The sequence below is a fragment of the Argopecten irradians genome, chromosome 7 (assembly GCF_041381155.1).
Source record: "Argopecten irradians isolate NY chromosome 7, Ai_NY, whole genome shotgun sequence".
Classification (NCBI taxonomy): Eukaryota; Metazoa; Mollusca; class Bivalvia; order Pectinida; family Pectinidae; genus Argopecten; species Argopecten irradians.
In genome coordinates, this window is record NC_091140.1 from 19948941 (window position 1) to 20066892 (window position 117952).

Below are 117952 nucleotides of genomic sequence, written 5' to 3' on the forward strand. Positions count from 1 at the left end.
ATGAGTGCGCGGAGCGCACGAGTGAATATATACGTCCGCGCAATAAATGAGTGCTTTCTGATTCGTTAGAAAAACACAAGTGTGTGGTCTTGCTTTTATCACATACCTTCCCTATTTGATGTAGATCGTTAAATCTAAATGTTTCAGTTCGCTTCGTCTTTCAAAAACCGGTCTGAACCAGTTTCGGTACAAGCCACTGCCTTTCTTGTCAGAGAGAGAAGATGAAATGCTACAAAGTGTAGATTTTGAAAACTATCTCTTTTTTTGTTATTTGATTCAGTGAAATTATAACTCAACAAGTAAGATACAGGTTTTGATTTTTATAAATGACAACAATTCCCCGTTAAGATTTACAACAATTGCTTGTAAAATAAGATAAAAAACACAAAAACATAGTAAATTCTCCCAACTCGCGGTATCATGGTCTGATCGTGACGTCACCGACATCGGTCACACACTCAAAATTTCCCACGACGTAACTTCAGTCAGAATCGGAGTCAGGTAGCTGTACGTTTGTACTTACGAGGTGAAGTGTTAGATGTTGTATTTTTTGACTGGGATGATATTTGGAATGAGATATTGAAAGTTCCACCACTTATATTTGCACCAGAAAACATTCCCGTCGCAAGATCTTGTAGGCTTACGTCTTCTCACAACACGTGGTGACATCTGGTAAACTCTTCCTGTGTGGTGTTTCCGCCATGATCATAGGCCTGCGTGATACTATGGAAGTTACACTGGAAGCTACACTGGAGGATACAGCAGACTTTTTCACATTTTGAAGAATTTCGCACATTTCACGCTGTTGGTTAAATGAGGCGACTGCATAGTTATTTACGTTTTTGTGACCAGATAACTGCATAATTGTCGTAGGAGCAACACCTGAATGTAGGATTTTGTACACAGTGTCTTTCTCAAGGATTGGTTTGTTTTCTTACCAGTTAAACCAGCATTACTTGCCATTGTTTTCATCATTACACCGAGTTTGTTTCTTCCGACGGGTTGATTTTTGAACCACTTCTGACCACTTATTTTGATTAACAGCAACGTAAAATGGAGATTCGGGTGTATTCATCGCTTGAGGTCGATGCTTTGCGTATAGTTTGTAGGCCTCGATCGGACATCGCGACTTATTTTCAGGATTTCTAAACTGTTTCGGATTAAACAATCTCATGTGAGTACTGTTTCCCCCTCTTGTTTTTGTTGTTCTTTCGTTAAATTCCAGGTATTCTGATCCATTTTCATCCTGCTTCAATTCTATATCTCCCCATTTTTCCCTTTTAATATTTCAAATTTAAATTCTACCCAGAACTATTCTATGTCCACATTTTCTTTATTAATTTATATTTTAAATAAAGTACAAAAATAAAATTTACAATTTATTAACTAGATAGTAGCAAACTTTTTTTCCAAAAATAAACCAATGCAACACAAGGGAATTCCCCTAAAAAGTAGTTCCGGCTAGTAGGTGAATACAACATTCCGTATTGTACATGTGCAATACAAAACATTGTATTTCATTGTCTGAAATTTGCTTGTATTACTATAACCAGATTCAACAGGTATGTGATAAATGATTATATACATCGAAAGATATGTTGCTAATCTCGAATTGAAAAAGATTCTGGTAGAAAAATACTAATTAGCGAGTAACTATGGAAAACCTTTAACTGTGTTACTATAAATAGACGCTATTAAGTTGAACACACACCTATTTAAGTTAGCTTTCCTCTACGATTTCAGCTTTTGTAGAACATTGGTAAACAATAAACATTGAAATATATTATACAAAACTCCAATGAAAAGATTTTGAAAGCATTAACCTTATTCATTAGCGAGTAAAGTGGGGAAGTTTAATTTGTGATTGAAGGCTATAAATAGACACTACGTATACAATTTACGTGCTCCGTGTACCGTATGCTGCACCCGATCCACATTTGATACAGTCGACTCAATGAATAAAGGTTTTTCCGTATATTCGAATTCAAAATTGAAAATCTTATTTTTATTTCCGAACTTTTTAAAACCTTCAGTAAGAACTATTTATGCATCCTCCATCTTGTCACATAAACATCAAAAAATAGTATTATATGAAATGGCCACCGTATGGTGACATTTAATATTACACAAAATATATAGACAAACAAATAAAAAGTCATACTGACTAAGGCATAGCATTATACATATCAAACAAAGGAGACACTTTGTAAAATAAAGAAAAGCATGAGTGGGGTTTACCAAAACTCTGCCAAACATAAAATTTAAAACAAAAAAGCATAACTAAATAACTTACTTGAGTAAAATAAAAGATCATGGCTGGAAATATAAATTTATATAAGTGTTCAAAACAGAAATTGTGTTCCACAAACGATAAATTTAGGGTGGAAGAGGGTGGGTAATTGCTAAAACTCGACATTGGAGCTCGCACTTTCTCATGATAATAGCGCCTTGATTTTTTTTTCTGCCCATGATCCTTTACTCCTATCATTAAGGGAAGTAATCCTTACAATAAATTTGGGTACTAGATCAAAGAGAGAAAACTCCTATAAAATATATGTGCAAGTATCGGTATGCATAAATTAAGCTAAGTACTTAGCTGCCTTTTATGCATCCTCCATCTTGTCACATAAACAACAAAAAATAGTTTTATGTGAAATGGCCACCGTATGGTGACATTTAATATTACACAAAATATATAGACAAACAAATAAAAAGTCATACTGACTAAGGCATAGCATTATACATATCAAACAAAGAAGACACTTTGTAAAATAAAGAAAAGCATGAGTGGGGTTTACCAAAACTCTGCCAAAAAACCAAGATATTGAAAACATCTAGGTAAGGCTGAAAAACTACAATCTTTTCTTGTACCGATGGGTCATTTTCAAGTCTGGCAATAGTCGCGCCGCCAACACCTAAAAAATCTATTTCACACTGAGAAAGCTTATAAGTGTGCAGGTTCTGTTCATGCAGGTAAGAAAAAAGTCTACGGACAAAACTATGTCCTAAAACAAGAACACGGGGTAAAAACGAACTCATGCCGAATCACAATGAAATTGTCAATACTTAAACTTGTACTGTAGATCACCCGCTCCGAGCTGGGGTACTGGATTGACAACCCACTAAGACTCGAGCTCCTTTCCGCTATTAAGCGATGTTTTTCCCTCCACTTTAGGCTGACAACTTCTTACATAGTTCGTATGGAATGAATGGCACACTGAAAAACCTTCTTCTTATCTCGTAGACACTTTCTATAATTGCTAAAATTCAAAATTGGAGCTAGCACTTTCTCATGATAATGGCGCCTTGAAAATTTTACCCATGAACCTTTACTCCTATCAGTAAAGGGAAGTAATCCTTACAATAAATTTGGGTACTAGATCAAAGGGAGAAAACTCCTATAAAATATATGTGCAAGTATTGGTATGCATAAATCAAGCCTTATATATGTATAATATTTTAGATACACAACATCACTTTTAAAGCTAATTTAACCACAAGTGTTAGTTTTTGATAGTATCTAAAAATGAATTTATAAAGGTTTATTTCTGAAGCTTGCAAAGATGTAGTTACATTAAGAGCCAAATATACGATTACACTAGTATAGTCTATATGTGGAATTTGATGACATTCATATACACAAATTCCTGAATTACATTGCTGCAATCTCATAAAGGCAATAATTGAAATAAAAAAAAAATCCCGGCCTCAGTGTTTTGATTGATGGCTTTACATATTAGACTGTTGTGTATCGCACTCCCTCTAATAAGGCACTAGCCAGAACACCTTTCATCTGCCATTACCCCCTTATTTTCATTAAATCAGTTGTAGGTAAATGAATTCAAAAATTCTAAAATAAGAAACATTTGGCAATGGCCAATATTTCTTGACTAACTGTTGGTGATAACAGTTGAACATATCATTTTAACATAACTATTGAAACATTGTTTAGAATCAATTATATATGATAATCGATTCCTTAAATCCTGGGGTCGTGTAGATAAATATGACAGCATTTTAACATACAATTTGACAGGATTGTTCTGTTGTTACATGTATTGGACTACAAATTGACTACCAAGTCTACCTCACAGAGTGAACTGTGTTTGTACACGAAGTATTTATAGGCTAATCGATGGTTCACAGTATATGTCTAGTTAAGATAACATGTAGCATATTTTGTACTGGGTAGGACATCCGCGATATTCCACTCTGGTCATATCCACCCAGGCTTATGCCTTGGTAAAACTGAAATATATGTGCTTGACAACATGTAAGAAAAGTAGATTTTGATGTACATCAAATGTCTAAATAACGGTATGATAAACTGTATGCCTTTGAAATTAGGATGTATCGCTTCCTCATAGGAAGTATCTGTAAGGCATACGACTGGTTAGGTTTTTACTCCATAGTTTTGCTATGTCATAGTCTAGGGTACGACAGTTCACACTGTGCACTATCGATGTATCGAAATCAATACATTCACCGTGACCATTGCATTGTGAAGATAACGTAGTGAATTTAATATTTGTAACTCGACAGGTCTGTCAGGATGGATTGTGAGCCCAATGTCAAACAGCTTATATCCATGTCTTTATTTCTAGCATGATATGATCAGTATATGAATGGTGTTAGCAGGTCCGGAATGGGCGAATGGGCGAACTCGACTAAAATCATGTATTCAGACTGAAAGACCTTCATCTAGTAAAATTATACTATATATATATATGTATATATATATAAAATAAAAACCATTACGACCGTCTAGTACGTCAAGTTGATCGATACGTACATGTAGATAATATATATAAAAAAATCTAAGTCAAGACGATCGATCCGTATAAATATATGAATATAATAATGATACTATTATTATGAATTAATTCTAATTGAACATATTGTTATACATTTAGTGTGAGTAATCCCCGTCATACTCCACACAAAATGTCGTCCAATTACGAGGTCGTCGTGGCTATCGACTTCGGGACAACCTATTCAGGGTATGACTTCTCCAGGACAGACGAATAAAACAAGGTACATGTACGATAAAGGAAAGACTGGCTGAATGGAACATATCTTATTGTTAAAGAACAAAACAATTAGACGTGATCGATATATCACCTCATTCAGTCATTCTTAATGATACACGTTATAATATGATATACAAGCATCACATGATAATAACAAAATACGACAAAGAGAGAGAGATAATTGGAAACCAACGTAATAGGACGTGACAGAATAATGTATAGTTTTTATTAATTTCTAGAATAACAATATAATATTTACACTCCATCTATTTTCATTTTTCATTATCAAGTTTGAATTGAGCGTGATCTTTTGCGTCGTAGTTTCTTTTGTTGCAACAGGATACAGTAAGCAATTTGGGTTTTTTAACATTACAAATATTGTATTCCCCCGACTGAAAAGTATATCGTGTATACAAATAGGCATCTGTGTCTTGTTATTCGTCTTGGTCTTATTTCTGAATGGATCCAAAGACGTTCGATGACATAATAAATATCAAGAAACTGATTTTGAAATGATAAATTACATTGTCCAGTATAATTTTGTTTGTAGGACCCAATGAAAATATCGACCAACGCATCATGGCCAGCCAGCACAGCAGCGTTGATGTCGATGAAGTGTCCTAACTGTATTCTGTTTGACAAGGACAGAAACTTTGTCAATTTTGGCTACGAGGCCGAGGACAAGTACTCAAACCTTTCCTTGGACAATCTTCATCATGAATATTACTTCTTCAAGCAGTTTTAAATGTCTTTGCACAAGAATACGGTATGTAATTCAGAACTATTCCCTAGTTTAATTGTTAATTGTGTTACTTTGTAAATATTTTCGGGGTTAATAGCTTTTTTCATGGATAAAAAATACATGTCAATTGTTTTCAAGTTGTATTTCTTGTAATTTTCACTGAAACGATATGTCGTTTTAACATTTGATATTTGAACATGGTCATGTATCTTGATGATTAAGCTCCCCAAAACCATATGTCAGCCTATAAGAGAGCCGAAATCTCGGGATCATAAATTCCTGGGATTGAATAAAACTCCTTCAATCACCACTAAAATAGTGTACATCAAATGTGTAAAAATACATGTAAATTGACCTATCATCAGACGTACATAACCATTATTGCCAATGAAGATATCGGCCAACACATCATGGCCAGCCGGCACAGCAGGACTGATGTCAATGAAGTGTCCTACCTGTATTCTGTTGGACAAGGATAGAAACTTTGTAAATTTTGATTACGAGGCCGAGGACAAGTACTCAAACCTTTCCTTGGACAATCTTCATCATGAATACTACTTCTTCAAGCAGTTTAAAATGCTTTTGCACAAGAATATGGTATGCACTTCAGAACTATTCACTTTTTAATTGTTAATTGTGTTGCTTTGTAAATATTTCCGGGGTTAATAGTTTTTTCATGGTTAAAAAAATTACATGTCAATTGTTTTAAAGTATATCACTTGCTTACAGACATTAAATTTCTATTCAGGGATTTAGTAATACTGTGCAGAATTATTGTCAGTTAAATCAATTATTGCTGCGAGTGTGGAAGAAGGTTGGAATTTATTCAGTTCAAATGCGCATGTTTCAAGAAAGGTATATCAGATGATATTTGAAATATATAATTTATGTGCAGGTTATGTAGTTATCGTTTGGGTTGATGCATGCATATCAGTACCATTATATAAGTTAAAATAATGTACATCTAATGTGTAAAAATTAGAAAAAAATAGTATCCCAGTGCTAATACATGTAAATTGACCAAGACGTTCATAACCATGCCTCGTGCTCGCTCGCGCTCGTTTTTGCATTCAATGCTGGAGCTAACTTTAATTAGTAGCATACACAATACAAAATGCACGTGCAGTTTGATCGACAGTTAGTGATCAGGCAATTTTTATGCATGTCTATCGATTTCATTTTAAAACTTGTTTCATACTTCAAATTTTTAACACAAAACTGCTAATCTGCATTAATTATCAGAACAATGCATTTTTGTCAGAATATATTCTGTACCTGTTGTTTAAGTTGATATTATTCAGGAATACATGACGATGATAGATAATGAGGTTTTGAACAACATTATTACCCTTTGATGTTCCATAATTATTGCCTAAATAATATCATGTGAGAATATGCGTTGATGACAGTATCTGGTGACTCGCTAATAAAAATCAATACTCTTTGAAATACCATTATCTGTATTTGCTATTTACTTTGAAGGTGTGTTTACTGATCCCACATCAACACCGCTTACCAAGGACACAGGTAAATATACCTGAAACTTGTATCACTTAGCACAAAATCTGCAAACGAAATGGTGCAATTACGTTTTAGGGCAAATATGATCAAGAACATATAACGCGAAATGGTGAATTTGCGCAATTACTATAATGACTAAATTAATAACAGTTCATCCAAGTAACCCTGACACGAAAAATTCTGAAACAAGATTATGGCTACAATATGTACGTTAATGCACAATTCATATGGTTCCCTTTACTTAGATACGGAATTAACCAACAATATTTAAATTACAAAGTTACAATTTATTATTTACGTCAAAGTCAATTACTAATTTAATGTATAGTAAAATAAAAAAAAAACATCAATTACTATTGAGCTCAGATACACTAAACAAGTTCCAGGCTATATAAAATAGTAACCAGCGGACCTCAAACGTTTTCATATACTAATGCGTTTTGATTCAAGATACAAAAATGGCAAGATACAAGATAATAGCAGGCTAGCAGCAACATGATTCAATCTGAAAATCGATAAATCCCTGTCTAATAGAAACAATACAAAGATTAAAATAAAATCCATTACAGACAACATGTACAATATGTAGGGAAATAAATTATGCGTAATAAATAGAAATCTATTCCCTGCTCACATTACCAAAGTTGATTATATTTAATGTTTTTGGTATTCTTTAATTGGTTTGCATTTTTATCTCTTTTCATGTCATCAACAGCAATTGGATGTGGTAAAAATGATGTCGTCATCACTATAACTGACCAAAACCGTGTTCAAAGTAAGGTTATGTTTTTCTAATCTATTTTCGTTTTCTTACAAAATCTTAAGCCAATTTAAACTTATTGAATTTACCTTTATCCAATTTAATACGAATGACAAGTCTTTGTTTTTCATATTAACGTTTGATTTAATATGTTTGGTTCGATTTAAATTTTCGAGTTTTACCGTAACACTATAATTACCTGTAAAACATATCATATATATATTGCGTCCTTGAAAGTAGATAACATCAATTGATATCTGACATGACACTATTCATTTCAAAGATAGGATACATTGATATGTATAATACAATATCAAATGTCCTCAATGGTGGTGTCAATATATTGATGTAACAACAATGATGTGACACAAACAACTACAGATGTTACAGCCAATATCCAATACTTACACCCTATCAAACGCCATCTGGCATTCCATAGTCAGATTGCATTTTGTCCATTGTGCTATTGGGATTGCGACGTATGATATAAACTTTCAATTGACGGATCGCCAGCTGTCAATCAAACTCCCATATATCACCTGAGACGTTGTATTTTATATTGTGTATGTTACGACGTTTGCTCCGACATTGCATAGATGCACGTGCACTTGCGACCATGTAGCTTGACTAGATATTGCCTGGCGATTTGTCAATACAGTACTTGCTTAATTTCCTTACATTTAATGAAAATAATCAATGAATTATCATCATATTTCGATTTGTTGCAATTGCAAAACTGTCATCTTAAAAACGCAGTAAAAGCGCAGAAACAGCTGTAATAACAAGTTAAGAGAATTAAAAACGCTTTATCATCATTTATATTGGAATGATATCTAAGTTTCTATAGAAATGTGTTCTCCAGAAAGTGTAATTTAAAATCAAACATATTTGCTTGTTTGTTTTCGTGCTTAGAAAAATAACGTTTTGTGCAGTATGTTTTAGAGGAAAAAAGATGTTGAATGCACAATGTTAATTTTTAGTGTAAATATTTTCAAATCTACTTATTTATTTGCTATGCAGTATTTTTTATGAATATTTTTTGTAAACCACAGAATGCGCATTCGCAGAACGTGGGGACGGACTCGTTGAACATGTCTTTGGTGTTGGTCTAGTTTATCACGGTTGTTCTGGAAGTGAAGTGAACGATTTTTATCTGCGTTTTGCAAGCGTATAGAAAGAGGTACGGGTTTTTCAGAGACATCATACCAATGAACATCAGTGATGATAAATCATCATTTCGATAGAAAATCGAATGTATTGATTTTTTACAGTAATACAAAACATTGATAAATACAAAGATAACCTTTATTTAGTTTACATCGATTGCGAAAAAAGACATGTACTTTTATGCAAATCACTTTCGATGGCCCAGAAGTAATCGCGTTAGAGGTCTTAAAGAGGGAGGAAACCGGAGTGCCCGGGGAAAACCCACGGGATAGTTTAGGTAGGTGAAGGTGAATGGCGAGTGGATGCTGGAGTGTCGATCTCCAGCCGGCAAGGTGAATGGCGAGTGGACTAACCACTGCACCAACCAGCAACAGCGATTAATAGGAAGGGTCAGTTATCTAACTTTATCAATTGCATATGAATATAATATATTGATGACATTGTTTACAGTCAAAGCAGCATTTAATAATTATATTTACCACTAGCCTTTATGGCAATTATCTATGTATGTTTCCTAGTTATTATTTTGTATTTCTCAGGAAACATTTTTTCTTAATAATATTACAAAATGGTTTAAAGAGAGTCTTGTTTCGTATGAGTTTTAATAAAAAAAAACACATTATTGAAATAAAAAAAATCTTTTTATTCGCTTGTGATGGTCCAGAAAGTAAAATGTATCGATTTTACTTGATTGATAGCATTGCGTTATCTTTGTTTTAGATACTTAAATAATTGATAACTCTACCCCATTGAAGACCACGACTACACCAAAGAGTACAGCGAGTAAGTGTTTGGTAAACGACTTTGACAATGTGTCGTGTCATCATGGCAATCCAATATACACGCATATGGTGAATAGAAAGTCAGGAAAAATAATTTATGATTTTGATTCAATGAGACAAACTTACTTACCAAGCGCAGCGGTGATAAAAGGAAACATGTATTCCAATGGAACACAATGTAATTAAAACGTCCCTCGTCACCCTTTAATCTATTGTCCCCATCCTCTAATGTCACTGTAAAGATTCGCACTTCTGTTGTCGGTTTAATTCGGTAATGTGTCATGTTTTCTTCAGCGACCCCACCAATTAGTACAGACAAAACTGCGATAAGGCCAGGTAAAATCCTCAATCTAGTTTCATTTTCTTGCATTTTATTTTTCGGTTATTGAACTCATATAAATGTATTTTTGGAGCAAAACTTATAAAAAAAATTAAAAGTTAAATATCTACAAAATAACAAATAAAAATGTATACTCTTATCGAAACCTTAGATATGAACCACTACAAACAGCCGTGTATTTTATTTCACATAAATATGTAAATAAATTGAATGAATTTTTTGTTATTTTATTAATCCGCCATCGGTCTATATACCTAGTAATAGTACCTCTTCCCTTTGTTGTTTTACAAATACAGATCTAGAGTACTCTACGGTTCCACCAACCTCCACAGCAAGTCCACCTTCTTCTACCGGTAACGTTATTACCAATAAAGGTAGGCTGTCAATCATTATAATAACTGTTATTATAGGGTCACGGCACAGACAGTATACGCAGTTTTGAAATGAAATAGTCTTGTTTCGAAAAATATGTGAATGTGTTCACGCTATCACGGGTCTTGCAAATAAATACGCTTCTTAAAAAGTGTCAAAACACATTGAAGTCCAAATGAAATCAATTTTCAACAAATTTAAATATATTACATCTTGTTTTCAACCAAAATAATATTTCAATGACAAATGAAATGCATCGGGTCCGCCATCTTGGATTCAAGTAGTACTTTTAAAAAACGAACCACTTCAAGAGAGCAACCAACTAAATGATTTTACATAGACCACAGTGTTAAACTTTGTTAAAGTTTTGTACTGTATTATTAAAACAAATATATATTAGTTAGGTACTGTGTCCTATAATTAAAGTCTTGGTTCTCATATAACACTAGATAGAAAAAAAAGTTTGGGTCCTTCTGCTCAAACTCCAACCAGGGTAGCTTTATTGAAATCAGGCGCATTTTGCACTAAAAAAATCCGGAAATTCTAATGTTTTTACCTATTCATTATCAAAATTGATATTTTGAACCTAAATCTCAATATGAATTTCCAAATTGATATCATGGTTATCTAGGAATAATTACCTGTCAGAAAACATTTTTACTTTTGAAATTCATTATTAGCCAGCAAATCAGCGGCCGGGTTAAAATTCTATCCTGGGCTCAATAAGGGGCCATTTCAAAGGTCTTTTTTTATTTAGTTGGTTGATCCCTTCTACCTGTTCGACTGGCGCAAAGTATACCGTTACAACTGGTAGGAACCGCAAATGGAACGCACGCCCAGTATATTGATGGTGAATTACTATTGACCTTTTATAGATTGTATATATGAGCAAGTTCCCGGTGCTAGACGAAAAAGGTATCCGACTCTGTAAACTGATTGTACAGAAATTTCAAATAGGATAAGAAAGTTATTTGCTACTTCAAAATATTATTATTATTATATATTTACGCCAACAAAAAATATTTCATCCCAGAAATGTTTGGAGAGCTAACACAACAGGATAACAGACAATATGTATATGATAACTTGAACCAATATAATCTGCTCTCGAATGGCTTTTGAAAATATTGGGTGAAATTATGTATATTTATGTAGGATTGTTCAAAATAACGACAGTATAAGTATACCAAAACATTGCATTTCATCCTTTGTTTCCACATGCATCAATTGTATTGCATGATGGTTTATTGTTTAGTTGTTAATTTCGAAAGTGACGCATTTCGCGATGTGCTCATTGCAATTTATTGGCGGTGATTTCTTTGTAGCCCTTGAAAGCGTCATTTGCTTGTTATAACAAAATAACACATGACTTTTCAGCTTAGGCGTTGCATTTTGTTTACACCAATAGATTTCCTTTCTTCCGTCTGCTATCGGCGACAATTACTTCAGCCCTCCTCTTGCTTTTGGGGATTGAATGGCTTGAGTTCAGCCACGGGACAACGATATGACTATAGCATGTGTCAGACGTGCCCAACCTGCGTCACCCAAAGGTAAATTGGGGATCGAATAGAACCGATGATATAATTTTCACGCACTTAAATTTTTCTGGAAATTCCAATTGAAATGTATTATATTAGATTATATTTTTAAGTGATATTATGATATCTTATACATGTATAATATGTTTTGAAGAAGAGGAAAGCTAAATATAGATTATATCTTCGAAACAAATCCCATTACTGCTTTGTATCTATTCGTGCTTATTTTTACACCAAAGTAACTAGTAAAAGTCACAATGCCTTATATCATATACAGGTCATAGGATCATTAAACATTCTTAAGTCTATAACAGTTTTAAGTTTAGACTTAGCCAATCACAGATGACGTTACAAGAAGTTACGTCATTTTATTGCCTAAGCAATGACTGAATTCTCAGACAGTTTTACAGGTACTGCGTACAGGTATAATAGATGCATAATGAAATATAGTCTGCAAGTTGTAAGTCTTACTATGTAGATAAAGCTGTTATTACATATAGTATGGGTTGACCTAAAATTATATTTCGGGAATGACTCATAAATTGTCGGTTGCTGTTGTTACTGACACAATTGCAAACTAAGTGACATACTTGCAATATTTCTTATTTCATTTTCTTAAATTTGCATTGATTTCCTTTTGTTTTGACAGCCTAAATATTCCGTCCTGCCAAACAAGAAGAGTTTTCATTCGTCGGAAATCCAAAAATCAGAGTTATATTTTGTGTTTTTCTGTAACGTTTGTGATTTATTTAAGGATTGATTGTCAATTTTGTTGCTTGCATTGACTGATGAAGAAAGTTAATCTCGTGCAAATGAAGTGAACTGCGAAGCAGTTCATGTAACATTTGCACGAGATTAACTTTCTTCATCAGTCAATGCAAGCAACAAAATTGATAATCAATCCTTATATTTACGTTAACCAATTTAAATATCCCGCTTTTGAAAAAAGTCAAATTATATGTATTCGGTATAAGATTATTATACAATTTGCAACATTGTACCAGTTATCGTACATGTATGTACAGCTACGGAACAGCCGCCAGTCAGTTCTTTTCGTCACCAAGGCAACATAAAATGTAGTTCCGAAAATAACTTCATTCTTTGCGCGTTGTTACAATTAAAAACGGCGATTTTGAAATATTGTTTTTATGTACAGGAATTAATGGCTTAAATTGTATCATAAAAACATGATCATGTAGCTTCAAATAAAAAAATACTGCGCAGTACTAGCAGTGCAGTCAACGTGTAATCCGGTTGCTCGATTTAGCAGGGGTCCGGTTTTGAAGAAAATGACGATTGTGGTGAAAATGCTGAATAGTTGGTATCTAAACATAATCAAATCTTTTAAAAATCAATTGCGATTGTTATGGAATGTACCTGAATGTTGTATTTCCGTCTGGTAATTGTTTGTAGCTGGCAGTTAAATGTTTATTAACTAAACCTGTTGTGAAATCCAACTCCTGTGTCTATGGTATGCGATGCAGTCCAAGAACCATGCTTCAGGGGCTCAATAAAACGTGTTAAAATGTGGGATTTAGTCGCAGATCACTGGAAGACTTGTGTGTTATTCTTGAAATGTGATAAATTCTCTGTCAACTGGAGTTTTAGGATTAAAATTCTGTATAAAGTAAGTAGAGAAACATTGATTTGAAATGTTGGTGGTTTCCAACGACCCTCGAATGCCGTGGGTTTTGACACTCGCAGAATCGTTTCGTTAGGCTTATGTCACTGAAATCAGCCTGTTTGGTATTTGAGCGTATTTTTATGGAATCTATCGTTTCTAAGCTTACATGTATGTCACCGTTTCACATATAGATCTATATATTGTACACATTATCCTAACTATTTGCGTTTGATTATGCCTACTTCGATGAGTGATGAACATCGCTGCGCTCAGTAGCCTATGTTCAGCATTTTCCGGGGCTTGAGCCTAAGTCATCGTTTCTTCAAAATACGTGTAAAATATCTGTAATATCATATTACTAACAATTTCTAATATCACTTTATCAAACATTTCTGTCTGTGTTTCTAAATGTACAGCGATAGGCCACATCCCAGAAAGTTCATTCAAAACTGAAGCGGCGTAAAACTAGGTTAAAATGTAAACAATGTCAAAATGTATTCTCACGCTGGTCAGAGGTCAGCGCGTGACCAAGCATCTTCATTGGGAAATGAAGTGATCGGAGTTTACTAGTTTCATTGAGGCGGAGCGAAGTGAAAATGTAAATATTTTCGTGTGTCCTTGTCCATTGAACCAAATTATATACAAAGTTGTCATTAAAACAGAAATGAAGACATACATAACTAACTCAGTTCTCATTGTTATGTAATTATAAAATGTTTTGGAATTGGGTTATGTTGATTTCAGTATATTCTTTGCTATTTAAATTGAATTGTCCTACTGTGGCATTCTTAAGCTGAAGTATGAAAGAAATATCAACCTACTTATAAATCCATTCTGTACGCGTTTGTTTCTTTTTCTAAACGTTTTAAGCTTGTTTTTGAAGGAATAAATGTAATGTCACAATTCATTGTAAATCTACAAGGATAAAAAGACTTATTAATGTAACAGAACTACACCTCATAAACCAACGAGAACAACCATTAACGCTTATACACGTTTATTTACATATTTGACTAATGAAAACATCGTGAAATTATCATAGCAATAAACAAATTATTCACCGTGAGCAAAGGAAGCTACAACAGCAGCTACACTTTTACTGATTCGGAAAGGTAATGTTAATATAAAATCCAAACCCCCATCCGCATAAATTGTAGGTCATGTCAAGCATCGTACATGAGATTTTGTGAAAAACGTAATAGCAAAACCGTAAGACAATATTGGTTTATAAACCAAGTTCCTTGAAACAATAAACAATAAAAAAAATTAAATATGATAGGCAAGGCAATTGTAGGGATTGAGTGATACACTTTTTTCTCCCACTATTATCTGAAGATTTTTCACCAGTTTTAGCCGTCAGAGATTTTCTTCTCAACCCCTAGGGTTAGCGCCCGCTAACCTTTTGAACCTGATTACAATTACGTGACATCATGACTTAATGCTGCGTAACCGTGGCGTGCATTGTCGATGACGTCATCAATATTGACGTGTAGTCGACAAAACAATGTTCATGTCGCCGCGAGAATGCTTCTGTTAAGCCGTTATCTCGTCTCTTTTGTTTCTGGGAGGAAAATAACCATTCCCTATCTATGAACGTGTGACAACGAAATCACAATCCCAAGAGGTAATTCATGAAGCCTAGGTATGGACGTTCATGAATTACCTGTACCTGCTACCGGGTTTTGATTTCGTTGTCACACCAACTGGGTAGGGAAATATTCTATTATTCAAAATGCAGGTTTGCATTAGCTACATATTTGACACTCAACATCACGATCTATATACCTAAACGGAAACCAAATTGTCTCTTTACTTGGTACACAACTCTTTATGGCCGAATAAGATGAACCGAGCTACCGTACCGAGAGTGCAGTTAAGTGTTCTGATAGACGTCAAGCTATATACCTTCTTGTAATACCGCATAAATAAATGTATAGCGTAATTGTTGGACCAATCAAAATTATTCTGAAATAAATCCTTTGTGTGACCAGCGTCCGGCCGAACAAATGTTTTGTTCTCTACGTGGATCATATCTGGATAGATTTTCGATAGCTTTGCTGGCATAATTGTTGAATGATAGCCCCATTTGTTTGGATCATATGTGTCGTAAGCTTTGATCCAGATATTCAGGAAACCAGCATCTCTTGCAGAAAGAATAAGACCATTGCTAAGGTTGACATCGAAAGCTTTACTAAGGGTGAATTGATGTTTTCTTAGGGGATCCAGTGTCCGTAACAGTATTTCATCCGTGTCCATGTATATACCACCATACTCTGAAAGTAATAAAGGCAGGTGCAATGTATTTACGTCAACAAAAAAATCATTGCAATTGTCCTATTCTGTATTTGCATATTATCTGCTATTTGTTTTTATAAAAAATAATTGTGAAATCATGAGCGTAATGTCATAATTTTCAGCAAAGGGAGGTAACTCTGTTACATTCAACGACGGATTACGCCTATAGTAAAATTGACGTAATTTTCAAAACTTTTATACCTTAAATGAGACAAGATTAAACGTTCCCTACTGGTATTAAAAGAAAAACATAAATAATAGCAAGCACGACACAAATTATTATCTGGTTTCATCTCTATGAATTCCAGTTGTTTCCAATAACATAGTTTGCGTTTTGTTAAGAATGTTCCATTGCCGACAGAGCATATACAATGCTCATCATTTGAACAATACCTGATGTTAAACCGTGTAAATATGTGTCTAATTAGCACAAAAGTACTTATACAATAATTTATTTTGCTCTTGGTGTATGCGCAATCAGTACTTCATTTCATATAGGACATAGTACCATGGATTATTTTCGGAACACAATTTATTATTTTCAATATTTTTATCCTAAAATAAAATAAGAAGCTCAAACCTTGCAATAGTGGTAATGGAATAAAGTAAGTAACTTTTGTAACTGATTCGTCTATTATTCCTGTTTTTGGTAGCGAAAAAATACCAAAACTCGTCAGCGATGTAGCATCTTAAGTTAATGTCATACCTAAAATGCAATGCATTGTACAGCTGCTAATCTACTCTGTCATAACATCAAAATGAAATAAATACAGAACAGCTACATCTTAAATACGCAATTAGGACTGAAAATATTGATTCGAAAAATAAGCTGTATCGATCTAAATTAGTACAAGAAGATGTAAATGGCGAATATACAACACGATTAACAGGAAAAAGACATCAAAGGTGAAACAATGAATAAAAAACAATATATTAGATAAGATTGTGTATTAACCATGTACCCAATATTAAGTTTAGACATAAACATGCATTTGATAATATCATAATGCAAATATTTTCTTTACAATGTATAACACCGACTATGTTACTATGTTGAAGCTACTGGTCATTTACTTATACTACCCACCTTTCAGTACATTCAGCCGTGTTATATCCGTTTTGTGTTCGATGTGCAATATGGTCTTGTTTGCAATTTCAACCGGCGGGATTTGTTGTAAAAATAATATATTAGGAACAATTTTCAGCAGAAAGTTCCAGTATTCTCCCGTTGGCATAAAATCTCCGTGTATAAATATCACACAAGGTTTCTGTATTTTGAACACACTGTAAACACTAAGGAAATGATAAAATCGCATAGGGCGCATGTTATACCATACATAGTGAACAATATTTGGCACGGGGAAGTTGCTGGAGCAGTTCAGTCGTAAGAACGTTCTTATACATGGATGTTGGAACTGCAGTACTGGAGTACTGTCTGTGACTTGCGTCAATTCCCTGACAAGATATCCTTTGTCTTGGTCACATACAGGGACTAGTTGGACACGGCTAGGTGAATCGAACGTCATATTGATCGCTCTGCAATTGTATTTGCATTGCAATGTCCAGTCAGAAATGTCTCCCATTTTGGGACAATTGTCATTTTCAGGAATAGGCTTCTGAATGACAGTACTCTTAAACATCTCATCTTTCAGTATGCCGCCTAAAAAAAAAAGGTGTATTTAAATTAATGGATTAACATAGAGTCAAACCTGTCTATAAGCTGTCTATAAAGACCATTTTAAGATGCACCACCGCCGATTAAGCATAGACGATACTAATCAAAGGAACATTAATTATATATAATATTTTGTATAATCGTGTATATGTATGTCTAATTACACAAATTTAATATGAAATCATTTATTTTGCTTTTGATGCATGCGCAACCAATACTCCATTCAATATAGGTTATAGTGCCACGGAATTTCTTCATGATGCAATTAATTATTATCAATATTTTTGTCTTGAAGTATAAACATTTCGATGGCAGTAATGGTGTAAAGTAAATAAATTTTGTAACCGAAGAAAAAATCTAATTCGTCTGCTCCTGTTTTAATAGAGCAAAATACAGTGTACCACTTGTCAGCGGTGGAGCATCTTAAATGGACAGACGGAAAAGAGGTAGAGCTAGGTAGAAGTATTGTAGCCTTGATAAACAAGTGGACTTGTGTTGAAATTGGTCATTTAAGGAATGTGGTCTTATTAAGCAGGTGGTCTTTACACAAAGTTGATCGCTAAGAGGGGATTTACTGTAATTGCAATTGACATGTCAAGGAAATTCTAATAGAAAATTAAAATAAGAAAATATCTTATGTGACACAATTGTTGACACAATTGTTGGATAGCAAAGTTTGGCAAGCTATGTAAACATCAATACGTTTTTACAATTCTTAATGTTGACTTGCACGTACTCGTTTTTAATCTTCATTGGGGGTACTATTGAACAAGCAAATCATTCTTAACCTTCGTATTCAATTCCATTAAATATACTTTTGATATTATCTTAATTAATATCGAAATTATTAACTATACTTTATCAATGTTTTGAAAGCCAAAAAAAATGTTATGTTAATTTCGGATTTTTTTTAAAGTACGTCTGACAAATGCTACAAACAACTTACTGTCTTCATCTGCGTGCCCTCGTATATCTTCAGAACTTACTTGATACATAAAACTTTTAGTTATAATGACTGCATTTTCTCCCAGGAAGACACAAACGAAAATACACGTGTATTTCCTCTGTAAGTCCATATGATGATATATGATAATGATGATACGCTGCCCATATAGAAGTTTGTCATCCAAATGTCTGTGAGGTCGTATTTGATTTTGATTTTGATGAGATTGTGTTATCAAGTTTTCAACATGCACACAAACATGCCATCCAAATTAACTGATATCCATACATTAACTAGCTAATATGTAAAATAAAATTGATTTGTTCACACATAAATTTCTTGATAGTGTTCCCTCCACATGTTACACCTAACACTGATCAATTACTAAAATAAAGGCTACTTGTGGTATGTTCAGTTTACATCCTTAGTTCGTAGTTGATCAAAGGATAGCAAAGTTTGGCAAGCTATGTAAACATCAATACGTTTTTACAATTCTTAATGGTATCATTTATCTTACTATTCATTTTGTCATTTTATGATAATTCGCAGGTTTTACCTTGTGTCTTTACAAGGTAGATTTGTACCTCGAGACATTTCGTATAATGCGTTCCTTTTAAAGGTAAAGATCAGCTTTTACTTGGTTCCTTGGGCTATTTTGCCGTTGATGGGAACTTCGTATATTTAATATCCATTGTGTTATGTATACGTGTGTGATATAGATGAATGTGGCGATTTGTAAATAAGCGAAATCCAGTGGTGTCACTTCTTGAATGTAAGGACTGACCAGAAGCAGACAATGTCAATTGTTTAATGTTGGTATATCTAAATCAAGGGGCAAAGCCTAACATAATGAATGTCTAACAGAAAGGTTAAAAGTAAGGTGAAAAGGAGACAATGACATTACATTCAGCGGTAAAGGAAAATACACAACATGTTTACGATCCACTTTGGACGCATCCAGTATTATTCTTATAATTTGATTCTTAAAATTATATTTTTTCTGTTGTACCTGTTCGATTTCAAGAATCAGTGGTTTATTTCAAAACTGATATTGCTTTGATATTGATAATGTTTTTTTCTCTTTCTACACAATTATCTATCGTTATGTTATAGATATGACACCAAACTCTTTTTTGTTAGACAACTTGAGATCGATCCCAAATGGCACATTATTTTCCATGTTCCTATAGTCAAGGTACGTTATCCCGGAACACGTTTTAGATGTCAATGGTCTCCTAGACGAAATAGGAACTATCTCTATAAATATGTCTTATCCCTATTTTGTGTTTCTGTGTATGTGTGTGCTTTCAGTGTTATCAATGAATAATTTACTTACACAAATTGTCGTTAAGGAAAATCATATTCAAACGTCCTGACAAAAATGTGATAGTAAACAAATATAGCATTTTGATGAGGTCGATACATGGTTATATCGACCAATGAAAAAATATTGACCGAGGACGTACATTTTATTATTGTATTTTTCTTTTTTTAACATTTTGAAATGATTGTGAAACCAAATACGCATCGCATTGTAAATTCTTATGACTTTGTGTCAAGTTTAATTTAAAAGCAACATATGAAAACAGTATCAATGGATGCACTTCACCATTTCATTACATGCACCCGATGCATGCGTGTTTGTAAACTGCATACATGTACATGTACTCCATTACACATGTAGCTCCATGTCTTAAGGACACAATCGATTAAATGTATAGTTTGTTCTAAAATAACAGTTTTATACTATTTAGTTGATAGTTTTAGTTAATATATGTGCAGTATGTATAGTGTATATATACATACATAGGACAGTTATTAGGGACCAGGTGGCCACGTGCACATACCCATCTGGGGTCGTTACGTATACGTAGGGCGCTAAGGCACCGCATTCTTTTTTCCATATAAGTAGTTGTTTACGACTAGGGCTGTGAATTAGGGTCCAGTTTGCTGGACAGGTTGCGTAAGGTGTTCGTATTAATAGTAACAGAGAGCTAAATTTAGGTATTGGTCACTTCGGCCAGCCAATTAGAGTTAGGTTGGGAGGGGAATGGAAGTAGGTAGAAATACGTAATCATAGTAAGATTCAGCCAATGAACGTGAGAATGAAGATTGGAGGAGCGAGGTTTTCGCCAATTAGAGGATAGTATGAAAGTGGTATAAAAAAGGGGTGCACGTGACGAAACGACAGAGATTACATGAAATTTCAGGACATACCCCACGTATCTCAGGATCAGTTATTTTAATTCGGATTACTTTACTACACTTAGTGTGTTTGTGACTAAGGGATTTATACTTGCATTTGGGATGTACTGAATACTTCGCAATTATGGATTATCACCTAGCAGTGATCTTAAATGAAACAGTATACCAGTGTGTGTGTGTTCCTAATGGATTTATTGTGAACTTTATTACGTGGATGTTTATGTGAATAAATTATGTGAATTTTAAAGTGATGTTTTCTAGTTTTCCTTGCCGTAGTCACCTTCCATCACGGACTTATGATATACAATTGCGTCTCGTCATAGCATAAGTGCTATCATATTTTGGAGAAACGCTACATGATTTTCATATTATTATTGTGAATTAGTCATTTATTACTGTAGCATCCTTAACTACCTACAACATGTGTGTTGAAAATACTAGCATGCGAAAAACAAACACAAATAATTAATTATTATAGTTAAAGGATGCGCATATGGCCACTGTTGCAAACGAAAGAAGGAAAACAGCGATGACGAAATTATGTGCTGGTGAAATACTAAACTGGTAAAATAGATTGAACTGTTCTACAACAGGTAATTGTTGTATTACAACGATTTATTCTTAACGTACAAATCGTATAAAGTAAACTATAGTACAAAAATATACTTTCTGGTTCTAGGCTATTTTGAAAGATTTTAAAAGGGGATATGTTTGCTGGTCATTAATTAAAAAAATTACATGTCAATTGTTTTAAAGTACATCACTTGCTTACAGACATCAAATTTCTATTCAGGGATTTAGTAATACTGTGCAGAATTATTGTCAGTTAAATCAATTATTGCTGCGAGTGTGGAAGAAGGTTGGAATTTATTCAGTTCAAATGCGCATGTTTCAAGAAAGGTATATCAGATGATATTTGAAATATATAATTTATGTGCAGGTTATGTAGTTATCGTTTGGGTTGATGCATGCATATCAGTACCATTATATAAGTTAAAATAATGTACATCTAATGTGTAAAAATTAGAAAAAAATAGTATCCCAGTGCTAATACATGTAAATTGACCAAGACGTTCATAACCATGCCTCGTGCTCGCACGCGCTCGTTTTTGCATTCAATGCTGGAGCTAACTTTAATTAGTAGCATACACAATACAAAATGCACGTGCAGTTTGATCGACAGTTAATGATCAGGCAATTTTTATGCATGTCTATCGATTTCATTTTAAAACTTGTTTCATACTTCAAATTTTTAACACAAAACTGCTAATCTGCATTAATTATCAGAACAATGCATTTTTGTCAGAATATATTCTGTACCTGTTGTTTAAGTTGATATTATTCCAGAATACATGACGATGATAGATAATGAGGTTTTGATCAACATCATTACCCTTTGATGTTCCATAATTATTGCCTAAATAATATCATGTGAGAATATGCGTTGATGACAGTATCTGGTGACTCGCTAATAAAAATCAATACTCTTTGAAATACCATTATCTGTATTTGCTATTTACTTTGAAGGTGTGTTTACTGATCCCACATCAACACCGCTTACCAAGGACACAGGTAAATATACCTGAAACTTGTATCACTTAGCACAAAATCTGCAAACGTAATGGTGCAATTACGTTTTAGGGCAAATATGATCTAGAACATATAACGCGAAATGTTGAATTTGCGCAATTACTATAATGACTAAATTAATAACAGTTCATCCAAGTAACCCTGACACGAAAAAGTCTAAAACAAGATTATGGCTTCAATATGTACGTTAATGCACAATTCATATGGTTCCCTTTACTTAGATACGGAATTAACCAACAATATTTAAATTACAAAGTTACAATTTATTATTTACGTCAAAGACAATTACTAATTTAATGTATAGTAAAATAAAAAAAAACATCAATTACTATTGAGCTCAGATACACTAAACAAGTTCCAGGCTAAATAAAATAGTAACCAGCGGACCTCAAACGTTTTCATATACTAATGCGTTTTGATTCAAGATACAAAAATGGCAAGATACAAGATAATAGCAGGCTAGCAGCAACATGATTCAATCTGAAAATCGATAAATCCCTGTCTAATAGAAACAATACAAAGATTAAAATAAAATCCATTACAGACAACATGTACAATATGTAGGGAAATAAATTATGCGTAATAAATAGAAATCTATTCCCTACTCACATTACCAAAGTTGATTATATATAATGTTTTTTGGTTTGCTTTAATTAGTATGCATTTTTATTTCTTTTCATGTCGTCAACAGCAATTGGATCTGGTAAAAATGATGTCGTCATCACTATAACTGACCAAAACCGTGTTCAAAGAAAGGTTATGTTTTACTGATCTATTTTCGTTTTCTTACAAAATCTTAAGCCAATTTAAACCTATTGAATTTACCTTTATCCAATTTAATACGAATGACAAGTCTTTGTTTTTCATATTAACGTTTGATTTTATATGTTTGGTTCGATTTAAATTTTCGAGTTTTACCGTAACACTATAATTACCTGTAAAACATATCATATATATATTGCGTCCTTGAAAGTAGATAAAATCAATTGATATCTGACATGACACTATTCAATTCAAAGATAGGATACATTGATATGTATAATACAATATTAAATGTCCTCAATGGTGGTGTCAATATATTGATGTAACAACAATGATGTAACACAAACAACTACAGATGTTACAGCCAATATCCAATACTTACACCCTATCAAACGCCATCTGGCATTCCATAGTCAGATTGCATTTTGTCCATTGTGCTATTGGGATTGCGACGTATGATATAAACTTTCAATTGACGGATCGCCAGCTGTCAATCAAACTCTCATATATCACCTGAGACGTTGTATTTTTTATTGTGTATGTTACGACGTTTGCTCCGACGTTGCATAGATGCACGTGCACTTGCGACCACGTAGCGTGACTAGATACTGCCTGGCGATTTTTCAATACAGTACTTGCTTAATTTCCTTACATTTAATGAAAATAATCAATGAATTATCATCATATTTCGATTTGTTGCAATTACAAAACTGTCATCTTAAAAACGCAGTAAAAGCGAAGAAACAGCTGCAATAACAAGTTAAGAGAATTAAAAACGCTTTATCATCATTTATATTGGAATGATATCTAAGTTTCTATAGAAATGTGTTCTCCAGAAACTGTAATTTAAAATCAAACATATTTGCTTGTTTGTTTTCGTGCTTAGAAAAATAACGTTTTGTGCAGTATGTTTTAGAGGAAAAAAGATGTTGAATGTACAATGCTAATTTTTAGTGTAAATATTTTCAAATCTACTTATTTGCTATTCAGTATTTTTTATGAATTATTTTTGTAAACCACAGACTGCGCATTCGCAGAACGTGGGGACGGACTCGTTGAACATGTCTTTGGTGTTGGTCTAGTTTATCACGATTGTTCTGGAAGTGAACGATTTGTATCTGCGTTGTGCAAGTGTATAGAAAGAGGTACGGGTTTTTCAGAGACATCATACCAGTGAACATCAGTGATGATAAATCATCATTTCGATAGAAAATCGAATGTATTGATTTTTTACAGTAATACAAAACATTGATTAATACAAAGATAAACTTTATTTAGTTTACATCGGTTGCGAAAAAAGACATGTACTTTTATGCAAATCACTTTCGATGGCCCAGAAGTAATCATGTTAGAGATCTTAAAGTGGGAGGAAACCGGAGTGCCCGGAGAAAACCCACGGGATAGTTTAGGTAGCTCTTGATCCTTTCACGTTCATGCTGGAGTGTCGATCTCCAGCCGGCAAGGTGAATGGCGAGTGGACTAATCACTATAACACCCAGCAACAGCAATTAATGGGGAGGGTCAGTTATCTAACTTTATCAATTGCATATGAATATAATATATTGATGACATTGTTTACAGTCAAAGCAGCATTTAATAATTATATTTACCACTAGCCTTTATGGCAATTATCTATGTATGTTTTCTAGTTTTTATTTTGTATTTCTCAGGAAACATTTTTTCTCAATAGTATTACAAAATGGTTTAAAGAGAGTCTTGTTCCGTATGAGTGTTAAAAAAAACACATTATTGAAATAAAAAAAAATATTTTTATTCGCTTGTGATGGTCCAGAAAGTAAAATGTATCGATTTTAATTGATTGATAGCATTGTGTTATCTTTGTTTTAGATACTAAAATAATTGATAACTCTACCCCATTGAAGACCACGACTACACCAAAGAGTACAGCGAGTAAGTGTTTAGTAAACAACTTTGGCAATATGTCATGTCATCATGGCAATCCAATATACACGCATATGGTGAATAGAAAGTCAGGAAAAATAATTTATTATTTTGATTCATTGAGACAAACTTACTTACCAAGCGCAGCGATGATAAAAGGAAACACATATTCCAACGGAACACAATATGATTAAAACGTCCCTCGTCACCCTTTAATCTATTGTCCCCATCTTCTAACGTCACTGTAAAGATTCGCACTTCTGTTGTCGGTTTAATTCGGTAATGTGTCATGTTTTCTTCAGCGACCCCACCAGTTACTACAGACAAAACTGCGATCAGGCCAGGTAAGATCCTCAATCTAGTTTCATTTTCTTGTATTTTAATTTTCGGTTGTTGAACTCATATAAATGTATTTTTTGGAGCAAAATTTATAAAAAAAAATTGAAAGTTAAATATCTACAAAATAACAATTATAAATGTATACTCTTATCGAAACCTTAGATATGAACCACTACAAACAGCCGTGTAATTTATTTCACATAAATATGGAAATTTAATGAATTTTTTGTTATTCTATTAATCCGCCATCGGTCTACATACCTAGTAATAGGACTATTTACAATAAGCTGTATACGTATACGCATAAGTATACGGATACGTATTTAAGGAGGAGCAATCATTATTTGTACTTTTTTTTCTAAATTTAGAATAAGACTTATGATATCGTCACAGGATAGCTACCTGCTTGAACAAAAATGCACTATCATTTCGTGGCACGTGTGTACCTTGGTGAACTTGTATGTACGCTAGTAATTAGTGTGGTTCATTATGGTGGCTGATTTCGGTCATGTCGCTTGACGAGCCCGCTATGCGACAGTGAGCCAAGTGAATGAGCAATTAGAATTACACACTGTCGCATGACGCATTATCGCTCTTCGCATGTCGCACTATCGCATGGCGCTTTGTGGCCAGTTGCGACCCCGCCTTCAACAATGCACCATGCGAAGAGCGATACTACAATAGTGTGTCAAGCTAAGAGTGTCAGTTTTGAAAGTTTGCCAATACGTCATGCGGCAAGGCATCATGTGATAAACATATTGTCATATGGTGTACTGTGGCTCTTCGTACGGCGATTTGTTGCCCGTGGCAACCATGCAATGAAACAGTGCGACGATGTGCTATGCGACATTGTGACAATTGGTCATGTAACAATGCACTAAGTGAAGATCGACAATTTGCCATGCGACAACGCATTATCGCACCAACGTCTCTTTGCTTGCAGCATCAATGGGGACAACCTACGTCATCGGAAGTGATATCGGGCACACAAAAACAATGGAAAAACGCCCGCTTCAAGATGAAAATCGGCTGAAAATATGACATAAAAGCAATGCATCTTCTAAATCTATCGTGCGTCAAAAACAGTGTATTGTTAGAGATTCTATGAAGCTATCAAATATCGTCAAACTAGCTCAGATAATGCAAACACCTTAACACAATATTTTTCGACAGCAGGGATATCGGTCACATTTTATTCAATAAAACGTTAAAAGTTGTAAATAAATAAAATTTGCTGTCACAAAACCGTCCCGTTTACTAATACGTAATATATGACTGTTGAAAGAAAATATTTCATTCATAACATCTGCTAGTGGAGAAACATAGACGGTGCTTAATTAGAAATTATGAAAGTGATATCGGTCACACTTAGAACTTTAGGGGTAACGGTCACATCCATTATTTTCTTTGTAGATCCAGTCTGCTGATGTTAACCACGTTTTGTTTATGAAAATCGATTTAAATTAATTATTTTTTTTTTTTTTTACTTTTATAATTAAAAATATTTCAAGTGCTGCAGCTTTATAAAAAGGTGTTAAAATTAGAAACTTTAAACCTCAGACAGACGGAGAAAAATATACTTAAACAGTTTTCATTATGACAAAAAAGAGCGAAAGTGATAGACCGTACTACTTTAATTTTGGATTATTTTAAAGTACATGTGTACCCCTGACAAAATGTTACTTTCGGTATAATACACAGAGAATAATTATTTGATGCTACAAAACCTTACCGTCTTCATCTGCCTGTCCGTGTATATCTTCAAAACTCATTTGATACACTAAACTTTTAGTTATAATGACTGCATTTTCTCCCAGGAAAACACGGACGAACATGAACCACAATAACAAAATGGAAAATATATACATGAATGTGCATCTCCTCGTTAAGTACATGCTGATAGTGATGTTACACTGTCCGCACACATAGAAGTTTGTCATCCAAATGTCTGAAGGTCATAAAATGTATATGATATTGATTTTGTTGCGAAAGTGTTATAACGTTTTCAACATGAAAAGACATGTCGTACAAATTGATCTGATATCCATACAAAGGCTAGCTATTATGAAACCTGATTTCTTCGCTTACAAATCTCTCGATATTTCCTCCATATGTTACATCAAACACTGATCAAATAACGGCTACCTGTGGTGTACTCAATTTACATCATTAATAAGTAGATGATTAAAGGATAGCAAAGTTTGACAAGCATAGACTTAGATGAACACATCGACATTTAATATTGTTTTTTTTTTTTTTTTTATAATTATTATCATTTATCTTACGATTACGTCTTGCCATTTTATGATAATTCACAGGTTTCACATTGTATCTATACAAGATACCCCGACACATAATATATAATGCGTTCTTTTTACAGGTAAAGTTCAACTTTTACTTGTTTCTTTGGGTTATTTTGCCATTGTTGGATACTTCGTATATGTATTATCCATGATTGTGTTATGTGAACGTGTGTGATTTGGATGAATGTGGTGATTTGTAAATAAGCAAAATCAAGGTGTGTCACTCTTTAAATGTAAGGAATGACCAAAACAGATACTGTCCAATTCCTTATGTTTGTAAATCTAAATCAAGGGACAAAGCCTTAATTTTCCAAGACGAATTGGGAATTACCAAAACAGATACATAAATTCATTATTCAGTTTATATTGGGTTTTTTCATGTGTGTGTTCAAATTTATCAATGAATGCTCAGCTTTTTAAAGTTAATTAATCATTCAGTTGTCCTTACAAAAATACATGTGATAACAAAAAGATTTTAAATCTCCAAATATCCATGCATAACTGATGAATTAAGTGATGAATTTACTTTTGATAGGTATTATAACCATACCTGTATTACGCACGACTAGATGCATTTCGGGGTACGACACTTCCCCGTTTTCGTACAATCTGACTCGTAATTCCGAGAAATGTATACCGTGTCAATATCCTTGTACTAGAAGGTCGTCAGCCATATTGATGATATTGTCTCGACACAACAAGCGACCTGGTCGGATCAAACAGGTAACATAAACAATACAAAACACGCATATTTACTCTAATATCTACACATCTATTAAAGGCACTCATTTAAAGTATCTAATGTGTATTAGACAAATCGGTTTTGTTGTAAATGTTTGATTTATATGTCTTCCTTGTAAACATCGTAAGCTCGGCATGGCCTACTTTCGTTTTAGGTTAAAATAATACTGCGATGAAATTGAGCTGATTTTCATATCAATTATTGTGTAGTTGTCTTTTATTACTGTCGAGAACCTATTGCATTCTTAACTGCCTGTAACATATATGCTGAAAATACTAGTATGCGAAATACATATAATTATCATAGTTGAAGGGTGCGCATATGGTCGATATAGAAACCGAAAGCAGGAAAACAGGGATGACGAAATTCTGTACTAGTGAAATATTAAACTTGTTAAATTAATTGAACTGTTCTATAAGAAGCAATTTTTGTACTACTACTATTTATTCTTACCGCATGACCATGTACATGTTGTATAAAATAAAGTATCATACAATGAAAAGACTTCTTGGTTCTAGGTTGTTTTGAAAGATTTGAAAGGGGTTATTCGCTGGTCATTTTCAATGAGAAACAGTACTGTTAAGTATAAGATGAATTAAAATTACCTGTCTGTTTATACATTGGTAAACGTAATATAATAAGCGCACTAATCGACATTGTGTTTCCCTTGCCTCAGAGCAAGCTACGATGACCGAGTTGTTTTAATATGTGTTCAGACATGTTATCACTAGTCCTTCACCTCAGGTTATCGACCTAGCAATATGGCAGCTACATTTACCAGGTCATTGTCTTAGGTCGATGTGTTCCAGGGTTTTCTAGCTTTCCTACATATCCTAAAGCGGACAAGTCCTTTTAATAACCTTGACAAGTCGATAGCGAGTCTCCTTTGTTATTTGTTAGACTGGTTTGATATTATGTTGATACTAAAGCCATGTAAGCAGTCAAGTGTCCATATAAACGTATATGTTTAGTGATATGACAGGACATAAAATAAAAAAAAAAAAACAAAGTTATATCAGCTCTCCTGATTGATGGTTTTTATCTCTCTAAACGTAGTCCAATGAAGGTACAGGGATGGGTCGGGATCCAATTTAAAAGATTTTGATAGCCTTAACCTAATTCATTAATATGTAACGAGGGGGAACTTTAATTTGTGATTCACGGCTATAAATAGACACAGCGTATACAATGTACGTATACTCTATGTGTCGTGGATTCTCCGTAAGTTCGTGTATTGTACAGTGCATCTAGATCCCATTCAAATTTGATACAAACGACTCAATGTATAATGTTTGTCCGTATATTCGAATTAAAAATTGAAAATTGTTTCCTAAATTTTTATAACTTCAATAAGAAATTGTTGATACATGACATCACTTTTAAAGCTAATTAAACTACAAATATTAGTTTTTTATAGTATCTAAAATGGAATTTATTAAGATCATTTTTCGGAAGCTTGCAAAGCTGTAGTTACATTCAGAGTCAAACATTTTGATCAGGGTCGTGTGACCATACAATGACACTAGTATAGTCTATATTTGAAATTTGATGACAGTCATACACACAATTACTGAAATACATCGCTGCAATTTCATAAAAGGCAATATTTGAAATGGAAAAAAAATTCTTTCTAAAAAGCATTTCTATAAACTGTTAAGATAACTTGAATAATAGAATAATGGATATTACTAAAGTAAACTCTTCATTACGAATAAGTTGCCAGAGACCGGAATTTCACGGTTGATTACGGCGTGCACAAGTATTCTTAAAATTGTAAAGAGGCTTTTCAACATTTAAATTTTTCAAAAATCTATATGGAAAAAAATATTCACACTAACAACGATAGTCCTAGGCCTGTTACAGGTGATATGGGTCCGAGTTCGGGTTTATTTGACGTGTCGTACAATGTACGTAAATATCTATTATTAATTGTGACATTTCCCGTTCGATGTTTAGATTTGAGGAAACCTAGCCAGCGTTTACAGTATTTATGGCTTTACCTATAAGACTGTTGTGTATCGTACTCTCTCTGATAAGGCACTAGACAGAATACCTTCCATCTATCATTACCCCTTATTTCCATTAAACCAATTGCAGGCTAATGAATTCGAATTCACAGCATACATAAGAATAATTTGCGCTGGCCGATTCTAGTTTAATGTTCTCTACGCAGTGATAAGTACGTCATGGATTTCAAAGCAGCATTGGGGGCATAAACTTCTAGATATTAGATATACATAAACTGTTCAAACATTTCATTTATGTATTTTTTCATATCATTTCTAACAGAACAATGAGCACATTGCATAGTATCATTTATATCCGTGATAATCAATTCCTTAAACGTCAGTGTCGAGTAGATATAAATATGACAGCATTTTAACAAAAAAAAATTGACAGGAATACTCTGTTGTTATTTAACGACAAATTATCTACCAAATCTACCTCGCAGGCTGAACTGTGTTTGAACACGAATATTTAAAAGTTATAATCGATGGCTCACAATACATGTTTAGTTAAGATAACATGTAACATATTTTGTGCAGGGTAGGATATCCGCGATATTCCACTCTGGTCATATCCACCCAGGATTATGTCTTGGTAAAACTGAAGGTTCTGTGCTTGGCACCATGTAAAACAGGTAGATTTTGATATATATATCAAAGGACTAAATAACGGTATGATAGATTGTATGGCTTCCAAAATGGAAGTATATGTTAGGCATGCGTTGGTAAGTGTTTTCCTCCTGAAATGTCTACAGTTTTGCTATGTCATAGTCCAGGGGTACGACAGTTCATACTGTTACATTATCTGTGGATAGAAATCAATACATTCACCAAAACCATTTCATTGTGTAGATAACGTGGTCAATTTGTTATTTATAACTCGACAAGTATGTCAGCATTGTAAGACGACAGGTGAACTCGACCAAAATATTGTATTCAGGTTGAAATAGCTTCATTCACTAAAATTGTGTATATATATATATATGAATATAATCATGATATTATTATTAATTAATTCTAATTGAACATCTTTGTTATATATGTAGTGTGAGTGAATCCCCGTCATACCCCCGACAAAATGTCGTCCAATTACGAGGCCGTCGTGGCTATCGACTTCGGTACAACTTATTCAGGGTATGCCTTCTCCAGGACAGACGAATACAAGAAGGTAACATATCATCATATAGCGGCAACAAATATACGACAATGACAAAGATAATTGAAAACCATCATAATTGAATAGGATGTAAAAATATATAGTTGCTGTTACTTTCTAGAATAACAATTTGATATTTAACAGCATCTATTGTAATTTCTCTTAATCTAGTTTTTAAGAGTTATCTTATGCGTCGTTGTTTATCAAGATACAGTTAGTAATTTATGTTTGTCTTATTTATTGATGGCCCAAAGACGCTTGGCGGCATAATACATATCAAGAAACTGATTTTGAAATACTAAATTACAATTCCAGTATAATTTCGTTTGTAGGACCCAATGAAGATATCGGCCAACACATCATGGCCAGCCGGCACACAGCAGGACTGATGTCAATGAAGTGTCCTACCTGTATTCTGTTTGACAAGGACAAAAATTTTGTCAATTTTGGCTACGAGGCTGAGGACAAGTACTCAAACCTTTCCCTGGACAATCTTCATCATGAATACTACTTCTTCAAGCAGTTTAAAATGTCGCTGCACAAGAATACGGTACGTAATTCAGAACTATTACCTGTTTTTCCGGTGTGTGATAATTTGTTTAAAACATATGGAGAAACATGTTACATGTCAAACCTTTTTAGTACATCGCTTGCTTACAGACGCTCTATTTCCATTTTATGGAATTGGTATTACTGTGCAGAATTATTTTCAGTTAAATCAATTATGGCATTATACAGGGTGTCCCAAAAAAACATGTACCGAGTTTGACGCTTTATAAAAATGTTGTGATAGACGGAGGAACTCGATCTATTTGCCATTAAAAAGGAAGTGATCTGCTCTGTACAACGATATATACAAGAGAAAGTCATATTTCGCTAATTTTGCGATTTTATTCAGAAAATCAACAACGTTCAGTTAAAGAATGGGTGCAAGGTATGCGAACTTCTTTTCGATGACATGATGAATTCTGCCCCTGAAATTCCTCACCACCTGACAATTTTATAAATTTGCTTCCTGCAGATGGAATGCATACCAGGATGACATTTTCAAAACATTTCATTTACTAAAGTAGGGAATTTCCGACCTCATTGTAGAGTTCAATAACAGCCTGAATCTTCATGGTGCTGGACAGTTACCAAAATGTGACATCATCGATGATGTCATCGTTTCTATTATGACGTCATCACACATGATGATGATGTAATCTGTACATTTTTATCCAATTAAGTTAGATTTGGATACTCCTGCTTTCCAAATCATTTTGAATTTTGAAAAAAAAAATAGAATCGCAAACGTTATAACATGTCACCCTGTATTCTGGCATCTGGTACATTTAAATTTATAACATTTGTCAACATGTGTTGATTCATTTGATTACTTAACTGAGTATTCTTTGAACAGCTTGCATCAAAATACGAACCATATTGCCTACATTTCGATGTGATTAGATTAACAGATGCTAGACGATTAAAGATTTTTATTTTAAATAACGACAATAATTTGATCGACAGGATCTGAACAGAGATACAGTTATAGAAGATGAGAGTGGTAAATCTATGAAAGCCAAAATGGTGTTTGCCGCCGGCATAGAGTACCTGAAAAAACATGCCGAGGGTTTGTTGAATACCAGAGGTATGGACTTCAACGAGTGGGAGATCAGATGGGTACTTACGGTACCTGCCATTTGGTCGGATGCGGCCAAACAATTTATGCGAGAATCTGCTCAAAGGGTATGGATATTATACGTTTCATATCATATTTTTTTCTAAAACTTGTTTAGCAATAAATGTTTAGCAATAAATCTTAAAACGTCTGTTTGGAGTTTGCCTTTAATGGAAGTCCGACATTGGTTTGTAGAGTAAAATATTCATTAACAAAAATAATTTACATAAAGATAACGCGCGTTTTAATACTATGAGACATTTTGATATGATTTTTATATTCACGTAATATCTGTATGAAGAGGCATGAGGTCAATGCACACACTGCCACAACTACGTTTAAACAAAACGTCTTTTAGCTTTATTAAAATAAAACAGTATTGCATTTTTAGGTCACCTGAGACGAAGTCTCAAGTGACCTATTCTAATCGCCTTTTGTCCGTCGCCGTGCGTCGTCCGTCGTCCGTCGTATGTCCGTAAACAATTTACATTTTCGACTTCTTCTCCAAAACTGCTGAAGCAATATCAATGAAATTTTGCACAAACCTTCTAAGGCATAAGGCCAATCAAAATTGTGAATTATGTGGTCTCCAACCCCCAGGGGGCTGTGGGAGGGGCCAAAAGGGATAAAATTGAGTAAAATTTCAAAAATCTTCTTCTCTACTCACAGATGTGGTAGAATAAAAAATACTCTTCATAGATAGAAAGGTCTTAAGGTCCTTTACAAAAATTGAATTATATGACCCTGGGGTCTCTAATTTCCCCCTGGGGAGGGGGTTAAGTTTACTATAGTTTATATTGGGAAAACACATTTTTGCGCATTATTTGGTCATTTGTAATAGGAAATGAGTCAATTGTTGTCAGAATTATCAGTTTGAGATGGCCATTTAATCCTATTAACAAATTTTCTATGACTGACCCCCAGGGGCCTTCGGGCGGGGTCAAAAGGGGTCAAATAGGCTGAAACTTCAAAAATCTTCTTCTGAAATTCTGGAAATGATAGAATCAAATACTTTTCATAAATAGAAAGGTCTTAAGGTCCTTTACAAAAATTGTGAATTATATGACCCTGGGGTCTCACGTTTCCCCCCAGGGAGGGGGTCAAGTTTACTATAGTTTATATAGGGAAAACACATTTATGAGCATGTTTTGCTCAATTTTCATTGGAAACGAGTCAAACTTAGTTAGAATTATTAGCCTAAGATAGCATTTTAATATCATATCCACATTGGTCCTGGCCGACCCCCTGGGGGCAGAGGGGCGGGGCTAAAAAAGGGTCAAATAGGCTAAAACTTCAAAAATCTTCTTCTGAAATTCTGGAAATGGTAGAATCAAATACTTTTCATAAATAGAAAGGTCTTAAGGTCCTTTACAAAAATTGTGAATTGTATGACCCTGGCGTCTCACGTTCACGTTTCCCCCTTGGGAGGGGGTCAAGTTAACTATAGTTTATATAGGGAAAACACATTTATGAGCATTTTTTGCTCAATTTTCATTGGAAACGAGTCAAATTTGGTTAGAATTATAGGCCTGAGATAGCATTTTAATATCATATCCATATTGGTCCAGGTCGACCCCCTGGGGGCAGAGGTGCGGGGCCAAAAAAGGTCAAATAGGCTAAAACTTCAAAAATATTCTTTTAAAATTCTGGAAATGGTGTAATCAAATACACTTTATAGATGAAAAGGTCTTAAAGTTTGTTTATAGAAATTGTAAATTATATGACCCTGGGGTCTCCTGTTTCCCCTTGGGGAGGGGGTCAAGTTTACTATAGTTTATATAGGAAAAACACATTAATGAGCTTTTTTTGCTCAATTTTCGTAGGAAATGAGTCAAACTTGGTTAGAATTATTAGCCTGAGATAGCATTTTATTATCATATCCACATTGGTCCTGGCCGACCCCCTGGGGGCAGAGGGGCAGGGCTAAAAAAGGGTCAAATAGGCTAAAACTTCAAAAATCTTCTTAACTTCTGGATATAGTAGAATCAAATAATTATAGATGGAAAGGTCTTAAGGTGTTTTATAAAAATTGTGAATTATATGACCTTGGGGTCTCACGTTACCCCCTGGGGAGGGGTCAAGTTTACTTTAGTTTATAAAGGAAAAACATATTTGTGAACATTATTTGCCCAATTTTCGTAGGAAATTAGTCAAACTTGATTAGAATTATTAGCCTAAGATATAGCATTTTAACATCCATATCCGTCCTCGATGACCCCCTGGGGGACCAGAGGGGCAGGATCAAACAGGGTCAAAATGATTAAAATTTCAAAAAAATACCTCTTAGTTCACAGATTTGATGGAAACAAATACTCTTCATAGTCTAAAGAGTCAAATTTATAAATCACTGACCAAGTTCAAGGCCCAGCATATAGTGTATATATGTCTTTAATTTGTTTCATTATTTGTTTCATTATATATTCTAACTCAGGTGACCGTTAAGGCCCATGGGCCTCTTGTTATTTTATCAAATCCAGGCGGAAATTATGAACGACCAGTTGCTGATCGCACTAGAACCAGAGGCCGCATCAATTTGCTGCCGTTACCTACCAGACAGCAAGGGCTCTGATATTTTCATGCCTGGCTCCAAATACATGGTCCTCGACCTTGGCGGTAAGTAGCCGTTGTAATTATATTTACAATACCGAGTGAAATATATTCAGTTTTCACAAAGAGAATCACTACAGGTTAATTCGACCTTTTTCTTACAAACAAAATATGTCTTTGAATTAGTTACGTATATACACCAGACGTCACTATTACCTAGTTAGTAAGGCGTCTGAACTTGCGCTCAAACTTATAAGTCACCAGTTTGGAACCAGTGTCGGGAGAATTCCTGGTATTGAACGATTTCTCTGAAGCATCTTACTTCTAGCTACCTCTTACATCTGATTCATGGAAATGCTTTCAAATCGTAAATGTAGTCAAACCTGACTCAGCGACCACCTCTGTTTAAAGACCACCTGTTTGATAAGACCACTTTTGGCATTCCAGATGTTTATAAACTTCAACACGATTTGAAGGTGTATGAAGCTCACTTGCTATTAAACTACTTTTGTCCCTTCGGCGGTCGTTTTAAACAGGTCTGACTGTATTTTAAATTTCAATATTGATACAAACTTTTTGACCTGAAACTGAATTCAGTTATGGAAAATTGTATGTCTATCTCATAGATATGTAATTGAATAATATTGCATTATATAACGTTGATAAGAAACCGTTAGAAATGTTCTAGTAAAATTAAATAAGATTTTAGCGTTTCCATAGATGGAGCAATAAGGTTTTTATTCCTTATCAAAATGTGCTAAAATATGGCAACCTGTTATCATTAGGTGGTACAGCAGATATCAATGTACATCAGGTGGCGGACGATGGGAGTTTGCAAGAGCTGCACAAAGCATCTGGTGGAGCCTGGGGAGGAACAAAGGTCGATGCCTCATTCATCCGTCTTCTCAGTGCTATTATTGGAGATTACGTAATGGATGTTTTTCGTAGAAAGCATCCCGCTGACTACATAGATCTGCTTCGTGAGTTTGAAGTAAAAAAGAGAAACGTCAAGGAGAAGATGGACACTAGCGTCAATTTCAAGCTTCCAATCGCTCTAACACAATTATTTGAAGAGACGAAGAAGAAAACATTTCGCAAAGCTCTTGAAGAATCGACTTATAGCACCGACGTCACGATCGCAGCAGACAAGATCAGGATCAAGCCAAATCTCATACAGGGGATGTTTCGAGACCCTTTAGTTCATCTCGAGGACCATATTCGTTGCATACTTGCCAAGCCACAAGTCAGGGGGACGTCTACCTTCCTTCTTGTCGGGGGTTTCTCGGAATCGCCGATCGTACAAGAAACAATTAAAAGAAAATTTCCACGGGTGAAGGTCATCATACCAGCTGATTGTGGACTTGCCGTCCTGAAAGGCGCAGTGATTTTCGGTCATGAGCCTAAGACAATCAGTGCTCGTGTTGCTAAATTAACATACGGTATTGCAATAAGCAAACCCTTCATAGACGGTCACCACCCACCCTCAAAAAAGAAAGTCACACAAAACGGTGCCATCTGTACAGATGTTTTCCACAAGTATTTCGAGTGTGGGGAATCCATTGATGTTGAAGACGCGCAAACTTTGTCTTTTTGCGCAGCAAAAGGGTGTTCGACCAATCGCGTTCGCGTTTACAGTTCCACTGCGGCTGACCCGATGTTTGTGACAGACGACGGCTGTAGTTTGTTGGGGGAGGTTATTCTCACCCGGGAGGCAAACGACTTGAATTCATCTCAAAAAATTGATGTCAGTCTTACTTTTGGAGGAACCGAATGTTCGGTTGTGGTTAATAATAATGAGTCAGGTGAAACATTCCGGTCCAAATTTGATTTCCTCAACAGCTAGAACGAAACATTGGATTTACAACTGTCCAGTAAAACTATTGTATAAGCATCCAACAAGAATTAATCTGTAGATATAAGTTGAAGAGACATGTTTCTTTTATCATATTACTGTCATATTTTACTGTATATAATGTGGTAAATTGTATTTCATGGTAAGATAAATGTTTATTTATTTAATTGTAACGTTACAAGAAATTTACAATGTCATTTTCATGATTTGACAACGCCTGTTTGTCCCGTAGGTAGGCGAAATGTCCCCATATTCATTATCTTACATACGTATTCAAACGTTGTTCTTTTTAAATGTGTTTTGTTATAGATACTTAATGCAATGATAATGAAATACCGTTTAGGTTAGGTTTGATACTAGAAACTTAATAATTTTGCTTGTATTTTCTAGTTCATTCGATATTTATGTTTATGAGGAGTGTTTTTTATCAATGAAAGTGCATAGTATAATTTTCAACTGTTTTGTACAACTACCTGTTTAAAATGGAAAAGTCTTTACAAAAATCAAATTATTGTGTTATGTCTTGTCGCAATCCGATGATGATTTGAAATTGTGCTACATAAATGACTCGGATTTTACCTATATTTCTATTATATAGCTGATTTCTTTTTTAATTGACGGGTATATATTAATTTGATTTAAATTGTTAATATCTTGTAGAAAGTTTATTATCTGATACGTGTAGCATTTGGTGAAATGCTGCATCGACATAGCGCTAAGATAAGTTGTGCTGCAACAGGAAACTGAGAATCAATATTTTGCCATTTAAAAAAAAACGATTACGCAGAAAACTTTTGAAACCTTTTTAAAATCATTTTCGGCAGGTTGAAAAGTATGATAATGATGGAAAAATATCTATCATCCATCGCCGATTTAACTTTCGAAGACACGAATTTGATACATGTTTGTACTTTTGGTGTCTATTGCGATAAATTGCGACATTGATATACAGATATTTCAACGGAACAGCTCCTTGGGTTATTCGAAGTACACGACTTGATATACAATATAATAATTGCATTGATGTTAAGAAAGTAAATAGTACCGTTACTGAGGTGTTCTATCATAGCAACTTCCATTGGTTGTGTCAAAGAAAAGTAAGTATATACTGATGCATTACAACTCGCAATGACATTGATATGTGTATTTATATTCATTATTGTGTTGTTTTGTTTCCTTCCATTTTAATGCCATTGGAGCAAGAGTTAGTTTTTTGGGATATACACTGACCATACGATTACTGTAACTTTATGTTGGCATATGCTCTATTTCGCTTCTTCTTTATTTGTGGGACTAGTATCTCCATGATGACCTAGTCAAATAGTTTGTGCGGGACTAGTATCTCCCAGTGGTGACATGGTCACATAGTTTGTGCGAGATTAGTATTTCCAGTGATGACATTGTCCAATAGTTTCGGCGGGACTTGTATCTCCAGTGGTGACATTGTCACATAGTTTGTGCGGGACTAGTATTTCCATTGGTGACATGGTCACATAGTTTGTGCGGGACTAGTATTTCCATTGGTGACATGGTCACATTGTTTGTGCGGGACTAATATCTCCAGTGGTTAAGGAACGTAACTAATTGTAATATTCCCGCTGAAATGACGTTAGCGCGGAATATCATCTTTTGACGTCATTCCAATACCAATAGAAACATTATTCCTGCACAGAAGTTATGGATAATCACGTATTACATGAAATATTCCCATTGCATATAAGATAGTGTTTATGTATAGTGTGGTTTTGTTTATAATTATGTATTAATGGTTTGTTATTATGTTGTTGTCACGTGAAACCGAATCCGCATGTTAGTGAATTTACCGAGACGATATGTTAACTTTTACACTGGTCATGATATAAACACATACTCATACAATAGCGGTAATCGAAGAGATCTGATAATCATGTTATTTTTTTCATTTTAGTATTACTAGTTATTTTATTTCTCCCTTTTTTGTTGTATACATCAAACTTTTGAATAATATATCAAAATGTACTATATATAATAAACGTGCGTTTTTCCGTGATTCTAATATTTGTAGAAATTGAAATACGCATTGAATTGGAAGCATGTTAAGTGGATAGACCATGACAGGCTTATTAAGTAATTACGTCATCCCACCAGAGAAAGTTGCAACGGCAAGACCGTGTATGTAATGCCATTATCATGTTTGTTTGACTAATGTATGTTGTGATTTATATCAATGACTTTTGTATTTTCAATAAACTAATAAAAAGGAAACCTGATCTATTCGTGGGAGTTAATGTTAAACTTAAAATAAATAATTGTTTTTCAACGTAAATCACCCTGTCAAAGTTAAATTGCTGAGTGAATTTACGAACTGAATTTTGGTCCTATGCTTGTTGCAAATTTTGCTGAATATCTTTTTAACTAATATACTAAATGGGAAGATATTCAGTACAATTTGCAGTAAGAATGGGACCAGCATGCGGGTCGCAAACTCACTCTCACAATTGTTACTTTGATAGGGTAATTTAAAATAATGGACAATGTGTTGTTAAGTGTTGTGCAGTAGTTCCTCGTAGCATTTAATCACCAATACGATGATCATTCATATCATTTAAGAACACTACCGTCTTGAAACTAAAAATGGCGTGTTGGAGGAAAGTATGTCGTTCGTACTAAGTATGCAGATAAGGCGTTTTCATCAAAGAAGTCCTCCGAAGTTCTGGTAGATGATGAGTACAGCCGGCCCTTCAACAACTCCAGAAGGAGGAAACGCACCATTTAATGAAACAGTTAGTATCACTTTACTAATTCGAATGGTCGATGTCAATTTTCTTGGTAATCATCATTATTAATTATATCTTAATTCAAATCATGACAATAGACCAGAAAGAAGAAGCCGGTATTCAATACCGACCGGTAAATTAATTAACATCATCAGATGCATTTAACTTTCGGTTTTAAAACAAGTCCATCTCTTTGTTCTTCAATCATAAATGTTGTTAAATGGTATAAAAATATATCAAATGACGAAGGATAAATGTTTGCATCACAAAATAAAATTAAAATTACATGTATGTGAAGCTATTGCATTTCAAAGTTTTAAAAACGTAAGTTAAAAAACAATCTTTTAGCTACCATTTTCAATGCATATCTTTCATTTTAAATATTTACAGAGAACTGGTGTTGAATTTCTTTTTTGCATCCTAGAATAGTTTAGAACTAATTCTTATCAAATGAAAAAATCAGTAAATAATAAAATACTGATACCCTATCAAAGTAAAACATTGTAGGGATATCACTATATATAGCCAATATTTCCTAACCTGAAATTGACCTGAAATTGACCAGAATTTCTGGTTAAAATTTTGACCTGAAATTGACCTGAAAGGAGCAGAACAGTCAATTTCAGGTTAAAAAACTAACCTGAATTTCACCTGAAATTGACTTGAATTTCACATTAAAATTTGCTGAGGTCAAATTCTGGTCAATTTCTGGTCAAATTCATGTGAAATTCTGGTCAATTTCAGGTTAGTTATTTAACCTGAAATTGACCTCAAATTATATTCTGGTCAATTTCATGTGAAATTATGGTCAATTTCAGGTTAGACTTTTAACCTGAAATTGACCTCAATTTTCTCAGGTCATTTTCAGGTGAAATTCTGGTTAAATTCATATGAAATTCTGGTCAATTTCAGGTTTGATTTTTAACCTGAAATTGACTTTTCTGCTCCTTTCAGGTCAATTTGACCAGAAAAAATCTTGACCTGAAATTGACCTGAAATTCAGGTCAATTTCTGGTCAAGATTTTTTCTGGTCATTTTCAGGTCAATTTTACTGTCTATGTCATTTCCAGGTAAATGGTTCACTTGCATCAGGGTATTGTTAGAATTTGTAGCCATTTCTGAGCATATCAGGTGTTGCAATCACGCTGCTGAGGAATGTTTGGTGAGTTTGGTCATTTGTATCTTATGTTGTAGGAAACAGATTTTTACAGGTGAAGAATATTAATCAAAATGTGACCATTGAATTGTTTTTTCCTTGACATTTTCAACTTTACTGACCATAAGGAATGAGTGTGACCACCCAAAAGTAGCAGAGGCGGCTTAACTACTTCTAAACCATGAACTTCGTGGATATAAAGGACCGCATCCAGTTCATAGCAAGGAGCTTATGGCCCTAAACATTCCAAATGATCAGATCACGAGGCTACTAGGTTGCAGCATCCGCACATGTTTATAACCTCCTTCGACACGTACAGTCGGGTAATGCTACCATCAGGAGACAACCTAGCGAAGTCTTATGAGAAATTACAGAATATAAATCAATTGTCTGACAAAGAAGTCACATTTTAACAAGTATTCTTCACCATAGCATATTGTTTAAGTTTTATATACATGTACATGTAGATATACGTACATGTTGTAAATACATTTATCTATTAAAAGAAGAAATGATAATCACAGATTGTTTTGTCACTTCATGATAGCTTTAAACGATTCACATTCAAAGAGGTTCACCTTCTTCAACTCTTTTTTTTCTAGGAACTTCGACTTTAGTGGGTCGATTTTTTTCGTAGAGGATCTGTTACACAGCCTAGAACTCTCCTACCCTCCCTCCCCTCCCCATCCCCATCCCTAGGGAAACAATGACAAAGTCTGTTTTCTGCTTTATGTTATTTATCTTCCAAAAGTCCTTTACTTGATCTTCTTGCCACTGCAATCCCTGAAATGTAAAAGAGAAACATTTACATTTCAACTGCACATGATCTACAAGTTATTTAGCTGAATCTACAGACATAAAGTCAAAACTCAAAATAAAACTGCATGTAATATACTGGAAATGGCATACTGTGTTAACACTTTCATTATAAGTCGGAATCATATTGTACACTGTTCTGGAAATAAAGAACACTTTGTCATCAAATGCGTTGGTTTTTTCCCTCTAAAATAGTCATAGTAAGATAAAAAAATGTTCAAGTTTCTCTTAACATTTTTTGGGTTATATATACAGTAAATCAGATGACTCAGCATTACCAGTGTTTAATTAAATTAGATTATAAAAGTTTCAGGAAAAATCATATATACATGTAGCATCTGACATGTTTACTGTATATAGAATTCTACATAATTCTTTCATAAAATAAGTTATTGCAAAAGCTTAAGGATGTCATATGGAATTGTTATTATGAAATAAAGTCAGTCCCTTATTTTCCACGTATGGTTCTTCATAAAGATATTGTGTGCGTGTTATATTTGATACTTTATTAGAAACCATTTAATGTATCGTTGTAACTGCAATAAGGTAATATTAGTCAGTCATGTCATGATGTGCTTCATGTCCAAATATATATACATGTATTAGCAACCTGCATAGCTAGAGATACCAACAGGCATGCATTTACACTACAATTATAATTATTAAATATCCCCAAAAAACACGGATTTCATCACAAATATCAATACAGCAGTCAGTCAATTTATTATATACAGCATAGGCCTACATGTACAAATGTAGTTGCCTGTTACAATATTTTACTCAACATGTTATTAACATAATAATAAGAAAACCAACAAATCAGAATAAATTAACAATAAATCTGTGTAATTATGACGACTACTAGAATGTTTTATGAAAGGCGTGATGTTTTACATACAAATGATAATTATTCTATATAGACAATGCAATTTGTAACTTGTTTTTTTAAGAACTTGTAAAATTAATCGCATCTTTACTTTAATTTTAATAGGCCTAGCATAAAGTACAAATGTAGTTCTACATGGTACATTACTTGTCATTAGCTGCAACAAATTAGCTAGATACTGTTTTAGCTAAAAGATATCACCTTCTGACTGATCTTTTTTATTTTTATTTTTTTTTCTTGTACAGGTACCCCTATACTTAAAACCACTTTTAAATATAGTACTGAAAATCAATTTGGAGTAGTTTATATATGTATATTGTAAATTTACATACCGTACATGTACAATTGACAAAACGTCAAGCTCCTGTACGTGATTTACATGTACTGGCTAGGCTACTTCAGTCATATTTTTCTGTATTTTGACAAAATTTCAATTTACTGTCATGATTTTATTAATTTTTTCCTAAATTGGCAATTATTGCAGTTATGGGCTTAACGAATCATATTCCTAGGGAAATCTAATAAAATAACCGCAAGGAAAAAATATCCCAAGGTCTGGGTCAGGACCCCAATGAAACTTTTCACAAATATTGTCTGATCAACAAAAAAAACAACCTCGTTTGTTTTATGAGAGAGAAAAAACTCGTCTAAATTTCATATTCATATCGATGGATTACCTGAAACAACTTCTTTCGCCTCTACTCATTTTCTACGGAAGATTGTCAACATCCCGGCCTCTGTAGTCAAAACGCGCACGTGCTGTTGTTTACGTCTGCTCGATATAGATGGCGCTCTAGTTCAAATCTAGATCATCGATATGTTTATCATTTACGGATCGGCGGAGTCAAGCATCTCATCGACCCAGATTGGATGGAGTCTGTGACAACAGATCAAGGCGGTGGCTTTTGATATTGTCACAATATTTTGATTATATCGTCAATATTAGTGAATGTGGTGTAATACATTACGATATATGATGTTTGCCGGTACACTACGACTAGGATGCCTAACTGTCAGCGATATTACAAGCAGCTTAACTATGTTATCGGAACAAAATACGACAATCACAAAGTAAGTTTGAGAAGCCAACATCTGATGAAAAATAAATCCTATGCCGCCCGGAAGCGGGGAGGTTCTGATTAAGACAGTAGTTGTAGTGTGTCTTTTTATGACTCCATATATTTACAAAGTACCTAAAATTAAAGCCAAATAAATCCGTAAGAAAGCCCAGTCCATCTGACCCAATAAATAAAGGTGTATACATTATGTCCAATAGGCCTACTGTTTGTAGGTCTACTCTATGTAGAGTCTAGTAGTTTGTGTATCATCAGGTACTGTATGGAGTGTATGCATATCCATATTCAGTGAATTAGATTGTCACAACCCATACTGTAATGAATCCTTCAAATTACATTTATAATCATGATTGGCATGAAGAAGTATACATGTACATTAATTATACCCTACATGTAGACTACATAGTACATGTAGAAATCTACATATAATAATTGTACATGTAGAACTAATTATATATTTATAAGACTCAAGACTGTCATCATTCAGAAATTCTCTATTGTCCATAACCTTGCTTAAATAGGCTTATGTAAAGAATAAAGGTTAAATAAGAAATCAAATAAAACAGGAAATTAGAAATCAAATAAAACATGAACACTAGCTGTTTGTGTTATCACAACTTCAGTGTGGTAATTGTATAAATTCCACACCATTATGGATAATGTTTATATATGTAAATGGTGAAGTTTACATTGGTATACATTCTGCAGCTTCACAAATTAATAAATATAGTGCATAATTATGTACATGTACCTACCAGGAAAGGATCCCTTCATGTTTTCGACACAGCTTTTTTAATGAAAAAAAAATCACTAGACTAAGAAAAAAGAAATACCAGAGTAGTGATGCTTTAATTTAGATACAATGATAATGTTATAATTAATATAATCCTGATTCAATGATGGCATTTATGTTTTGTAAACATTCTTTAATTTGTTCTTAAATTTATCTATGGTACATATTGTGTCAACTGAATATTAATTCAGATCCAATATTGATGTTTTCTTTGTGAATCTTATCAATATGCAATTTTGAAATACATAGATTAATTATAGTAAATAACTGACAACCAATGGCTAAATATAATTATATGATTATTTAATAATATATTTCTAATATTTTGCTATCATGAAAATATAGAATATTAAAATTAATTGTGGATACTTATAATTACATTTTGTATGTCTAGTCTTTGATGATGACATTTATAGAACTTTTAACTGATTCGATAGTTCTGTAAAAGTTTATTTTAAGAGAACAGTTATCAGCATGGTGTACTAGGGAAAAGTAAATCTTTAAAGAACCTTACTTGCAATATTGATTCAATAATCCCAAGTAAATACGGGTAGTTAACCTATAGGTACATATAGTTACATACACAAAATGTATACATGTACATACATGTATATGTCAGATATACAAACATGTTAAATTGCCACCCTTAGTTTATTTTTCTTTAATTTTCCAGATTTGACAGATTGATGTCTTTGAAATTAAATACCGGAGATATAAAATTGATTTTAATCAAGAAAATATTTCAGGACTGGGCAAGAAGAACTTACCCAAACTTTTTTATTTGGTAAGCAAACAAAATATGGAAAAAAAGTTTGTATGATATTGTACATATGAATGTCACTGTATTGATAAGTGTATTGGGAGCAAAGTTTTTATTCATTGTAAGTTTCATTCCATAATTAACTTTAAAATCAGATTGCTATAACTCATGTGGTATATTATACAATATACATGTATACTTCATAATATCTTCCCTTTGAATAAAGTGAGATATATTGTATAAGAACTGGCTCTTCATCCTCTTCTTATCTAATAATATCCTGCAAAGCCCTGCATTTCTGAAGTGTTAAATATATGACTTATGGTGATGAAATTTGAAGGATACATATGTAGTTCAATTCTGTAACCCAAAGCTGATGTTTAATACACTACATTCAGGTCATTGACCCTATGTTCTAAGAGAAAGGTAAAAAATAAAAGCCAATTTCACAGTGATTTGATTGTCCAGGCTGGACCCTATTCTGAACTATTTGTAGTAATAACTACTAATAAGGGGAGACAATCTTGAGTTACGCTGCATATGATTTGTTCTACAGATGTAATATTTAATTTAGTCACAATTTTTCTTTTTTTTTTCTTTTTCATACACATGGGTCTGTGAAAGACTTGCCATGGACCTAACATATATAAAAAGTATGTACCCATTTTCACAAATATGTACATGATCTAATAGTGACATTCCAACATTATAATTTATATGTCTAGGCATTGATCATAACAAAAAGGCACTAGTATTGTAGCCTCTTTGTTGTAAAACTTTATTAATGACAACTGTTGAATATTTCAGACTGACCACATTAAAATGCATGGCCACAAACAGCACTTTTCTCAAGACGTGACAGTGTTTGAAAATTGAAGATCAGCAAACTAGCCATGCCTCTTCGGCTACGAAGATCAGGTATTTTTTCACATCTGAAATGATTTCATACTTAAATACGAGTTGTCTTTCTGAAATTTATGAAACTTACTTAGTCAATATATTTCTTTTGTGACATTAAGTTCCTGCTTGTAAATTTTAAATAATGTGGTTAACATTTACCTTGTTTGAAACACATACATTTCTAATGTAAGAAATAAGGACTTTTAAGTTGGAGTTGGAGAATGGTTTTATACTAACCATGTAGAATTTTAAATACATGTTGTAATACCTTCAAATAGATCAAATGTCCATAATTAATTTGGTAAAAGACACAAATGGTTTTCGGGATGAATAACATGACTTGGTAATTTGACGAACAAATAACAAAATGTTTTTCTTTTTTACTTGCGGTTAATTAAGACCAATATTCATATTTTATGCGTGCCGGCAAACCACAGAAACATCTAGTAATACATACACTATGTACGTGCATGTACATGCTATCATGATATTTACTTAGTCAACATCATATTCATTGTGGCATTTGTTTTTTATTTCTATTTTTTTAGGTTTTCTTTCTCCCTAAATGGATGGACTGCTGCCTTCTGTTGGTATGAGATTGCAGATATCTGGGGCCAGTCAGTGCCTGTAACCCCTGAATTGGAGTGAGGAGTCCATACTCTGTTTGTCTGAATTATTGGTTATTTCAACAAGCGACGGCTACTCTCAAGTAACAGGCTTGACCATGGCAACAAGGGATTTGATTGGCTACAAGGCAACACCTCTGGTCATATACACAGCTCCATATATATAACTGACAAAACCCACATCATCCTTTGTAAAAATGTACATATATTAACTTAACTTCAGTGTATATACCAATTATTACCGAATTTTGTAATTATAAGTACAATTGCTATGTGTCAGAGCACGAACTTTTGTACATACCGGTATATATATCATGCATAATCTGCATATTTCTTTGTCCAAAGTGATGATCAAACAAGATATTGGTAAAGAGTTATCGCTCTTTGCTACAAATGATAAGCAAAACATGTGCTTAAGTTTTATGTAGCAGGTTTTCTTTTCTTAACTGCAAAATAAATACTGCTTTAAAACACTTACAATGTCTTTTTTCAGACGTTTTTATACTGGAGGAATCATTTTAATAGACAATTTTACAAATTATTTTTAATAGAAAGTAGATCTATGAAAGCCATAACAGTATCCAGTAAATGATCCAAAGAAAATTTGAAAAATTTTGGGTGACCTGAAAGTCACCCAAGGAAATCTTAACCAGTATTTCAGGTCAAGATTTCTTGACCCAAAATTGACCTGAATTTGACCAGAAATTCAGGTCAAGAAATATTGACCTGAAATTCAGGTGAAGATTTCTTAACCTGAATTTTAGGTCAAGATTTCTTGACCAGAAATTGACCTGATAATGACCAGAATTTCAGGTCAAGAAATCTTGACCTGAAATTCAGGTTAAGATTTCTTGACCTGAATTTCGTGTCAAGATTTCTTAACCTGAATTTCAGGTGAAGATTTCTTGACCTGAAATTCACCTGAAATTCACCAGAATTTCGCATGAAATTTGACCTGAATTTCAGGTCAAGAAATCTTCACCTGAAATTGACCAGAATTTCTCTTGAAATTTGACCTGAAATTCAGGTCAAGAAATCTTAACCTGAATTTGACCAGAAATTGACCAGAATTTCAGGTCAAGAAATCTTGACCTGAATTTCACCTGAAATTAACCAGAAATTCTGGTCAATTTCAGGTGAATTTCAGGTCAAGATTTCTTGACCTGAAATTCAGGTTAGGAAATATTGGCTGTGTAACTATCAGATAAATAATTGTTTTGAATTAAAATAGTAAATGAAAAAATATACTAGGTAAAAACAAAAATAAAGAAGAAAAAAGAAATAAGTAAACCATATTGGAGCGATCACATCACCTTTATTTTCTTTGAAATAGAGAAGGCATTTGAAATAAGCATAGATTTCCAAGTACACTATAAATGATATACTTCTTGATCTAAATAAACAAAATATTCAATTTCCTATATATGTATATTTATTACAGGTGATCTATACAAATCATTAAATTATCCTGGGGTTTTTTTCCAAATATTATCAAATTAATAATATTCATTATAATAACTATCGTACTATATCTATAACACACATCGTTTAGGTTTTAGCAACAACATACAAGAACACCATGTTATTCATAAGAAAAATGAAACGATACAATATTGTATACATAATCTCCACAACAATTCATTATACTAGAAACAACCTTGATCAACTGTAGTACAGCACACATACATATATATTGAATAATGTTTATTCATTTAGTATAGCCAAACTATCAGGTGACCAATAAAGTATCTACGGTTAAAATATATTGATTTCATTTATCTAATTAAGCAAACCACTTATGAAGGATCTGATTTTTTTTAATTACAAGATAATAATCAAATAAAAAAATTAGAGATTAACGTTTATGTTAAATAGTCAAAGACAAGATGAAAACACAAACATGAATGAATAAATATTATAGAGAACATCAAACAAATCACAAAAACGAGTTAGCGATCAAATAGCAAAACAATAATTACGTTACTGATGGAGAAATAGAGTAATTCAACATCTTAAGAATCTGGATGTTCAAAAAATCATACCTAACTTGAACTATGTTTTCAGTAAATAAGCTCACTAGCTGATTTAAGGGTTCATTATTAAAAGGTGAGGGCTTAACATCTGAAATTGAAATTTAGTAGCTTATACAGAAAAATAATACACTGCTCCAAATACAAAAAAGCAAATTTTACTTTATAAATTTTCAAGTGTTTATTTTCATACATGGTTATGAAATTTAAAGCAGATATTTTCTCTTCAATTAAACCATCAGCCATAGTTAGTTGTTCAATATTTTTTAAAGTGAGATGAAAGCTCTTACTCAAAGCAAAATACCATTCAATCAATATCAAATATGTACATGTTTGTGTTTGATATATCAAGACTGTTTATTATAACCTACACAACGAAATAAACTTATGTTATCACTTTTATGATCACTATATTCCAGATGATATACGGTTAAATAACATGTTCACAACACCTACAAAAAAGCATAATCTCAACTAGTGTTATATATCATACAAACTTATCTTATATTTTTTCTTTGTGTTTTGCTAACTTTAAATACGAACACAAATTAGTTTGAAAAAAAAAGAATGAATTTTAAATAGCAAGTGTAGAAATCGTTTTACATCTTAAGAAGGTTTGTTCCTATCTATATCATTACAAGGACAGGAAATGGAATTCATTGGAAGAGAGAAAAAAACATGCATAGGATGGATACTGTAATAAAATCATAATAATATTAAATGTGCAATGCCATTCTCAGAATCGTGTGATAAAGCTAAATCATAATATAGCATACGTAATCTCCCAACACTTCCATGATATGATTTGGTGTTAATATTTGTTGACAGAAAAAGAAGAGGAATTTTGCTGTGATATATGAATTATGCAGTAGGCGTTACTTTGATGCTATATACATATGCATATAAATTCACAAAGTCTTTTTACTTTCTTTAAAACTTTAGAAAATACATCAATCAACCTGTATGTTTATACCTAATCAGATATTATTGTTTCACATCCATAATATATATGCTGGTAATTGCCTTTTGTCTACTAACGTATAAAATGCATTACATTTAATGTAATAATTAATGTAAAACAGTTATAAAGATATAAAACATAAATAGTTTTAATAAAATGGGATGATTATTGCAGTGTATGCATACGTTGAAGAACACAACACTTAAAATTAGAAAATTAAAATCAACATGACAAACATTGCACTTGTTATTAAAATAGTAATTATTGTTTTAAACATATTTTAACACAACCTTCATGCGTATGCGTATCAATAACTATTGAGAATTAAGCACTACATAGTTATTGAACTAGCGGACAGCAAATATTGGACATTACAAAAACATGAAATCAGTTTATATCGACTTCATTTTTAAAGCTAAAAAAACTCAGACTTTACCGTATATCTCGTGTTGTCTGATACAACCGACCGTGGTAAAAACATACATAAGGATACATTATGTACATGTCAGTTGTGTTCATACTTAATAACCGTTTCTTTAGCCTCCGTTTTGTCGTACAACAACCAAGTTTGCTGTTTAAATGTTTCCATATCCTTTCATGATACGTGGAAAATACGATCCATTACCATTCATTGTACTATTGATAGTAGAGAGAATTATTTTGAGATAAACGTTTCTGCACTGAAACATTCTGCTAAGAACCTTATAGCTGTTGATCTTAGAACCTATTACCTAAAAAATGGTAGTAAACCTTTATATATATTTATTTGTTTGGTTTGGTTTTCATGCCCTGTGCTACCCCTTTTGCCAACATGGGTCCCCCTTTGTGTAGGTAGAGGATTGGCCACACGACGTAGTCGACGCTGTCTCCACCTTTCGTGTAGGATCTGAGACGGTCATGGTCAAACTTCTCACCGCGAGAGAATTTCCATTCCATATACACAGGTGGGTCTTGCACTCGCATCATCCAGACGTATTTCACGGTCGCGTTGATAAACTCATCACATGCCTGGATAGTTTTTTCTGTCATGGTTTGTTTTAATCTTGCTTTGATGACCTGATAAAAACAGTATTAGAGTAAAAAAAAACAAGTTTAAAGTATATCCTGTGGATAACGCATTTGATGTTAAGGTTAATAAGAATAGTAATGTTCTTAAATATCTCCTCATTCATTCTTATCTTAATGCAATTGTTCGTTTTTGTATGCAGGTATTACTATATAAATATGACAATGAAATATCGATTATATTGACTGTTTATTGATGTACGACGGACGCCGAGCTACGGGCGGAAAGCGAATTGAACTGTTCAACATCTTATTATGTTGTACTAATATCTTATTTGCGCACAACGACTGCTACCAGAGAAATAAAATATATCACACAGTTTGTTTTAAGATAAGTGCAATTCATACACAAAGCTTTAATAGCTACTATCTTCATTAGATATAAAGATCACTTACATTACACAGCAGTGGGCTGACCAACTCGCATTTGCCTTTCCGATAGTCCTTTAATGGCTTTGTAATTTCTGTTGTTAGTTCAGTCAGTTTATCAGGGGTCTGGAAAACAATAAGTTTACGTAAGATTTGATAAACTGATAGCCACCTGATAGGGACATATTATTTACCGTTTATCACTCACTATACGAAACTAAAACAAGAGGCCCAGAGGGCCTGTATCGCTCACCTGGTTTGTAATGCCAATTAATGTTCTGAATAAAAGTTCATTGTTTCTTTCTGAAGGAATTTGAATATTAACCTCTAATCCCCCTATTGGGCCCCACTTTTTCTGCTCCAGTGGGTCAAAGCCAAAATTTATACGAATTCTGTTAACCCCAAAAATGTTTCTGGCCAAATTTGGTGGTACAATCCATGCAGAACTCTAGGACAAGTAGCGATTTATAGAATTTACCTCTATTTTCCCTATTGGGCCCCGCCCCTCCTGCCCCGGGGGGTCAGAGCCAAAATTGTTGACAAGTTCTGTTCCCCTTCCCCCAAGGATGTTTCTGGCCAAATTTGGTTACAATCTATGCAGAACTCTAGGACAAGTAGCGATTAATAGGATTTACCTCTATTTCCCCTATCGGGCCCCGCCTCTCCTGCCCCCGGGGGTCAGAGCCAAAATTGTTGACAAGTTCTGTTCCCCTTCCCCCAAGGATGTTTCTGGCCAAATTTGGTTACAATCCATGCAGAATTCTAGGACAAGTAGCGATTTATAGGATTTACCTCTATTTCCCCTATTGGGCCCCGCCCCTCCTGCCCCCGGGGGGTCAGAGCCAAAATTGTTGACAAGTTCTGTTCCCCTTCCCTCAAGGATGTTTCTGGCCAAATTTGGTTACAATCCATGCATAACTCTAGGACAAGTAGCGATTTATAGGATTTACCTCTATTTCCCCTATAGGGCCCGCCCCTCCTGCCGCGGGGAGTCAGAGCCAAAATTTATACAAGTTCTGTTCCCCTTCCCCCAAGGATGTTTGTGGCCAAATTTGGTTACAATCCATGCAGAACTCTAGGACAAGTAGCGATTTATAGGATCTACCTCTATTTCCCCTATTGGGCCCAGGCCCTCCTGCCCCCGGGGGGTCAGAGCCAAAATTTATACAAGTTCTGTTCCCCTTCCCCCAAGGATGTTTCTGGCCAAATTTGGTTACAATCCATGCAGAACTCTAGGACAAGTAGCGATTTATAGGATTTACCTCTATTTCCCCTATTGGGCCCCGCCCCTCCTGCCCCCGGGGGTCAGAGCCAAAATCTATACAAGTCTGTTCCCCTTCCCCCAAGGATGTTTCTGGCCAAATTTGGTTACAATCCATGCAGAACTCTAGGACAAGTAGCGATTTATAGTATTTACCTCTATTTCCCCTATTAGGCCCCGCCCCTCCTGCCCCCGGGGGGTTAGAGCCAAAATTGTTGACAAGTTCTGTTGCCCTTCCCCCAAGGATGTTTCTGGCCAAATTTGGTTACAATCCATGCAGAACTCTAGGACAAGTAGCGATTTATAGGATTTACCTCTATTTTCCCTATTGGGCCCCGCCCCTCCTGCCCCCCGGATCCGGAGGTCAGAGCCAAAATTTATACAAGTTCTGTTCCCCTTCCCTCAAGGATGTTTCTGGCCAAATTTGGTTACAATCCATGCAGAACTCTATGAATAGTAGCGATTAAAGGAAATGTTGACGGACGGACGGACGGATGTGACGGACGACGGACGGACGGACGGACGGACGGACGGACGGACGCCGCGCCTTTGGGCCAGGTGAGCTAAAAATATATTGCCTTGGTTGTTCTATCATATCCATATAAACAATCATATAAAGAATCAATACATTGCAATTGTGTTATTTGCAGTTTTAAAATCAAATATTGATGTTTATATTAAGACTTATGCTATACTATATATACATGTAGCTAGTATTGATATCACCGTGGTCACATCGAGAATATATATTTTGCGGGTTATTAATGATATACCGTCAAGTCTGCCTTAACGAGGGGCCTCGGTAGCCGAGTGGTTAAAATGTATCGACATGGCACAGGCCTTCCACCTCTGGGTTGCGAGTTCGAATCCCATGTGTGGAAGTTGCCAGGTGGAAACTGACCGCTGGTCGGTAGTTTTTTCTCCCGGTACTCCGACTTTCCTCTACCAACAAACCTGGCACGTCCTTATATGACCCTGGCTGTTAATAGGACGCTAAACTAATAAAACCCCAAATCCCTGCCTTAAAGACCACCTCTGTATAAAGACCACCTGTTTAATAAGATCACTTTCTCAAGGTAGGTCTCAAATGGTTAATTTAACACAATTTGCCCTGTGTATAAAGACCACTTGGTTATTGTTTTGATCCCTTGGTAAGTCATGATAGTCTGCACGTGTACATGCATATTAAGAATATGTTAGTTGGATAACATGCATAAACTCATTTATGATGTGAGATATGGACCTGGATACATCCATACACATAGGTAATCATTTTATTAAAGAAATTCCAATTATTCGATAAAAAACGCAATGTTTACCAAAAGTGATGCTTTAGCAATGTTCCTTAGATTATCAATGTCTGGTACTGCTATTGGAAGTTGTAGTGAAGATATAAAGTCTGTTTGAGCATCTCCGCTCTCTGCACAAGTTCCAAATACATTCTGAAAAAACCACAAAGAAATCAAATACAGAATATTCAACATCGAAGCATCAGATTATTTACAACATTTATTACTGTTTGTCAATACCATGAAGAAGTTATGAAATATACAAGAAAATGTAATGAAATTTCCTAAATGTTATTAATCTGGCCATGGATTAACTGCACATAACATGACTATTGAAAATGGCGCTATGAATAATTAATGTAATTATCATGGAGAATTATTAGACTATGTTAACGACCAGAAAATTCTATAATGGTCACTTATTCATGTTAGGATTTTTGACCATTTATTTTTCAGCGATGAAATTATACCTTAGACGAAATGTAGAACTCTATGGTCATTGACATAATAATAATGGCCTTGAGCTAATAGCAGAACTTAAATGGAAATAATATGAAAATAATGAAAATGAAATAAATGAGGCTGACTGATCCAAGATTCATGGTCGTAGCAATTTATAATTATGAAAATTAATTAAACAATTTTGACAGTCTCTAGCAATTTCATTTATTTAATATCCCTGCCTTCAAGACTTGGTTTTGTTTGTCAAGGTCAATAATTAGTCAAGTGACTTCTCTTTAATGCTGGGGACACCAGAATTCTGTTTTCTTTTGTTCGAGTTATATGATTCCTATATTTGAGTAATTTAGTCTTACGACTAAACCACAGGAAATCAGAAATGGATGCTGTGTATGTTTATGTGTAGCCATGAGAACAATGCACACGCTCACTCTTCTTAAATACATTCTGTAGGCAAGTGATGATTATTCCTGATTTTCTAAAGGCATAGTACACTACTTTAAATGAAATTTAATTCATTGTTATTAATGAAATAACCTACACTGCCATAATTGCCAAATTCTTTCAACTACATACATAAACCATGTGGATGCCATCCTCGATACTCCAGGGGATCCGATCACTTACGATCCCTACAGCCATGGACTATCTTTGAGCAAACCTGAAGGCAGCTCTGGGGAACAAATCTGAACCAACCACAGACCTCCAACAAATTTCTTTGAAGACTACAGAGAGAGTGACGCCCTACTTCAAAACCACTTCCTAGTCCTATGACATGTATTGTCACGAATTGTGCTGCTTTTCGTTTCATGCTCAATGTTCATGGGAATTTCATGCATCATTTTCATAAGTAGAGTTTATGCTACATCCACGGGCTTGAATGCAGTAGTGACTAAACGTACCTTTAGAATTCATAATGGCAAAAAGAGAAAAAAATAATAGGACCACCCTTTAAAATGTACTACAGTAATTTAAAACTGTATCGCCGGTATGTCCATATTTATGTTGCATTAGCGCAATCCAACAGAACTGTATTGAAGTGTATCTACAATGTACCACTTTAACGACTGCATGATCTTAAGTCTTGTTTGATTGGTTTAATATCATTTGAACATTCGCAGTCATGTGGAGACATGCCAAATGTAAGAGGTGCATGAAACTCGGAGTACCCCGAGAGAAACCCACCGGCTTGTTGGTCAGCAACAACCCCACATAGGATTTTGAAATCGCAACCCAGAGGAAAAAAGAGCAGATTTTGAACTTTTGGTAGCATATCGAGATATAAAAGTCGAGAACTTTAAAAATTCGACCACTGTAGAACCTTATGTTGAAAACTAGAGTTGACATACAATCTACTGTGTGATACATTTACAATATACTTCGCTATAACATTTTATCTCAATGTTAATACATTTTGACAAGTCTCGTCGGCATTTGTTGGATAACTTACAGCGACAATATTAAGTAGAACTTTGATAGCTTCTTGTTCTTCCATGTCGTTCTCGAGATTCTCCATAGCATTAGTCCATTCATTATCGTAGAGTTCGGACACTTTCTCGGCTAGTTTCATTGGTCTGTTTGGGTCACTTAAGTCAGTTATAGCTGGGTTATTGTCGCGGAGCTTGTTGCCAGCTACTGCACTAAGTCTACAGATAATCAAAACATAACCATCAAAAATATAAACGAAAACCAGTCGCAGTAAAATAGATTCATCACAAAAAATTACAACGTGAGACATGCTTTCTATCGTTCCTCTGAAAAGTGATATTTAGATAACACTGTAGAAAAAAAGTATAATAATCCTTCGGAAACAGAATGGCGTCTTACCTTATCAGTGCCTCATCCTTCGCTTCCCTTTCTGCTGACACGTTTCTCTGAAGTCTATCTATTGTGTCACGAAGGTTTTCCTCATTCGATTTGCTATGGCGTAAGCTATTAATGATAAAGTAGAACGTTTGTGAAATAGCTAACTTAGATTAGATGTGAATTATAAGCTGGTATAGGTTTCCTTAACTCACAATTTCGTTGCAACATGCACAATACTTTCTGCATACCACGACAGAATTACGAGGTGTAGGTTAGATACCTATACAATTATTTCTCTTCACCTGGCCGGCCGGAGTTCGATCCCCGGCACGGACGTGAAAAGGTTAGGGGGTCACCTGCCCGATCACGTGGGTTTTCTCCGGGCGCTCCGGTTTCCTCCCACACTAAGATCACTCGCGCGCTTACATCCGGGCCATCGAGACTGATTTACATAAGTTGTGTAACTTGTTTCGTAATCGATGTTAAATCAATAAAGTTTATAATTATAAACCGTTCGTGACTTTAACTGAAAATTACATTTTGTGATTTTTAATTTTCCCGATTTGGCTTTAAGATTACATATAATGTATATATGTTTAAACCATTTTAAAAAACTTGTTTTCGCATATCACAATTTGTCACGTGAATGACCCTATCAAAGTTTAAACAGGAAATCGAGAAATTTTCAGCCGCGAAATTTAAGAACTTTCATTTATAAAAGAAAGTATTAAAGTATATAGTACAGTACATTACCTATTCAGTGCCTCTTCCTTAGCCTGCCTTTCCTTGGTCAAGTCCCTTTGTATCCTGTCAACGTTGCTTTGAAAGTTTCCATCTCTTGCTTTCAACTGATTCAGACTAGAACGTATCGAAAATCAAAAGGTTATGGTAACGCCATAGTTGTGCTGTTAGAGTTATGTTCCATTAATTAAAGATAAACACAAACAATGGAAGGTATGTATGTTTAGTCTATTAGAAAACAAGAGGCCCATAGGCCTTAACGGTCACAGAATGAAATAAAGACATTTAAACACCATATATTAGGCTATCAGGCCCTTGGAGTCAAAGTCAGTGATATTATAAATTTGCCTGTTTAATCTATGAAGAGAGTTTTCGAAATTTCAGTTATTTTGACCCTGGTTAGCCCCGTCCCTCTGGTCCCTGGGGGTCAGCGAGGACAGATAAGGATATGTTAAATGCTATATCTATAATTCTAACTGAGTTTTATATATTTCCTTCGAAAATTGAGCAAATAAAGCTCATAAATGTGTTTTTCCTGTATAAACTATAGTTACGTATGCTCCACCGCTGACGAATGGTATTTTTTATTTATCAAAAACAGGGACAGACGATTTAGTATTTTCATTCAGTTACAAAAATTACTTACTTTACACCATTACCACCATATTTATTCAAAAGATAAAAATGTTAAAAATAATTAATTGCATCCCGAAGAAAATTCCGTGGCACTTTGTCCTATATGGAATGATGGAATGATGGAATGGCCTTATGCCTTAGAATGTTTGTGCAGAATATCAAAAGGACGCAGAACAAAAAAAACCACTAATACAAACTTGGCCTAACATTCCTAATTAATCAAAGATTCATACCCATGCACTTTACCACGATAATTTTGCTATAATTTCAACACAATGGAATTGCATAAACAAAATCAGAAAATTGAGATGTCATATTTATTTTACCTCTGCTCTACTTCTTCTTTAATCTTCTTTAAGCTCCTGTTTTCATTTTTCATATGTTCCAACTCTTGTTGACTTCTATGGTAAAATGTATATTACATTTATATGTAGCGTGTTATGTTCATTAAACGCCTTCTAATATAGAACGGCTTTATTCTTCATTTGTAAAATCACAAATGTAAAGTCGCTTCCTTTAATTTTGATTTGAAGCTGGATTTACTCGAAGTCGGTTATAGTGAAATCCTCAGGAAAATGGAAATAAAAACAACCATGTGACAGAATCTGGCTCAAGATTAGTACTGCCAAAAATCATTATATTAACATATCTATCTAGAATTCAGTAAATTGATAATATACGGTCAAACCATAAAGCTAACAATTTCATTCCACACCTTTACAGTCTTTTAAGTTACTGCAAAGTGATTTCTGCTGTTTTGTTTCCATCAACAAATCGAAACAAATTAAAGTCATAAAAATCACGAAGTTTATAATGCAAAACGTCTGCGCTGTAAAAAAAACGTTTTTAATGCATTATATATGTGTTTTCTATTCATCTAAACAATTTTCACACCTTTATTCATGAAACCTCATGGAATCAAACATATTACTGAAGAAAAAATGTCTTGTTAAAATGTTCGCCAAGTTACAAAACATATAACTTCAATTAACAGTTTATATCCAGACAGCAGCTACAATATGTAACTATCACTGTAAATAACTTTGGTCAATGCTAAACATTGTTTCGTCCCTATCTTGTATTGACTATTTCAAACTGATTTCATTGGATTGCTCCGAAAGCTTGCAAAGTAGTTGAGATACTTATCTATATATACTAGGCCGCTTGTAGTTTAGCCAAAACGAGTGTGTCAGTACTGTTCAATTTCAAAGTTGTCAGTTCATAGTTAGATGTATCTTGTTATTTGTTTTTGAACGTTGTGTCACTTAATAGTGACGGAATGTATTCAACGGGATAAGACCTAGTGACTTCCATTATCACGTGCGAAGTAGGGATATAAGCGAGTACTCTCACACTAAAAAAAATATTAGTGATTCTATTACAACAGGGACAAAAACCCAAAATGATAACTATTATATCAATATGACAATTTTTTTTACAGAAATTATTCTAAAGGTATGTAACTTTGGCTAATATCAAACCAAATAGGTTTGCGATACCTAAATCTGTTGAGTTTCGTCTGCTTATTTAATACTTTTGTTTCGTATGTTGATAAAATGAAAGGTAAACAACGTACAATGACATAATCATAAGTAGTATGGTATACATTGTATATAGAGATTCCACCAGAAGTTACTACTGTCTTTAATTAAACATAACTGAGGAAATATGTGTTTCGTCTCTATTCAGGGAAACACATCCCAACATATCGCGTCATTTATATTTATCACATTCTTTCAGTAGATTTATGGTGATGAATGTACCATACCTAAAGTAAACACAATCGATTTATTGAAAATGATATATGTGAAGAAAAACGTACAGACGTGGTCATTTTGCACAAAACCTAAACAAAGCTATTTCGTGATGTCATGTATATATCTTCCAAAATCGTATTCCCTTAGTCGTCTAGCAAGAGATGTATACGTTTGTCAATTCTCAAAGATATCCATGCATCAATGAATAATAATTTTTATCTGACATGTATAAGAGAATAGATTATACAAGTACATTGTAGTTGATTTTACCTTGCCAATGTAGCATCACTACCTTCCATCTGTTTCTTGTACCTCTCGACTTCGCCTTTTGCATCTTTTAATGCCTTCATTGTACCAACGCTATTGTCTGACAATCTAGATGCAAGTTTAATAAAATAAGGAACCAAACTATACTGTTTACATATTTTATGCATATTCATGATTTTGATTCCGAATTGATACTTATTTATGAGAGATCATCTATTGAATGAATGAGTGACTTTCACATTTATAACTTAACATAATTAATTCATAGAAGCCGGGTTACATAAAATTTACACTGGCTCCATTATCATTATACCCTCATAACCTCAACAAAATAAACATCTATTCCTTATATTTACAGTTTTTAAGTAAATGAATATTATTTGTTCCCGCGGCAAATGCATATTTTTTATTAAAATGCCCATATTTACTCTCTCCCGTCATCGTCAACGAATTCGATTGAACAGCTGATTGGAATCGAGTCATTCATATGTTCCCGCCAAAATTGGAGTCATGACCCCACGTTGCTACGCCATCGACTATTCACGTAACAATAGAATCGCCGCGCGTGTTGTGCTAACATTATACACTGATAATGATGATACTGGAAAGCATGATTATTGAGTCCATGTCAGTGCAAACTGTAAATATATGTTTTACCAAAAAATTATCAAAATATTACTTACGATTTATTTTCTTCCTTTAAATTTGCTATCTGTGTGCTAAGTTCCTGTATTTCCCTCTCAAGAGTGTCATAGTTCCTAGAATCTCTCCTTGTACCTTTCGAGCTACTACTACTCTCGTTACGGTAAACAGGAGTTCGAGACGGTGCTTTTCTGTCAAGACTCCCATCCTGTTTTGCTCGCTTTGAAACATGCGATACTTGTTCATGTTCGTTTGCTTGTGCAGCTGGACGTTTTGACATGTTTTCTTGTTGTTGTTGTTGTCTTCCTCGTCTTCCTCTATCAGACAAAGGCTTCAGAAGAACGATACATCATATTGTGTAAACATCCAGTTGCTATTATTCATTAATCAAACAATCAGAAACCAAAAAAATCCGAATTGGAGCGAAAACTGACGTCATCATGACGGCACAATAGAAACAATGACGTAGCAAATTGATTTAGTAAAAAGTATTCTCTTCGAAAGACATTGGAATCATTCGAGAAAACGTATTTTATTTCATTAAGTGGTATGGAAAATTTATTAGCACTGATGTCACTATTTATTTATTTATTTATTTATTTATAATTATATTTTCTATGTTTCTGGCTTTCTGATTGGCCTTTTCATTTTTTTTTTTTCATTCCATGATTGAAACAAAAAATCCGAGAATGGCGCGGAAACCCCACGTTATCGTGACGTTACAATAGAAACATTTACGTTGCGTATTGATTTGGCAAAAATAATCCCTTGGAAAAAATTAATGGAATCGTGCGAGAAAACGCATTTCATTTTATAAAGTAGCCTGGGAAATTAATTATAATAATTTTTTTTTAATTTTATCGGATATGAAATAAAAGTTTGCAAACTTTTGTAAAAATCCGCTAAGCAGATTTAAATAGTTTGCAAACAAAATTTCTTTCATACCCCAATAAAATTAATTAATAGTGACTTCAATACTTAGATAATAAAATATATATATTTTAAGAATCCGCTATTCGGATTCACATAGTTTGCAAACATTTCATAAATGAAATCTAAAGAAATATTGAAAGCAATGCTTAAATAATTATTTCTTTATTTTCACACTAAATCTGGCATTTTATTGGCCGATTTTCTTTTTACTCTATTTCACTAAGCCACTATTCCGTCTTACAGAGTGGCCTCCCTTTCAGGTAGGTATCGATTGTTACGTCATTATTTTGTGCGCGCAATTCACATTGGTTTCTCCACAAAATATAAGGTTACGATCGCAAACACATGACGCCATAATCTATACCTATCCGCAAGCGCAGATAACTCTATAATATGCAAATACGGAATAGAAAATCAACGTTGGTATTGATTTTTTTAAATCAATTGGTGAAACAATAGAATCGTACGTGTCAATGTGTTTTATTTCATCAATTAGTCTGGAAAATTAATTCAAAGCATTTAGTCACTATTTTTTAATTTCATAGTGTAATGAAATAAATTTTGTTTGCAATCTTTTTTCAGAATCTCATACGCGAATAAATACAGTTTTTAAACAAAATTTCTTACTTCACTTAAATGGTTAATGCTTAAATAAATCTCAAGTTTTGATACGAGTGTGAACTATTTTGACTTATAATTCAATATTTTGCATGCGATGTGTTTGCTTTTCATAACGTTCTTACCTGTTCTCCAAGGCGTTTCTTCAGATTGCTGATTTCTATTTCTGCTTCCTCAAGGCGATACTCTGCATCATCTCTTTCCCTAGCTAACTTGTTTACACTTGCCTTTAAATCACTAATTTCTTTAGATTCTGATTTCGGCCAAGTTAATTCAAGTTTCTGTAAAATAATATGATACCCAAACATATAAGCGGTCATCTGACTACCTTGTATCCGAAATTGATTCATTTTAGTTTTGAAAGTTTTGAAAACCAAAAAGTGGAATTAGCTCGAATCGATTATAGGAAATATGAGCAAAAGTATGATCGAATAGATAATATGTAAAAAAATATGCAGGAGAACAAATCCGGACCAAACAATATGTTCTATTCTAACAGCAGCTACGTCAAATTTATCTTTGTATCATTCTAACATTTGAAATTTGAAAAGTTTACAAATGACGGACAGTTCACAATGCACGGTGTTGAAAGAAGTACAATGGCTAAAGGTAACCCTGAACATTTTATCAGATTAATTAAATGCATTCGATTGTCACTCTGTTTTATTTTGGATCGATATATCAATATAGATAGGCCTAACTTCAGCATACTTTACATTCTGTCAGCACATAGGATTCCCTATGACATTAATCTGTAAGTTATCGCATTCAACATTTTACACAAATGATAATGGGACAATATTGCCGACGTATTGTACAGAAAATTGGATAATTCAAGAAACGCTATATTAATAATTTTATGTATCATAATGGTTCATTGACTAAGCGTTAAGATTTTAATAATTACCTCTCTAAAGTTATCCACATGACCAATCAGTTTGTTGGCCTTGGCTAAGTAATCGGAGTTGACTTTTTTAAATTTTTCGTCGTCTTCCCACTTCGAATGAAGCTCTTTACATCCCTTGACAGTATCTTTAATGCCTTTCAAAATTTCACGAACGGCGTCTGCGTCAACTTCTCTATGATCAACGATATAAAGAATAGTCATACCTTAAAATATAAATCTTATGTACATCCTAAAAATTATGCAAAAAAATTAATTTTCACAAAACCAATAAAATGCAGTAACTTATAGCATTATATAATTTTATATATTTTCTGAGGAGGGTTTCAGTGGCTTTATTACTACATTTCCAAGGAATTTGTCTTTCAGGCTTTAGTCTGGCTAGAAGTCTTTTATTTTTTATCGCTGTAATTTAACTTTATCTGTATATACTTAAAGTAAGTGTATAAATCAAAGCTGAAAACTTCACACACTATTTTTTTTTATTAAATTTTAAAAAAGAGTGATAAAATAGCTAGGGCTGGAGGTAAAAAATAGGGTAGGGAGGGGGAACCTGAAACATACATATCTATTTTGTTTTGTTTGTGTTTATCTATTTTTTTTTTCCTTTAAAGTAGTGTGATAAAAAAAGCCTTGCTACAGATGGATAACCCATTTCATACGGACGATATGAATTAATTTACTATTTAGCTAGACATGCATGCGTCTACGACCAATATACATTGAGTTGTGATGCGGTGAAGTAACAACCTGAGTACGAGTGTTACATGTACCATATATAGTGTCTGCAGGCTGTGGTGGTCGAGTATCCAATGCTATGTTTCAGAGAAGTCATTCATACATGCATGAAAGTAGCCATATCGACCCCTTTCGGCCCTATTTCTCATGACAAGACCACTCGAATTATCACTTTAACCCTTTGTACATTTTGAGCCACTCCCCCCCCTTTCCCCCACACACACAGTCAAACACACACTTACAAATACCTGAAATGGATCAACGAAGCTACATACGAAGCTTTGATACATGTGGTAGCGGTATTCTATACTTAGGTTTAAAAGAAGAAGTCGTCTATATAGAAACAACCAAATTGATATATTTCGGGCCTCATCCCACAATGAAATGGGGGAAAAACACAGCAAAATATTAAATTAACCGGGACAAGGTTATATACGTCAATTATTAAACAATTAAATTGAAATAGTGTTTTTTCGAAGCAGAGGTACATGTATGGATTGGTATACACTTGTGAATATCTAGGGGAGCTAACTCTGTGAAGTTTTAATAGCATAAATTCTAGATTATCTCTGCATACAACAACAATTAAGCGTAAGATCATGATTAAGATAATCTTAATTTGCTACGATACATTCCATAGAAGTGTTTTTCATATAATAATAATAAATAATATCCAACATTGCAGATCTACACACTAATGCTTCCAATAACGAAAGTAGGAATACCGTACATAACGAAAGTAGAATACTTTACCTGGGGCTTAGCTGGCCGCGGCGCTTTTTACTCTCGCGTTGACTGCGTCTGAATGCCTTTCTGATACCTGACATTACAACAACTTTAGTTAAAGCTAATAGCACAATGCATACGTACAGCAAAATCAACCCGGAATGTAATTGGTATCTAATGCATACCACCCGGTCCCAGGTGAAGGTCGCTAGATCATGATAACAGGCTTAGGGGAGCAATCATTATTTGATACTATGAGGCACAAAAAGGGTTATCTAAAAAAACCGGTACACTATTTACAATAATCTCTCAGACAGGACCTCTTCATAAAGATAATTTACGTTATCCAACGACTACATATATAACCCTGTGAGACTCTCAAAATTGAATATGAATCATTCTGTTTATAACTAGCTCTGCTTGTTTCCTACAGTAAACAAACCGCCAGTGCACGTGGTAGACCTTCGTTAAATACATAAACAATAGACAAGATTAAATAATTACACCACCATCTCTGGTATAATTACCGTGTTCACATACCTATAGCTTTCAAATCTGAATATGCATGCCCCAGGACATGACATGCGACAACTATGGATACAGGTATGTGTGTATTTCACGGTAGGTTGATCAGACCTCAATGCAAGTTATCGGTATCGCTCAGCTAAGGCCGGTTTTCAGAAGTGTATTTTAGTTGCATTTGACTATTCCAATCTCAAAATCGGTCCGGTATTCGGATGGGGGGGGTCTTCCCCGAACACCAACTCTTGGGTAGGGTGGGGTGTTTACATAGGGATTAAGGTGTGTTGATAGGGAGTTATAGTCTATCTCAGAATTGTTCTCATTGCAAGATCACAGGTAAATCTCAGGTAAATCAACTCATCTGATAGGTGATCAGTAAATCAGTAACAGTTAATTATTGCCAAGCTGCTGTAGAATAGTGTATAAAACAGTGGCATATTTCAGAAAAAATCATACTTGCTCTGGTATTTGAATTTTCAACATTGTACATTGAATTATCAACTTGTCTTTGTATTACTAGACTTTGTCTGAGTCTATACATTTTTTGTGCTATTTTTCAGCTTTATAAGTGTAAATATTTAATAGAAATACTGTACTAGATTTTTTTATTTCTCATATATTTTCTTAGAATTTCTGACTTGTTTTTTATTTTTCAGTTTTAGGTAATATCGATTTTGTAAAACATCTGTACTAGAATTTTCTAATTTACTGTTTCTTATTGATTTATACTTGTGTTTCTTTTCAGTTTTAGTGTAAATATATGATAGAACTACTGTATTAGATTTTTTTAATTTCTCATCATTTTCTTAGAATTTTTTACTTATTTTAGTTTTCAGTTTTAGGTAATATAGATTTTGTAAAACATCTGTACTAGCATTTTCCAATTTACTGTAATTTCATTTTATCACACACTGAATGGCAAACGCACAGATCAACGTTAAGTTCATCATCAACAGAATCAACAGAAGAGGCGGACGTAACCTATCCCATGACGGCTTCATCTACAGACAGACTCTAAAAAGTGGCGACAGGACCATCTGGAGATGCTCTGGAGCTGTTCAGCCTCCCTCTCAACACTGAACGACATACAAGTCAATTTCGGAAGACATCCTCACACACATGCCTCTGACCCAGCCAACGTTGTTGCCAAGCAGATCATAAACCAGATTAGCAACCGCTGTGCAGAGTCCGTGCGACCCATACCATCTATCTTCGACGAGGAACTCAACCAACATCGAGACAACGACTGGGATGACTCTTCCAAAGCTGTGGTCCAGCATCTGCCAACCTTCTACAGTGCCAGGTCATCACTTTACAGAGCTCGACGTAAGCAGACTCCACCACTACCAAAAACCATGGCCAACCTCAACCTGGATGGAAGATGGACAGAGACATCGACTGGTGAACAATTTGACTGTTTGACGATGGTGAAGGCAACAACAGAATCCTCGCGTTTTCTACATCAGAGAACCTTGCCGACCTTGCTGCCTCGGATGTATTCTTCAGCGACGGTACCTTCTACACCTGCCCACACTTTTTTTATCAGATCTACAGCATCCATACGCAGATTGACGGCATCATGACTCCGATGATTTATGCACTACTTCCCGGAAAGAGCCAGACCATCCGCTTCTTTACGTTACTTCAGGAGCATATGACCAACTTCATCATTCCCTTCCACCCGACTACTGCATTCGTCAACTTTGAGATCGCCACACACAATGCTATCCGAAGTGTCTTCCCTGGAATATATGTCAAAGGATGTTTTTTTTTCACTTCACTCAGTGCATATGGAGAAAGGCTCAGTCAACAGGACTCCAGACACTGTACCGCGACAACGACGACGTGAGACTCCTTGTGCGCCGAGCTGCTGTTTTGCCCCTCATTCCCATGGAGCGTGTAGAGGACGTCTGGTTCCAGGCCCTGGAGGATGCCAATGATGCCGACATCCCTCATCCACTCCTACCATTCACCGACTACGTGACAGAACAGTGGGTAGATGGAGACAAAACGACATGGAACCACTTCCTGACTGAGGGTCCACGCACTACAAACCACCTGGAAGCATGGCATGGGAAACTGAAGAGACGAGTTATGCACTCACATCCCAACATATACACCATTATACAGATGTTCAAGGACATGCAGAACATGAACGACATCAGCCGGATACAGAGAGATGCTGGAGCTCCAACCAAACCCCGCAAGAAGAAGTATGTAAACATCGACAGACGCCTGGCAACCCTGAAAGACCGCTACCAGACTGGAACCATCGACTTGATGACATACGCCGACTCAGCATCACAGCTGCTGCATCTTGGTTAAATTAGCTAGAAATGAAATATTTTGCATACCATATGTACATCCAAATGTATATGAGACACTTTGATAACATATCTTATCATTATAGATTATTTTGGAAACCATTGAATTACCTTAGTGCTGAAATGTATTGCTTAAATGATTTAATAAAATATATAATGATTTAATAAATCTTTAAATTTTATTGATTTATGTTTTTTTTTAAATAGGCTTTGTGTAAAATAGTGCTTAAATTAATTGCTACTGTAAAATATACATATTGTGCAGTGTGTATTATCATATGATTATTTTGGGGAAAAATAGTAATAATTGATACAAATACTTAAACTAATACTTGCAATTAACAAAATTGTACATTTATTGTATCTTATCATATTAGTTAAAAAATTACCTAGTTCAAAAGTTACCTGAGTTGGTGTTAGATTTTGAAACAGACTATAACTAAACTTCAAAGGGTTCCCTACATAAACACCTCCCTTTGTCTTTACCAGAGTTGGTGTTCGGGGAATTCGCCCGGAATTGGGAGGGATCGGTTTTGGGAAGTTTTATTTACTATTAATAAAGAGGAATTCATTCCGTACATGACTTCCATGTTCGGTTTCTAGAGGTGATCGGTTTTGAGAAGGTTCGGTTTCGAGAAGTTACACTCTATATACATATATAGATGCACTGTTACAGTCTGTAATCTGTGGTTGTCCACTTTCACGTATCTCAAGGGTCTGTCTGATTATATATTTATGTAACTCCCTTAAGTTCGTCCTGATAGATACAGAGATACGCTGATCTCATTAACAAAATGTAATACATAAACAATTAAATCATAGTATGTATGCTGAATTCGAAAAAAAAATATTGTATACATTTATTTCTTATATGGAAAAAATATGAATATACTTATACATATCTTTAAAAGGAAAAATAAAAAGGCAAATTGATTGTACTTTATTGGGAGTATTGCCAACCTCCAATGAGATGAAATTGCGTGATCACCCATGAAAACACGAGTAAATCGTGTAAACATACATGTTTGTAAACATGTTGACGATAAGAAGGGATATAGAATGATCTATTTCAAGAAAGTTATGTGTGTTTATTTGTTTACTGTTTTAGGTCGATATTTCTAGAAGTAGAAGGTCAGTCTCCAATATTCTTGAATTAGGGTTTAGCTATATATACTCCAGCTGTCCAAGGCCAATCAGAACTGTAATGAGACTTGTAATTAGACATATCAACAACTGTACAGCGCCATATTAGATTATATTGGGAGAGCTATTGTAACTTTATCTGTGGATTGTTACAAAGCATTGTTTGGATTTATTCATGTTGCCTGGAATTTTACAAATTATCTTTGAACATTCATTTTCCTCCTGAAGTTGTGAATATTGTTAAAAAGGAACCTGGAAGGATTAAGGAGAATACCAAGACATTCACATACAGAAAAGTAACACGTTAAATTCTCGTATTACTCTTGTACCACCACCAATTACTTAAGATATTGTAAACCATTTATGTATGATATTGTATATATAATTAAATTGTGTTTTGAATTTAGCTGCTGGTTTCTCATTTCAGTTATTTTTTTGGTCATAACAATATGGAACAACCAAAGTACCCATAGGTCTACTTTTTAGACGTTTTAAACGACCTCTAAAACGTCTTAAAATGGTGTATGGACACTTTGGTGGGTCTGTATTGATATAAACTGTAAATAACTCTCTTATCCCGGTTTCATAGTGCACGTGTGATAATGAGATCTGATAGAATTTACACTCGATCCACTCACCATACATATCCCTATAATTTTAACTTATGCGTCTTTTTTTCACTTGACATAAGTATTCTGATTATTAGAAGATTTACTAATCTGATGTCGATTTCGTATAACGAATGTTTATAAGCGTGTACATATTATCACCACAATACTATTTTATGCATTCATTGCCCCGGTTGCATTGTGATATGAACGTTTATTTACCCGATGATGTAATATTTCCCGAAGGCTTGATTTTATATCACACATCAACAGGGGACATAATTGTTAATTTGCCAAAAGGTTAATTCGCTATTTGTTTGGAAAATATTTCATGTATTTCTATTTGTGATGAGTAAAAATTACATTCAATACGCTTAGTCTGTCATTTTTGTACAATCAGAAGGGGATATAACAATGGGCGATCACTATGGGGGCACACGTCCCATGTAAATACGACATTTATTTTCCCTTAGGGAATGACGTTGTTTGATTTCCCTGGACATCATGTGAGGTGTTTTAACCAGCAGAGGCCTTGTTATTAGCTCGGGTATGATTATTGTGACGGTGTAGTTTTGGGAATAATCTAAATGTTTTTTGTTGTTGTTTTTTTGTAATTTGATATGGAACTTATTTATATAATTTAGGTGTAACTTAATCTGGATTTGACCTGAACATATATGGTGATGGCTTGCGTTAACGATACTCATTTCTCAGTCCTTTAAAACGAGTCATTAATTCCTTAAACTCATATTTTGATTTAACAGTGTTCGATCGTCTTTTGATTTTTTAATATAATGTTCACAAAATGCTAGATTTCTTGAATTTTACTTTCAATATTTCTTTTTTTTTAATTTTCTTTTCATATAACGTGGTTCTCTATCAATCTCATAATAAACAAAAACATTACAGGCATTTCTTTTTAACTCCAAGCAAGCGTTTACAAAAACTTGAATGAAGTTTTTTCAATATCTGGTGACTTTTGAAAACTTGAAAACCCCATATCTCGCTTCCGTATCCAAGTATGTTGTTGATATATGTATCAAATACTGAACATTGTGTGCCGATATTGAAATTATTTTTCTTAAATTTACTGGTGACAGCGATGTGTTTTTATGTGATATTAAATTTCCGTTAAAATTCATCAATATACCCAAATAATTAAATTGGTTTACTATCTCTATAACACGATTGTCATATGACCAACTCTCAAAATCTTTGATATTTCCACCATTTCGAAAAATAACGATTTTGGTTTTGGAAGCTTTTAGATTTAGTTTCTATTCAAGATTATATACATATAAAGCATCATGTTGTTTTTGTAATGATTCTGGAATTTCAACAAATTTAAGAGACATATTTCTATTCATGAACAATTTTCTGAAATGAAATTCAATTCCATGTCATTTACATAAATACTAAAAAGAATGGATGAAAGGATATCCTTCTGGAACAAACCGATCTGATTTGGGTAGTATTCTAATAATATGTCATTCAAAGTGATGCACGACTTTACATTTTTATACAATGACTGAATAATATTGAACATTTTCCCTTGTATTCCAAGCTTTGAAAGTTTATACCACAAACAACAAAATGCTTTCAATTAAGTCAAAGGCTTTCGTGTTATCCACGAAACAACAATACAGTCTCTCTTTTGCTTTCAGTGTTTTATTGACTATTGTTTGCAAGGCGAATATGGTATCAACTTTGGATAAACCTGGTTTAAATCCAAATTGTGCATCAGTTATTTTATCATATTCATTATTCCATTTCAGTAATCTTTGATTCAATATCCCCGTAAATAATTTTCCTAGACAACAGTAAAAACCTCTATAATTATTTTGGTCATCCACGTTCCCTTTTTTAAAAATTGGAACAGGCTTCAGGGAAATATCCTGATTTTAAGACATAAATTCACAGTGAGACATTATTTTTTCACATATACATATGAAGGTCTTTCCGAAGGAAAATTTTATAGCCAAGTCTACAAATTGTGAACTTAATTTATTGTGAGCGGTACAGTGGAATAGTCGTTATGTATTTGTTGGACAAAAATAATATTTATTTGCATGTTTATGCATTTAATAATTGTAAACATACAGAAAAGTATAGAAAATTGTGTCCGAGTGGTTTTCTGGGGCATTGCTCCACTAGGACACATAGGCACCATTTCGTACCCGGCCGAAAGAGATAGTAGGCCGGTTATGTATATTTGTTCTAGGTATGCATGATTTAATAACTAGTTTAATAACTACTCTCTAAAATATGTAAATCTGTATAATATTATTAACTTCTCATTTAGTGTTATTTGATATATACATTAATCAATTACGTTCATTGGCAAGATACATTGGCATGAGATTAAGGTTTCTGTAACAATTGCAAACGATGCTTTATTTCAAATGTCAATCTTGCTGATGTTTCGACACTTTTGCCGGAATCCTCGCCATAGGTTTGGCTTCAAATAAATCATTTTCGGTCAAGGCGCACTTCAGGAGGAGCCCAAAATTGGAATCTCTAACCCATTTTAGTTAAGTTTATTTTTTGTCCGTCTCGGGTTTTACCATTAGAATGAATCAATACTGATTTAAAAGTAATGTCTTTATTTTCTAAAAAGAAACAATTGTGTAAACACTAATATGATAACAAAAATCACAACATTGTAGAAAAATCACATAAGATCATTGCACCTGGTCGCCATGCTCTACATGGTGCATATATACAAAAAAAAATGCCAATTAGCAATAAGCAGGTATAAAATTAAACTTTCAAAGTAAATCAATGGAGCATATTTTTCTATGCTAAACTTGTATGCAAATGACATTTGAATATTGTTTAATATAAAATTCAAAATACTAAAAATTCAATATAAATACTCTAAAAATATCAATGCCTATTTACATGATTTTGTATAAAAACTTCTCATTTATTGTTATTTGATATATACATTCATCAATTACGTTCATTGGCAAGTTACATTGGCATGAGGGTGGAATTCAGGAAAAGCTGACAAATTACGTTAAAGACATTCGTTTCACAGTAAAACAAATGGTTTACTGACTTATCTGTATATTGGTCATCGGTAAAATAAAGCAATCAACGTTTAGTATGCAATATGGACATGTATACATGTATCAATTATCCGTGTCGTCAAGGCTGATTTATATAAAGAAAAGGTGACAAGTGTTCCACATAGAAAGGATACGTCGATTAACCCAATACAATAGATTCTAATGACACTTAAGCAGGCATTTCTAAATTAATCATAAATAAAGTGTCAGGTTAATACGATCAATATTCAATCTTTAATTTAATAAGGTTAATATGAGAATTGAACTTATCACAATATGAAGTAGCCCTAACGAACGGAATGATAATGTGTAAACAACAACAAATGTAACAAAGTACATGTAGTTCAACATAATAAAATGACAGAACACAGTAAATTTGGACAATTTACGAAATTAAGGCAAATACTTTAGAACTAAACACAACAGTTGCAATTACAATTCTATGCTATTTAGATAGATATTTGTGTATTTTTTTGTGTTTAACCATTCTTGTAAATAACATACTTGCTGCAGAAAAATCCTTGGTTTTGGCCTGAAATTGAGGATTTTACAAAGGTCGCATACTTTTGCCTGAATCCACGCCATCAGTTTTGCTTCAAGTAAAGTTATCATTAACGGTCAAGCGCACTTCCGGAGGATCCCAATATTGTATTCTATTCACTAACGCATTTTAGTTATGCTTATTTGCTTCAGAAATTTAAACTTAAATCAAGCCCTAAATATTGGATGTACTAATTTCAGGATATATTTGACTTAATTTTTTTAAAACGTGGTCCAAAAGAGGGGCTTCCCACTACCTGGGGTCATGCCGGTCTTTTTTGTATTGCTACCTACAACTACATACAATGAAGCAGCGTCATACTAAAGAAACACTCTATATACTATGAAAAGGTTGCATAATACTATTTGCATAATACTGTTTCCTACCTTAGTGCATTTGTCTAAGATGCTATCTTTTTATTTTTCAATGGAGATGGATTTTGTAGTTATCAAATGATTAGTGACTTTAGATGATTCAGAAATATTACATGTAAGGACATGAACAGAGAACAGGATTGATGTAAGCACTGATCACTATTATAAAAATACAATTAAAGAACAGTTTGGATTCTTAGAAGACACTCCGATAAAAATGTATTTGTAGTTATGCAACAATGGACAGTTATACCGTCATATTCACACTATATAGATTGTTAATAATTCATTTTTCCTTAGTTTTAATGCCCTGCGCTACTCCCTTGGCCAACATTGGTCCCCCCTTTGTGTAGGTAGAGGACTGGCCACACGACATAGTCGACGCTGTCTCCACCTTTCGTGTAGGATCTGAGACGGTCATGGTCAAACTTCTCACCATGAGAGATTTCCCATTCCATACAGACAGGCGGATCTTGTACTCGCATCATCCAGACGTATCTCACGGTCGCATTGATAAACTTGTCACACGCCTCGATAGTTTTGTCTGTCATGGTTTGCTTTAATCTCGTTTTGATGACCTGATAGGAAAACGAGTTTTAGATTACATTTTGTAATAAAAGCATCGGATGTACGTGTTCGCGTATAGTCGACAATAATAGTGCTTGACAATATTGATTCCAGACTTAAAGTAATTGGTCGTTTTTGCATGCAAGAAAATACATATAAGTGTTAGCCCCTGGTCCCTGGCTATGTATCTATACTAGTCAATGCTATCATACACATATTCATTGTTCTCAATGACTTCGAGAAACAAGTAAATACATATGTCATGACAAGAGCCCCAGGCGGTACCATGGTATCTACCATTAAATGATCTCAGCCCGATGACAAATTTAAATGTATCTATTCTGATTTCTTTAGCTTCTTCTAGTTGACTAAATACTATGTATGGCACAACTTATGAAGATGATTACAGTAATTGGCTTATAAAAAAGAATGTAATCGGCTGAACTAACCATGAAAAATGTATACGTATTAAAATTTTAATTTTTAGATCCGAGATGGCCGCCTGCCAGCAATGTTTTTTTCTGTTCTTACAAGTGTACCATGTTTTTATTCGCACAATTAGGGGATAAAGGGAACCTGTTCAGTAAAATTTGAAAACAGGATTTTCTCATTTCTTTCTGAATAAAGGGTTATTATCCATTCGTAATGTGTATAAGGTAAATTTGAGAACTATATATTTAGTACTATATATATATATCAAAATGAAGACAACAGACTATATTTAAAATAAAATGTTTCACCCTCATCGATGTTGTTTTTAAATACATGTATCTCCCAAAACAACTGGTATAGTTATAGAGATTAGGGACCTACACATATAAATAAAGGAAAGTTCACAACTTATGAAGATGATTACAGTAATTTGCTTATAAAAAAAGAATGTAATCGGCTTAACTAACCAAGACAAATGTATACGTATTAAAATATTAATTTTAAGATCCAAGATGGCCGCCTGTCAGCCATGTTTTTTTCTGTTCTTACAAGTGTACCATGTTTTTATTCGCACAATTAGGGGATAAAGGGAACCTGTTCAGTAAAATTTGAAAACAGGATTTTCTCATTTCTTTCTGAATAAAGGGTTATTATCCATTCGTAATGTGTATAAGGTAAATTTGAGAACTATATATTTAGTACTATATATATATATCAAAATGAAGACAACAGACTATATTTAAAATAAAAAGTTTCACCCTCATTGGTGTTGTTTTTTAAATACATGTATCTCCTAAAAACAACTGGTATAGTTATGGAGATTAGGGACCTATACATATAAATAAAGGAAAGTGAACTGACAATCTTAATAAATACATATCATTATGTACGTGACAAATCGGCAAAACAAAATAAACCTAACATTTATCCAGTACTTGTCGAGAAATAATGATAATACCGACTGTTTACTGAATGTACGACGGACGCCGAACCACGGACGAATTTCCTTTTACCAGAAATAATCAAATGCATAACACATTTTTCTCGATATAATGACCTCCGCGTAAATTATAAAAAATACTTGTATCCATTGATTACTTCTTATGTCGGGTTAATGAATACATATCATTATGTCATACAGTTAAAGGTAGCGAACCACCTACCCAGGTGAAGTTGGAAACACTATTGTACTACACTCTACCAGACATCAGCCACCATCACACACCGCAATACAAAATTTTACAGCGCGTGATGGTCTCCTATACTGTACTAATTTGTGCTGTGTAAATCATCAGTTTTGTGTAGAAACTGACCTCTCATAATAATATAATCGCAGGAATGATCCTGGACTTGAACCACTTTCGATTTATAAACTCTGGTAGCACTCTACTGTGAAAAAAAGGATGTATCTACTGTATCCATAAAGTATTGTCGAGTTACAAAAAGAGCAGTGAATAAACCTCTAGAATTTATATGCGTATTGCTCAGAGGATAAACTAGATGTTATACCGAATTCATATTGGTATGTTCTAGATCAATTCAAGTTTCTAATCATTAAAAACACCACACTGTGGTAACCAAAGATAATGTATCTGGCGATGTCGCGCTATAGTTATCAATATCTGGTACTGCTATGGTGAATTTGTAGTGGACTCCACAAAAGTCCTTACCTGAGCGACTCACGCAATACTGCAACAGTTTCTAAACACAGTCTAGAATACACAAAGTAAATATCAATAACACAATATCAAACATTGACAACCTCTAATATTATATTCCCCCACTTTTACTTCTTTATCTATTATGTACCATGGAATCATGATAGTACGAAGATACTTTACAGACAATGCTCAACCTGAATGCATGGGTGGACCTACTTGCGTTAAGTATTATCAGAGATCAGTTCAACATACACAGTACTCGTATACATATTTTTAATTACCCATCATCGAAACGAACCACGGCAGACTTAGATAAATGAAAGTAGACGAATAAAAGTTCATTTGTAAGTGGTGTTTTTTATCAGTAGTTTTTTTTTTTTGGACATACAAAGTCTTACTGCGCGTGAGTACAATTTTAATTACGATTTATCACACTCTTATTTCACTAATGTTAATACAAATAATTTGACAAGAACTTCATCGGCATTATTATCTGTGATAACTTACAGCTTTAGAGAATATCAAGTAGAACTTGATAGCTTCTTGTTCTTCCAATGTCGTTCTCGAGATTCTCCATTGCATCGATCGCATTCATTAGACGTTATCAGTTTCGGATACTTTCTTCGGCTAGCTTCATTGGTCTGTGAGATTGGGTCACTTAAGTCACTTATAGCTGGAATGGTGTTGTCGCGGAGCTTGTTGCCAGTTACTGCACTAAGTCTACAGATAATCAAAATATAACCGTCAAAAAATATTAACGATAACCAGTCGCAGTAAAATAAATTCATTACAAAAATATTATAACGTGAGACTTGCTTACTATCGTTCCTCTGAAAAGTGATATTTTGATAACACTGTAGAAAAAAAGTATAATAATCCTTCGGAAACAGAATGGCGTCTTACCTTATCAGTGCCTCATCCTTCGCTTCCCTTTCTGCTGACACGTTTCTCTGAAGTCTATCTATTGTGTCACGAAGGTTTTCCTCATTCGATTTGCTATGGCGTAAGCTATTAATGATAAAGTAGAACGTTTGTGAAATAGCTAACTTAGATTAGATGTGAATTATAAGCTGGTATAGGTTTCCTTAACTCACAATTTCGTTGCAACATGCACAATACTTTCTGCATACCACGACAGAATTACGAGGTGTAGGTTAGATACCTATACAATTATTTCTCTTCACCTGGCCGGCCGGAGTTCGATCCCCGGCACGGACGTGAAAAGGTTAGGGGGTCACCTGCCCGATCACGTGGGTTTTCTCCGGGCGCTCCGGTTTCCTCCCACACTAAGATCACTCGCGCGCTTACATCCGGGCCATCGAGACTGATTTACATAAGTTGTGTAACTTGTTTCGTAATCGATGTTAAATCAATAAAGTTTATAATTATAAACCGTTCGTGACTTTAACTGAAAATTACATTTTTGTGATTTTTAATTTTCCCGATTTGGCTTTAAGATTACATATAATGTATATATGTTTAAACCATTTTAAAAAACTTGTTTTCGCATATCACAATTTGTCACACGTGAATGACCCTATCAAAGTTTAAACAGGAAATCGAAAAATTTTCAGCCGCGAAATTTAAGAACTTTCATTTATAAAAGAAAGTATTAAAGTATATAGTACAGTACATTACCTTTTCAGTGCCTCTTCCTTAGCCTGCCTTTCCTTGGTCAAGTCCCTTTGTATCCTGTCAACGTTGCTTTTGAAAGTTTCCATCTCTTGCTTTCAACTGATGCATGACTAGAAACGTATCGAAAATCAAAAAGATTATGGTAACGCCACATAGATGTGCTTTTGTAGTTATGTTCAATTAATTATATGTTAAAAACAAACATTGGAAAGGGTATGTTTGTTTTGTTCTATTAGTAAAACAAAAGGGATGGGACCTTAGGCCTTAAACCGCGTAACAGAATGAATTAAAAGATCATTTAAACTCCATATAATTGGCTATCAGGCCCTTGGAGTCAAAGACAGTAATTATTACACAAATTTGCCTGTTTAATATTATGAAGTGAGTTTACGAAATTTTCAGTTATTTTGACCCTGGTTAGCCCCCGTCCCTTGGGTCCCTGTGGTGTTCAGCGACGGAACACGATAATGACTATGTTAAATTGCTTATTTACTATAATCTTTACTGAGATTTATTTATTTCTCTTCGAAAATTGAGCAAATAAAGCTCATAAATGTGTTTTTCCTATATAAACTATAGTTACGTATGCTCCCACCGCTGACGAATGGTATTTTTTATTTATCAAAAACAGGGACAGACGATTTAGTATTTTCATTCAGTTACAAAAATTACTTACTTTACACCATTACCACCATATTTATTCAAAAGATAAAAATGTTAAAAATAATTAATTGCATCCCGAAGAAAATTCCGTGGCACTTTGTCCTATATGGAATGGAATGATGGAATGGCCTTATGCCTTAGAATGTTTGTGCAGAATATCAAAAGGACACAGAACAAAAAAAAACCACTAATACAAACTTTGCCTAACATTCCTAATTAATCAAAGATTCATACCCATGCACTTTACCACGATAATTTTGCTATAATTTCAACACAATGGAATTGCATAAACAAAATCAGAAAATTGAGATGTCATATTTATTTTACCTCTGCTCTACTTCTTCTTTAATCTTCTTTAAGCTCCTGTTTTCATTTTTCATATGTTCCAACTCTTGTTGACTTCTATGGTAAAATGTATATTACATTTAATATGTAGCGTGTTATGTTCATTAAACGCCTTCTAATATAGAACGGCTTTATTCTTCATTTGTAAAATCACAAATGTAAAGTCGCTTCCTTTAATTTTGATTTGAAGCTGGATTTACTCGAAGTCGGTTATAGTGAAATCCTCAGGAAAATGGAAATAAAAACAACCATTGTGACAGAATCTGGCTCAAGATTAGTACTGCCAAAAATCATTATATTAACATATCTATCTAGAATTCAGTAAATTGATAATATACGGTCAGACCATAAAGCTAACAATTTCATTCCACACCTTTACAGTCTTTTAAGTTACTGCAAAGTGATTTCTGCTGTTTTGTTTCCATGAACAAATCGAAACAAATTAAAGTCATAAAAATCACGAAGTTTATAATGCAAAACGTCTGCGCTGTAAAAAACGTTTTTAATGCATTATATATGTGTTTTCTATTCATCTAAACAATTTTCACACCTTTATTCATGAAACCTCATGGAATCAAACATATTACTGAAGAAAAAAATGGTCTTGTTAAAATGTTCGCCAAGTTACAAAACATATAACTTCAATTAACAGTTTATATCCAGACAGCAGCTACAATATGTAACTATCACTGTAAATAACTTTGGTCAATGCTAAACATTGTTTCGTCCCTATCTTGTATTGACTATTTCAAACTGATTTCATTGGATTGCTCCGAAAGCTTGCAAAGTAGTTGAGATACTTATCTATATATACTAGGCCGCTTGTAGTTTAGCCAAAACGAGTGTGTCAGTACTGTTCAATTTCAAAGTTGTCAGTTCATAGTTAGATGTATCTTGTTATTTGTTTTTGAACGTTGTGTCACTTAATAGTGACGGAATGTATTCAACGGGATAAGACCTAGTGACTTCCATTATCACGTGCGAAGTAGGGATATAAGCGAGTACTCTCACACTAAAAATATTAGGATTCTATTACACAGGGACAAAAATCCGATGACTTTCTCATTTTGATTTTCCATGGTTTAGAAAAATATTTGACAGACAATTGTTTTTTTACCCCAATAAGTGAAACTATTATATCCATATGACAAATTATTCTAAAGGTATGTAACTTTGGCTAATATCAAACCAAATAGGTTTGCGATACCTAAATCTGTTGAGTTTCGTCTGCTTATTTAATACTTTTGTTTCGTATGTTGATAAAATGAAAGGTAAACAACGTACAATGACATAATCATAAGTAGTATGGTATACATTGTATATAGAGATTCCACCAGAAGTTACTACTGTCTTTAATTAAACATAACTGAGGAAATATGTGTTTCGTCTCTATTCAGGGAAACACATCCCAACATATCGCGTCATTTATATTTATCACATTCTTTCAGTAGATTTATGGTGATGAATGTACCATACCTAAAGTAAAACACAATCGATTTATTGAAAATGATATATGTGAAGAAAAACGTACAGACGTGGTCATTTTGCACAAAACCTAAACAAAGCTATTTCGTGATGTCATGTATATATCTTCCAAAATCGTATTCCCTTAGTCGTCTAGCAAGAGATGTATACGTTTGTCAATTCTCAAAGATATCCATGCATCAATGAATAATAATTTTTATCTGACATGTATAAGAGAATAGATTATACAAGTACATTGTAGTTGATTTTACCTTGCCAATGTAGCATCACTACCTTCCATCTGTTTCTTGTACCTCTCGACTTCGCCTTTTGCATCTTTTAATGCCTTCATTGTACCAACGCTATTGTCTGACAATCTAGATGCAAGTTTAATAAAATAAGGAACCAAACTATACTGTTTACATATTTTATGCACATTCATGATTTTGATTCCGAATTGATACTTATTTATGAGAGATCATCTATTGAATGAATGAGTGACTTTCACATTTATAACTTAACATAATTAATTCATAGAAGCCGGGTTACATAAAATTTACACTGGCTCCATTATCATTATACCCTCATAACCTCAACAAAATAAACATCTATTCCTTATATTTACAGTTTTTTAAGTAAATGAATATTATTTGTTCCCGCGCGGCAAATGCATATTTTTTTATTAAAATGCCCATATTTACTCTCTCCCGTCATCGTCAACGAATTTGATTGAACAGCTGATTGGAATCGAGTCATTCATATGTTCCCGCCAAAATTGGAGTCATGACCCCACGTTGCTACGCCATCGACTATTCACGTAACAATAGAATCGCCGCGCGTGTTGTGCTAACATTATACACTGATAATGATGATACTGGAAAGCATGATTATTGAGTCCATGTCAGTGCAAACTGTAAATATATGTTTTACCAAAAAATTATCAAAATATTACTTACGATTTATTTTCTTCCTTTAAATTTGCTATCTGTGTGTTAAGTTCCTGTATTTCCCTCTCAAGAGTGTCATAGTTCCTAGAATCTCTCCTTGTACCTTTCGAGCTACTACTACTCTCGTTACGGTAAACAGGAGTTCGAGACGGTGCTTTTCTGTCAAGACTCCCATCCTGTTTTGCTCGCTTTGAAACATGCGATACTTGTTCATGTTCGTTTGCTTGTGCAGCTGGACGTTTTGACATGTTTTCTTGTTGTTGTTGTTGTCTTCCTCGTCTTCCTCTATCAGACAAAGGCTTCAGAAGAACGATACATCATATTGTGTAAACATCCAGTTGCTATTTTTTCATTAATCAAACAATCAGAAACCAAAAAAATCCGAATTGGAGCGAAAACTGACGTCATCATGACGGCACAATAGAAACAATGACGTAGCAAATTGATTTAGTAAAAAATATTCTCTTCGAAAGACATTGGAATCATTCGAGAAAACGTATTTTATTTCATTAAGTGGTATGGAAAATTTATTAGCACTGATATCACTATTTATTTATTTATTTATTTATAATTATATTTTCTATGTTTCTGGCTTTCTGATTGGCCTTTTCATTTTATTTTTTTTTTCATTCCATGATTGAAACAAAAAATCCGAGAATGGCGCGGAAATCCCACGTTATCGTGACGTTACAATAGAAACATTTACGTTGCGTATTGATTTGGCAAAAATAATCCCTTGGAAAAAATTAATGGAATCGTGCGAGAAAACGCATTTCATTTTATAAAGTAGCCTGGGAAATTAATTATAATAATTTTTTTTTAATTTTATCGGATATGAAATTAAAGTTTGCAAACTTTTGTAAAAATCCGCTAAGCAGATTTAAACAGTTTGCAAACAAAATTTCTTCCATACCCCAATAAAATTAATTAATAGTGACTTCAATACTTAGATAATGAAATATATATATTTAAAGAATCCGCTATTCGGATTCACATAGTTTGCAAACATTTCATAAATGAAATCTAAAGAAATATTGAAAGCAATGCTTAAATAATTATTTCTTTATTTTCACACTAAATCTGGCATTTTATTGGCCGATTTTCTTTTTTACTCTATTTCACTAAGCCACTATTCCGTCTTACAGAGTGGCCTCCCTTTCAGGTAGGTATCGATTGTTACGTCATTATTTTGTGCGCGCAATTCACATTGGTTTCTCCACAAAATATAATGTTACGATTGCAAACACATGACGCCATAATCTATACCTATCCGCAAGCGCAGATAACTCTATAATATGCAAATACGGAATAGAAAATCAACGTTGGTATTGATTTTTTTTAAATCAATTGGTGAAACAATAGAATCGTACGTGTCAATGTGTTTTATTTCATCAATTAGTCTGGAAAATTAATTAAAAGCATTTATGCCACTATTTATTAATTTTATAGTGTAATGAAATAAATTTTGTTTGCAATCTTTTTTCAGAATCTCATACGCGAATAAATACAGTTTTTTAAACAAAATTTCTTACTTCACTTAAATGGTTAATGCTTAAATAAATCTCAAGTTTTGATACGAGTGTGAACTATTTTGACTTATAATTCAATATTTTGCATGCGATGTGTTTGCTTTTCATAACGTTCTTACCTGTTCTCCAAGGCGTTTCTTCAGATTGCTGATTTCTATTTCTGCTTCCTCAAGGCGATACTCTGCATCATCTCTTTCCCTAGCTAACTTGTATACACTTGCCTTTAAATCACTAATTTCTTTAGATTCTGATTTCGGCCAAGTTAATTCAAGTTTCTGTAAAATAATATGATACCCAAACATATAAGCGGTCATCTGACTACCTTGTATCCGAAATTGATTCATTTTACCGTAAGTTTTGAAAACAAAAAAGAGGAATTAGCTCGAATCGATTATAGGAAATATGAGCAAAAGTATGATCGAATAGATAATATGTAAAAAAATATGCAGGAGAACAAATCCGGACCAAACAATATGTTCTATTCTAACAGCAGCTACGTCAAATTTATCTTTGTATCATTCTAACATTTGAAATTTGAAAAGTTTACAAATGACGGACAGTTCACAATGCACGGTGTTGAAAGAAGTACAATGGCTAAAGGTAACCCTGAACATTTTATCAGATTAATTAAATGCATTCGATTGTCACTCTGTTTTATTTTGGATCGATATATCAATATAGATAGGCCTAACTTCAGCATACTTTACATTCTGTCAGCACATAGGATTCCCTATGACATTAATCTGTAAGTTATCGCATTCAACATTTTACACAAATGATAATGGGACAATATTGCCGACGTATTGTACAGAAAATTGGATAATTCAAGAAACGCTATATTAATAATTTTATGTATTATAATGGTTCATTGACTAAGCGTTAAGATTTTAATAATTACCTCTCTAAAGTTATCCACATGACCAATCAGTTTGTTGGCCTTGGCTAAGTAATCGGAGTTGACTTTTTTAAATTTTTCGTCGTCTTCCCACTTCGAATGAAGCTCTTTACATCCCTTGACAGTATCTTTAATGCTTTTCAAAATTTCACGAACGGCGTCTGCGTCAACTTCTCTATGATCAACGATATAAAGAATAGTCATACCTTAAAATATAAATCTTATGTACATCCTAAAAATTATGCAAAAAAAAATAATTTTCACAAAACCAATGAAAATGCAGTAACTTATAGCATTATATAATTTTATATATTTTCTGAGGAGGGTTTCAGTGGCTTTATTACTACATTTCAAAGGAATTTGTCTTTCAGGCTTTAGTCTTGCTAGAAGTCTTTTATTTTTTATCGCTGTAATTTAACTTTATCTGTATATACTTAAAGTAAGTGTATAAATCAAAGCTGAAAACTTCACACACTATTTTTTTATTAAATTTTAAAAAAGAGTGATAAAATAGCTAGGGCTGGAGGTAAAAACAGGGTAGGGAGGGGGAACCTGAAACATACATATTTATTTTGTTTTGTTTGTGTTTATCTATTTTATTTTTTTTCCTTTAAAATTAAGTAGTGTGATAAAAAAAGCCTTGCTACAGATGGTGTTACATGTTACATATATAGTATCTGCAGGCTCTGGTGGTCGAGTATCCAATGCTATGTTTCAGAGAAGTCATTCATACATGCATGAAAGTAGCCATATCGACCCCTTTCGGCCCTATTTCTCATGACAAGACCACTCGAATTATCACTTTAACCATTTGTACATTTTGAGCCACTCCCCCCCCCTTTCCCACACACACACAGTCAAACACACACTTACAAATACCTGAAATGGATCAACGAAGCTACATACGAAGCTTTGATACATGTGGTAGCGGTATTCTATACTTAAGTTTAAAAGAAGAAGTCGTCGATGTAGAAACAACCAAATTCATATATTTCAGGCCTCATCCCACAATGAAATGGGAAAAAACACAGCAAAATATTAAATTAACCGGGACAAGGTTATATACGTCAATTATTAAACAATTAAATTGAAATAGTATTTTTTCGAATCTGAGGTACATGTATGGATTGGTATACAGTGTGAATATCTAGGGGAGCTAACTCTGTGAAGTTTTAATAGCATAAATTCTAGATTATCTCTGCATACAACAACAATTAAGCGTAAGATCATGATTAAGATAATCTTAATTTGCTACGATACATTCCATAGAAGTGTTTTTTCATATAATAATAATAAATAATATCCAACATTGCAGATCTACACACTAATGCTTCCAATAACGAAAGTAGGAATACCGTACATAACGAAAGTAGAATACTTTACCTGGGGCTTAGCTGGCCGCGGCGCTTTTTACTCTCGCGTTGACTGCGTCTGAATGCCTTTCTGATACCTGACATTACAACAACTTTAGTTAAAGCTAATAGCACAATGCATACGTACAGCAAAATCAACCCGGAATGTAATTGGTATCTAATGCATACCACCCGGTCCCAGGTGAAGGTCGCTATATCATGATAACAGGCTTAGGGGAGCAATCATTATTTGATACTATGAGGCACAAAAAGGGTTATCTAAAAAAACCGGTACATTATTTACAATAATCTCTCAGACAGGACCTCTTCATAAAGATAATTTACGTTATCCAACGACTAAATATATAACCCTGTGAGACTCTCAAAATTGAATATGAATCATTCTGTTTATAACTAGCTCTGCTTGTTTCCTACAGTAAACAAACCGCCAGTGCACGTGGTAGACCTTCGTTAAATACATAAACAATAGACAAGATTAAATAATTACACCACCATCTCTGGTATAATTACCGTGTTCATATACCTATAGCTTTCACATCTCTGTATGCATGCCCCAGGACATGACATGCGACAACTATGGATACAGGTATGTGTGTATTTCACGGTAGGTTGATCAGACCTCAATGCAAGTTATCGGTATCGTCAGCTAAGGCCGGTTTTCAGAAGTGTATTTTAGTTGCATTTGACTATTCCAATCTCAAAATCGGTCCGGTATTCGGATTGGGGGGGGGGGGGGGGGGTCTTCCCCGAACACCAACTCTGGGTAGGGTGGGGTGTTTACATAGGGATTAAGGTGTGTTGATAGGGAGTTATAGTCTATCTCAGAATTGTTCTCATTGCAAGATCACAGGTAAATCTCAGGTAAATCAACTCATCTGATAGGTGATCAGTAAATCAGTAACAGTTAATTATTGCCAAGCTGCTGTAGAATAGTGTATAAAACAGTGGCATATTTCAGAAAAAATCATACTTGCTCTGGTATTTGAATTTTCAACATTGTACATTGAATTATCAACTTGTCTTTGTATTACTAGACTTTGTCTGAGTCTATACATTTTTGTGCTATTTTTCAGCTTTATAAGTGTAAATATTTAATAGAAATACTGTACTAGATTTTTTTATTTCTCATTATTTTCTTAGAATTTCTGACTTGTTTTATTTTTCAGTTTTAGGTAATATCGATTTTGTAAAACATCTGTACTAGAATTTTCTAATTTACTGTTTCTTATTGATTTATACTTGTGTTTCTTTTCAGTTTTAGTGTAAATATATGATAGAACTACTGTACTAGATTTTTTTTTAATTTCTCATCATTTTCTTAGAATTTCTGACTTGTTTTAGTTTTCAGTTTTAGGTAATATCGATTTTGTAAAACATCTGTACTAGAATTTTCTAATTTACTGTTTCTTATTGATTTATACTTGTGTTTCTTTTCAGTTTTAGTGTAAATATATGATAGAACTACTGTACTATATTTTTTTTTAATTTCTCATCATTTTCTTAGAATTTTTTACTTATTTTAGTTTTCAGTTTTAGGTAATATTTTGTAAAACATCTGTACTAGCATTTTCCAATTTACTGTAATTTCATTTTATCACACACGGAATGGCAAACGCACAGATCAACGTTAAGTTCATCATCAACAGAATCAACAGAAGAGGCGGACGTAACCTATCCCATGACGGCTTCATCTACAGACAGACTCTAAAAAGTGGCGACAGGACCATCTGGAGATGCTCTGGAGCTGTTCAGCCTCCCTCTCAACACTGAACGACATACAAGTCAATTTCGGAAGACATCCTCACACACATGCCTCTGACCCTGCCAACGTTGTTGCCAAGCAGATCATAAACCAGATTAGCAACCGCTGTGCAGAGTCCGTGCGACCCATACCATCTATCTTCGACGAGGAACTCAACCAACATCGAGACAACGACTGGGATGACTCTTCCAAAGCTGTGGTCCAGCATCTGCCAACCTTCTACAGTGCCAGGTCATCACTTTACAGAGCTCGACGTAAGCAGACCCCACCACTACCAAAAACCATGGCCAACCTCAACCTGGATGGAAGATGGACAGAGACATCGACTGGTGAACAATTTGACTGTTTGACGATGGTGAAGGCAACAACAGAATCCTCGCGTTTTCTACATCAGAGAACCTTGCCGACCTTGCTGCCTCGGATGTATTCTTCAGCGACGGTACCTTCTACACCTGCCCACACTTTTTTTATCAGATCTACAGCATCCATACGCAGATTGACGGCATCATGACTCCGATGATTTATGCACTACTTCCCGGAAAGAGCCAGACCATCCGCTTCTTTACGTTACTTCAGGAGCATATGACCAACTTCATCATTCCCTTCCACCCGACTACTGCATTCGTCAACTTTGAGATCGCCACACACAATGCTATCCGAAGTGTCTTCCCTGGAATATATGTCAAAGGATGTTTTTTTCACTTCACTCAGTGCATATGGAGAAAGGCTCAGTCAACAGGACTCCAGACACTGTACCGCGACAACGACGACGTGAGACTCCTTGTGCGCCGAGCTGCTGTTTTGCCCCTCATTCCCATGGAGCGTGTAGAGGACGTCTGGTTCCAGGCCCTGGAGGATGCCAATGATGCCGACATCCCTCATCCACTCCTACCATTCACCGACTACGTGACAAAACAGTGGGTAGATGGAGACAAAACGACATGGAACCACTTCCTGACTGAGGGTCCACGCACTACAAACCACCTGGAAGCATGGCATGAGAACTGAAGAGACGAGTTATGCACTCACATCCCAACATATATACCATTATACAGAAGATCAAGGACATGCACAACATGAACGACATCAGCCGGATACAGAGAGATGCTGGAGCTCCAACCAAACCCCGCAAGAAGAAGTATGTAAACATCGACAGACGCCTGGCAACCCTGAAAGACCGCTACCAGACTGGAACCATCGACTTGATGACATACGCCGACTCAGCATCACAGCTGCTGCATCTTGGTTAAATTAGCTAGAAATGAAATAGTTTGCATACCATATGTACATCCAAATGTATATGAGACACTTTGATAACATATCTTATCATTATAGATTATTTTGGAAACCATTGAATTACCTTAGTGCTGAAATGTATTGCTTAAATGATTTAATAAAATATATAATGATTTAATAAATCTTTAAATTTTATTGATTTATGTTTTTTTTTAAATAGGCTTTGTGTAAAATAGTGCTTAAATTAATTGCTACTGTAAAATATACATATTGTGCAGTGTGTATTATCATATGATTATTTTGGGGAAAAATAGTAATAATTGATACAAATACTTAAACTAATACTTGCAATTAACAAAATTGTACATTTATTGTATCTTATCATATTAGTTAAAAAATTACCTAGTTCGAAAGTTACCTGAGTTGGTGTTAGATTTTGAAACAGACTATAACTAAACTTCAAAGGGTTCCCTACATAAACACCTCCCTTTGTCTTTACCAGAGTTGGTGTTCGGGGAATTCGCCCGGAATTGGGAGGGATCGGTTTTGGGAAGTTTTATTTACTATTAATAAAGAGGAATTCATTCCGTACATGACTTCCATGTTCGGTTTCTAGAGGTGATCAGTTTTGAGAAGGTTCGGTTTCGAGAAGTTACACTCTATATACATATATAGATGCACTGTTACAGTCTGTAACCTGTGCTTGTCCACTTTCACGTATCTCAAGGGTCTGTCTGATTATATATTTATGCAACTCCCTTAAGTTCGTCGTGATAGATACAGAGATACGCTGATCTCATTAACAAAATGTAATAAATAAACAATTAAATCATAGTATGTATGCCGAATTCGAAAAAAAATATTGTATACATTTATTTCTTATATGGAAAAAATATGAATATACTTATAAATATCTTTAAAAGGAAAAATAAATAGGTAGATTGATTGTACTTTATTGGGAGTATTGCCAACCTCCAATGAGATGAAATTGCGTGATCACCCATGAAAACACGAGTAAATCGTGTAAACATACATGTTTGTAAACATGTTGACTATAAGAAGGGATATAGAATGATCTATTTCAAGAAAGTTTTGTGTGTTTATTTGTTTACTGTTTTAGGTCGATATTTCTAGAAGTAGAAGGTCAGTCTCCAATATTCTTGAATTAGGGTTTAGCTATATATACTCCAGCTGTCCAAGGCCAATCAGAACTGTAATGAGACTTGTAATTAGACATATCAAGAACTGTACAGCGCCATATTAGATTATATTGGGAGAGCTATTGTAACTTTATCTGTGGATTGTTACAAAGCATTGTTTGGATTTATTCATGTTGCCTGGAATTTTACAAATTATCTTTGAACATTCATTTTCCTCCTGAAGTTGTGAATATTGTTAAAAAGGAACCTGGAAGGATTAAGGAGAATACCAAGACATTCACATACAGAAAAGTAACACGTTAAATTTTCGTATTACTCTTGTACCACCACCAATTACTTAAGATATTGTAAACCATTTCTGTATAATATTGTATATATAATTATATTGTGTTTTGAATTTAGCTGCTGGTTTCTCATTTCAGTTATTTTTTGGTCATAACAATATGGAACAACCAAAGTACCCATAGGTCTACTTTTTAGACGTTTTAAACGACCTCTAAAACGTCTTAAAATGGTGTATGGACACTTTGGTGGGTCTGTATTGATATAAACTGTAAATAACTCTCTTATCCCGGTTTCATAGTGCACGTGTGATAATGAGATCTGATAGAATTTACACTCGATCTACTCACCATACATATCCCTATAATTTTAACTTATGCGTCTTTTTTCACTTGACATAAGTATTCTGATTATTAGAAGATTTACTAATCTGATGTCGATTTCGTATAACGAATGTTTATAAGCGTGTACATATTATCACCACAATACTATTTTATGCATTCATTGCCCCGGTTGCATTGTGATATGAACGTTTATTTACCCGAAGATGTAATATTTCCCGAAGGCTTGATTTTATATCACACATCAACAGGGGACATAATTGTTAATTTGCCAAAAGGATAATTCGCTATTTGTTTGGAAAATATTTCATGTATTTCTATTTGTGATGAGTAAAAATTACATTCAATACGCTTAGTCTGTCATTTTTGTACAATCAGAAGGGGATATAACAATGGGCGATCACTATGGGGGCACACGTCCCATGTAAATACGACATTTATTTTCCCTTAGGGAATGACGTTGTTTGATTTCCCTGGACATCATGTGAGGTGTTTTAACCAGCAGAGGCCTTGTTATTAGCTCGGGTATGATTATTGTGACGGTGTAGTTTTGGGAATAATCTAAATGTTTTTTGTTGTTGTTTTTTTGTAATTTGATATGGAACTTATTTATATATTTTAGGTGTAACTTAATCTGGATTTGACCTGAACATATATGGTGATGGCTTGCGTTAACGATACTCATTTCTCAGTCCTTTAAAACGAGTCATTAATTCCTTAAACTCATATTTTGATTTAACAGTGTTCGATCGTCTTTTGATTTTTTAATATAATGTTCACAAAATGCTAGATTTCTTGAATTTTACTTTCAATATTTTTTTTTTTTAATTTTCTTTTCATATAACGTGGTTCTCTATCAATCTCATAATAAACAAAAGCATTACAGGCATTTCTTTTTAACTCCAAGCAAGCGTTTACAAAAACTTGAATGAAGTTTTTTCAATATCTGGTGACTTTTGAAAACTTGAAAACCCCATATCTCGCTTCCGTATCCAAGTATGTTGTTGATATATGTATCAAATACTGAACATTGTGTGCCGATATTGAAATTATTTTTCTTAAATTTACTGGTGACAGCGATGTGTTTTTATGTGATATTAAATTTCCGTTAAAATTCATCAATATACCCAAATAATTAAATTGGTTTACTATCTCTATAACACGATTGTCATATGACCAACTCTCAAAATCTTTGATATTTCCACCATTTCGAAAAATAACGATTTTGGTTTTGGAAGCATTTATATTTAGTTTCTATTCAAGATTATATACATATAAAGCATCATGTTGTTTTTGTAATGATTCTGGAATTTCAACAAATTTAAGAGACATATTTCTATTCATGAACAATTTTCTGAAATGAAATTCATTTCCATGTCATTTACATAAATACTAAAAAGAATGGATGAAAGGATTTCCTTCTGGGACAAACCGATTGGGTAGTTTTCTAATAATATGTCATTCAAAGTGATGCACGACTTTACATTTTTATACAATGACTGAATAATATTGAACATTTTCCCTTGTATTCCAAGCTTTGAAAGTTTATACCACAAACAACAAAATGCTTTCAATTAAGTCAAAGGCTTTCGTGTTATCCACGAAACAACAATACAGTCTCTCTTTTGCTTTCAGTGTTTTATTGACTATTGTTTGCAAGGCGAATATGGTATCAACTTTGGATAAACCTGGTTTAAATCCAAATTGTGCATCAGTTATTTTATCATATTCATTATTCCATTTCAGTAATCTTTGATTCAATATCCCCGTAAATAATTTTCCTAGACAACAGTAAAAACCTCTATAATTATTTTAGTCATCCACGTTCCCATTTTTAAAAATTGGAACAGGCTTCAGGGAAATATCCTGATTTTAAGACATAAATTCACAGTGAGACATTATTTTTTCACATATACATATGAAGGTCTTTCCGAAGGAAAATTTTATAGCCAAGTCTCTACAAATTGTGAACTTAATTTATTGTGAGCGGTACAGTGGAATAGTCGTTATGTATTTGTTGGACAAAAATAATATTTATTTGCATGTTTATGCATTTAATAATTGTAAACATACAGAAAAGTATAGAAAATTGTGTCCGAGTGGTTTTCTGGGGCATTGCTCCACTAGGACACATAGGCACCATTTCGTACCCGGCCGAAAGAGATAGTAGGCCGGTTATGTATATTTGTTCTAGGTATGCACGATTTAATAACTAGTTTTAATAACTACTCTCTAAAATATGTAAATCTGTATAATATTATTAACTTCTCATTTAGTGTTATTTGATATATACATTAATCAATTACGTTCATTGGCAAGATACATTGGCATGAGATTAAGGATTTCTGTAACAATTGCAAAACGATGCTTTATTTCAAATGTCAATCTTGCTGATGTTTCGACACTTTTGCCGGAATCCTCGCCATAGGTTTGGCTTCAAATAAATCATTTTCGGTCAAGGCGCACTTCAGGAGGAGCCCAAAATTGGAATCTCTAACCCATTTTAGTTAAGTTTATTTTTTGTCCGTCTCGGGTTTTACCATTAGAATGAATCAATACTGATTTAAAAGTAATGTCTTTATTTTCTAAAAAGAAACAATTGTGTAAACACTAATATGATAACAAAAATCACAACATTGTAGAAAAATCACATAAGATCATTGCACCTGGTCGCCATGCTCTACATGGTGCATATATAAAAAAAAAATGCCAATTAGCAATAAGCAGGTATAAAATTAAACTTTCAAAGTAAATCAATGGAGCATATTTTTCTATGCTAAACTTGTATGCAAATGACATTTGAATATTGTTTAATATAAAATTCAAAATACTAAAAATTCAATATAAATACTCTAAAAATATCAATGCCTATTTACATGATTTTGTATAAAAACTTCTCATTTATTGTTATTTGATATATACATTCATCAATTACGTTCATTGGCAAGTTACATCGGCATGAGGGTGGAATTCAGGAAAAGCTGACAAATTACGTTAAAGACATTCGTTTCACAGTAAAACAAATGGTTTACTGACTTATCTGTATATTGGTCATCGGTAAAATAAAGCAATCAACGTTTAGTATGCAATATGGACATGTATACATGTATCAATTATCCGTGTCGTCAAGGCTGATTTATATAAAGAAAAGGTGACAAGTGTTCCACATAGAAAGGATACGTCGATTAAGCCAATACAATGGATTCTAATGACACTTAAGCAGGCATTTCTAAATTAATCATAAATAAAATTTCAGGTTAATACGATCAATATTCAATCTTTAATTTAATAAGGTTAATATGAGAATTGAACTTATCACAATATGAAGTAGCCCTAACGAACGGAATGATGATGTGTAAACAACAACAAATGTAACAAAGTACATGTAGTTCAACATAATAAAATGACAGAACACAGTAAATTTGGACAATTTACGAAATTAAGGCAAATACCTTAGAACTAAACACAACAGTTGCAATTACAATTCTATGCTATTTAGATAGAAATTTGTGTATTTTTTTGTGTTTAACCATTCTTGTAAATAACATACTTGCTGCAGAAAAATCCTTGGTTTTGGCCTGAAATTGAGGATTTTACAAAGGTCGCATACTTTTGCCTGAATCCACGCCATCAGTTTTGCTTCAAGTAAAGTTATCATTAACGGTCAAGCGCACTTCCGGAGGATCCCAATATTGTATTCTATTCACTAACGCATTTTAGTTATGCTTATTTGCTTCAGAAATTTAAACTTAAATCAAGCCCTAAATATTGGATGTACTAATTTCAGGATATATTTGACTTAATTTTTTTAAAACGTGGTTCAAAAGAGGGGCTTCCCACTACCTGGGGTCATGCCGGTCTTTTGTGTATTGCTACCTACAACTACATACAATGAAGCAGCGTCATACTAAAGAAACACTCTATATACTATGAAAAGGTTGCATAATACTATTTGCATAATACTGTTTCCTACCTTAGTGCATTTGTCTAAGATGCTATCTTTTTATTTTTCAATGGAGATGGATTTTGTAGTTATCAAATGATTAGTGACTTTAGATGATTCAGAAATATTACATGTAAGGACATGAACAGAGAACAGGATTGATGTAAGCACTGATCACTATTATAAAAATACAATTAAAGAACAGTTTGGATTCTTAGAAGACACTCCGATAAAAATGTATTTGTAGTTATGCAACAATGGACAGTTATACCGTCATATTCACACTATATAGATTGTTAATAATTCATTTTTCCTTAGTTTTAATGCCCTGCGCTACTCCCTTGGCCAACATTGGTCCCCCTTTGTGTAGGTAGATGACTGGCCACACGACATAGTCGACGCTGTCTCCACCTTTCGTGTAGGATCTGAGACGGTCATGGTCAAACTTCTCACCATGAGAGAATTCCCATTCCATACAGACAGGCGGATCTTGTACTCGCATCATCCAGACGTATCTCACGGTCGCATTGATAAACTTGTCACACGCCTCGATAGTTTTGTCTGTCATGGTTTGTTTTAATCTCGTTTTGATGACCTGATAGGAAAACGAGTTTTAGATTACATTTTGTAATAAAAGCATCGGATGTACGTGTTCGCGTATAGTCGACAATAATAGTGCTTGACAATATTGATTCCAGACTTAAAGTAATTGGTCGTTTTTGCATGCAAGAAAATACATATAAGTGTTAGCCCCTGGTCCCTGGCTATGTATCTATACTAGTCAATGCTATCATACACATATTCATTGTTCTCAATGACTTCGAGAAACAAGTAAATACATATGTCATGACAAGAGCCCCAGGCGGTACCATGGTATCTACCATTAAATGATCTCAGCCCGATGACAAATTTAAATGTATCTATTCTGATTTCTTTAGCTTCTTCTAGTTGACTAAATACTATGTATGGCACAACTTATGAAGATGATTACAGTAATTGGCTTATAAAAAAGAATGTAATCGGCTGAACTAACCATGAAAAATGTATACGTATTAAAATTTTATTTTTTAGATCCAAGATGGCCGCCTGTCAGCAATGTTTTTTTTTGTTCTCATAAGTGTACCATGTTTTTATTCGCACAATTAGGGGATAAAGGGAACCTGTTCAGTAAAATTTGAATACAGTATTTTCTCATTTCTTTCTGAATAAAGGGTTATTATCCATTCGTAATATGTATAAGGTAAATTTGAGAACTATATATTTAGTACTATATATATATATCAAAATGAAGACAACAGACTATATTTATAATAAAATGTTTCATCCTCATTGATGTTGTTTTTAAATACATGTATCTCCCAAAACAACTGGTATAGTTATAGAGATTAGGGACCTACACATATAAATAAAGAAAAGTTCACAACTTATGAAGATGATTACAGTAATTTGCTTATAAAAAAAGAATGTAATCGGCTTAACTAACCAAGACAAATGTATACGTATTAAAATTTTAATTTTAAGATCCAAGATGGCCGCCTGTCAGCCATATTTTTTTCTGTTCTCATAAGTGTACCATGTTTTTATTCGCACAATTAGGGGATAAAGGGAACCTGTTCAGTAAAATTTGAAAACAGGATTTTCTCATTTCTTTCTGAATAAAGGGTTATTATCCATTCGTAATGTGTATAAGGTAAATTTGAGAACTATATATTTAGTACTATATATATATATCAAAATGAAGACAACAGACTATATTTAAAATAAAAAGTTTCACCCTCATTGGTGTTGTTTTTAAATACATGTATCTCCCAAAACAACTGGTATAGTTATGGAGATTAGGGACCTATACATATAAATAAAGGAAAGTGAACTGACAATCTTAATAAATACATATCATTATGTACGTGACAAATCGGCAAAACAAAATAAACCTAACATTTATCCAGTACTTGTCGAGAAATAATGATAATACCGACTGTTTACTGAATGTACGACGGACGCCGAACCACGGACGAATTTCCTTTTACCAGAAATAATCAAATGCATAACACATTTTTCTCGATATAATGACCTCCGCGTAAATTATAAAAAATACTTGTATCCATTGATTACTTCTTATGTCGGGTTAATGAATACATATCATTATGTCATACAGTTAAATGTGTTATCCTATATAAACATATAATAGTTGTCTTCGCCAAAACTAGTGGACACACAAGATCACTTACGTCACACAGTAGTGGGCTGACCAACTCGCATTTGCCTTTCCGGTAGTTCATTAATGGTTTCATAATTTCTGTTGGTAGCTCAGTCAGTTTATCAGAAGTCTGGTAAACAATAAGTTTTAGTGTGATTTCATATACTGACAGTTTATGTATCTAACAATATTGTTACGATTCAATAATGATTGTGATATTTGCAGTTTTAAAATAAAATACTATTAGTACCAACCTGAAAATACAGGCAAACCTGCCTTAGCGACCACCTCTGTGTAAAGGTTGGAACACCCACCCCCAAACACACACACACACACGCATAAAAATTTAGCATGATGGTCCTTCTTTACTAATTTGTATTCACAGTTGTGTGAGATGACCCTCATAAAAAATAACCATGAATGACCGGACTTGAACACTTCATTTAACCTGGGTAGTCGTGATAGGGAAGTCTGACTGTACAATAAGAGTGTGAGTCAAATATGCATAAACGTCTGATTATATATTGACGGGATACCTAGATGTATACGAATCATTTATTTTGTTAGAAATCAGTTCTAATATTAAAAAAACACTGTTTACCAAAAGTGATGATCTGGCGATGCGCCTAAGGTTATCAATATCTGGTACTGCTATGTGAAGTTGTAGTGACGACAAAAAGTCTACCTGAGCATCTCCGCTATCTGCACAAGTTCTAAATACAGTCTGAAACACAAAGAAATTAAATACACAATATCAAACATTGAAACATCTTATTTTGTTTCCAGCTTTCACTTCTTTATATTTGTACCATGAACATGATATCGAATACTTATGACAATGCAATAATGAGGTGGACTACTTGCGGTAGTATTTCGAGATATCATAACAAGTCGAGACATATTTACCATTCGACGACCACGGCAACTTATAATTGAAAGTAGAATATAGTCATTTGTAAGGGGTTTTTTTCAGTAGTTGTTTTGACATACAATCTACTGCGTGATACATTTACTTCGTTATAACACTTTATCTCAATGTTAATACATTTTGACAAGACTCATCGGCATTTTGTGGATAACTTACTGCGAGAATATCAAGTAGAACTTTGATAGCTTCTTGTTCTTCCATGTCGTTCTCGAGATTCTCCATTGCATCGATCCATTCATTATCGTAGAGTTCGGATACTTTCTCGGCTAGCTTCATTGGTCTGTTTGGGTCACTTAAGTCACTTATAGCTGGAATGTTGTCGCGGAGCTTGTTGCCAGTTACTGCACTAAGTCTACAGATAATCAAAATATAACCGTCAAAAAATATTAACGATAACCAGTCGCAGTAAAATAAATTCATTACAAAAAAATTATAACGTGAGACTTGCTTACTATCGTTCCTCTGAAAAGTGATATTTTGATAACACTGTAGAAAAAAAGTATAATAATCCTTCGGAAACAGAATGGCGCCTTACCTTATCAGTGCCTCATCCTTCGCTTCCCTTTCTGCTGACACGTTTCTCTGAAGTCTATCTATTGTGTCACGAAGGTTTTCCTCATTCGATTTGCTATGGCGTAAGCTATTAATGATAAAGTAGAACGTTTGTGAAATAGCTAACTTAGATTAGATGTGAATTATAAGCTGGTATAGGTTTCCTTAACTCACAATTTCGTTGCAACATGCACAATACTTTCTGCATACCACGACAGAATTACGAGGTGTAGGTTAGATACCTATACAATTATTTCTCTTCACCTGGCCGGCCGGAGTTCGATCCCCGGCACGGACGTGAAAAGGTTAGGGGGTCACCTGCCCGATCACGTGGGTTTTCTCCGGGCGCTCCGGTTTCCTCCCACACTAAGATCACTCGCGCGCTTACATCCGGGCCATCGAGACTGATTTACATAAGTTGTGTAACTTGTTTCGTAATCGATGTTAAATCAATAAAGTTTATAATTATAAACCGTTCGTGACTTTAACTGAAAATTACATTTTGTGATTTTTAATTTTCCCGATTTGGCTTTAAGATTACATATAATGTATATATGTTTAAACCATTTTAAAAAACTTGTTTTCGCATATCACAATTTGTCACGTGAATGACCCTATCAAAGTTTAAACAGGAAATCGAGAAATTTTCAGCCGCGAAATTTAAGAACTTTCATTTATAAAAGAAAGTATTAAAGTATATAGTACCGTACATTACCTATTCAGTGCCTCTTCCTTAGCCTGCCTTTCCTTGGTCAAGTCCCTTTGTATCCTGTCAACGTTGCTTTGAAAGTTTCCATCTCTTGCTTTCAACTGATTCAGACTAGAACGTATCGAAAATCAAAAGGTTATGGTAACGCCATAGTTGTGCTGTTAGAGTTATGTTCCATTAATTAAAGATAAACACAAACAATGGAAGGTATGTATGTTTAGTCTATTAGAAAACAAGAGGCCCATAGGCCTTAACGGTCACAGAATGAAATAAAGACATTTAAACACCATATATTAGGCTATCAGGCCCTTGGAGTCAAAGTCAGTGATATTATAAATTTGCCTGTTTAATCTATGAAGAGAGTTTTCGAAATTTCAGTTATTTTGACCTTGGTTAGCCCCGTCCCTCTGGTCCCTGGGGGTCAGCGAGGACAGATAAGGATATGTTAAATGCTATATCTATAATTCTAACTGAGTTTTATATATTTCCTTCGAAAATTGAGCAAATAAAGCTCATAAATGTGTTTTTCCTGTATAAACTATAGTTACGTATGCTCCACCGCTGACGAATGGTATTTTTTATTTATCAAAAACAGGGACAGACGATTTAGTATTTTCATTCAGTTACAAAAATTACTTACTTTACACCATTACCACCATATTTATTCAAAGATAAAAATGTTAAAAATAATTAATTGCATCCCGAAGAAAATTCCGTGGCACTTTGTCCTATATGGAATGATGGAATGATGGAATGGCCTTATGCCTTATGTTTGTGCAGAATATCAAAAGGACGCAGAAAAAAAAAAACCACTAATACAAACTTGGCCTAACATTCCTAATTAATCAAAGATTCATACCCATGCACTTTACCACGATAATTTTGCTATAATTTCAACACAATGGAATTGCATAAACAAAATCAGAAAATTGAGATGTCATATTTATTTTACCTCTGCTCTACTTCTTCTTTAATCTTCTTTAAGCTCCTGTTTTCATTTTTCATATGTTCCAACTCTTGTTGACTTCTATGGTAAAATGTATATTACATTTATATGTAGCGTGCTATGTTCATTAAACACCTTCTAATATAGAACGGCTTTATTCTTCATTTGTAAAATCACAAATGTAAAAGTCGCTTCCTTTAATTTTGATTTGAAGCTGGATTTACTCGAAGTCGGTTATAGTGAAATCCTCAGGAAAATGGAAATAAAAACAACCATGTGACAGAATCTGGCTCAAGATTAGTACTGCCAAAAATCATTATATTAACATATCTAGAATTCAGTAAATTGATAATATACGGTCAGACCATAAAGCTAACAATTTCATTCCACACCTTTACAGTCTTTTAAGTTACTGCAAAGTGATTTCTGCTGTTTTGTTTCCATGAACAAATCGAAACAAATTAAAGTCATAAAAATCACGAAGTTTATAATGCAAAACGTCTGCGCTGTAAAAAAACGTTTTTAATGCATTATATATGTGTTTTCTATTCATCTAAACAATTTTCACACCTTTATTCATGAAACCTCATGGAATCAAACATATTACTGAAGAAAAAATGTCTTGTTAAAATGTTCGCCAAGTTACAAAACATATAACTTCAATTAACAGTTTATATCCAGACAGCAGCTACAATATGTAACTATCACTGTAAATAACTTTGGTCAATGCTAAACATTGTTTCGTCCCTATCTTGTATTGACTATTTCAAACTGATTTCATTGGATTGCTCCGAAAGCTTGCAAAGTAGTTGAGATACTTATCTATATATACTAGGCCGCTTGTAGTTTAGCCAAAACGAGTGTGTCAGTACTGTTTAATTTCAAAGTTGTCAGTTCATAGTTAGATGTATCTTGTTATTTGTTTTTGAACGTTGTGTCACTTAATAGTGACGGAATGTATTCAACGGGATAAGACCTAGTGACTTCCATTATCACGTGCGAAGTAGGGATATAAGCGAGTACTCTCACACTAAAAATATTAGGATTCTATTACACAGGGACAAAAATCCGATGACTTTGTCATTTTGAATCATACAATTTTCCATGGTTTAGAAAAAGTCTATTTGACAGAAATAGTTTATTGATTGTCGACCCCAAATAAGTGATAACTATTATATCAATATGACAATTTTTTTACAGAAATTATTCTAAAGGTATGTAACTTTGGCTAATATCAAACCAAATAGGTTTGCGATACCTAAATCTGTTGAGTTTCGTCTGCTTATTTAATACTTTTGTTTCGTATGTTGATAAAATGAAAGGTAAACAACGTACAATGACATAATCATAAGTAGTATGGTATACATTGTATATAGAGATTCCACCAGAAGTTACTACTGTCTTTAATTAAACATAACTGAGGAAATATGTGTTTCGTCTCTATTCAGGGAAACACATCCCAACATATCGCGTCATTTATATTTATCACATTCTTTCAGTAGATTTATGGTGATGAATGTACCATACCTAAAGTAAACACAATCGATTTATTGAAAATGATATATGTGAAGAAAAACGTACAGACGTGGTCATTTTGCACAAAACCTAAACAAAGCTATTTCGTAATGTCATGTATATATCTTCCAAAATCGTATTCCCTTAGTCGTCTAGCAAGAGATGTATACGTTTGTCAATTCTCAAAGATATCCATGCATCAATGAATAATAATTTTTATCTGACATGTATAAGAGAATAGATTATACAAGTACATTGTAGTTGATTTTACCTTGCCAATGTAGCATCACTACCTTCCATCTGTTTCTTGTACCTCTCGACTTCGCCTTTTGCATCTTTTAATGCCTTCATTGTACCAACGCTATTGTCTGACAATCTAGATGCAAGTTTAATAAAATAAGGAACCATACTATACTGTTTACATATTTTATGCAGGAATGGATGTCGATTGTGAAGACGCTGTTCGAGTCAGCGTCGAAGACATGTGCTACAACGGGTTCTCTCACTATTCACTGATTTGGCAGCAGGTTAAGCCGTGCGAGATTTCCATTTCTCTAGTCCCAGACAGGGATATCCACAGTTTTATCAGTGCAAGATTTTTCTATCTCACCCATAGGTAAAGACAAGCTTCACGAGATCTTTGCACAACAATTGTATGACGTCACGACAACAGGATCATGACGTCGCGGTAATATAGTAAGATAATGTCACCATAAAAATAAAATGACGTCATGACATCACAATTTATTGAGGTCACGTCATCTTCGCTCGCATGTTTATTAGAGATGCAATGGGGTGCACAAGGCAAGCGAAAAACATTATTCACATTCTTAGGGGTGAGACACTCTGGATAAAATTCTTAAGCCGTCAGACACTCGGCATAGTTTCGTGACATGCCATTAATACTATATTATGTGAGGATTTAAAAAAGAGCGTGATTTAGGTATTGAGATATCAGATTAGTTTTGTGAATGTACATTATATTAACTTCTATCTATTTCCTCTGTGGTCGCACACACATGTACATCCTTCAGATTTGCGATTACGCTACGGATGGATGTAACGACTGTGATAGTGACCCCTCAAATATCAAATATTATAGCAATGTTCCGCGAAAATGGTATATCTACTAACAGAACAGGTTATATAGTAGTAATTTATATAAAGTGTTGATTATCTATAGAATGTATAATGTTTTCATATTTTATTATCTATTCTATATTTCATATCTGCAGTCTAAAGTTGAATTAATGAGGTCGTGTTTGAAGTGTCAGTATATTCATAATTCATATTTTTATTCAAAGCCATAGTTCAGATTTATAACATTAAACATCAAAACATTAAGTCGAATTATTCCAAACAAGAATTTGCGAAATATGACACCGGCGAAATTTAAGAACTTTAGAGTATGCAAGTACAAAAATAATATCATTCAAATAGGGCCAATCTAATGTCACTTAATTAAGTAACGTAGAACGGTTGAGAAGGCAAAACTTTGAAAGAAAGTGATAAAGTATATAGTACCGTACATCACCTATTCAGTGCCTCTTCCTTAGCCTGCCTTTCCTTGGTCAAGTCAATTTGTATCCTATCAACGTCGTTTTGGACGTGTCTTTCCTTTGCTTTTAGCTGATGCAAACTAGAACGTACGGGAAATTAGAAAGCTATGGTAAGTCATAGTTATATTGTTCAAGTTTTGCGTCCACATACTGGTAGGTTTTAAGTCCCTTATGCTTAAGCCAAACATAATTTTTTGTGGGGAACTGAGTAATAAAACATATGAAAAGCGAAAGTAATGCTTCTTCCATTTCGTGGGAATAGAAATATCCCATCTATCATAACAAAACTTTGGGGTTTTTTTCAAATTTAATCAACGACAATGACTTATTCTTGAAAAATCAAATATCATATACTAAAGTCGTTTACAAATCATACAATACAACTGTGACCTAATACTTTAATTTAATCCAACGATACATATTCATGCTATGTAATATGAGGATTTAAATTGAGTATGGTTAATAAATTGAGATACATTTGTATCACGGTTGATTTGATATCTCTAAAAAAAACAAAAAAACAGATCTAAATAAAAAAGTCATATCAATTTTACCTCTGTTCTATTTCTTCTTTAGTCTTCTTTAAGCTTCTGTTTTCATCTTCCAAATGTTTAAATTCCTGTTTGCTCCTATGGTAAAACGTATATTAAAAACATGTTACGTTCATTAAAAGTAAGCCTTCTAAAAGAAACCGGCTATTATCACTTTATAATATCACGAAAGCAAACTGACTTTCTGTAGATCATAAAAGCTAAACTCACTAGTATTAGTGTAAAGTGAACGTCTGTCAAATACTACTAGGAGAAAGACGTCGCAGCGACAAATATTCACTACGGTGGTGTTGATATCTTGAATTGTCACCCCTTCGAAAAGAAATATTTTGATTATTATGCAGAACAAAAAAAAACATCCACCGGAAAAAGAAAGGCATGTTACCTTATCAGTGCCTCATCCATCGCTTCCCTTTCTGCTGATGCGTTTCTCTTAAGTCTATCTATGGTGTCACGGATGTTTTCTTCATTTGACTTGCTATGCTGTAAGCTGATGTGGATAAAGTAGAAACTTGAAATATGTGAAATAACTGAATCTAGATTCAATGTGGAGTGTTTTAAGTTGTTACTTAGCTCTAAATTTCTTTGTTAAAGCTGACAATGCAAGTTAAAATTATTAAATTGATTTTTTTAAAATAAGTATACTTGTTGTTCAAGAATCGTTTATGAGACATTCCCCGGTTGAGGACAGCCATTTTTGTTTTATATTCTGACGACTCACCGACCCCTATATAAAGCGTGTGAATGGACACGTGCGCTCATTCATGTACCTATACACCCAACAGTCCACAGTATATATCACCTACAGATAGGTAAACAAAACCCTCACCTGTAAAACTATACGGGACTTTTTTAGCAAGAATACATGTCAACTCCTCTAAGTTGTCATTTAGATGTTTCTCAGAATAAAATTTCAACGCAAGTGAATAGAAATCCAAACAATAATCCGTCCACATATCTCCACATATATCATCGTACTCGATGCACTCAACTGACCATATACACGTGACTACGTACCTGACCCGAACGAGCGACAGCTATCAAGGACACACATGTGTCGTTGTACATGTACGTGTAAAACTTAGGGTATATTGAAGTGTTTTATTAGTTCGTATTGGACATATGTTGGGATATAGCTGAAAACACATCCATCTTTTACTTCAATGAAATATTGTCAGGTGAGTGCAGTGTTTATTTTCAATTTGACATTGTTATTTGCAATATCGGGGCATGTGTATCTGAGACAAGACATGTTTAGAATGATACACGTGTGTCAAGTGTCCCGTGCTTTATATAGGGGGTTGGCCAGTGAAGGTTACTAAGCAGAGCAAAAGAAAAATGGCTGCCACTTCCTTAGATACCACACTGTCATAACTAGGGGATGTCTCAGAAACAATTTTTGAAAAAAAAATTCGTTAATATATTTTTTTTTTAAATTTCAAATGCCTGTTTTTAACTTGCTTTGTCAGCTTTAAGATCAAACATGTACAATACTTTCTGCTAAGATCAAACATGCACTATACTTCCAGCAGAGCTCAGAAGAGTAAAGGTAGCTCCATACTTTTGGGAAAACCCATGTCATATTTTTTAACATTTCATCCAGTGCTAAGATGGGTAATATATGACTTTTTTTAATCATGCCGCAAAAAAAAAACATTCCACATCAATTCATATGTTTTTGTGATAGTATATCTGTTTTATGTCTGTTTGTTTTTATGATTTTCTCCAAATTTTGTGTTTAAAGGAAATCCGTATGCAATTTTTTAGAATTCCGGAATTTCGGTCCGGCCGGGTCCCCTCTTATCATTTATAGCGACGAACGGCACTTCCGGTGTTTGAAAATCCATTCCCATTTACGACAGGGAACGCAAAAACCTCAGAGATAGCATATAATTTTCACTTCACTGCTTTTATTTGATTTATTTACTGATTTTAAACATTCAATATTATATGTAGACAATTTTCACCTATTGAAAAAATATCCAAGTGGGATGTCGTGGCGAATCGGAAACCATTCTGGAATTCAAAACGACCTCCGGTATAGCGTCATATGAATTTGCGCGGTTTTCAAAAGTATGGACCTACCTTAAATGCTAGCTAGATCGCAGATTCAAAAGTTGTTAGAGTGGACTTGATGTTAGGGTCTAACATATACATTGTACATTTATGTTTAAAATGTCTATAACTGTGTCGTTTGAACAATTACGGCTTTTTGAGAACAGTTTTAAAACGACGTCCACGGTTTTGTCCGTAATCGTCATTTTTATTCAGTATCTTGTAGACTTCGCCTGATAAAGGAGATATGTTTTACTGAACTGTATAACCAATTATTTGTCGTTTTATCGGGCCAAACTTTCGCGATGTTAATTAAAAACGGGGATTTCAAATTCAACGGTTTTAAATTTTCGCTGTATGGCTTTAAGTCTATACATTAATTAATCACTTTTCAATATTCTCGATCAAATTTTCCAGATCAAAGCAATGTTCCCAGAAACCACGAAAACACCATATCCACGCAAAAATAACATTCTATATGGCAGTAATGGGTTTTTAGTGTTTGTTATTAATGTAACGTTTTCATGTTTAAATTGATAATGTCATGCTTGATATGTCAATTCATATTATGATTTCTATCCAAAGCCATAATTCACTTTCATAAAATTCAACACCAAAACTTGTTGTTAGACCTTTTTTCATGTGTTCAAAATATTTCTAGACAAACACATGTACATTAATTTCAAATATTTTGTCAAATTGTGGCATATGTGTATCCTTAGACCTCTACATGATATGATACCAATTAAAAGTAATTGAACATTTGGAAATGTCATGAATCTAATTTTGAACATAAACGACATCTATAGAAAGACTGGAGTACTGTAAAGTTGCTAATAATCACGCGGTTTTAAATACGCTATTTCCCCGGATACACACAAATTCGCGAACTTGAGTAACTCGTGAAATGTGTCCAAAATCATGATTTAAACATATTACAATGTGTCACGTTACGAATGCTTTCAAAATATAAGAAGATGAATCGCAAAAAACTCACCACGAATAAGTTTTCACGACATTTTACACTTCAATACACCTCACAAGTGTATGCGATTACAAATGATTACAAAGTAATTATAACGAGTCAGTATGATGCCAAGTACATTTTTGTAAGTTTCTAGGTAAAATAAAAGGGTTAAGAATGCAACACCTAAAAGAAAACAATAAAGTACATAGCACAGTGTATGACCTGATCAGTGCCTCTTCCTTAGCCTCCTTTTCCTTGGTCAAGTCCTTTTGTATCTTGTCAACGTCATTTTGGAAGTTTCTCTCCTTTGCTTTTAACTGATTCAAACTATAACGTATCGAAAATAAAAACGTTATAGTAAGATGATATATGTGGAGGTTTTGTTGTCTGTTTAACGTTCGCGTGCTGGTAAGTTTTTGATACCATAAATTAAAACACATTTTAGGAACAGAGGACAAAAAAATACAACTGTCGCCCTATACTTAAATTTAATCCAACGAACTCTCTCTCTCTCTATATATATATGTATATATTTTGAGCACTTACAAACGAGTATTATTAATGTACTGATATCTCAGGGTTATTTTAATTCATCTAAATGCTCTACTATGGTCATTTCGCTAGTATTTCTGATCCATTAAAATATACAATGAAAATTAATAACATAAAATTATTTGAAATAAAAAGTAAGTATCTTGCTGACGTCATATGAAACTTACCTTAGCTCTACATCTCCTTTCATCTTCATTAAGCTCCTGTTTTCATATTTCAAATGTTCCAACTCTTGTTGGCTCCTATGGTAAAATGCATATTAGCATATTAAATGTAACATTTTATGTTCATAATAATAACCACCTTCTAAAACAGTCCATCTCTATTTTAAATATAAAATCACAAATGGGAACACACTGTGTATACATCTTTGATGTTTGATTCACTCGAAGTCGGTTATATTGTGATCTCCGGAAAATTGGATATAAAAATATCATGTGACCGAATCCTACTAGTCTGTAGCACCTAAGATACGATAGAAGAAGCAGAAGACAACCAGGTGGTACCCGTGAGTAGATTTCTGTTGAGAAACATTGATTATGTACCATTTATTCTACATAATAAACTAGCAATATGTCTGTTAGACATTTAGTGCTCGCGAACTACTACCCAAAACCTTAAGAACGTAACTCAAGGTGACAATCCGTGGTTTCTACATAGAAATGTATACAAACAATGGTAGAACTCTCTAGCTATCGAAGAGTGAATTTATGAAACGAGTCTAGGAAGTTTTTAATTTTGCGAGCCTTTGCGAAACTATAGCTAATCTAGGCAATATCTTAATATAATGCAGATATCTTCTCGCTCGAACTAATATAGGGTCTTAAATGAGTGTCCATTTCATAGGAAAATTTATGAAACAAGTGTAAGAAGCTTTTAATTTTGCGAGCCTTAGCATCGAGACGAGTTTTACAAAATCTCTAAGAAATTGACATAAAAATAACATAGTTTAACACATAACAACAACAGGCCACATTTCAAACAGTTTCAAGTCAAAATGTATTACGGAAATCTAGCGGGTGCCCTCAACATCCTAACATTACATTCTTTTCGTGACGTCATTATATTTTTTCTTTCATGACGTCACAATGAACTCCCAGCCAATGGAATCGCTTAAGGTCTTATTGGATACTTTCAGGCGGATCATGTGCTAAACGAGAATGAACTATCATACATGTAGTTGTGACTTGCCTTGCCAAAATAGCATCACTGTTTTCCATCTGTTTCTTGTACCTCTCGACTTCGTCTCTTGCTTCATTTAATTTCTTCATAGTATCATCCCTACTGTCTGACAATCTAAATGTTGGTTAAATAAATTAAGAAACCACACTTTACACGTTTACATATTTTATGCATATTTTTCGTTTTGATTCCTAATTGATACGTATTTATGAGAGATCAACCATTGGATGAATGAGTGACTTTCAAATTTATCACTTAATATTATTAATTCATTGGGGGATTTTTTTCCAATTCTTTACCATGTTATCTTATGCAATCGGCTAGTCTAATACCGGGTATTTATCATAAATTTAATCCCTTAGACATTCAAACAATCACATAATATGTTTTACCAAAAAACATTTGAACAATTATTGCTTACGGTTTCTTTTCTTCGTGTAAACTTGCTATCTGTCTTTTGAGTTCATGTACTTCCCTCTCTAGAATTCCATAATACTTGGAATCTCTCCGTGTGCCCTCCGAGCTACTGCTACTCTCGTTACGATGAACAGGAGTTCGAGACGGTGCTTTTCTGTCAAGCCTCCAATCCTGTTTTGCTCGCTTTAAAGCATGAGATACTTGTTCATATTCATTTGCTTGTTCAGATCGACATTTTGGCATGTATTCTTGTTGTCTTTCTCGTCTTCCTCTATCAGACAAAGGCTATAGAAGAAAGATACATCACATTATGTAAACATCCAGTTGCTATTATTCATTAATCAAATTATCAGTAGAACTAAAAAGAAAGAGTACATAAAGATTACCCTTGTTACAAAATTATATATTGAATCACCGGATTCACACAGTTTCCAAACAAAATTTCTTTCGTACTCCGATTAAAGTTTTCAAAAAAAAGTGAAATCAATGCTGAAATACGTATTTTTTTCTTTATTTCCATGCTAAATCTGGCATTCTAATTGGCTAATTGCTTTTTCCATACAAAACAAAAATTCGAAATGGCGCGAAAACCCGACGTCATTCTGACGTCATAATAGAAACATTGACGTTGCGTATTGATTTAGAAAAAACATTCCCTTAGAAAGACATTGGAATCATTCGTGTAAACGAATTTTATTTTATCAAGTGGTCTGGAAAATTAATTATTAGCATCAGTGTCACTTTTTATTTTATGAATTATAATAAAAAAAAAGGTTATAAACTTCTGTGAAAATCTGCTAAGCGGATTCACATAATTTGCAAACAAAATATCCTCTATGCCCCGATGAAATTTAGAGAAATAGTGAAATCAATGCTTAAATAATATTTTGTTATTATTAACATACTAAATCTAGCATTCTCATTGACCGATTCTTTATTTCATACCACTATGTCACTACAGACACATTAACGTTAGTATTGTTTTTTGATAAATAATCCATTGATAAGTAAATGGAATTTCACGTGTAAACGGTTTAGCATACCATCAAGTAGTCTGGAAAGTTAATTAAAACATTTATGTCAGTATTGTTTAATTTCATCGGGTTATGAAATAAGTTTTGGGAATCCCTTCCGTGGATTAACACAGTTTGCATACAGCATTTCTTAATTTACCTCACTTCAATAGTTAATACTTAAATAAATCTCAAGATTTGTTACCAGTATGAACCATTTTGACATGTAATTCATTATTTTGCACGCAATGTGTTTGTTTTTCTTAATGTTCATTACCTGTTCTCCAAGACGTTTCTTTAGACTGCTGATTTCTAATTCTACTTCCTCAAGGCGATATTCTGCATCATCTCTTTCCCGAGCTAATTTTTTTACACTTGCTTTTAAATCATTAATTTCTTTCGATTCTGTTTTCAGCCATGTTAATTCAAGTATCTGTAAAATAATATGATACCCAAATATCGATGCGGTCATTTGACTATCTTGTATCCGAAATTGATTCATAATACCGAAAGCTATATAAAATCTTAAGAGGACATTTTTGAAAACTAACAAGAGAAATTGTTTCGAATCGGCTAAAGGAAATATGAGCAAAATGAATGGTTAATGTTTTTAAGAAGACAGCCATCTTGGACATCAAAGTTATTAAATAGATAATATGTAAAAAAAAATATTTAGGAGAAAAATCCAGTCCAAACTATATATTTTATTCTAACAACAGCTACGTCAAATTTATCTTTCTATTATTTCAGCGTTTGAAATTGAAGTTTACAAACGTAGGACAGCTCACAACGCATGACGACGAAAGATGGACAACGACTAAAGGAAACCCTGAACATTTGGATCAGATTAGTTAAATGCATTCGATTGTCACTCCGTTTTATTTTAGAACGATATATCAATAATGATAGGTTTAACTTAAGCATACTCTGTCAGCACATAAGATATTCTTTGACATAATCTGTAAGTTTACACATTCAACGTATTACACAAATGTTGATGGGACAATATTGCCGACGAACTGTACATAGAATCGGATAATTCAGGAAACGCTGTATAGGCAATGCTAATGTGTTACAATGGTTCATTATCTAAGCGAATTTGAGGATCAGCCTTTTTAGTTGAATTATAAATCAAGATATCCCAGGGACACATGCTTATGGTAGCATTAACATCTTAATAATTACCTCTCTAAAGTTATCCACATGACGAATCAATGTGTTGGCCTTGGCTAAGTAATCGGAGTTGAATTGTTTAAACGTTTGGTCGTCTTCCCACTTCGAATGAAGCTCTTGACATCCCTTGGCGGTCTCTTTTATGCTCTTCAAAATTTCACGAACAGCGTCTGCGTCAACTTCTCTATGATCAATGATATAAACAATCTTACCTTAAAATGTATACGTTATGCACATCATAAAAACAATGCGCAAAACCTTCAGCTTTATTTCAATAACTTATGGTTAATCTATTTGTTTGATTAATTAACGTCCCATTCACAGCCAGGGTGAGGTATAGACGGCCTCCCATTTATGCGGTGTGCAGCGTGTATGAAATGTGTGATGCGTGTTATGGGAGACTGCGGTATATAAGTGTTGTGTCTTCTTATATAGTGGAACTCTTGCCCTTTTCATAGTCCTGTACCACGCAACACAGCTTGCAAATCATTTCGGACCGAGAAATATTCGTGGTTTACCGATAGAACAAGTATATTGGTTGCTCAGTGTGAACCAATATATTGATATGAGGGATATTAACTTACAAGTAAACGAAAACAAAATGATTTTCGAAATGATATTAACAAACCCTTACATATTTTTTCATCGGCATGTGCATGGCGTTCATCTTCTAAATGTTCTAAATCGCCTCTATTTCGTAGTACATACAAAGTCTCGTTCAGCTTTGGGAAAATGTGCTTGTCATAGTCAATTTAAATGCTACTGATTTTAATGAGAAATATATATTCATGGGATCGTCCAGACAATGCGAACTTGTCCTTAAAGTTGATCTATATCTTTTATGTGTTTTGTGAATTTTGTGATCGTCCTTTGTACAGTATATAATTATATTTGTCCTTTTATGTGTCATGATAAAGTTGCAGATCGCCTCCAAAATTCGACAATGGTTTGTCAATACTGTTGGAATTACTACTTTGCCCATATTTGTTATTCAATATAGCATTAGCGCAAATGACATTAGAGATATGATTCGAACGATTAATTGTCCAATTGTCTTTGGCACGGATCTAGTATATCCTATACTACTTAAATCATCTTTATGTCATATGCTTCCCCTTATGTTGTACATGTATATGAAACAACTGTTTTGTTACTTGAACAGCGATCGTAAACTTATCATTGAACTTCTGGTGAGAACGACTTTCGCCGACAAAATATCGGTATTTAGGTCGATCCGGCGTGCCGGTGTTTATGACGTCAATAATCAATTTTGAAAAGCGAATGCAAACGTTCCGCCCCGGTCAACAGTCAAACTATTGACCGGTCAATAGACTAAATTACTTCATTAACATTTATATAGAGAATCAAGTAACAGCATCATCTAAGTTATTTTAATTGAAAGAAGCCTAGTAGGCTAGTAATTACTGTCAGAATTTTTTCCCCTTTCTTTGTGTACATAATTAATTGAGACAAGTTTATATATGTCAATAATGATTAAACAAGTAAAATGAAATTGTATACTTTCGAAGCAGAGGTATGGATTAATGTACAGTGTAAATGTCGAGGGGAGCTAACTCTGTGAAGTTTAAAAAATATAAATTTTAGATTAACTCTGCATACAACAACAATTAAGCTCAAAAGATAGATCTACACACTAATGCTTCCAATAACGAAAGTAGGAATACCATACATAACGAAAGTAGAATACTTTACCTGGGGCTTAGCTGGCCGCGGCGCTTTTTACTCTCGCGTTGACTGCGTCTGAATGCCTTTCTAATACCTGACATTACAACAATTTCAGTTAAAGCTAGTAACACAACGCATACGTATAATGAAAACAACCCGGAATGCAATTGGTGTATAGTGTATACCATTCAGCGCCAGCTAGGGGAAGGTCACTAGATCCTGATAACGGGCTTCGAGTAGCAATCAATATTTAATACTATTAGGCACAAAAGGGGTTATCAAAAAATAAAACTCAAAACGCAGTCGTTGCAGAAATATACATGTTTGCATAACGCGAGTTCTTTTTTCATCAGATAATAAAATACTAAGTAATCAATTCTGTTTGCAAACTTTTGTGAGAATCTGTTATGCGGATTCACACAGTTTACAAACAAAATATCTTTCTTACCCTGATGAAATTAAAGAATTGTAACATTAATGTTCAATTATATTCGTATATCCATATGATTAAGCATATACTTGCAGTTGGGTATTACACATCATAGGTAATTTAAGAAAACCAAAATACAACTAATCGATTCGCGCAATTATCTCGTAGTTTATATACACATGTATATGACCAAAGAACAGTACACTGCGGTAAAATTTTGATTTATGCACAATTAATACATAAAATATTAGGAGCGAAAAAACATAAACAAAAACACACACACAAAATTGATATCACAAAATGCTGATAAGTATATTAGATTACAATCTGAAATACTTTCTCTATTGAAGGAATAACAAATAGAATTTACCAATGAAATGTTTCTGTTATGGTAAATGTCATAAAAATCAAACATTGCTATACATTGAGTTGAATATTTGATTCGTTAGCTAATAGTGTGCTATGTTTCTACAATGCGATTTGCTACCGTATAATTATTTACTCAAAACGAAATGTGTGGTAAATAAAGAAAATCGCAAATAGGTTGAATTTCATAATACATGTATTTATAACGAACGATAACTAAAGAACTTTTTTTTCTTTAATCAGTCGTAAGTACGGACATTTTTATAGAATAGTGAACTTAAACTGGTAGAGTTATATATTCTTTCATAGAAATATCAAAACTGTTGAATTATTTCAGACTGAGACAAAATTGAAGTTATGTAAACTCTATTTCGATCTGTCGATATCACTTTAAACATTAGCAATAAATATTTGCGGAAAGTTGTTATTCCTAACTTTAATGATGTCTTAGTATTTTTATCCGGGGAGTATATGGTAGATATAGCGTCTGAGAGATTATATTAGTGTACTTCATTATGTCGGAAAATATCACCATTTTCATGCTTATAATATTGTATGGACAATATTTTGATATGTAACGTATCTGGACTAGTTCATTGTTTCTTTTTCATATTTTAATTAAAATTTGTTTTATTGCAAATGTAGGATTTGCAGTTACATGTGATAAAACTTATCATTTGAAACTTATTAAAAAGAATAACACATCACTTGATACCTAACAAAACACAATTCCATCAGACTCTATATTCTTAAAGATGCTCCACCGCTGACAAATGGTATTTTTTCATTATCAAGAACAGGAGCAGATGATTTAGTATTTTTCTTTAGTTACAAAAGTTACTTACTTTACACTATTACCACTATTGAAAAGTTTGAGCTTCTAATTTTACTTCAAGTTAAAAATATGAAAAATAATTAATTGCATCCCGAAAAAAATCCGTGGCACTATATTCTATATCAAATGAAGTACTGATTGCGCATGCACCAAAGGCGAAATAAATTATTTTATATTATTTTTTGTTTTAATTAGGCATATATATACAGATTAAACACAAATTATTGTTCGAATGATGAATATCATTTATGCTCTGTCGGCGGTGGAGCATCTTTAAATAAAACTTGTATTTTCCGACATAATGAAGTACACTAATATAATCTCTCAGACGCTATATCTACCATATACCCTCGTCAGTCAATACATTGTATACACTCTACACTGTAGATGAGAGGTATAATCAAAAGTAGAGAGGGCATTGCCAGCCGAAGTACAATGTATTGACTGACGAGGGTGCCTCTTCCTGTAGTGAGAGGGTATGCTATATGCTATACTGATTTTCCATGCCAACTCAAACACAACTAGAATTTATGGAAATGTTGAAGATACATATATTGCTTGTACTTTTATTAAACAGTTATATAAAGAACAATAAATTTACTTTCATACCTAACTTGCACCCATCGCCATCTCGTGCAATCATGCTTTCATAAGGCATCATCATCTGTATTGCCAAACAAAAATGACCTCATATACTCACCCTCTTCTTCACCATCATCACAATCATGAAAATATAATTAAACATATTTTCGTATCAGATAAGCCATAATCCATACAATTTATTATATCGTGAGATGTCAATAAATAATAATAACATTATGATATTATAGGCCCTTGTTTCGATCTCACACATGTCTTAAAATGTTTGACAAGATATAGGACACGAGACAACATACCGGTTTTGTGATAAATGCCTGAAACCAGAAAGTAAATATAATTAAAGTATGTGTAAGGTAACAAAGATATAATAATTTAAAATAAAAATCTAGAAATTGAGTTTAGGGTTAGTTTATATCTGATCAGTCGGAAAGATATCGGAATCGACTATGCATCGTTACAATTAAATTTTACATTCCTGTCGAATGCGATCACGTAACATCAACTGGCAACATTACGGTATATACATGTTTTTACCACATAAGGCGGTGTTATTCAACTCTCATGTCATTAAATAAACACTGCAGCTGTTAAATAACAATTGGCGGATCGCCAGCCGATGTTTAAGCCACGCCCCCAACGATTCAAGGGATATCCCTCCTGTTTGCTCCGACATCGGTAAGGTAAACAAGATGGCGACCGCCAAATTTTCAGATGACTTTTCATCCATAATTACCTTATTATAAGTTATTAACCAATCATTCAACAAAAACGAAGGATAATATCGTTTGTCAATGATTTTAAAATAAAAACTGTGAAATTGTCAAGTCATATTTTGCAAACGTTCACACATGTATATTGCAGTCAATGCAAGTCAGAGCACCCGCATTCTATAAATATTGAAGTAGGCATATCGCTTTCTAAAACCGTGTTGAATGACATTCATTATTCATGTTTTAAAGCATGATCAGTACTTATTGTGTGTGGATATTCCCCTTATTATTCCCCTAGTATTTCCAACCATAATTCCAGTATATTTTGCATGTATTTTTTCTGTCTTCTGACAAGGTCTGTATTTTTTAAAAACCTAATAGGACCCTAGGTTCAAATATATGTTGAGGTAGGCCTAATAATCATGGCAGGATTTTTACATAAATAAAAACACATAACTATTTATCATAATAAGATAGGTTTGTTGCAAATATTTGTATCTGATGTTCATTAAAATTTTAATATTATAGTGTAGTTAAAAATCTGTATCTTTTGTCATTATAACACTACAAATGTTGAAATACGTACAATTGATAAATTAATGTTTTGTTAAATCCATATACAATATATGCATTAAATGTTCATTAAAAGCACATTGACTATACATAAATTCAACATTTCAATTTACAGTATGGGTGAACAATGCTCCCATGCACTGGCATATCATTATCATGATCCTCATCAAGATAGTTATAACTATACATGTATATGTGCTGAATATGTCAACTCTTTCATGATTGTAGTACAAAGTACAAATGGTCGTATGTTGTCCTCTTCAACTTGTTCCCCAATCAATGACACTCTGTTTAAAATAAACAGAAAAATTTAATTCCATGTCTTTATTTATTGCATATCTCTCAATTTTCAATTTAGCTGATATCCAGCAAGTATCATATTCAAATAGGGTTCACCTCTTTACAGAAGATACCTGTTACCTGGTAAGTTTCTTAGCTTTATATTTCCCCATAACTTAAATGTAATGCTCTACATTGGAAACTGTTAAGTTAAGGATAACTTAAAATTTCTTAGGTTAAGTTAAGAAATGTTCATGAAACATGTTGAAATTAGGGTCTATAAATAAATCAAATCAGACATCACAATGACTTTAAGACTGATTAATATACATGTACACAGAATATAAAAAATCACAGATATGATGCAACATATGATAAAATTAAAATATGAGCGATGACTGGAAAGCGTGCCACGTGTGACGTCAAATGTGTTGCGAAATTTATATATATATAGTGCTCATTGGTATAGGATGCAAATTTAGTCGCCTATCTTCTCAGTGTGTTGACAAAGAAGCAAAGTCCCAAATTTAGTCGCCTTTTGCTGGGCAGCATATGTAAAGGATTAAAAACGCGTAGAACAGAACGGGAAAATGCTTGAAGTAGGGATAATTAATTGAAAAGCAAGTGATCAATTGATGTCGATAAGTATATTTAACGTTCGTTAATGCCTTTGGGATAGCGGGTCTCTCTCGATCGACGCTTGCTTTGTGTCCAGCAGGAATAGTGCTCAATTGCAATCACCTACATGTCTTTCCAACTATGGATGGATAAGTTGAAATGTCTGGCAACCGAATAGGCAGGTTTGTTCTGTTTGATAGACCAGTGGTGATTGTTGATTCTGACGTTGAGTGGACCACCGGTTTCCCCAAACGTATTGCATTGTGCATTTCCTACACGAGAGTGCATTTCCTACACGAGAGGATGTAGATGACATTACTGAATTTGCACGTCAGGTTCTGTCGGATGTTGTATGCTCTGTTGTTGATAGCACATTCAAATGTGTCTGTGGATGCTGTGTATGGACACATCATGCACCGTTTATTGTTGCATGTTTGGAATGAACCCGTTTGTGCAGCAGGAGCAAGAGGAGGAAGTTTGCTGCCCACTACAAGGTCTTTTTACATTTTTTGGTCTGCGGTAGGCTAGTAGCAGTGGCTCTGGGAAAATACGCCTAAGTTTTGTTGATGACTCAATGATTTTCCAGGAGTTCCTAAGGATAGAAGGGAGTTGTTAAGGTGGAATGTTACCACACAGGGAACACGTTGAGTGGCAGTTCTTGTTTGATATATGAGGAGATTGGCTATATCTAGGGCGCGGACCTTGTCGATTTCTCGGTCGATCAGATGCGATTTGTATCCTCTAGAGATAAGGTGGCATTTCATCTCTTCGCACCGGCGTTCGAAGGTGGAATTGTCGGACACTATTCGACGCATTCGTAACGCTTGTGAATAGGGAATGCTTCTGGTGGTATGCGAGGGATGACAACTGGTGGGACGGAGGTATAGATGAGAATCAGTAGGTTTGGAATACAAGTCAGTACTAATGGCCCCTTCAACTAAGGTAGATCTAGTGTCTAGAAATATATTGGTATCTGATGATATATCGGCAGTGAATTTGATAGTATTGTGGAATGTGTTGGCATGTTCAATAAATTCATCGAGAGACTATCAGTTGGAGGTCCATTTGATTTCAATATCGTCAATGAATCTGAGCCAGCTGTAAGGTTTTATTGGGGCTGATGTTAAGATTGCAGATTCAAGGTGTCCCATGAATACATTGGCATATAATGGAGCCATCTTGGTGTCCATAGCTGTACCACTGATTTGCACTTAACTCTGGGTCAACGGATGGTTAGACACACGTCTGTCCCATACCGCACGACAGGCAGCAATGCCGTCCGCGTACGGGATGTTGGTGTAGAGAGAGACAACATCCATCGTAACTAACAGAGTGGTAGGTCATGGCAAGGCGTTTTATTCAAGTAATCAGTAGTATCTTTTAGATAAGATGGTAGATTTTCAACAATTGGGCGTAAATGGAAATCAATAAACTTGGATATCTTTTCGGTAGGTTGGCCTATAGAGTTGATGATGGGCCTGCCCGGGTTGCCAGGTTTGTTGATTTTGAGGAGGAGATAGAATTTGCCTGCATGAGCGTTCTCTGGTCGTAAAAAGCTCGCTGTGTCTTCATCAATATCTCCTCGGTCTAGGATCCTATCTAAGGTGTCATATTGTAACTATACATATATAAGAACCTGATCACTTCTCAAAGCTGTTTTCAGCAGGGTGTGGCAAGGTTGTAAAAGTACAATACACCAGATTAAAACAAATATAGATCACATTTCAATAATAAGAGACATTCAAGACATGAATTATTAAGAAAGGTTGTTTATAGATTTTTTCACACACAATGTTCACATAGCTAAACTAAATCGCTAAATACATGTTAGAATACTATACAAAACGCTAGCTTCGACTGCATTGGTAAATTTGAAGGACAGATAGGTGATTTA

General features: G+C 33.9%; 5 protein-coding genes, 3 long non-coding RNA genes and 2 pseudogenes across 10 annotated transcripts; 6 read left to right on the plus strand and 4 right to left on the minus strand.

The window, feature by feature from the left end:
* The first annotated feature begins 7957 nt into the window (after nucleotides 1-7957).
* LOC138326852 (uncharacterized) lies at nucleotides 7958-9698 on the plus strand. Its single transcript, XR_011208966.1, has 3 exons — nucleotides 7958-8068; nucleotides 9106-9507; nucleotides 9553-9698. It is a non-coding gene; the product is annotated as an uncharacterized lncRNA (long non-coding RNA).
* A 102-nt stretch (nucleotides 9699-9800) lies between these two features.
* On the plus strand, nucleotides 9801-11617 carry LOC138326851 (uncharacterized). The gene is made up of 4 exons (XR_011208965.1): nucleotides 9801-10003; nucleotides 10297-10338; nucleotides 10639-10716; nucleotides 11590-11617. It is a non-coding gene; the product is annotated as an uncharacterized lncRNA (long non-coding RNA).
* A 3239-nt stretch (nucleotides 11618-14856) lies between these two features.
* LOC138327796 (uncharacterized) lies at nucleotides 14857-21140 on the minus strand. Its single transcript, XM_069274180.1, has 3 exons — nucleotides 18793-21140; nucleotides 17259-17831; nucleotides 14857-16149 (listed from the first exon to the last, which is right to left on the minus strand). The coding sequence occupies exons 1-3, from the start codon at nucleotides 18920-18922 to the stop codon at nucleotides 15686-15688; spliced, it is 1167 nt and encodes a 388-aa protein (XP_069130281.1). The 5' UTR covers nucleotides 18923-21140; the 3' UTR covers nucleotides 14857-15685.
* A 7357-nt stretch (nucleotides 21141-28497) lies between these two features.
* LOC138327797 (heat shock 70 kDa protein 12B-like) lies at nucleotides 28498-40105 on the plus strand. Its single transcript, XM_069274181.1, is given in 7 exon segments — nucleotides 28498-28613; nucleotides 31685-31806; nucleotides 32127-32168; nucleotides 32171-32344; nucleotides 33307-33525; nucleotides 35935-36070; nucleotides 36790-40105. Coding segments are annotated over 6 exon segments (1719 nt in total). The 5' UTR covers nucleotides 28498-28613; nucleotides 31685-31716; the 3' UTR covers nucleotides 37848-40105.
* A 3952-nt stretch (nucleotides 40106-44057) lies between these two features.
* LOC138327799 (uncharacterized) lies at nucleotides 44058-47786 on the plus strand. Of its 2 annotated transcripts, XR_011209097.1 has the most exons (5): nucleotides 44058-44541; nucleotides 46013-46123; nucleotides 46724-46752; nucleotides 46907-47017; nucleotides 47548-47786. It is a non-coding gene; the product is annotated as an uncharacterized lncRNA (long non-coding RNA). The 2 variants fall into 2 exon arrangements; XR_011209096.1 differs by lacking the exon at nucleotides 46724-46752 and having other exon boundaries at nucleotides 44059-44541.
* Nucleotides 47787-48922: 1136 nt separating this feature from the next.
* Nucleotides 48923-65044, minus strand: LOC138327801 (putative uncharacterized protein MYH16). The gene is made up of 12 exons (XM_069274182.1): nucleotides 64855-65044; nucleotides 63367-63538; nucleotides 62585-62740; nucleotides 60950-61239; nucleotides 60270-60374; nucleotides 58569-58643; nucleotides 57619-57723; nucleotides 56887-56991; nucleotides 56510-56705; nucleotides 54631-54753; nucleotides 52078-52176; nucleotides 48923-51672 (listed from the first exon to the last, which is right to left on the minus strand). Exons 1-12 carry the CDS (start codon nucleotides 64926-64928, stop codon nucleotides 51379-51381), a joined length of 1794 nt encoding a protein of 597 aa, XP_069130283.1. The 5' UTR covers nucleotides 64929-65044; the 3' UTR covers nucleotides 48923-51378.
* Nucleotides 65045-66264: 1220 nt separating this feature from the next.
* Nucleotides 66265-67767, plus strand: LOC138326853 (uncharacterized; annotated as a pseudogene).
* An 8824-nt stretch (nucleotides 67768-76591) lies between these two features.
* LOC138327072 (M protein, serotype 6-like) lies at nucleotides 76592-85133 on the minus strand. The gene is made up of 8 exons (XM_069273058.1): nucleotides 84932-85133; nucleotides 83552-83723; nucleotides 82773-82928; nucleotides 81134-81423; nucleotides 80450-80554; nucleotides 78696-78770; nucleotides 76974-77078; nucleotides 76592-76790 (listed from the first exon to the last, which is right to left on the minus strand). Exons 1-8 carry the CDS (start codon nucleotides 85003-85005, stop codon nucleotides 76592-76594), a joined length of 1176 nt encoding a protein of 391 aa, XP_069129159.1. The 5' UTR covers nucleotides 85006-85133.
* Nucleotides 85134-86466: 1333 nt separating this feature from the next.
* LOC138326855 (uncharacterized) lies at nucleotides 86467-87933 on the plus strand (annotated as a pseudogene).
* A 4331-nt stretch (nucleotides 87934-92264) lies between these two features.
* On the minus strand, nucleotides 92265-111865 carry LOC138327802 (myosin-1B-like). 2 transcript variants are annotated; one of them, XM_069274183.1, is made up of 18 exons: nucleotides 111675-111858; nucleotides 109974-110145; nucleotides 109066-109221; nucleotides 107780-108060; nucleotides 107368-107472; nucleotides 106344-106418; nucleotides 105847-105951; nucleotides 102988-103092; nucleotides 102606-102680; nucleotides 102027-102131; nucleotides 100764-100868; nucleotides 98984-99058; nucleotides 98038-98142; nucleotides 97306-97410; nucleotides 96927-97122; nucleotides 96444-96566; nucleotides 95874-95972; nucleotides 92265-94240 (listed from the first exon to the last, which is right to left on the minus strand). In XM_069274183.1, exons 1-18 carry the CDS (start codon nucleotides 111833-111835, stop codon nucleotides 93950-93952), a joined length of 2439 nt encoding a protein of 812 aa, XP_069130284.1. In that variant the 5' UTR covers nucleotides 111836-111858; the 3' UTR covers nucleotides 92265-93949. The 2 variants fall into 2 exon arrangements, with proteins under 2 accessions (XP_069130284.1, XP_069130285.1); XM_069274184.1 differs by lacking the exons at nucleotides 98038-98142; nucleotides 98984-99058; nucleotides 100764-100868 and having other exon boundaries at nucleotides 111675-111865.
* Between the last annotated feature and the right edge of the window lie 6087 nt (nucleotides 111866-117952).

What these genes read in the sequence shown, in the direction of transcription:
- LOC138327801 (XM_069274182.1), bottom strand. Translation starts at nt 64,928, where the DNA reads ATGTCAGGTATCAGAAAGGCATTCAGACGCAGTCAACGCGAGAGTAAA. An exon ending in AAAGAAGAAGTAGAGCAGAG is followed by an intron (nt 57,724 to 58,568) that starts GTAAAATAAATA and finishes GATACGTTCTAG; the next exon opens with TCTGAATCAGTTGAAAGCAA. An exon ending in TTGCTAAAGCATCACTTTTG is followed by an intron (nt 52,177 to 54,630) that starts GTAAACATTGCG and finishes ATTGTTTTCCAG; the next exon opens with ACCCCTGATAAACTGACTGA.
- LOC138327802 (XM_069274183.1), bottom strand. Translation starts at nt 111,835, where the DNA reads ATGGTATACACTATACACCAATTGCATTCCGGGTTGTTTTCATTATAC. An exon ending in AGTGATGCTATTTTGGCAAG is followed by an intron (nt 106,419 to 107,367) that starts GCAAGTCACAAC and finishes ATTTTACCATAG; the next exon opens with GAGCCAACAAGAGTTGGAAC. An exon ending in AAAGGAGATGTAGAGCTAAG is followed by an intron (nt 105,952 to 106,343) that starts GTAAGTTTCATA and finishes GATACGTTATAG; the next exon opens with TTTGAATCAGTTAAAAGCAA.
- LOC138327796 (XM_069274180.1), bottom strand. Translation starts at nt 18,922, where the DNA reads ATGGACTTACAGAGGAAATACACGTGTATTTTCGTTTGTGTCTTCCTG. An exon ending in AGGGCACGCAGATGAAGACA is followed by an intron (nt 17,832 to 18,792) that starts GTAAGTTGTTTG and finishes TTTTTTTTTTAG; the next exon opens with GCGGCATACTGAAAGATGAG. An exon ending in ACGGCTGAATGTACTGAAAG is followed by an intron (nt 16,150 to 17,258) that starts GTGGGTAGTATA and finishes TATTACTTTCAG; the next exon opens with AGTATGGTGGTATATACATG.
- LOC138327072 (XM_069273058.1), bottom strand. Translation starts at nt 85,005, where the DNA reads ATGTCAGGTATCAGAAAGGCATTCAGACGCAGTCAACGCGAGAGTAAA. An exon ending in AGAAACGCCTTGGAGAACAG is followed by an intron (nt 81,424 to 82,772) that starts GTAAGAACGTTA and finishes GTTCTTCTGAAG; the next exon opens with CCTTTGTCTGATAGAGGAAG. An exon ending in AAGGATGAGGCACTGATAAG is followed by an intron (nt 76,791 to 76,973) that starts GTAAGACGCCAT and finishes GATTATCTGTAG; the next exon opens with ACTTAGTGCAGTAACTGGCA.